Source organism: Salmo salar, chromosome 09, assembly GCF_965601325.2.
Source record: "Salmo salar chromosome 09, fSalSal1, whole genome shotgun sequence".
Lineage (NCBI taxonomy): Eukaryota > Metazoa > Chordata > Actinopteri > Salmoniformes > Salmonidae > Salmo > Salmo salar.
Genome location: NC_138299.1, coordinates 145,785,696 through 145,921,063, shown reverse-complemented (window position 1 = coordinate 145,921,063; position 135,368 = coordinate 145,785,696). Strand labels below are relative to the sequence as shown.

Genomic DNA, 135,368 nt, shown 5'->3' with positions numbered 1-135,368 from the left:
TTAGGTGACATTCAATACCGCCTTGCAAACTCTTGCGTGCATCTAGCTGATCTAAGGTACAATCATTAGTCCAACAGTTTAACAAGAGAGTTTCTATTCGACAAATTCAGGTATGTTTATCCCCGTTTCGCTATGTTTGCTTCCATTTAACCTCTCTAGGGTCGGCGGGACGAAATCGTCCCACCTACTCAACAGCCAGTTGAATCCCGTGGCGCGTTATTCAAATACCTTATAAATGCTATTACTTCAATTTCTCAAACATATGACTATTTTACACCATTTTAAAGACAAGACTCTCGTTAATCTAACCACACTGTCCGATTTCAAAAAGGCTTTACAACGAAAGCAAAACATTAGATTATGTCAGCAGAGTGCCAAGCCAGAAATAATCAGACACCCATTTTTCAAGCTAGCATATAATGTCACATAAATCCAAACCACAGCTAAATGCAGCACTAACCTTTGATGATCTTCATCAGATGACAACCCTAGGACATTATGTTATACAATACATGCATGTTTTGTTCAATCAAGTTCATATTTATATCAAAAACCAGCTTTTTACATTAGCATGTGATGTTCAGAACTAGCATACACCCCGCAAACTTCCGGTGAATTTACTAAATTACTCACGATAAACGTTCACAAAAAACATAACAATTATTTTAAGAATTATAGATATAGAACTCCTCTATGCACTCGCTATGTCCGATTTTAAAATAGCTTTTCGGTGAAAGCACATTTTGCAATATTCTGAGTAGATAGCCCGGCATCACAGGGCTAGCTATTTAGACACCCAGCAAGTTTAGCACTCACCAAAATCAGATTTACTATAAGAAAAATGTTATTACCTTTGCTGTTCTTCATCAGAATGCACTCCCAGGACTTCTACTTCAATAACAAATGTTGGTTTGGTCCAAAATAATCCATCGTTATATCCGAATAGCGGTGTTTTGTTCGTGCGTTCCAGACACTATCCGAAATGGTAAAGAAGTGTCGCGCGCATGGCGCAATTCGTGACAATAAAATTCTAAATATTCCATTACCGTACTTCGAAGCATGTCAACCGCTGTTTAAAATCAATTTTTACGCCATTTTTCTCGTAGAAAAGCGATAATATTCCGACAGGGAATCTCCTTTTCGGCAAACAGAGGAAAAAATCACAAAGGCGGGGGCGGTCGGGTCACGCGCATAAGCCCAGAGTCCCTTGATCGGCCACTTGAGAAAGGCGATAATGTGTTTCAGCCTGGGGCTGGAATGACGACATTCTGTTTTTTCCCGGGCTCTGAGAGCCTATGGAAGACGTGGGAAGTGTCACGTTAGAGCAGAGATCCTTAGTAAAAGATAGAGATGGAAAAGAAGTTCAAGAAATGGTCAGACAGGCCATTTCCTGTAAAAGAATCTCTCAGGTTTTGACCTGCCATTTGAGTTCTGTTATACTCACAGACACCATTCAAACAGTTTTAGAAACTTTAGGGTGTTTTCTATCCATATGTAATAAGTATATGCATATTCTAGTTACTGGGTAGGAGTGGTAACCAGATTAAATCGGGTATGTTTTTTATCCAGCCGTGTCAATACTGCCCCCTAGCCCTAACAGGTTAAAATCAATTTTTATGCCATTTTTCTCGTAAAAAAGCGATAATATTCCGACCGGGAATCTGTGTTTAGGTTCAAAGACGAAAGAAAATAAAAGCATGGGATCCCCTCGTGCACGCGCCTCCGCCCATTGTCCTCTGATAGAGCACTTGCCAAAAGCGCTAATGTGTTTCAGCCTGGGGCTGGAATTACATCATTCAGCTTTTTCCCGCCTTCTGAGAGCCTATGGGAGCCGTAGGAAGTGTCACGTTACAGCAAAGATCCTCAGTCTTCAATAAACAGAGACAAGAAGCTCAAGGAATGGTCAGACAGGCCACTTCCTATACAGAATCTTCTCAGGTTTTTGCCTGCCATATGAGTTCTGTTATACTCACAGACACCATTCAAACAGTTTTAGAAACTTTAGGGTGTTTTCTATCCAAAGCCAATAATTATATGCATATTCTAGTTTCTGGACAGTAGTAATAACCAGATTAAATCGGGTACGTTTTTTATCCGCCGTGTAAATACTGCCCCCTACCCCCAACAGGTTAAGAAATGTTTGTCAACAGAATCGGCGGAATGAATAACACCCCTGGTCACGCATAAACACAGTTCACATTCATAGCAGCCACGTTGCATTCCTTCTCACATCTATGCGCTCTCCTCTCACCTTTTTCCTTCGTTTGTGGACTTTAATGCACAACACATCAGCTGTATGTGACCAGGCGTAAAAACCTTTCCAAGCCAAACCGCCACACACATCCTACATCGTTGTCACAATATGTGACCGACCGGTTCAAATCAGTCTTATGTAGCATTTTAAATTGTATTTTTTACATTGGATAAAAATAGAGTCTCAGCTCCAAAATTCTATATCATACACTAGAGTTGAGGAACAATGAGAAAGCAATTTTGCTTTGAATGTTGCTAAACTTGTAAACTACTTTTGAGAAAATGGCCTTTGAATGTTTTGGTACTACTACTGGAGAGCCCTTTGTTGTCTACACCCAGAGCGTTGATGACTGCAACTGTGCTGTCAGTAAATTCAAAGCGTTTCGCTCTCGGAGCGTTCAGAGAGCACACTGGATGCTCTGGCCAATGAGTAGGGTTGATCCGAACGTTATGACCTCACAACAGCAGTCAAGCACTCAAGCTAAATGGCTAACATTGGCTAGCTAGCTAGCTACTTCCAGACAAAAATGAGAACACCCCACTCTGACCATTTTACTCGCTCTAGCAGAGCTGGTAAGGCTGTTTTCATGTTATCCAGAGCATTGGTGACTGAAACTGTGCTGCTGGCAACAATTTACTTACTGTACTCTTTTTTGCCGACTTTTACTGACACCCGCCATATTCAACGGGTGTTGAAGGTTCGTAAATTCATCAGTTATTCTACACTCTGGCACACTCAGATGAGAGTATTTTGTTAAGACATGTAGCTAGCTAGCTAGCTAAACAATGAACCATAATCCCAACTCATGATGTTAATACCCTGCATGAATCTGCAGGTAGCTAACCAACCAGGTTCAATGTTCGCTAGCTAACAATAGTCTATAACTAGTCAAGCAAATGGCTCTGAGATAAGAATAATAAGATCATACACATAACATTAGCTAGCAAGCCAGCCAGCCAGCTAACGTTAGCTAGCTAACGGTACACTTTAACTTGAAATGAAACCCCTTCCTGTCAAAATTGGAAATGTGTAATATCTGAAAATGTAGCTAGCTATACTATCTTACCCATATACATCATGGATGGGCCCGTCTCCTGTCAGATGCAGGGTTTTTCTCCATCTCCTTAGCTACTGTATCATACTCAAATTCCACTCATTTCAAAACTTGACATACACGTAATTTTAGCTAGCGAGCCAGCCAGCTAACATTAGCTAGCTAACAGTACACGTTAACTTGACATTAGGCTTATGCTGTTTTACAACACAATACATTTAAAAAATATATGCGTTAGACAGGATTACCTAGAAATACTAACCAGCTCAAATAGACAGAAGTGTGCTATATGGCAGACCAATCCAAACTCATCTCTCGGCAAGTCCAGCCCACTCGTTATCTCAGCCAATCATTACTAGAGGGAAGGTTGCAGACTTTTTCTGTGGCTAAACCAACTAGGCACGTAATTTAACAATTGTATTCGTATTTCCAGATGGCATACAAGTTTGTTAGTAAGGCAAATGAAATTCACATGTTCCAGAAGGAATTTCTGCCAAAAACCGCATTTTGATAAAAAATAAAAGTTTACGTTCAAACGGCTCCCCTAGTGACCCGCGACATACGCCTAGTTTCCTGAAACGAGTCACATATTAGCTAAAGTAACATCATAGTCAACATAGCTAATAGAACTACTAGTAACACATTAGTAAACCCGCTACAATCATGCAGTAACGTTACAGTGTATAGTCGTAGCAGTTTAACAGTTACACCGGCAGGCCCCAGTGGCAATACATTAGTTAAACCAAAAGCTTACCTTGACTTGGAAGAGTTCCAGTGTTGTGTTAGATAGTCATAGCCAGCTAGCTAACATAGCATCCCTCTGTTTAAGCAGGGTGTTTGAGTAGGCTAAACTAGCTTGCTGCATTTTCTAGCTAAGTAAGTGAAAGTGAAAAAAAATGACAATCTCTATCTCTCTCTTGCCTCTGCTTCATTTTGGAAGAATTTAAAATGTGTTCAGTTAAGTTCGAAAGTTATGTTCAACTGTTCATAACTGTTCTTTCTCTCTCTTTAAGTTAACTACTCACTGCAGTTTATGCACTGCTGTGTTAGCTAGCTGTATCTTGTGCTTTCAGTACTAGATTCATTATTTGATCATTTGATTGGGTGAACAACATGTCAATTCATGCTGCAGGAGCTCTGATAGGTTGGAGGTACATCCTCCAGAAGTTGTCATAATTACTGTGTCAGTCTATGGAAGGAGGTGAGAACCATGAGCCTCCTAGGTTTTGTATTGAAGTCAATGTACCCAGAGGAGGACAGAAGCTAGCTGTCCTCCGGCTACACCATGGTGCTACCCTACAGAGAACTGTTGAGGCTACTGTAGACCTTCATTGCAAAACAGTGTGTTTTAATAAATGAATTCGTGAATTTATTTCGTATAGTTTTATCTAAAAAGGCTAACTTTTTAAAAATGTTTTACAATTTTTATTTTTATATGACATTCATTGAGGATTTCTCCCCTTCTTCCTCTGAGGAGCCTCCACTGGTGTGTGTGTGTGTGTGTGTGTGTGTGTGTGTGTGTGTGTGTGTGTGTGTGTGTGTGTGTGTGTGTGTGTGTGTGTGTGTGTGTGTGTGTGTGTGTGTGTGTGTGTGTGTGTGTGCGTGTACATACATTCTCACGTGTGTGTGTGTTTCAGCAGGCAGGCCGGGGGTCCAGGAGGAGATCATTCATAACCTGGACTACTGTGACATCCTGGTGCTGGGGGAGGAGCTGAGGCCAGAGCAGGAGAGTCTCCAGCTGCAACGTAGCACCCTGCTGGGGAAACACCTGGACGCCACCAACTCCACCTCCGGCATGTCTATATACGGTAAGTTACCATGGAAACATCTAACTTCCTGACCTCTAATCCCTATCTAACCTCTGACTCCTACCCCAAATCCAACTCCACCTCTGGCATGTCTATATACGGTAAGTTACCATGGAAACATCTAACTTCCTGACCTCTAAGCCCTATCTAACCTCTGACTCCTACTCCAACTCCAACTCCACTTCTGGCATGCCTCCATCCATGTTACCATGCAAACACCTAACCATAACCCCTATCTTCCTCTATATCCATAACCCCTATCTTTGTTTATATCCATAACCCCTATCTTCGTTTATATCCTTCACCTCTCTAGGGTATGTGGGACGAAATCGTCCCACCTACTTAACAGCCAGTGGAATCCCGTGGCGCATTATTCAAATACCTAAGAAATGCTATTACTTCAATTTCTCAAACATATGACTATTTTACACCATTTTAAAGACAAGACTCGTTAATCTAACCACACTGTCCGATTTCAAAAAGGCTTTACAACGAAAGCAAAACATTAGATTATGTCAGCAGAGTACCCAGCCATAAATAATCAGACACCCATTTTTCAAGCTAGCATATAATGTCACATAAACCCAAACCACAGCTAAATGCAGCACTAACCTTTGATGATCTTCATCAGATGACAATCCTAGGACATTATGTTATACAATACATACATGTTTTGTTCAATCAAGTTCATATTTATATAAAAAAAACAGCTTTTTACATTAGCATGTGACGTTCAGAACTAGCATACCCACCGCAAACTTCTGGTGAATTTACTAAATTACTCACGATAAACGTTCACAAAAAACATAACAATTATTTTAACCTCTCTGGGCTAGGTGGGACGAATTCGTCCCACCTACGTAACAGCCAGTTGAATCCTGTGGCGCAATTTTCAAAACGTTTGAAATGCTATTACTTCAATTTCTCAAACATATGACTATTTTACAGCTATTTAAAGACAAGACTCTCGTTAATCTAACCACACTGTCCGATTTCAAAAAGGCTTTACAACAAAAGCAAAACATTAGATTATGTCAGCAGACTACCCAGCCAGAAATAATCAGACACCCATTTTTCAAGCTAGCATATAATGTCACAAAAACCCAGAAGACAGCTAAATGCAGCACTAACCTTTGATGATCTTCATCAGATGACAACCCTTGGACATTATGTTATACAATACATGCATGTTTTGTTCAATCAAGTTCATATTTATATCAAAAACCAGCTTTTTTACATTAGCATGTGACGTTCAGAACTAGCATACACCCCGCAAACCTCCGGTGAATTTACTAAATTACTCACGATAAACGTTCACAAAAAGCATAACAATTATTTTAAGAATTATAGATACAGAACTCCTCTATGCACTCGATATGTCCGATTTTAAAATAGCTTTTCGGATGAAGCACATTTTGCAATATTCTAAGTACATAGCCCGGCATCACAGGGCTAGCTATTTAGACACCCAGCAAGTTTAGCATTCACCATAATCAGATTTACTATAAGAAAAATGGTCTTACCTTTCCTGTTCTTCGTCAGAATGCACTCCCAGGACTTCTACTTCAATAACAAATGTTGGTTTGGTTCAAAATAATCCATAGTTATGTTCAAATATCCTCTGTTTTGTTCGTGCGTTCAAGACACTATCCGAAGGGTGACGAAGGGTGACGCGCCCGACGCGTTTCGTGACAAAAAAATGCTAAATATTCCATTACCGTACTTCGAAGCATGTCAACCTCTGTTTAAAATCAATTTTTATGCTATTTTTCTCGTAAAAAAAGCGATAATATTCCGACCGGGAAACCCTGTTTTAGTTCACAGACGAAAAAATAAAAACATGGTGTCGCCTCGTGCACGCGCCTCAGTCTCATGGTTCTCTGATCGACCACTATCCAAATGCGCTACTGTTTTTCAGCCAGGGCCTACAAAGACATCATTCAGCATTTTGCCGCCTTCTGAGAGCCTATGGGAGCCGTAGGAAGTGTCACGTTACAGCAGAGATCCTCAGTTTTCAATAAAGAGAGTGTAGAAGCCCAAGAAATGGTCAGAGAGGCCACTTCCTGTAAGGAATCTTCTCAGGTTTTTGCCTGCCATATGAGTTCTGTTATACTCACAGACACCATTCAAACAGTTTTAGAAACTTTAGGGTGTTTTCTATCCAAAGCCAATAATTATATGCATATTCTCGTTTCTGGGCAGTAGTAATAACCAGATTAAATCGGGTACGTTTTTTATCCGGCCGTGCAAATACTGCCCCCTACCCTAGAGAGGATAACTACTATCTTCCTCTATAACCATAACCCCTAACTTCGTTTATAACCATAACCGCTATCTTCCTCTATAACCATAACCTCTAACTTCCTCTATAACCATAACCCCTAACTTCGTTTATAACCATAACCCCTAACTTTGTTTATAACCATAACCACTATCTTCCTCTATATCCATAACCCCTATCTTCCTCTATAACCATAACCCCTATCTTCCTCTATATCCATAACCCCTATCTTCCTCTAAATCCGTAACCCCTGATCTATGAAACTGGTAGTGACCATAGGAATGTGTCCACCATCTCTCTCAGGTGTGGACTCCATGTCCAACTATGAGCAGGTGATCAGACAGGTGTATTACCACAACTGGCACCCCGTCCAGACCCCAGACAGGAAGTTCCGTCTCACCTGCTCTGAGCTAAACGGACGCTACACCAGCAATGAGTTCACCCTGGAGGTCAGTGGACTAGAGAGCGGAACGATAAAAATACAGGAATTCCAATGTTCCTATGCTTTCAGAAATTATATTTGATTAAACATTTCCTGCCCTGAGACCCTTTGCCTTTTCAACTTGCTCTTCCCAGAAAATCTCTGACGGTTCTTTGTCTAATAGTCCTTATTTGGAGTTTACTGTTATATTTTCTGAGACATTTATTATACCTGTAACCTTGCTCTGTATTCTTGCCCCGCCCAGATCAGTGTACTCCACAAATCAGAGGCTGGGGAGCATGTCAATCACATGGTAGCCCCGTCCCAGTACATGCAAGTCGTTCCTCATCTGGCCATGGTCCACAGTCTATACCCCACACACGGTCCAGGTAAGACTATAGAATCATCCGTCTATACTCCACACACAGCTCAGGTAGGACTTACCATAGGATAATTCTGTTCCAGCCCAACACACCTTTTAACACACCTCTGTGTCTTGTGTGTGTGTCTTGTGTGTGTGTGTGTGTGTGTGTGTGTGTGTGTGTGTGTGTGTGTGTGTGTGTGTGTGTGTGTGTGTGTGTGTGTGTGTGTGTGTGTGTGTGTGTGTGTGTGTGTGTGTGTGTGTGTGTGTGTGTGTGTGTGTGTGTGGTGTGTGTGAGAGAGAGAGAGAAGAAACTGTACTACAATGCAAATGGAGAATGGGGAGGACTCTGTGTGCATGTGTAAATAGCTACTATTATTGAACACACACAGAGAGAGAGAGCGAGAGAAAAACATACAACATTTTAAAATCCATGTAAACAAACAACAAGTGTGCGGTTTAAAAAGGAAAAAAACACAAATTTCTTCCCACAGGGCCGTGTGGTGAGACAGGGATGCAGCTTAAGCCCCACCCTCTTCAACATATATATCAACAAATTGGCGAGGGCACTAGAACAGTCTGCAGCACCCGGCCTCACCCTACTAGAATCTGAAGACAAATGTCTACTGTTTGCTGATGATCTGGTGCTTCTGTCACCGACCAGGGAGGGCCTACCGCAGCACCTAGATATTCTGCACAGATTCTGCCAGTCCTTGGCCATGACAGTAAAATAATGGTGTTCCAAAAAAGGTCCAATCGCCAGGACCACAAATACAAATTCCATCTTGACACCGTTGCCCTAGAGCACACAAAAAACTATACATACCTTGGTGTAAGGGCTGTCGTGAGAGAGAGTAGACCAAGGTGCAGCGGAGTTAGTGTTCATCATTGAATATTTAATAGCAGAAAGAACACTATACAAAACAAAACGAGAAAACTGACAGCCAAACAGTCCTGTCAGGTGCAAACACTAACAGAAACAATTACCCACAAAACCCAAAGGAAAAACATGCTCCTTATGTGTGACTCCCAATCAGCAACAACGAACTTCAGCTGTGCCTGATTGGGAGCCACACACGGCCCAAAACAAAGAAATACAAAAACCTAGAAAACGAACATAGAACGCCCACCCAATGTAACACCCTGGCCTAACCAAAATAAATAACAAAAAACCGCTCTCTATGGCCAGGGCGTTACAGTACCCCCCCCCCCCCCAAGGTGCGGACTCCGGCCGCAAAACCTGACACTGAAGGGGAGGGTCCGGGTGGGCCTTCTTACGGCGGCGGCTCAGGTGCGGGACGTGGCCTCTGCTCCACCCTCGGCGTCGCCCTCTTAGGTGGCGCACCTGGCCACGCCGAAGGTCTGGTGGGCGACCCTGACTGCGCCCGGCTGGCGGGCGGTGATAGCTGCGCCCGGCTGGGGGGCGGCGATGGCTGCGCCCGGCTGGCGGGCGTCCCTGGCGGCTCCGGCGGCACTGACCCAGGATTCACCAGGCTGAGGAGATATGTAAGAGGCCTGGCCCTAGGCGCAGGCACAGGACTCACCGGGCTGGCGGGCGGCTCTGACTGCTCCGGACAAGCGGGCGGCTCTGGCGGCTCCGGACAGGCGGGCTGCTCTGGCGGCTTCGGACAGGCGGGTGGCTCTGGCGGCTCCGGACAGGCGGCGGCTCTGGCGGCTCCTGACTGGCGGGCGGCTCTGGCGGCTCCTGACTGGCGGGCGGCTCTGGCGGCTCCTGACTGGCGGGCGGCTCTGGCGGCTCCTGACTGGCGGGCGGCTCTGACGGCTCCTGACTGGCGGGCGGCTCCTGACTGGCGGGCGGCTCTGGCGGCTCCGGACTGGCGGGCAGCTCTGGCGGCTCCGGACTGGCGGGCAGCTCTCGCGGCTCTGGACTGGCGGGCCGCCACTGGAGGTGGCACAGGACGGACCAGGCTGGAGAGATCCACTGGAGGCCTGGTCCGAGGAGGAGGCACAGGATAAACCGGGCTGTGGGGGAGCACTGGAGTTCTAGACTTGACGCTCTTTACCCATACTCCAGGCTGAATGCCCACTTTGGCCCGGCACGGGCGGAGAGCAGGCATTGGGCGAACTGGACCCTCCCAGCGCCCTGGAGACACAGTGCGCAGAGCCCTGGCCCGAAAAGGCACACTGGAGACCAGACGCGCTGAGCTGGCACAACCCGTCCTGGCTCGATGCCTGCCCTCGCATGGCACTTGCGGGGGGCTGGAATATAGCGCACCGGGCTATGCACGCGTACTGGGGACACCGTGCGCTTTACCGCATAACACGGTGTCTGACCAGTACTGCGCTGCCTCCTGTAAGCACGGGGAGTTAGCTCGGGTCTACCGCCTGACTCCGCCAATCTCCCCGTGTGCCCCCCCCCAAAAAAAATTGGGGGCTGCCTCTCGTGTCTGCTGCGCTCCCTTTCCTCACACCAGCGCCTCTCAGCTATCGCCGCCTCAATCTCCCACTGCGGGCGGCGATACTCCCCAGCTTGAGCGCATGGTCCACCTTCGTCCAGTAATTCCTCCCATCTCCAGGAATCCAGAACGTTCCTCTCCATTTTCTCCAAAGTCCATGAGTCCATACTATTCTCCTTCTCCTGGTGCCTCTCCTTCCTCCGCTGCTTGGTCCGTTTTTGGTGGGTAATTCTGTAACGGCTGTCATGAGAGAGAGTAGACCAAGGTGCAGCGGAGTTAGTGTTCATCATTGAATATTTAATAGCAGAAAGAACACTATACAAAACAAAACGAGAAAACTGACAGCCAAACAGTCCTGTCAGGTGCAAACACTAACAGAAACAATTACCCACAAAACCCAAAGGAAAAACATGCTCCTTATGTGTGACTCCCAATCAGCAACAACGAACTTCAGCTGTGCCTGATTGGGAGTCACACACGGCCCAAAACAAAGAAATACAAAAACCTAGAAAACTAACATAGAACGCCCAACCAATGTAACACCCTGGCCTAACCAAAATAATGAACAAAAAAAACCCTCTCTATGGCCAGGGCGTTACACTTGGCCTAAACATCAGCGCTACAGGTAACTTCTACAAAGCTGTGAACGATCTGAGAGACAAGGCAAGAAGGGCCTTCTATACCATCAAAAGGAACATAAAATTCGACATACCAATTAGGATCTGGCTAAAAATACCTGAATCAGTTATAGAACCCATTGCCCTTTATGATTGTGAGGTCTGGGGTCCGCTCACCAACCAAGAATTCACAAAATTGACAAACACCAAATTGAGACTCTGCATGCAGAATTCTGCTAAAATATCCTCTGTGTACAACGTAAAACACCAAATAATGCATGCAGAGCAGAATTAGGCCAAACCTTCCATAACAAAGCCATCACCTATAGAGGGATGAAGCAGGAGAACATTCCCCTAAGCAAGCTGGTCCTGGGGCTCTGTTCACAAACAGACCAAACAAAGCCCCAGGACAGCAACACAATTAGACCCCACCAAATCATGAGAAAACAAAAAGATAATTACGTGACACATTGGAAAGAATAAAGAAGAAAACAGCAAACTAGAATGCTATTTGGCCCTAAACAGAGAGTACACAGTGGCAGAATACCTGACCACTGTGACCTACCCAAACTTAAGGAAAGCTTTGACTATGTACAGACTCAGTGAGCATAGCCTTGCTATTGAGAAAGGCTGCCGAAGGCAGACCTGGCTCTCAAGAGAAGATAGGCTATGTGTCACGACTTCCTCCGAAGTCGGTCCCTCTCCTTGTTTGGGCGACGTTTGGCGGTCGACGTCACCGGTCTTCTAGCCATCGCCGATCCACCTTTCATTTTCCATTTGTTTTGTCTTTTCTTCCCACACACCTGGTTCCAATTCCATCAATTACATGTTGTGTATTTAACCCTCTGTTCCCCCCCCATGTCCTTGTCCGGTATTGTTTATTGTAAGTGCTTGTGCACGTTATGTCTGGTGTGCGTCGGGTTTTGTACCCATTTATTGATTATTCTGTTTTCCAGTGGGTTTTTATTATTAAACTGCGCCGTTGAAAACACAGTTTTTGCTCTCCTGCGTCTGACTTCTCTGCCGCCAGTATGCACCCCTTACACTATGTGCACACTGCCCACAAAATGAGGTGGAAACTGAGCTGCACTTCCTAACCTCCTGCCAAATGTATGACCATATTAGAGACACATATTTCCCTCAGATTACACAGATCCACAAACCCGATTTTGATAAACTCCCATATCTACTGGGTGAAATACCACAGTGTGCCATCACAGCAGCAATATTTGTGACCTGTTGCCACAAGAAAAGGGCAACCAGTGAAGAACAAACACCATTGTAAATACAACCCATATTTCTGTTTATTTATTTTCACTGTTGTACTTTAACCATTTGCTCATCGTTACAACACTGCATATATACATAATATGACATTTGTAATGTCTTTATTCTTTTGGAACTTCTGTGAGTGTAATGTTTACTGTTCATTTTTATTGTTTCTTTTTTGTATATTGTCTACTTCACCTGCTTTGACAATGTTAACATATGTTTCCCATGCCAATGAGAGAGAGAGAGAGTGAGAGAGAGAGGAGAAAGTGAGAGAGAGAGAGAGGGACAGGAGAAAGTGAGAGAGAGAGAGAGAGAGAGAGAGAGAGAGAGAGAGAGAGAGAGAGAGAGAGAAAATAAAAATTCAGAGTGAGAGAGGGAGATGACGCACGGATATGAAGAGAGAGAAAGGGAGGGAAGAGAGGACACATGAGAAGTGTGTATGGAGGGGTGTCTTTAACCTCTCTGGGGTATGTGGGACACTAGCGTCCCACCTGCGGGACACACTATTCAACAGCCAGTGAAATAGCAGGGCGGCAAATTCAAAACAACAAAAATCTCATAATTCAAATTTCTCAAACATACAACTATTATATCCCATTTTAAAGGTACACTTCTCGTTAATCCAGCCACATTGTCCGATTTCAAAAAGTCTTTACGGCGAAAGCATAACATTAGATTATGTTAGGACAGCACCTAAACAAGAAAAACCACACAGCCATTTTCCAAGCAAGGAGAGGTGTCACAAAAAAACAGAAATACAGCTAAAATTAATCACTAACCTTTGATGATCTTCATCAGATGGCACTCATATGACTTCATGTTACACAATACATGTATGTTTTGCTCGATAAAGTTCATATTTATATCCAAAAAAACAATTTTACATTGGCGTGTAATGTTCAGATGTTTTGCCTCCCAAAACTTCCGGTGAATGAGCACATCAATTTACAGAAATACTCATCATAAACGTTGATAAAATATTCAACAGTTATTTAAAGAATTATAGATACACTTCTCCTTAATGCAACCGCTGTGTCAGATTTCAAAAAAGCTTTACGACGAAAGCAAATTTTGCAATAATCTGAGTACAGCGTTCAGACACGAAACCAAACTCGCCATTTTGTGGAGTCAAAATTATAAATATTCACTTACCTTTGATGATCTTCATCAGAATGCACTCCCAGGAATCCCAGGTCCACAATAAATGTTTGTTTTGTTCGATAAAGTCCATCATTTATGTCCAAATACCTCCTTTTGTTCGGGTATTCAGTCCACTACTTTACGTTCGTAGAAATATGTCAAACGATGTATAGCATCAATCTTTAGGACGTTTTTAACATAAATCTTCAGTAATATTCCAACCGGACAATTCCAATGTCTTCAGAAAAGAAAAGGAACACAGCTCACACTCACGTGAGCGTGCGCCTCTGAGTTCATGTAATTTCCTCACTCATCTGACTCCAGGCCCTCTCGTTCGCTCAATATTCACAGTAAAAGCATGAAACAACGTTCTACAGACTATTGACATCTAGTGGAAGCCTTAGGAAGTGCAAAATGAACCCTAAGTCACTGTATACTGGATAGGGAATCACTTGAAAAACTACAACCCTCAGATTTCCACACTTCCTGGTTGGATTTTTCTCAGGTTTTGCCTGCCATATGAGTTCTGTTATACTCACAGACATCATTCAAACAGTTTTAGAAACGTCAGAGTGTTTTCTATCCAAATCTACTAATAATATGCATATCCTACCTTCTGAGCCTGAGTAGCAGGCAGTTTAATTTGGGCACGCCTTTCATCCGGACGTCAAAATACTGCCCCTACCCTAGAGAAGTTAATGAAGTGAATGATGTAGATAGTTCTGTTAGGAGACCATACAGACCCTCCACTAACATTCTGTGTAGATTGTTCTGTTAGGAGTCCGTGCAGACCCACTGTAACATTCAAATCAAATCAAATTTATTTTTATATAGCCCTTCGTACATCAGCTAATATCTCAAAGTGCTGTACAGAAACCCAGCCTAAAACCCCAAACAGCAAGCAAAGCATGTGAAAGAAGCACAGTGGCTAGGAAAAACTCCCTAGGAAAAACTCCCTAGAAAGGCCAAAAACCTAGGAAGAAACCTAGAGAGGAACCAGGCTATGAGGGGGGGCCAGTCCTCTTCTGGCTGTGCAGGGTGGATATTATAACAGAACATGGTCAAGATGTTAAAATGTTAAAATGTTCATAAATGACCAGCATGGTCAAATAATAATAATCATAGTAGTTGTCGAGGGTGCAACAAGCAAATCCGGTGAACAGGTCAGGGTTCCATAGCCGCAGGCAGAACAGTTGAAACTGGAGCAGCAGCACGGCCAGGTGGACTGGGGACAGCAAGGAGTCATCATACCAGGTAGTCCTGAGGCATGGTCCTAGAGCTCAGGTCCTCCGAGAGAAAGACAGAAAGAGAGAATTAGAGAGAGCATATTTAAATTCACACAGGACACCGGATAAGACAAGAGAAATACTCCAGATGTAACAGACTGACCCTAGCCCCCCGACACATAAACTACTGAAGCATAAATACTGGAGGCTGAGACAGGAGGGATCAGAAGACACTGTGGCCCCATCCGATGATACCCCCGGACAGGGCCAAACAGGCAGGATATAACCCCACCCACTTTGCCAAAGCACAGCCCCCACACCACTAGAGGGATGACTCCAACCACCAACTTACCGTCCTAAGACAAGGCCGAGTATAGCCCACAACGATCTCCGCCATGGCACAACCCAAGGGGGGGCGCCAACCCAGACAGGAAGACCACGTCAGTGACTCAACCCACTCAAGTGACGCACCCCCCCCATGGACGGCATGGAAGAACACCAGTAAGCCAGTGACTCAGCCCCTGTAAAAGGGTTAGAGGCAGAGAATCCCAGTGGAAAGAGGGGAACCGGCAAGGCAGAGACAGCAAGGGCGGTTCGTTGCTCCAGCCTTTCCGTTCACCTTCACACTCCTGGGCCAGACTATACTTAATCATAGGACCTACTGAAGAGATAAGTCTTCAGTAAAGACTTAAAGGTTGAGACTGAGTCTGCGTCTCTCACATTGGTAGGCAGACCATTCCATAAAAATGGAGCTCTATAGGAGAAAGCCCTACCTCCAGCCGTTTGCTTAGAAATTCTAGGGACAATTAGGAGGCCTGCGTCTTGTGACCGTAGCGTACGTGTAGGTATGTACGGCAGGACCAAATCGGAAAGATAGGTAGGAGCAAGCCCATGTAATGCTTTGTAGGTTAGCAGTAAAACCTTGAAATCAGCCCTTGCCTTAACAGGAAGCCAGTGTAGGGAGGCTAGCACTGGAGTAATATGATCAAATATTTTGGTTGTAGTCAGGATTCTAGCAGCCGTATTTAGCACTAACTGAAGTTTATTTAGTGCTTTATCCGGGTAGCCGGAAAGTAGAGCATTGCAGTAGTCCAGCCTAGAAGTAACAAAAGCATGGATTAATTTTTCTGCGTCATTTTTGGACAGAAAGTTTCTGATTTTTGCAATGTTACGTAGATGGAAAAAAGCTGTCCTTGAAACAGTCTTGATATGTTCTTCAAAAGAGAGATCAGGGTCCAGAGTAACGCCGAGGTCCTTCACAGTTTTAACATTCTGTGTAGACTGTTCTGTTAGGAGACCGTACAGACCCTCTAGTAACATTCTGTGTAGATTGTTCTGTTGGGAGACCGTACAGACCCTCTAGTAACATTCTGTGTAGATTGTTCTGTTGGCAGACCGTACAGACCCTCTAGTAACATTCTGTGTAGATTGTTCTGTTGGGAGACTGTACAGACCCTCTATTAACATTCTGTGTAGATTTTTCTGTTGGGAGACCGTACAGACCCTCTAGTAACATTCTGTGTAGATTGTTCTGTTGGGAGACCGTACAGACCCTCTAGTAACATTCTGTGTAGATTGTTCTGTTGGGAGACCGTACAGACCCTCTAGTAACATTCTGTGTAGATTGTTCTGTTGGGAGACTGAACAGACCCTCTATTAACATTCTGTGTAGATTGTTCTGTTGGGAGACTGAACAGACCCTCTATTAACATTCTGTGTAGATTGTTCTGTTGGGAGACTGAACAGACCCTCTAATAACATTCTGTGTAGATTGTTCTGTTGGGAGACCGTACAGACCCTCTAGTAACATTCTGTGTAGATTGTTCTGTTGGGAGACTGAACAGACCCTCTATTAACATTCTGTGTAGATTGTTCTGTTGGGAGACTGAACAGACCCTCTATTAACATTCTGTGTAGATTGTTCTGTTGGGAGACTGAACAGACCCTCTAGTAACATTCTGTGTAGATTGTTCTGTTGGGAGACCGTACAGACCCTCTAGTAACATTCTGTGTGCATTCATGTATACACACTGGGGTGCCTTTAACATGAGAGAGATCAAAGGCTATGGATTGGTGTTAAAAAAATTATCTCTCTCCTCTCTTCTTTCTCCTCTCCCACACCCTCCCCCTCTCTCTGTAATAAGGAAGCAGACTGAATCAAATTACCAATTAAAAGAGTCCTCTGTAGCTGGATGAATACACACACGGTATAATAACTTATCTGAAGGAGAGAGAGATGAGGCAGGGAGATGTTATTTGAGAGTATAGTACAGATCAGAACAACAGATAAACATTACAGATCTAGGACCTTCTCTCTCTCTGTGTGTGTGTGTGTGTGTGTGTGTGTGTGGTGTGTGTGTGTGTGTGTGTGTGTGTGTGTGTGTGTGTGTGGTGTGTGTGTGTGTGTGTGTGTGTGTGTGTGTGTGTGTGTGTGTGTGTGTGGTAATACACTCGTTGTGTGTGTGTGCATACTGTACATCTGAGATGTTTTGGTTGTGTGCATAACCAAATATTTGGTATGCGTGTGGGTGCACCATGTTACTTAACATTTAGTATTTTAACATTACCTTTCCTTTCTCCCCAGGAGCCCCCAGTGCTGCCACAGTGGTGATAGTGATCTGTATCGCCGCCCTGGTGGTGGTGGTTGTGCTAGGCATCTACCGTATTCATCTGACACACCAACAGGAGGGCAGGAACTCAGACACAACCAAAGAGAGAGAGCTGGACTGGGACGACTCAGCGCTCAATATCACAGTCAATCCTATGGAGGTAAGGGGAAGGGGGGACTGAAAACAAAACAGTGGGGGAGAGGCGAGGGAGGAATAAAGCAAGGAAGGTGAGCGTTGTATGGACCAGATGTTGGAACAGCCTTAAGTGCAGTCAGGATCAGGGGCAGAATACTGTCCAGTATATTAAAACCTCTTACATCTAGACGTTCCGCTAGCGGAACACCTGCTCCAATATCCAATGATAGGCGTGGCGCGAATTACAAATTCCTCAAAAATACAAAAACTTCAATTTTTCAAACATATGACTATTTCACAGCATTTTAAAGACAAGACTCTCCTTTATCTAACCACACTGTCCGATTTCAAAAAGGCTTTACAGCGAAAGCAAAACATTAGATTATGTCAGCAGAGTACCAAGCCAGAAATAATCAGACACCCATTTTTCAAGCTAGCATATAATGTCACATAAACCCAGAAGACAGCTAAATGCAGCACTAACCTTTGATGATCTTCATCAGATGACACACCTAGGACATTATGTTATACAATACATGCATGTTTTGTTCAATCAAGTTCATATTTATATCAAAAAACAGCTTTTTACATTAGCATGTGACGTTCAGAACTAGCATACCCCCCGCAAACTTCCGGGGAATTTGCTAACAATTTACTAAATTACTCACGATAAACATTCACAAAAAGCATAACAATTATTTTAAGAATTATAGATACAGAACTCCTCTATGCACTCGATATGTCCGATTTTAAAATAGCTTTTTGGTGAAAGCACATTTTGCAATATTCTAAGTACATAGCCCAGCCATCACGGGCTAGCTATTTAGACACCCGGCAAGTTTAGCACTCACCAATATCAGATTTACTATTATAAAAGTTTGATTACCTTTTGTTGTCTTCGTCAGAATGCACTCCCAGGACTGCTACTTCAATAACAAATGTTGGTTTGGTCCAAAATAATCCATCGTTATATCCGAATAGCGGCGTTTTGTTCGTGCGTCCCAGACACTATCCGAAATGGTAAATCAGGGTCGTGCGCATGGCGCAATTCGTGACAAAAAAATTCTAAATATTCCATTACCGTACTTCGAAGCATGTCAACCGCTGTTTAAAATCAATTTTTATGCAATTTATCTCGTAAAAAAGCGATAATATTCCGACCGGGAATCTCCTTTTCGGCAAACAGAGGAAAAATCACAAAGACGGGGGCGGCCAGGGCACGCGCCTAAGCCCACAGTCCCTTGATCGGCCACTTGAGAAAGGCGATAATGTGTTTCAGCCTGGGGCTGGGATGACGACATTCTGTTTTTTCCCGGGCTCTGAGCGCCCATGGAAGATGTAGGAAGTGTCACGTTAGAGCAGAGATCCTTTGTAAAAGATAGAGATGGCAAAGAAGTTCAAGAAATGGTCAGACAGGCCACTTCCTGTAAAGGAATCTCTCAGGTTTTGACCTGCCATTTGAGTTCTGTTATACTCACAGACACCATTCAAACAGTTTTAGAAACTTTGGAGTGTTTTATATCCAAAGCCAAAAATTATATGCATATTCTAGTTACTGGGCAGGAGTAGTAACCAGATTAAATCGGGTACGTTTTTTATCCAGCCGTGAAAATACTGCCCCTAGCCATAACAGGTTAACAGTGACAGGTGGTGCCAGGTGAATGACAAAATCCTATGAATAGTTACATAATCTATAAAGGTATTTACTAAATAAACAGACTCAAAATACAGGTTTGAATAGAAAACCTAAGTCGCAATCAGGCCTACCCTGCCAAACCAACTATAGCTGTGGTATACCAGGCTATGGACAGCCTCCCACACAGCTCACATACCAAACCAACTGTAGCAGGTTGGGGTATACCAGGCTATGGACAGCCTCCCACACAGCTCACATACCAAACCAACTGTAGCACGTTGGGGTATACCAGGCTATGGACAGCCTCCCACACAGCTCACATACCAAACCAACTGTAGCTGAGGTATACCAGGCTATGAACAGCCTCCCACACAGCTCACATACCAAACCAACTGTAGCAGGTTGGGGTATACCAGGCTATGGACAGCCTCCCACACAGCTCACATACCAAACCAACTGTAGCAGGTTGGGGTATACCAGGCTATGAACAGCCTCCCACACAGCTCAAATACCAAACCAACTGTAGCAGGTTGGGGTATACCAGGCTATGGACAGCCTCCCACACAGCTCACATACCAAACCAACTGTAGCAGGTTGGGGTATACCAGGCTATGGACAGCCTCTCACACAGCTCACATACCAAACCAACTGTAGCAGGTTGGGGTATACCAGGCTATGAACAGCCTCCCACACAGCTCACATACCAAACCAACTGTAGCAGGTTGGGGTATACCAGGCTATGGACAGCCTCCCACACAGCTCACATACCAAACCAACTGTAGCAGGTTGGGGTATACCAGGCTATGGACAGCCTCCCACACAGCTCACATACCAAACCAACTGTAGCAGGTTGGGGTATACAGGCAATGAACAGCCTCCCACACAGCTCACATACCAAACCAACTGTGGCAGGTTGGGGTATACCAGGCTATGGACAGCCTCCCACACAGCTCACATACCAAACCAACTGTAGCTGTGGTATACCAGGCTATGAACAGCCTCCCACACAGCTCACATACCAAACCAACTGTAGCTGTGGTATACCAGGCTATGAACAGCCTCCCACACAGCTCACATACCAAACCAACTGTAGCAGGTTGGGGTATACCAGGCTATGAACAGCCTCCCACACAGCTTACATACCAAACCAACTGTAGCAGGTTGGTGTTTACCAGGCTATGGACAGCCTCCCACACAGCTCACATACCAAACCAACTGTAGCTGTGGTATACCAGGCTATGAACAGCCTCCCACACAGCTCACATACCAAACCAACTGTAGCTGTGGTATACCAGGCTATGAACAGCCTCCCACACAGCTCACATACCAAACCAACTGTAGCAGGTTGGGGTTTACCAGGCTATGAACAGCCTCCCACACAGCTTACATACCAAACCAACTGTAGCAGGTTGGTGTTTACCAGGCTATGGACAGCCTCCCACACAGCTCACATACCAAACCAACTGTAGCAGGTTGTGGTATACCAGGCTATGAACAGCCTCCCACACAGCTCACATACCAAACCAACTGTAGCTGTGGTATACCAGGCTATGAACAGCCTCCCACACAGCTCACATACCAAACCAACTGTAGCAGGTTGGGGTATACAGGCTATGAACAGCCTCCCACACAGCTCACATACCAAACCAACTGTAGCAGGTTGGGGTATACCAGGCTATGAACAGCCTCCCACACAGCTCACATACCAAACCAACTGTAGCAGGTTGGGGTATACAGGCTATTAACAGCCTCCCACACAGCTCACATACCAGAGCTAGAACATCACTCCAACTCCGAGGTGAAACAGGTGCCTTTATACCTGTGGCCCCTCCCTATCATACTGTTAACCATGGAGATCTTCACGCATTAAATCATTCAATCAAGCATTCAATCATAATAACAGGCATCTTTATTACACCCACATTTACATTTACGTAGCAAGTGTTCATGTCCACCTGAAAATGGCATCCACTTGGAGGTTTGAAAAAGGGTCAATTACTGCATTTAAATATGAAACTGAATTTGTCACAATGCAACAACCAAACATTTCCTTGACACATACATGAGGGAAAAAAGTATTTGATCCCCTGCTGATTTTGTACGTTTGCCCATTGACAAAGAAATGACCAGTCTATAATTTTAATGGTAGGTGTATTTGAACGGTGAGAGACAGAATAACAACAAAAGAATCCAGAAAAACGCAAGTAAAAAATGTTCTAAATTGATTTCGTCCCTTTGATGCGATGAAGTTGTCCTGTCCCCTTAGCAGAAAAACACCCCCAAAGCATAATGTTTCCACCTCTATGTTTGACGGTGGGGATGGTGTTCTTGGGGTCATAGGCAGCATTCCTCCTCCTCCAAAAACGGCGAGTTGAGTTGATGCCAAAGAGCTCCATTTTGGTCTCATCTGACCACAACACTTTCACCCAGTTGTCCTTTGAATCATTCAGATGTTCATTGGCAAACTTCAGACGGGCATGTATATGTGCTTTCTTGAGCAGGGGGACCTTGCGGGCGCTGCAGGATTTCAGTCCTTCATGGCGTAGTGTGTTACCAATTGTTTTCTTGGTGACTATGGTCCCAGCTGCCTTGAGATCATTGACAAGATCCTCCCGTGTAGTTCTGGGCTGATTCCTCACCGTTCTCATGATCATTGCAACTCCACGAGGTGAAATCTTGCATGCAGCCCCAGGCCAAGGGAGATTGACAGTTCTTTTGTGTTTCTTCCATTTGCGAATAATCGCACCAACTGTTGTCACCTTCTCACCAAGCTGCTTGGAGATGGTCTTGTAGCCCATCCCAGCCTTGTGTAGGTCTACAATCTTGTCCCTGACATCCTTGGAGAGCTCTTTGGTCTTGGCCATGGTGGAGAGTTTGGAATCTGATTGATTGATTGCTTCTGTGGACAGGTGTCTTTTATACAGGTAACAAACTGAGATTAGGAGCACTCCCTTTAAGAGTGTGCTCCTAATCTCAGTTTGTTACCTGTATAAAAGACACCTGGGAACCAGAAATCTTTCTGATTGAGAGGGGTCAAATACTTATTTCCCTCATTAAAATGCAAATCAATTTATAACATTTTTCGAGATGCGTATTTCAGGATTTTTTTGTTGTTATTCTGTCTCTCACTGTTCAAATAAACCTACCATTAAAATTATAGACTGATCATTTCTTTGTCAGTGGGCAAACGTACAAAATCAGCAGGGGATCAAATACTTTTTTCCCTCACTGTAATTAGCATTACGCAACAGTAAATATTAGTGATACTGGCAAAAAAGTAAAATAACAACAGTATATACCTTTAGGATATATGAATTACTAGATATATGGGGGGAAATTAACACGGTAAACAATTTATGGGGAAGGGGAATTCAATTATTAGTGACGAGAGCTTCTGAGTCAGCTTCGTCACAGCATCTGAAGTAGAGTGAGTAACTGAAGTTTGAGGGCAGAGGGACGAATGGCAGGGAAGAGGAGAGAAAGGGAGAAATGGGACATAATGAAACAGAGTAGGATACACAGGGGCCACAGTAATCAGCTCCGGAACCTGTGACACACCTGTTGCCTCTGTGCCCCATGCAGAGCTTCCAGGAGCCCCAGGGAGCTGAGGAAGAGGCCAGCGAGGAAGACGAGGAGGACGATGATGAAGAGGAAGACGATGACATCACCAGTGCCGAGTCAAACGACAGCGAGGAGGAGGAGGAGGTCCCAGGAGCTCTCAGTGTAAAACAGGGCAGCAAGAGGGGCCAGCTGGACTGGGACAACTCTACATTAACCTACTGAATACAACCACACATACACACTGACGCACACACACACACAAACACTAATGTGCATACACACACGCTGAGGCATCAACATACACACTACCATAAAATCAATTGTTTAATCATGAGACTACCTGAGATTTCTCTCAATTGAGTTAACATCCCCCCCTACTGGTGAAAATGGAAATGGTGATGAGAATAGAATGAGCACTAAAGTAATACACATGCGTCAAACACACACACACACTCACACACTCACTCACTCACACACACACGTGTCAAACCTGCACACACACACTCATTCACTCACATACACACACACACACACACTCACTCACTCACTCACTCACTCACTCACTCACTCACTCACTCACTCACTCACTCACTCACTCACTCACTCACATACAAGCGAACAACGCCAGCCTGTACTCCATTTAAAAATACTCCTTTCCTTAATGTCAAATCATCTGGTGTTAACTAAAGGCTACAATGTGGTACTCCAATGCTATAATACTATCTTGTGGTCTTGAGTCAGTACACAGACCTCAAGCCCAAGTCCACAAACTAACAGCTTATCTACTGTTTTATACTGAGACTGTGAAAAAAACAAAAAAACTAAATGTTAAAATACTGTATACAGCTGATATTGCTCGTCAAACATCTGATTTCCACCTATTTTTTCAGGGTCTAAAATCGAATCTGAAAAATTGTGGTCCTATAGGTTGCCATGATCCTTCGTAATGGTTTCTTTCCCATAGGCACATAGTGGTACAGTCCACTGTGCTAGAGTTAGCGTGGTACAGTGGGATAGTTAAGATGGTACCGGCTAATATAGGGAAACTCCTTCAATCCTTACCATATTATCTGTGAACAGTATATCATACCTTCTGTCCATTGCATCAAATGAAAATTTAAGGCAAAATAAGAAAAATATTATTGCATTGATTTGCAGTATTTTAATACCTGAAAAATGTTTTGGGGGTTTGTTGCAATGGAATATAATTTATTTAGCACTGCTTATTTAATCCTGGATGATGTGTCCAGGTGATTTTAAAGAGTTATGCCGTCCCCCAATGGCACTAAACAGTCTTTATTTGTTTTTCGATTGATGTGCTGTTGGAGATGTTGTACTTACCTGAGGCATAGTCATGCAGGTGCAACATTACAGAATGTTCAGATAGAAATGTGTTGCATAGAACTGACACGTTTCTCTGTCATGCAAAACAATAACCATGTCAGCTCTATGCATTTCAATTCTATCTTCAATATTGTGTATATACATTGCACACAACTGAATAAGCACCCAGGTGAAAGTTGGCTTTTTTTGTTCTGTTTCTTGGACACACTACGAAAGAGGAGGAACCTTGTAAATGTGTATATGTTCCTCTTACCTGTAAATACTAACTAGAGTAGGTGACCCCGCCCTGAACCTAGCAAAGCCCCTCCCTCTTTTCTTCTGTATGTATGCACATAACCCCGCCCATCTCAATTAAATCTGTACATATTACACCAAACCCTGCCCTGCTCTCTGTGTTTTTATCTCAATGTTCAGTTCATTCCGAATGGCTATGCTTTCTGTCTCTGCTAAGACAGGCAAGTTAAACCAACTTAAGCCCAACTTAAGCCCAACTTAAGGCCAACTTAAACTGGTTAATGGGCATGTATAAGGTCTTCTATCTTTCTGCAGTCAATACCAGCAACCCCCCTTACCCCTTTCTTACACAGTCTGCCTAATGTAAAATGTTACTTTACCTGGCACGAGGAGAAATTTAAAGTTTCTATTTTCTACATTTGGGTATTTGACTGTGTGATTCTGCTTGATGTAATCCTTTCCAGGGATAGTCCTTCGGTTCTATCTGGGAGAACCCTGTCTTGAAGAGCCCGTGTATAGCTAGCTACAAGTTCATGTAAAGTTTTCAACGGTTGTGTAGGGTTACAACTGTGCTTGTGACGTGAGACCTTGTCCTCAACCTCCACCATGTTACTTTCAGCTCCTGAACCCCTCTCACACCTGTACCCCTACCCCCTAGGAACTTTTGCTAGACTTTGCATCAACCCTCCCCAATGTTCTCCCAACGTTTGTTTTAGAGGTGGAAGATGAAAATAAATATGAACCTTGTAAAATGTGTAAAACCTTTTTTAGTTTTTCTTGACGTTTTCTTTGGACTGTTTTCTTAGTTTCCTTTGGATGGTCACTACAGCACTTTCTGTAAATTGACCAATAAAGAGTTGTTTTAGAATCTAGCTGTGTCTCATTCATTCTGCAGTCACATATCAATTTGTTCAATACAGAAAAACAACTAGGCCTATAGAATGTGGGAATTAAAATGGGGTGGGAAATACTCATTAGAATCTAACTGTTTCTCTCATTCATTCTGCAGTCACAGATCAATTTGTTCAATACAGAAAACAACTAGGGGGGATTAAAATGGGGTGGGAAATACTCAGCAGCCGGATCTCTAGTTAGTCATATAGTTAAGACTATGGCATTTCAAAGCTATGAAAGGCATTAGGCCCATCTAACCGTTTAAACTGAGGGCAATACTCAACACAGCATCTTCATTGCGAGAAGATGAATCACCAACAACTTCTGATTTGAAAGTTCACATTTAATCCAATGTCTCCATCTAGTGGATATTTCTAGTGGTGTGTTTGGTGGTGTTTTATCAACTTTTTTCTCACTGAGGAAATAGGCCATAGCGGACCCTATTCTTCGCGTTACGACATGATTCGGCCGCGGACGCTGCTATAAGTACGTCATAGACGGCCGCAAGTTTACGTCATAGTAAAACAGTTGAGATATTCCCGCAAAATTCACATTTTGATCACACACAGACGTGCTGAAGAACGTAAGTGCCTCAGTAGCCCTCCATCTGTAATCCAATGAAAAATGTAAAGGAATTAACCACATTAGGCTAATTGTGTTAAAGTGTCAACATTGGGCAATTAAATATAAAGATCTCTATTATAATGTGCAAGCAAAATGTAAGCTAATAAGTCAAATATAAAGTAGGCTAGCCTAATGAGTGACATCTAATAATGACTTTGTTTTCTTTAGGATATCTCAGCACATAAAATACAATTAGGAATCACTTACCTAATACAATAATGCCTGGTACTGATTCTGAATCTGGCTGTTGGCCACGCTTGAGATCTTCAAAGAAGCGCTCCAACCCCAACGCCAAACACACAGGAAAGGAGATAGGGTATGAAACTGATTTTAAAAAGCCTAACAAGTCTGAAGTAGAGCCAAATATGATTTTTATGTTTATAGACAGGAATAACAGTTGTAGTTATCTGAAAATGGCTTGCGTAGTTGTGGCGGGATGATATTGTACTGTAACAGTGATGATGTATGTAGGCTACATTAGTATTTTTCTCCAGCTCTCCCTTCTGAACCCTAAGCCTGCCTGTTGCCCCTTCTAGCGCTCAGGATGCCCAGACTAAAGCTGAGCTAGACCCGATGACCTGCTCCCTGGCTCTCCACCTGTGCTGCCCCGCCTGTGACACACTACTCCTCCAGCCTGTGTCTCTGCCCTGTGGCCACTGCCTCTGCCAGCCCTGCCTGGAAGGCATCCGCAAGAAGCCCTCCAGCACCAAGGCCTCTGATGCCCAACAGGCCCAGCCCTACTCCCAGTGCCCCCGTTGCCTGGTCCACTACTCCCTCCAGCCTGGCGGTGCCTGGCCCTTCCCAGAGAACCTTCTTCTGGCCAACGTATCTGAGCAGCTCCTAGAGAGGCTGGAGGGCCTGAGGCAGGTGAAGCAACCTAAAAACACCCGGGCCAAGGACACATCCCTGAGGGTGACCGCCTGCGAGATCTGCTCTAAGCAGCGCGAGGCCCAGCACTACTGCCGCACCTGCGGCCTCAACTACTGTGCCAAGTGCCTGAGAAAACTCCATGGCAACCGAGCATTCCAGGCCCACGTGCTGACGGAGCCCGTGGAGGGTGGGTGCCGCGATCCATGCCCCACCCACCACGACCGCTCCCTGTCCCACTGTTGCCTTGACGACGGAGCTCTGGGGTGCCAGGGGTGCATGGAACAGGGGCACCAGGGGCATGACGTGTCACCCGTCCACGAGGCCCGCGCCCGCAGGGAGGTGGGCATCCGCAATTGGCTGGAGCAGGCTGAAAAGGGTAAGGTCACATCACTGCTCTATTGTTTCTGAGACGCTTTATTTAAGTTCCACTAAGGGCTGTTTTTCTTTGGATTCATTTTATGGATTTATGTTGTTCATTTGAAGTCTTAATGTTGCTGCACAAACAGCTTTTGTTCAGTTAATTAGCTTTCATAAGTGCAGCCAAAATCTACCAGAGTTAAGCTTTCACATCTTAATTACTGTAGGTAAAAAATACATTCTCCAAACCACATCTCTGTGAACCACAGTAATGGTAGCCATTATGTCAAAGAGATTACTCCGTTGTGGCAATTGAGTAAACTCAAAGTTAATTAATTGAAAGTTAATACAGGAAGTTAAGTTTGTATCAGATGTTTATTGCTGCCCTTGTCACGTTGCTGTAGTGAAGTCCCAGTGTGAAGCCGACATGGTGTCCATGGATCAGTTGAGGGCCCGAACGGGCTCCGATGGCGCCGAGCTGAGACGCCGCGTGCGTGAGGGCTTCCTGTCTCTCCGTAATGTCCTGCTAGACCAGGAAGCAGCACTGCTCTCCCACCTCGACAACCTGACCTCCAGTACCCGCAGCGGTGCCAGGGACTTCCTCCAGACCTCTGCCCCACTCCTGGGCTCCCTGACTGGGCTGGAGGTGATCTCTGAGCAGGCCCTCCTGGAGCCCGACACCGTGGCCTTCCTGACCGGGGCCGTGGCTCTGACCCAGTGGCTGCAGAGGGTCAACGGGGACATCCACCGCCCTGCCTTGACTCTACAGGAGGGGGAGCCCTTCAAGGGGGTGAAGATGGACTTTGACGCCCTCTTTAGAGACCTGCAGGGCCTGCTGGGGACCCACCTCCACTGGAAGAGCCCTGAAGTGGATGCAGTGGTTTCAGCGGCAACCAGCGTGGAGTCAGACGTTTTGGGGGGGTGCTGCGAGGTGTTGCAGGTACCATCCTGCCCAGGGACCCCCCACCGCACGCTGGCCCTGGCGGACCCCCCACTGAGCCCCCTGAACCCCAAGAGCCCCAGGAAGCTGGTGATGGAGGAACAGCTGGGCCTGTCGGCTGGGGACTGTAGCGATAAGAAGCGGCACCTGCTGCCCAGGCCCCCCATCATCTACCAGCACATCGTCAGCGGAGACACTGTGGAGGTACAGTTACACAGCATCTAGGGACTTATTATAAATGTAAAATGTATTGTTTTATATATTGAAGTTATCCAATATGATGATAACTCTCTATCTTTTTTGTGTAGATCTTCTGGATGCTGCCCATGGGCGAGGAGGTGGAGACCTTTGACGTCCACTTCCAGGATGCTGTTATCGTGGGGATGACCATGGAGGAGAGGAAGGGAGTGGTCCTGGAGGGGCTGAAGACCTGCAACCTGCAGACGGCCGGGCTCCGCCTAGACACACACTACCTGTTCCGGGCTCGCTCTGTCAACAGCCACGGGGCCGGGGAGTGGAGCTCGTCCTACAGGGTGAGTACGGTACTACATGACCAATGACATTCACTGACTGACTGTGAGGCCAATCCTATTTTAAGATACATTAGTATTACTGACAACTAACTTGAGTTGTGTTCATGTTGTCATTGTTCCCAGGTGAATACCGAGCGCCAGGGAGACGAGGCCAAGGCAGCCGTGACACAGGAAATCTAACTCTTACAACAGGAAATGAAGATCCCACACATCATTTGTCATACATATGTCACTTACAATCTGTCTATTCCACATATCACTGTAAACTGCATTATCAAGCAGAAACATACATTGCATAATAAAAATAAAGCAAGCAACTTTGAAAAAGTGAGCTATTGAATTTTTTCACCAAACACAATGAACACCTCTTTTTGCTTTGTGGAATTTGTTCTTAACTAATAAATCATGGTTACATAGAATTACATTGTATTGACCACTTGACAATAGAAATCATAGTCTTTAGTCACGTCTCGGTGCCCAGTGCAAACAGCGGAAATCCTTCTTTAATCACCTATGAAACAAAACACTCATTAGCATCAGGCTAACGAGTCCTAGGTGACCCTCTGGTTATACAACATTAAATAATTACATCCTATTACCCCCAGCAGCAGCCCTCTGCTACTACAGCCCACACCACTCTCAAGGACATGGTACTACACTCATTCTAATTAACACACTTCAGAAAGTGCACTGTCAGGAAAAATGATGTAAGCTAAATGCTAATGAGTGGATAGAGTGTCACGTACAGTAAGTGTTACACCGTGGTGTGAGTGTGTGTGTTTGTGTAGGGTTAATAGTGTTTGTGCGAGAGGAGTGTGTAACAGTTGTTTGGCTAATTACCGGTCCACCCGGTGTGTGGTTGGTTATATGAGGGTTGGTCTGGGTGATAGAGTCTGTAGGGTGAACAAGGTATCAGTGCTGTAATATGAGTCATCTGCTCCACGATGAGAGGCTGTTAACCTGCAATATCACACTACATCTATAAAACAGTCATTGTGTCCTGTAAAATCACTACTGGCATCGCTCTATTTCTCTCTCTTTCTTTCTCTCAGTCTCCCTCACTCGCTCTTTCTTTCTCTCTGTCTCCCTCACTCGCTCTTTCTTTCTCTCTGTCTCCCTCACTCTTTCTTTCTCTCTGTCTCCCTCACTCTCTCTTTCTTTCTCTCTGTCTCCCTCACTCTTTCTTTCTCTCTGTCTCCCTCACTCGCTCTTTCTTTCTCTCTGTCTCCCTCACTCTCTCTTTCTTTCTCTCTGTCTCCCTCACTCTTTCTTTCTCTCTGTCTCCCTCACTCTCTCTTTCTTTCTCTCTGTCTCCGTCACTCGCTCTTTCTTTCTCTCAGTCTCCCTCACTCTCTCTTTCTTTCTCTCTGTCTCCCTCACTCTTTCTTTCTCTCTGTCTCCCTCACTCTCTCTTTCTTTCTCTCTGTCTCCGTCACTCGCTCTTTCTTTCTCTCTGTCTCCCTCACTCTTTCTTTCTCTCTGTCTCCCTCACTCTCTCTTTCTTTCTCTCTGTCTCCGTCACTCGCTCTTTCTTTCTCTCTGTCTCTGTCACTCTCTTTCTTTCTCTGTCTTCCTCACTCTCTTTCTTTCTCTCTGTCTCTGTCACTCTCTCTTTCTTTCTCTCTGTCTCCCTCACTCACTCTTTCTTTCTCTCTGTCTCCCTCACTCTCTCTTTCTTTCTCTCTGTCTCCGTCACTCTCTCTTTCTTTCTCTCTGTCTCTGTCACTCTCTCTTTCTTTCTCTCTGTCTCCCTCACTCTCTCTTTCTTTCTCTCTGTCTCCCTCACTCTCTCTTTCTCTCTGTCTCCCTCACTCTCTCTTTCTTTCTCTCTGTCGCCCTCACTCTCTCTTTCTTTCTCTCTGTCTCCCTCACTCTCTTTCTTTCTCTCTGTCTCCCTCACTCTCTCTTTCTTTCTCTCTGTCTCCCTCACTCTTTCTTTCACTGTCTCCATCACTCTCTTTCTTTCTCTCTGTCTTCCTCACTCTCTCTTTCTTTCTTTCTCTCTGTCTCCCTCACTCTCTCTTTCATTCTCTCTGTCTCCTTCACTCTCTTTCTTTCTCTCTGTCTTCCTCACTCTCTCTTTCTTTCTCTCTGTCTCCCTCACTCTCTCTTTCATTCTCTCTGTCTCCCTCACTCTCTTTCTTTCTCTCTGTCTCCCTCACTCTCTCTTTCTTTCTCTCTGTCTCCCTCACTCTCTCTTTCATTCATACATGTTTACACAAGCAACATAATTCTGATATTTTCCCACTAATTGTTATTTTGCCCAATCAGATCAGCTGGTTCGCCAATAATTGGGCAAAAGATCAGATTTGGGCTGCCTGTGTAAACACAGCCTTATAGTTCTGTCTTTCTCATCAGCTTTTCTGTGTTCTTTGCACATTGATCATAATGTCATCTTTTCTATTTTCTTCAAAATCTACATACTGCATCATCTTATTAATCATTATCCTTATCATCATCGTTACCATCACCATTGTCTGTGAAGAAAGAGAGGATTTATGGCACAGAGTTATTTGAAGATTCATCAGAGTTAATATTGTAATTTCACCTGCTTGTGTACTTACTGTAGGAATATGAGAAAGTGACTTGAATTGAAATGTTACAGTGCAGTAGGCCTGCTCCTCCTGGACAAGTACAATGTTACAGTGCAGTAGGCCTGCTCCTCCTGGACAAGTACAATGTTACAGTGCAGTAGGCCTGCTCCTCCTGGACAAGTACAATGTTACAGTGCAGTAGGCCTGCTCCTCCTGGACAAGTACAATGTTACAGTGCAGTAGGCCTGCTCCTCCTGGACAAGTACAATGTTACAGTGCAGTAGGCCTGCTCCTCCTGGACAAGTACAATGTTACAGTGCAGTAGGCCTGATCCTCCTGGACAAGTACAATGTTACAGTGCAGTAGGCCTGCTCCTCCTGGACAAGTACAATGTTACAGTGCGGTAGGCCTGATCCTCCTGGACAAGTACAATGTTACAGTGCAGTAGGCCTGATCCTCCTGGACAAGTACAATGGTTTAAATTATCAGAAATTACCAGAATTGACCAAAAGATGGCAGCGTAGATCCTTCCAGCACTGGATCAGGTGAAGGGACAAATATAAATATACAACTACTCTAACTCCCAGGTGAGTTTATTATCACACGGTTTTGACCTTCATCAGAGTTTTTGCTGATGATCATGATTGTATAATAACAGAGTGTAGCATGCAAAGTCAGAGGAACTGGGACTCATGCCGAGCACAAATGACTTGCATACATTTGTAGGGCCGACGTCAGTACAAACACAGCAGGGGTGACGTTTGTGGACAGAGAGGGAGAATCTTAATTGAATACTCCTCGTGTCCTCTCTCCTCGCCTCCTTCTCAAAACCCATTGGATGAGAAAGCCAGAGGTCCCTCCCCTATGACCTTCTCCTGCAATGGGTTTTGAGAAGGAAGAGAGGAGAGAGAATGCGAGCAGTAGGCAATTGAGATTCTCCCATACAGTAAAGCCTGTGTTCCTTTTGGCATAGTGACTCATTATGAATCCATGCATGCGTTCGCTATAAGATTGTGTTTGTTTGTAAGGTCAGGAGGCCATACAGTCAACCGAAGGTGTTGATGTTATCTGCAGAACACGCACCACACACACACGCACATAAACACACACAGCTGTAAGGGGTTTAGGCAATGTCACTGGTACCGCCTTAAGGCTGTGGCCTCCAAATACTGGTGTGTGTGTGTGTGTGTGTGTGTGTGTGTGTGTGTGTGTGTGTGTGTGTGTGTGTGTGTGTGTGTGTGTGTGTGTGTGTGTGTGTGTGTGTGTGTGTGTGTGTGTGTGTGTGTGTGTGTGTGTGTGTGTGTGTGTGTGTATTAGAGTTGCTAATTTGAGATGAACCCTGAATAGGCAGTGGTTGACATTTGAAAAGGTTGAGATGGAGGGTGGGGAGGTCTCACTCGTATTCTGACAAAATAATTGGTCCCCTTGTGCGGAATGGCCAGAGGATAAAGCATTGAGACTCAAGCTTTTGCCTTAGCTAGTCCATAGCCCAATTATTGTAAAAATCGAATAAATACCCATGCTTACAATATACTGTGATAGGCTAAATGTATTGCCATGTCACTCAGTCTTTCTCTTTTCTTCTCTATGTCCTCAATCTCTCAACACCTGTTCTCAGTATGCAGTTATACAATATGCAGTTATGCAAAACTCATATTTATTCAATAACAATAAGCGATAAGTAGGAGGTAGGAAAGGAAGCAGTGGGAGAGAGAGAAATGACAAGAGAGAGAGAGAGAGATGACGAGAGAGAGAGATTGAGATAAAAAGAGAGAGAGAAAGAGAGAGAGAGAGAGAGAGAGAGAGAGAGAGAGAGAGAGAGAGAGATGACGAGAGAGAGAGATTGAGATAAAGAGAGAGAGAGAGAGAGAGAGAGAGAGAGAGATTGAGATAAAGAGAGAGAGAGAGAGAGAGCGAGAGAGAGAGAGAGAGAGAGAGAGAGAGAGAGAGAGAGAGAGAGAGAGAGAGAGCGAGAGAGCAATAAAGAGAGTTAAAATTAGATAAGGGAGAGCACCATACTGAGAAGTGTGTTTAAGGTTGATCTGTCCTGCTGGTGTACAGAATGTGGAGTATAGCATCTACCCTCTGGCTAACTGGAGTAGACATCTACACAAACATATCATCTGTTTTTATCACTCCACTGCTAGCTCAATATGACTAGAATTAACAACACCTTCAATACACACACAAACAGTACCGATAGTATGATAGGCCAATCTCAATGCAACACCTTCAACACATACTGCATACTCAATGTCCGAGCCTCTACCCGTTGGAACTTAATCGGAAATGATATGTGTTATTAGTTAAGTAGTAGATCCACTATCCAATCCTCCCAGAATTGCTATGGCACCTAGAGGTAGTGGCTAGGACTTTGTTTGGAATTGGGCATCAGACATACACAGTAACACAACAACACCCTGCAAAAACAGATGCAGCAAGCTGCTAAGCCGTATCATCCTTTCGGAGAGGAGGGAGACAGAGACAGAGAAGAGAGAGAGAGAGAGAGAGAGAGAGAGAGAGAGAGAGAGAGAGAGAGAGAGAGAGAGAAAGAGAGAGCGAGAGAAAGAGAGAAAGAGAAAAAGAGAGAGTGCGAGAGAGGAAGAATGAGTGAGAGACTTGTTTGGAGTTTTCCCATAGTTGTCGGTGGGGATTATATCAAACAGGCTTAGTAGATGACTCTTAGGGGCTTGTGTTTTTGTTATCTTGGCTAAATAAAGAAACATTTATTCAGTGCATCTCTGGTGCTGTGCTTACTCTGAGGACTACCAAGCTAGAAGGAGAAGAGCCCATCGTCTTTCTCACCCTTCCTACTCTTTAAAGTATACTTGATGTCAATCTTTCCCCATCTCCCTCTATCCTTTACTGTCACTTCTCACTGCCTGCCTGTCTCTCTGAATCCCTGCTCTACTCCCCCTCTATCACTTTTCCAGCATTGCAGAGGCACCTCCCATCATGCAGAGAAATAACTGGTGGAAGAGGGAGGCTGAGTGTAAGAGGATGAGAGGAGACCCCAGTCTTAGATGAACCTATAGGGGAATCTCCCATCATCATCCTCTTCAGCAGTGACACACAGATGACTGCTCTGGGAAGGTGAGCCACTCGAAGTAGATGTTACTCGTAATCACATACTAACGACCAGCTTCCCCTTCCCCTTATCCTAATCATTAACGACCAGCTTCCCCTTCCCCTTATCCTAATCATTAACGACCAGCTTCCCCTTCCCCTTATCCTAATCATTAACGACCAGCTTCCCCTTCCCCTTATCCTAATCATTAACGACCAGCTTCCCCTTCCCCTTATCCTAATCATTAACGACCAGCTTCCCCTTCCCCTTATCCTAATCATTAACGACCAGCTTCCCCTTCCCCTTATCCTAATCATTAACAACCAGCTTCCCCTTCCCCTTATCCTAATCATTAACGACCAGCTTCCCCTTCCCCTTATCCTAATCATTAACGACCAGCTTCCCCTTCCCCTTATCCTAATCATTAACGACCAGCTTCCCCTTCCCCTTATCCTAATCATTAACGACCAGCTTCCCCTTCCCCTTATCCTAATCATTAACGACCAGCTTCCCCTTCCCCTTATCCTAATTATTAACGACCAGCTTCCCCTTCCCCTTATCCTAATCATTAACGACCAGCTTCCCCTTCCCCCTATCCTAATCATTAACGACCAGCTTCCCCTTCCCCTTATCCTAATCATTAACGACCAGCTTCCCCTTCCCCTTATCCTAATCATTAACGACCAGCTTCCCCTTCCCCCTATCCTAATCATTAACGACCAGCTTCCCCTTCCCCTTATCCTAATCATTAACGTCCAGCTTCCCTGTCCCCAAATCATTAACGACCAGCTTCCCCTTCCCCTTATCCTAATCATTAACAACCAGCTTCCCCTTATCCTAATCATTAACGACCAGCTTCCCCTTCCCCCTATCCTAATCATTAACGACCAGCTTCCCCTTCCCCCTATCCTAATTATTAGGGGGGAAAACTACCAAACTGACCTTAGATCAGTGTCTGGAGACAACTTTATCCTATATCAGGTGCAGTGGAGGTTCATAATAATGTCTGGAATGAAGTATAATGGCTGGAATGCAGTGAATGAAATGATATCAAACACATGTACTATTCCATTCCGGCCATTACTATGAGCCGTCCTCCCCTCAGCCGCCTCCACTGGTCAGGTGAGTCAGCTATAGGGGCAGAACAGTCAAAACTGTCTGGTAGTCTACATCGGCATCAGTGGAGGCTGCTGAGGGGAGGACGGCTCATGATAATGGCTGGAACTGAGAAAATTGAATGGCATCAAACCATGTGTTTGATGTATTTTATACCATTCCACAAATTCCGCTCCAGCCATTACCACGAGTCCGTCCTCCCCAATGAAGGTGCCACCAACCTCCTGTAATTGACACTGACAAAATACCAGCAAAACAGAGAGAAACAATGGCAAAGTTAACATTCTGTTTGTGTTCCTTCAGACATCCACTGTTCCTGGTGCCCACTATCTAGGTGAAGACCCCCACCTCAACACTGTATAGGCCTACAATCACAAACTCACTAAACTTGAGCTTTGTCTGATCTCTGGCTAACTCTGCCACCCAACAAGTTATCACCTGCAAAAGCACATCACATAACGGAGGGGAAAATCAGGGGCCCCGAATAGAAATCCTTCTTTCTACTCTCTCTTTCTCACACACACACACACACACACACACACACACACACACACACACACACACTTAAATGCAAACAAAACACACGACCACATATAAGGCGAAGTGAAAGAAAGTTCAGCACAGTGGAAGCAATATAGGCTGTTACTCATTTTCCTGGTTTTTAATGGGTAGAAAACATGGTGGCGTTTGACTTTCAATATATGATGATCAAATCAATCTGGTTTAGTGACACACCAGGTAGGAAATGAGATGAGAAACACACTATGACATTTGAGATGAGAAAAACATACAGTGCATTCGGAAAGCATTCAGACCTCCTTGACTTTTTCCTAATTTTGTTACGCTACAGCCTTATTCTGAAATGCATTAAATAAAACATTGTCCTCAATCTAGACACAATACCCAATATTCTTTTTTTAAACAGAAATACATTATTTACATAAGTATTCAGACCCTTTGCTATGAGACTTGAAATTGAGCTCAGGTGCATCCTGTTTCCATTGATCATCCTTGAGATGTTTCTACAACTTGATTGGAGTCCACCTGTGGAAAATTCCATTGATTGGACATGATTACAAAGGCACACGCCTGTCTATATAAGGTCTAACAGTTGGCAGTGCATGTCAGAGAAAAAACCAAGCCATGAGGTTGAAGGAATTATCCGTAGAGCTCCGAGATAGGATTGTGTCGAGGCACAGATCTGTGGAAGGGTACCAAAAAATGTCTGCAGCATTGAAGGTCCCCAAGAACCCAGTGACCTCCATCATTCTTAAATGGAACTGAGCAATCGGGGGAGAAGGGCCTTGGTAAGGGAGGTGACCAATCTGGTCAGTCTGACAGAGCTCCAGAGTTCCTCTGTGGAGATGGGAGAACCTTCCAGAAGGACAACCATCTCTGCAGCACTCCACCTTAATGGTAGAGTGGCCAATCTGAAGTCACTCCTCAGTAAAAGGCACAGCCCGCTTGGAGTTTGCCAAAAGGCACCTAAAGGACTCTCAGACCATGAGAAACAAGATTCTCTGGTCTGATGAAACAAAGATTGAACTCTTTGGCCTGAATGCCAAGTGACACGTCTGGAGGAAACCTGGCACGATCCCTAAGGTGAAGAATGGTGGTGGCAGCATCAGTCTGTAGGGATGTTTTTCAGCGGCAGGGACTGGGAGACTAGTCAGGATTGAGGGAAAGATGAACAGAGCAAAGTACAGAGAGATCCTTGATGAAAACTTGCTCCAGAGCACTCAGGACCTCAGACTGGGGTGAAGGTTCACCTTCAAACAGGACAATGACCCTAAGCAAACAGCCAAACCAATGCAGGTTTTGGGACAAGTCTCTGAATGTCCTTGAGTGGCCCAGCCAGAGCCCGGACTTGAACCCAATCGAACATCTCTGGAGAGACCTGAAAATAGCTGTGCAGTGACGCTCTCCATCAACCCTGACAGAGCGTGAGAGGTGTGCCATGCTTGTAGCGTCATACCCAGGTTTTTATTTTTAATACATTTGCTAAAATATCTAAAAACCCATTTTGCTTTGTCATTATGAGGAAAAACTTTTTTTTAATCAATTTTAGAATAAGGTTGTAACGTAACAAAATGTGAAAAAAATCAGGAGGTCTGAATACTTTCCGAATGCACTGTATACACACACACACCGTCTGTCTGTAGCTCACAGCACACACACACACAGAAAAATGCTCACTCTAAGACATAAACAGCCAACTGATGATGATGATTCATAGCCCGAGAGAGAGAGAGAGAGAGAGAGAGAGAGAGAGAGAGAGAGAGAGAGAGAGAGAGAGAGAGAGAGAAGATAGATAGATAGATAGATAGATAGATAGATAGATAGATAGATAGATAGATAGATAGATAGATAGATAGATAGATAGATAGATAGATAGATAGATAGATAGATAGATAGATAGATAGATAGATAGATAGATAGATAGATAGATAGATAGATAGATAGATAGATAGATAGATAGATAGATAGATAGATAGATAGATAGATAGATAGATAGATAGATAGATAGATAGATAGATAGATAGATAGATAGATAGATAGATAGATAGATAGATAGATAGATAGATAGATAGAATGCGAGAAAGAGAGGGAAAGAGAGAAAGAAAGAGAGCGAGAAAGAAAGAAAAGGTGGAGAGAGAGAGAGAGAGAGAGAGATAGGGAGAGAGAAAGAGAGAGAGAGAATTTCCATAGTTCTATAAAAGTGCTGAGCAGGCAGCTGTTACTCAAGCTTCAGGTGTGTCAACAACAATGAGAACACATCCATCTGGCAGTCTGACCACACACACACACACACACACACACACACACACACACACACACACAAGGATATGCAGGCTGAGCACAGCACAGAATAAGCATACCTCAGGCACCATTTTAACAATTCTAAGGTGAATGCAGTCAAGCCGTTAAAAAATATGTATACTGTTGGGTGATCAATGGTAATGTGTATAATGACAAAATATAATATCAATATGGTTGTACAATGACTTGTGATCAATGGTGAGGTTTAGTATTGAAATTGATTTCACGCTATTTTGATATCCTGTCCCTGAGGCCAGAATCTATAGGCCGTAAATCATAACGCCTATGTCTACTATCTGGTCTACCTTCATGTAGGCCTATGTTACTCTCTGTAGACCTATTAGGAGAAGAGCCTACAAGCATGTATTCGAGGCTATAGCTGTGTATGCCTTAGCCCTTGATCATAACTCTCAGTTCTATTCCATTACATAGAAGAGTCATTGGTCAAAGGTGTCGTCTGTAGGGGGGAGTTTTGTTAAGAGCCGCAACGCTCGGTCTGAACATTGATATACATCGCTTGTGGTACGGTTTTGGAAGCATAAGGGCCTTATCTTTCATAATGGCGAGAAATCATAAAAAATGTAAAAGGTTAAATTGATACATTCCTTTTTAGGGTTAGGGTTCCTACACTGCCATATTTCTATGTTACCACGCTTGTTTACGAAAAACAGACAGAAGACAGAGTGGACCACATGTGCTAATTATCTGTCTGCGTCTCCGAACACCTGTGTGTAAACATGTTGTCACTGAAGAATACTGTCAGCTGCAACTGTGTTACATCCAGTTAAAACAGTTTACAGTAAGTGTACATTGTGAAATAGTTTGTATGTGATATTAAAGTAGAGGGATTTATGTTTCTTGGGCTCCTGAGTGGCGCAGCGGTCTAAGGCACTGTATCTCAGTGCTAGAGGCGTCACTAGAGACCCTGGATTGATCCTGGGCTGTATCACAACCGGCTGTGATCGGTAGTCCCAAAGGGCAGCGCACAATTGGCCCAGCATCGTCACGGTTAGGGGAGGGTTTGGACAGGGTAGACCATCATTGTAAAATAAGAATTTGTTCTTAACCGACTTGCCTAGTTAAATAAAAAAATAAATAGAACCATACCGCAATTGAGAATTGATTCACTTTTAGATAGAGTATTTGGCTGTTTGGCTTCCAGAGCCAATTCACCCTTTAAATAGAAGGTCTTTGGACTAAAGACAAACGTTAGGCTCCTTTAGTACAAAATTTGGCAACATGGAACAATTTCAAAGATTATTCTGAGTTACAGTTCATATAAGGAAATTAGTTAATTGAAAAAAAATGAATTAGGCATATATCTATGGATTTCACATGACTGGGAATACAGATATGCATCTGTTGGTCACAGATACCTTTTGTAAAAAGGTAGGGGTGTGGATCAGAAACCAGTCAGTGTCTGGTGTGACCAACATTTGCCTCATGCAGCGCAACACATCTCTTTAGCAAAGAGATGGCACTTGATTGCGGCCTGTGGAATGTTGTCCCACTCCTCTTCAAAGTCTGCGAAGTTTCTGGATATTGGCGGGAACTGGAACATGCTGTCGTACACGTCGATCCAGAGCATTCCAAATATGCTCAATGGGTGACATGTCTGGTGAGTATGCAGGCCATGGAAGAACTGGGAAATTTTCAGCTTCCAGGAATAGTGTACAGATCCTTGTGACATGGGGCCGTACATTATCATGCTGAAACATGAGGTGATGGTGGCGGATGAATGGCACGACAATGGGCCTCAGGATCTCGTCATGGTATCTCTGTGCATTCAAATTGCCATCAATAAAATGCAATTGTGTTTGTTGTCTGTAGCTTATGCCTGTCCATACCATAACCCCACCGCCACCATGGGGCACTGTTCAAAACGTTGACATCAGCAAACCATTCGCCCACACGACGCCAGCGTGCCTGTGGCCAGCGTGCCTGTGGCCATCGAAGGTGAGCATTTGCCCACTGAAGTCGGTTACGACGCCAAACTGCAGTCAGGTCAAGATTCTGGTGAGGATGACGATCACGCAGATGAGCTTCCCTAAGACGATTTCTGACAGTTTGTGCAGACATTCTTTGGCTGTGCTAACCCTCAGTTTCATCAGCTGTCCGGGTGGCTGGTCTCAGATGATCCCGATCCCGCAGGTGAAGAAGCCGGATGTGGAGGTTCTGGGCTTGTGTGGTTACACGTGGTCTGCGGTTGTGAGACCGGTTGGACGTACTGCCAAATTCTCTAAAACGTTGTCTTATGGTAGAGAAATTAACATTAAATTGTCTGGCAACAGCTCTGGTGGCCATTCCTGCAGTCAGCATGTCAATTGTGCGCTCCCTTAAAACTTGAGACATCTGTGGCATTGTGTTTTTTTTTATAACTGGCCTTGTATTGTTCCCAGCACAATGTGCACCTGTGTAATGATTATTCTGTTTAATCTGCTTCTTGATATGCTACACCTGTCAGGTGGATGGACTATCTTGGCAAAGGATAAATGCTCACTAACAAGGATGTTATGAAATGTGTGCACTAAATTTGAGAGAAATATGTTTTTTGTGCGTATGGAAAATTTCTGGAATCTTTTATTTCAGCTCATGAAACATGGGACCAACACTTTATGTTACGTTTATATTTTTGTTCAGTATATTTAGTTGCATTTAGGCTAGTTTCATAAAACGTTCAACTCTCTCTCTCAACAGCGATGTGTTGTCCAATTTACACGAGGCTTCTTATTCACTCCCCGAGGTCAGTGTTGAGTTGTCTCGTTATATCCTTACTACGAAAATTGGCAGACTTTAGGACGGCGAAAAGAAATGGCTCTGCTGGTGCCCTAGCCTTCACCTATTCCCGATCCTGTCTATCCCTCGAGCGACGTGGCCAATCAGTGTGTGTGTGTCAGCGACACATGAATGGTGATATCCAAGGAATGGCTCGCGGGACAAAGAAGCCGCCCGTCTCGAATTCCCGTCGATAGAGAAAATTCGCGGATGAAACAGCACAGAACATTTGAGTTGTTAAGGCTTGAGTGAAACCAAATGAATATCTTCGACGCAAAGTCCAACAGTTTTGGTTTTGTTTTGCTCAAGGAGGGAACTTGGCCTCGTGAGATCTCTGTCGATCGCCAGGCGAGGCTGTTGGCTACATTGGAACGTAAGTAAAAACATATCTTGCCTGTTTCATTTTATTGCGTCGAATATACTCATGTTTCAACACATTATATAGTGTTGTTCAATATGCTTTATTCGTGATGTTTAGAAAACTTGTCAATGTTTACAACTTTGTTTTGGTACATGTTTTTATGACCGCACCGACTCAAACCGCATGAGAAGGCTAATTTAGGACTTTTTGAAAACAAGCGGAATCAAATTAAGTCTACTGGGAAGCGCGGTTGGTAACTTGAGAAACAATAACTTGTCTTTGGCATCTAACGTTACTTATAAAGGACGTTTTATTCATTCATCCCACCGTTTACAATAGCTTGGAAAATTATGACGAAAGGTTAATACACTGGTTAGAATGTTTTCGAAACGATAAAATGAAAATGTTCTGTGGCTGCAAGCAAATAAATCATTTCCAATAGTTGACAACATGCAGAATATTCAGCACCTCATATTGTCGAGAACAGGGCCACCGTAATTGTTACTTACAGTAAGAAAGGATTTTTTTTGCAGAAAATATTAGTCCACTGTATTGTGGTGTACACCTTTGCAGAACTTGCATGTATGGTTTCAGTTTCAGTTTCAATTTGATTTCCCATTGTCACAGCGGAGTTTACGTCTGTGAGGGAGTCTACAGACGTGAGCAAACAGTAGAGAGATACAGTATTTTACAACGGATGTGGGTTTGCCAAATCGGACGCCTATTCCAGTGGATCTGTTCCAGTTTGTTGGTAGTAAATGCTTTATCCCCTGGAGTAGCCGGTAATGCTTTTTTAAGTGGTAAATGCTTTATCCCCTGGAGTAGCGGGTAACCACACCATCTAACTGGCATGGGCACTGTCCAGATGAAGTGTCTGATGACCAGTTACTGTGTGATGGACAAGTGGAGGAGCCAGTTATATAGATAATGATTTTTCTTTCCTTAATGCGTTTTAGTGGATGGTACATTACACCTAGTTGTCACCAGAGTAGGAGCCTCGCTTACTCTTGACTAGGCTTACAACTAACCCATTAACCTCTCTGGGCTAGGTCCCACCCTAGTCAACAGCCAGTGGAACCCATAGCGCGATATTCAAATACCTTAGAAATGCTATTATTTCAATTTCTCAAACATATGACAATTTTACACCATTCTAAAGACAAGACTCTCGTTAATCTAACCACACTGTCAGATTTCAAAAAGGCTTTACAACGAAAGCAAAACATTAGATTATGTCAGCAGAGTACCCAGCCAGAAATAATCAGACACCCATTTTTCAAGCTAGCATATAATGTCACATAAACCCAAACCACAGCTAAATGCAGCACTAACCTTTGATGATCTTCATCAGATGACACTCCTAGGACATTATGTTATACAATACATGCATGTTTTGTTCAATCAAGTTCATATTTATATCAAAAACCAGCTTTTTACATTAGCATGTGACTAGCATGTGACTAGCATTCCCACCGAACACTACCGGTGAATTTACTAAATTACTCACAATAAACATTCACAAAAAACATAATTATTTTAAGAATTATAGATACAGAACTCCTTTATGCAATCGCGGTGTCCGATTTTAAAATGGCTTTTCGGTGAAGGCACATTTTGCAATATTCTGAGTAGATAGCCCGGCCATCACAGGCTAGCTATTTTGACACCCACCAAGTTTGGTACTCACCAAACTCAGATTTACTATAAGAAAAATTTGATTACCTTTGCTGTTCTTCGTCAGAATGCACTCCCAGGACTTCTACTTCAATAACAAATATTGGTTTGGTTCCAAATAATCCATGGTTATATCCAAATAGCGGCGTTTTGTTCGTGCGTTCAAGACACTATCCGAAGGGTAAAGAAGGGTGACACGCCCGACGTGTTTCGTGATAAAAAAGGTAAAAATATTCCATTACCGTACTTCGAAGCATGTCAAACGCTGTTTAAAATCAATTTTTATGCGATTTTTTCGTAAAAAAGCAATAATATTCCGACCAGGAGTCGTTGTTTTCGTTCAAAGACTGAAAATGTAAACATGGAGTCGTCTTGTGCACGCGCGCGCCAGTCTCATTGTTCTCCGATCGACCACTTACCAAATGCGCTACTGTTTTTCAGCCATGGCCTGCAAAGTCATCATTCAATGTTCTGGCGCCTTCTGAGAGCCTATGGGAGCGTTAGAAAATGTCACGTTACAGCAGAGATCTTTTGTTTTGGATAGAGAGGACAAAGAAGGCCAAGAAATGGTCAGAGAGGGCGCTTCCTGTTTGGAATCTTCTCAGGTTTTGGCCTGCCAAATAAGTGCTGTTATACTCAGACACCATTCAAACAGTTTTAGAAATGTTAGGGTGGTTTCTATCCAAATCAAACAATTATATGCATATTCTAGTTACTGGGCAGGAGTAGTAACCAGATTAAATTGGATACGTTTTTTATCCGGCCGTGCAAATACTGCCCCCTATCCCCAACAGGTTAAATGGAAAACTATTAGCACTTTATGGTGGTTGCATATAGGCCTAATCAATGAATAGTTCCCTGGGGTAGGAAGCAGTCCATATTTTATTTTCTGGTGTAGAACCATTCATGGCCCCCACACTCCAAATGATTAACATCTGGAGTTTGAACCCATGACCTCAGTCATGTTCATAGGTCACCTGACCCTGTAGCCACCTGGGTGGGCTACATCCACAGTGCATCATGACCACACAGATGCAGAGCTGGGATAGGCAAACTGTTGGATTTTTAGGGGGGACCAAATACAATGTTATTTCTCTGTAAACAATTAATACTTTCAGCTTGCTTATAGAGAAGAGCACTCAACATGTGCTGCACTGACACAAATGGCTGCTTGGTTAAAATAAATTGATAATAAGAATATTATGGGAGCTGTGCTGTTAGATTTCAGTGCAGCCTAGAATATTATTGACCATAACTTGTTGAGAACTTATGTTATAGCTTTTTAACCTGTTAGGGCTAGGGGGCAGTATTGACACGGCTGGATAAAAAACATACCCGATTTAATCTGGTTACCACTCCTACCCAGTAACTAGAATATGCATATACTTATTACATATGGATAGAAAACACCCTAAAGTTTCTAAAACTGTTTGAATGGTGTCTGTGAGTATAACAGAACTCAAATGGCAGGTCAAAACCTGAGAGATTCCTTTACAGGAAGTGGCCTGTCTGACCATTTCTTGAACTTCTTTTCCATCTCTATCTTTTACTAAGGATCTCTGCTCTAACGTGACACTTCCCACGTCGTCCATAGGCGCTCAGAGCCCGGGAAAAAACAGAATGTCGTCATTCCAGCCCCAGGCTGAAACACATTATCGCCTTTCTCAAGTGGCCGATCAAGGGACTCTGGGCTTAGGCGCGTGACCCGACCGCCCCCGCCTTTGTGATTTTTTTTTCCTCTGTTTGCCGAAAAGGAGATTCCCTGTCGGAATATTATCGCTTTTCTACGAGAAAAATGGCGTAAAAATTGATTTTAAACAGCGGAATATTTAGAATTTTATTGTCACGAATTGCGCCATGCGCACGACACTTCTTTACCATTTCGGATAGTGTCTGGAACGCACGAACAAAACGCCGCTATTCGGATATAACGATGGATTATTTTGGACCAAACCAACATTTGTTATTGAAGTAGCAGTCCTGGGTGTGCATTCTGACGAAGACAACAAAAGGTAATGAAACTTTTATAATAGTAAATATGATTATGGTGAGTGCTAAACTTGCCGGGTGTCTAAATAGCGAGCCCGTGATGCCTGGGCTATGTACTTAGAATATTGCAAAATGTGCTTTCACCAAAAAGCTATTTTAAAATCGGACATATCGAGTGCATAGAGGAGGTCTGTATCTATAATTCTTAAAATAATTGTTATGCTTTTTGTGAACGTTTATCGTGAGTAATTTAGTAAAATGTTAGCGAATTCCCCGGAAGTTTGCGGGGGGTATGCTAGTTCTGAACGTCACATGCTAATGTAAAAAGCTGGTTTTTGATATAAATATGAACTTGATTGAACAAAACATGCATGTATTGTATAACATAATGTCCTAGGGTTGTCATCTGATGAAGATCATCAAAGGTGAGTGCTGCATTTAGCTGTCTTCTGGGTTTTGGTGACATTATATGCTGGCTTGAAAAATGGGTGTCTGATTATTTCTGGCTTGGTACTCTGCTGACATAATCTAATGTTTTGCTTTCGTTGTAAAGCCTTTTTGAAATCGGACAGTGTGGTTAGATTAACGAGAGTCTTGTCTTTAAATAGCTGTAAAATAGTCATATGTTTGAGAAATTGAAGTAATAGGATTTTTAAGGTTTTGAAAATCGCGCCACAGGCTGCAAGTGGCTGTTACGTAGGCCTAGCCCAGAGAGGTTAAACTCTGCCATAGCTCATAATCCATGATATCTATCTAATAGAACAGAGGGTTTTCTTTAATGGAAGCTTCTCTAATGTTCAACATGTAAAGTGTGGTGTACCACAGGGCAGTTCTCTAGGCCCTCTACTCTTTAAAGAAAATATTTTTACCAATGATCTGACATTGGCATTAAACAAAGCCTGTGTCCTTATAGGCTGATGATTAAACCCTATACACGTCTGCAACCACAATTAGTGAAATCACAGCAACCCTAAACAAAGAGTTGCAGTCATTTTTTGGAATGTGTGGCCAGTAATATACTGGTCCCCCAACATCTCTAAAACTATTGGGTACAAATCATTCCCTAAGTTCTAGACCTCAGCTGAATCTGATAATGAATGGTGTGGCTGTTGAGACTAAGTTGCTTGGTGTTACTTTAGATTGTAAACCGTCATGGTCAAAACATATTGATTCAGTGGTTGTAAAGATGGGGAGAAGTCTGTCTGTGATAAAGAGATGCTCAGCTGTTTTTGACACCACACTCCACAAAGCAAGTCCTGCAGGGAAACATACAGTATTATACATAATAATGATGGCATGGAACTCCCATCTCATATAGCGCAAGTGAACCGCTAATTTAGTTTCAAAAAACAAATAAAGCAACACCTCACGGCACTTCTCTCCCCCATGTGACCTACTTTCTGTGTGTATGTATACAGTTGAAGTCGGAAGTTTACATACACCTTAGCCAAATACATTTAAACTCAGTTTTTCACAATTCCTGACAATTAATCCAAATAAAAATTCCCTGTCTTGGGTCAGTTAGGATCACAACTTTATTTTAAGAATGTGAAATGTCAGAATAATGGTAGAGTGATTTTATTTCAGGTTTTATTTATTTCATCACATTCCCAGTGGGTCAGTAGTTTACATGCACTCAATTTGTGTTTGGTAGCATTGCCTTTAAATTGTTTAACTTGTGGCAAACGGGTAGCCTTCCACAAGCTTCCCACAATAAGTTCAGTGGATTTTGGCCCATTCCCCCTGACAGCTGGTGTAACTGAGTCAGGTTTGTAGGCCTCCTTGCTGGCACGCGCTTTTTCAGTTCTGCCCACAAATTTTCTATAGGGTTGAGGTCAGGGCTTTGTGATGGCCACTCCAATACCTTACCTTTGTGGTCCTTATTATTAAGCCATTTTGCCACAACTTTGGAAGTATGCTTGGGGTCAATGTCCATTTGGAAGACCCAAGCTTTAACTTCCTGACTGATGTCTTGAGATGTTGCTTCAATATATCCACATAATTTTCCATCCTCATGATGCCATTTATTTTGTGAATTGCACCAATCCCTCCTGCAGCAAAGCACCCCCACAACATGATGCTGCCACCCCCGTGCCTCATGGTTGGGATGGTGTGCTTCACAGTTGGGATGGTGTTCTTCGGCTTGCAAGCCTCCCCCTTTTCCCTCCAAACATAACAATGGTCATTATGGCCAAACATTTTGTTTTTTTGTATCATCAGACCAGTACAAAAAGTACAATCTTTGTCCCCATGTGCAGTTGCAAACCGTAGTCTGCCTTTTTTTATGGCGGTTTTGGAGCAGTGGCTTCTTCCTTGCTGAGTGACCTTTCAGGTTATGTCTCTATTATGTACCTGTTTCTTCCAGCGTCTTCACAAGGTCCTTTGCTGTTGTTCTGGGATTGATTTGAACTTTTCGCACCAAAGTTCTTTCATCTCTAGGAGACAGAACGAGTCTCCTCCCTGAGCGATGTGACGGCTGCGTGGTCCCATGGTGTTTATACTTGCATACTATTGTTTGTACAGATGAACGTGGTACCTTCAGGCGTTTGTAAATTGCTCCCAAGGATAAACCAGACTTGTGGAAGTCTACATTTTTTTTCTGAAGTCTTGGCTCTTTTTTTTTTTTTTTCCCCCTGATGTCAAGCAAAGAGGCACTGAGTTTGAAGATAGGCCTTGAAATACATCCATAGGTACACCTCCAATTTACTCAAATTATGTCAATTAGCCTATCAGAAGCTTCTAAAGCCATGACATCAATTTCTGGAATTTTCCAAGCTGTTTATTGTCACAGTCACCTTAATGTATGTAGAATTGTGATACAGTGAAATAATCTGTCTGTAAACAATTGTTGGAAAAATTCCATGTGACCGTTTAGTCACGGTAATTAGGCTTCTCCAAGCTCTGATGCTGCTGCTGGTCAGTAGTATCCTACCAAACTTTCTAACTGCCTGGGACTTAGCACTCTATTGTTCCTCTAATCACTCTGATATCAATGTAATTGAAAATCCAATCACTCTTCATGACAGCCTATGCAATTGCATTAAAGATTTTGATGGCCTCTATTAAAAAGAGGATCCCATCAGCTTTCTATAGGCTAGGCCTACTATTTATCTGTCAACTTTTCTAATATTAAGCACATTTACTAAGCTTTACAACAGGAGTATAGCCTACATGCCCCTGTTCCATGATAATGGTCTATTCGAAATCAAAACAAATTTCACACAATTTTGTATATTTAAAGACATTTAGAATAGTCTGATGGGTGACAATATTAGCCTAGTATAGAACAAGAAGGCCTGCACACTGTTAGCTCCCAAGTCACCGCTTTATTTACAACGTTTTGATCCGAAGCGGATGTTCGTCAGGTCTTTTTTGATCGGATGTAGATCTGTTTCGGACCGAAATGTTGTCAATAAAGCGGTGAATTGGGAGCTTTAACAGTTTGCGGGCCTTGTTCTATGCTAGTGTTCTTTATTAGCCTAGCACCTATGTTTTTAAGGATGTGCGTCTGACCACAACTTTTCTAGTGACAATATTAGCCTTATCAATTATCACTTGTGAATGATGCCAAGCTTGTCCAGTAAGACAAACGGCTCATGTCTTTATTTGTTGCAACTTTTTCAAATCGTAGTCGCACACCTCATGTAGCCTCGCCCATAGGCCTATATGTTTTGATAAGGTTTGTGTCACAACTAGTGGCCAAATAACTTCTCAAAATGAAGCACATTAATCAGCTTTATAGATGCTGTAGAGCCTAACTGGCATGCATAGTTTGGGCAAAATCATTTTCACAGAAGGACAAGTTGACCAATAGAATAGGTCAACTTTTGTACTATAGGGGATAGTAGTGAGAGGCTAGTACTTTTGCTGTTTGTTAGGTCTACTCTTTTTGGCTGACAAATTATAATTATATTCAGCCCAAGGGCACAACGACCACTGGCCGCAAAAGGCATGGATTTTTTTAGTGGGCATTATGGCCTCACAAGGGGGATGCCACCGGGAAATTTAAGGCCCGGTGACAATATTATCAAGTGCTTGTGAAATTGTGAATGAAGCATGTGCAGCTTGAACAAGAAACAAATCAGAGCTCATGCCTTTTCATGTGACTTTTTTTCAATTCATCATTAGTCCCACCATGCAGCCTTGTAATGTATTCAAAATCCAAACCTATAGCTCAACGTTTTGTATTAAAGTTGCATAAATAACTCAATTAAGCAGTGCTTTCGAAAAGTATACATTTTGTTACGTTACAGCCTTATTCTAAAATGTATTAAAACAAAAAAAATGTCATCAATCTACACACACTACCCCCATTAATGACGAAGCAAAAACATATTTTCAGAGAAACATTTAAATAAAACACATTTACATAAGTATTAGGACCATTTACTCAGTACTTTGTTGAAGCACCTTTAGCAGCGACTACCGCCTCAAGTCTTTTTGGGAATGACTCTATAAACTTGGTACACCTGTATTTCGGGAGTTTCTCCCATTCTTCTCTGCAGATCCTCTCAAGCTCTCAGATTGGAAGGGGTGTGTCGCTGCACAGCTATTTTCAGGTCTCTCTAGAGATGTTTGATTGGGTTCAAGTCCGGGCTCTGGCTGAGCCACTCAAGGACATACAGAGACTTGTGACTAAGCCACTCCTGCGTTGTCTTGGCTGTGAGCTTAGGGTCGTTGTTCTGTTGGAAGGTGAACCTTCGCCCCAGTCTGAGAACCTGCTCAGGTGCCTTGGTGGAAGAGTGGGGTAACATCTCACAGCAAGCACAGGCAAATCTGGTGCAGTCCATGAGGAGGAGATGCACTGCACTACTTAATGCAGCTGGTGGCCACACCAGATACTGACAGTTACTTTTGAATTTGACCCCCCCCCCCCCCCCCCCCCCTTTGTTCAGGGACATATTATTCAATTTCTGTTAGTCACATGTCTGTGGAACTTGTTCAGTTTGTCTCAGTTGTTGAATCTTATGTTCATACAAATATTTACACAAGTTTGCTGAAAATAAACGAGGTTGAAAGTGAGAACATTTATTTTTTTTGCTGAGTTTACTTTTGTGATGAGTAGGATGACAATCGATATGCATTGCACATCTTTCTGGTCTTGGATATTCTAAAATGAGCCTGAATACAAATATATTACTCCCATTTGTATCCAGGTAACTGTGTGTTAGTGTATAAGTCAGTCGGCAGACTCTTTTGATGGTAATCTTGATGTACAGCATGTTCACCTCTGTTCCCCCTAAATCAGATTAGACCAGACGGGGCATGCAAAAGACCAATATGGTTTTGCATGAGTCTGAACTAAAGGAGAGGAGAGCAGGAAAGCACAGTTTGACTGAAATGGAAAATGGGGAGCAGGATACAGGGAAATGTACCGAGTGGGCTGGAGGGAGAGACGAGGAGAGGGGGCTGGAGGGAGAGACGAGGAGAGGGGGCTGGAGGGAGAGACGAGGAGAGGGGGCTGGAGGGAGAGACGAGGAGAGGGGGCTGGAGGGAGAGACGAGGAGAGGGGGCTGGAGGGAGAGACATGGGAGTAAGACTGGGGATCAAATTGATCTGACAGTGAGATAATTATTTAAAATTAATGAGATTGCAATTTCCCTCGTCATTTAAAAATGTATTTTTAATCAATTAGTTTGAGACAGGCACTTCTAACCTTTATCACGAGTAGCTGCCTAAAAGATAATAGAAATGGTTGAGTTTGGGAACGATGGTAGCAATTGATAGAGTGAGCGAGAGCCCTGGGCAGTTTCTGACAAATGTGTGATTGTCCTTGTGTGTCTGTCCTTGTGTGTCTAAGTGACAGATCAACGCGTTCCCTATTTGCATTAGAGAAATAGAGTAGCATGAAGGACCACTTGGGTTCAGCCAACTCTAACACACAGCACTGCCCCCAAACAAAACATCTGTTTTCTTTCTGTCACATGCTGTTCAGATCAAGCCCTAGTACCCAGTGACATGTATCTGGGAGGATGGGAGTTTTGTAAAGTTCTAATAATCATGAATGGCATTGGGTTTTCCCACCAAATTGGTCTTTCAGTTTAGTTCAGCGTATGGTCAGGTTCACCGTAGTCTTATAGGTTGAGAGATCGCTGTGTCATGTCACTAAATCACGCACCAGGAAGTATTCCTTCCAGTATGTTAGTGAGAACTCACCCCAGCTCTGCTGCTTTTTCTCATCTGTTTTACAGTCTGTTCTATCTGGCATGCAAAGCGTTGTACCCGTTGCCTGGGTCAGACACAGGGCAATGTCTCTGCGCTGCTATCCACAGACGGGCACACAGATAATTCTCACCCTGACTGACCTGCTCAGAATAGTCAGTCACGCATCACTTCCCCCTTCTCATCTCAGCCTAATGGAACAGTAGGACTTGACATTAACGCTTGTCCTCTTGCCAGCAGATTCCAGGAGCGCTACTGGGGTTCCAGGAGCGCTACTGGGGGTTCCAGGAGCGCTACTGGGGGTTCCAGGAGCGCTACTGGGGGTTCCAGGAGCGCTGCATGAACACATGACATTGTAAAAAATCAGCTGTTCAACAGGACCTTGATAAGCTGACCATAATCCTGCACATCCAGTAGCTTTCCAGATGGAGACAGCATGGCGGCTCAGCACGAAGGTGCTGTGCGATGGCACACTACACGATGGCTGTTGCTTCTCCAGTTAGGCTATGTTTGCTAGGCAGCAGTAGACTCAGTCTAGGCCTTCCCAGCAGGTTTGACATGACAGTGGTCCCTGCACAGTGAGTCTTGTTGACCAGAACACGACTGTGACTGAAGACTACTTCTCAAAGTCCCCCTTAGCTCCGGCGTACGCTGAACAATACACAAGTCCTTCAGTGTTCAGTCAATCACCGGCCAGCCGAGACTAGTAATGCAGAGCTGGAAAATGTTATTCTTTGTACCTGACTGAGTCTTTTTAATGCATACAGCGCTTGTGTGTGAAGCCATCACGGCAGGGCCCTGTTATGAGTAGAGGTCATCACATCCCTGTCCACATCACCCAGCTCTCCAGACTGGGTTGAGAATAGATGAGTGATGGCTGTCTGTCTATCCCAAACGGGGTAATCTCTCCTGGGGGGTTCATCGCTCCCTGGGGGGTTTTGACAAGCTCAGTGACGCAGAATAAGCCAGGGGACAGGATCAAAGATGTGAGAAACTGAAATGATATTTGTCACGAAAGGTTTTGTTTTACATTTTTAATTAGGGAGGCTGTCAAAGGGCCAAGCTGAGTGACCCATAAATGATATAACTAAAAATACACTTTGCCAGACTTGCCCGTTCGGCTAAGCGTTGTGGAAGCTGATCATGTCGCTTGGTAAAACGGGCATGTCTGACCTCCAGAATTTAGTGTATTCAAATCCCTATACTTTTTTTCACATTTTCCTCATCAATCTACACAATACCACATAATGACAAAGTGAAAAAAGTTTTTTTATTTCAGCAAATGTATTAAAAATAAAAAAACAGATACACTACCGTTCAAAAGTTTGGGGTCACTTAGAAATATCTTGTTTTTGAAAGAAAAGCACTTTGTCCATTTAAAATAACATCAAATTGATCAGAAATACAGTGTAGACATTGTTGATGTTGTAAATGACTATTGTAGCTGGAAATGGCTGATTTGTGGAATATCTGCATAGGCGTACAGAGGCCCATTTATCAGCAGCCATCACTCCTGTGTTCCAATGGCAGATTGTTAGCTAATCAAAGTTTACCATTTTAAAAGGCTAATTGATCATTAGAAAACCCTTTTGCAATTATGTTAGCACAGCTGAAAACTGTTGTGCTGATTATTATTTTTTATTTTTTTTAAGAAGCAATAAAACTGGCCTTCTTTAGACTAGTTGAGTATCTGGAGCATCAGCTTGATTTACAGGCTCAGAATGGCCAGAAACAAAGCACTTTCTTCTGAAACTCGTCAGTCTATTCTTGTTCTGAGAAATTAAGGCTATTCCATGCGAGAAATTGCCAAGAAATGAAGATCTCGTACAACGCGGTGTACTACTCCCCTCACAGAACAGTGCAAACTGTCTCTAACCAGAATAGAAAGAAGTGGGAGGCCCCGGTGCACAACTGAGCAAGAGGACAAGTACCTTAGTGTCTAGTTTGACAAACGGATGCCTCACAAGTCCTCAACTGGCAGCTTCAATCCCGTTAACGGGATCAAATTCGACAGCATCCGGTGAAATCGGAGCGCGCCAAATACAAAATCGTAATATTAAACATTCATGAAAATACAAGTGTCATACATCATTTAAAAGCTCAACTTCTTGTTAATCCAGCCGCTTTGGCAGATTTAAAAAAAGGCTTTACGGCGAAAGCATTCCATGCGATTATCTGAGGACAGCGCCCCGCGTACAAACGCATTACAAACATTTCCCAAACAAGCAGAGGCGTCACGAAAGTCAGAAATGGCGATAAAATAATACATCAATTACCTTTGAAGATCTTCCTCTGTTTGCAATCCCAAGGGTCCCATCTACACATCAAATGGTCGTTTTGTTCGATAGTCCTTTATATCCCAAAAAAGTCAGTTTAGTTGGCGCGCTTGACTCAGTAATCCACCTGTTTCCCTCGTTCAAAATGCGTACAAATGAATCCCGAAAGTTACCAATTAACTTCATCCAAACAAGTCAAACTACATTTCTAATCAATCCTCAGGTACCCTAATATGCAAGTAAACAATACAATTGAAGACGGAGAATAATATGTTCATTACCGGAGATAAATAACAAAGTGCCCGCCCAAATCCACACGCGGCACAATACTACAGTCAAAATGGGAGCCACCAAGAAACTACAAATTCTAGCTCATTTTTCAAAAAACAAGCCTGAAACTTTCTAAAGACTGACATATAGTGGAAGTCCTAGAACTGCAATCTGGGAGGTATTCCTTTGATTTTCCCAATAAAAAAAGATTTGAATGGGCAGACACCTAAATAAAAAAATCCCAGATGGCTTCTCCTTGGGTTTTCGCCTGCCATATCAGTTCTGTTTTACTCACAGACATTGTTGTAACAGTTTTAGAAACTTCAGTGTTTTCTATCCAATACTACCAGTTATATGCATATAAATACTTAGGGATATGGTTGGATGATAAACAGTCTTTTAAAATGCATATTGACAAACTTTGTAAACAGCTAAAAATCAAGCTAGGCTTCCTCTATAGAAACAGGACATGCTTGTCCTCTACAAATAGAAGACACAATGTGCAAGCTACTTTTGTCTGTTATAGATTATGGGGATATTATTTACATGCATGCTACGGCATCAACACTTAAATCGCTGGATGCTACTTATCATTGCGCACTTAGGTTATTAGGTTAGGTTATTACGGGTGCTAGCTACAGAACTCGCCACTGTGTTTTATATCAAAATGTGGGTTGGACTTCGCTGTCCGTGAGACGAGAACATGCTCTCGTGTTTGTCTATAAAGCACTTCTGAATAAGCTACCTTCTTATTTATCATCACTCATCAATATTAGAATTATAATTCCTAAAACCAGGTCTCAAGCATGGATTACACTTGAGGCCCATGCGATTTCCACAAAGTTGGGTATGGCTGCCTTTTCCTGTTAAGCTTCTTGCCTATGGAATAGCCTGCAGACTAAACTTAAACTTGAGACTCTTGTCCCCCCCCCCTGCTCATTTTAAATATTTATTGGAGCATTTTTATTTTTGTATTGCTTGTAACTGTTTCGGGTAATGCAAGTTTTTGTGCTCTTAGGTTATTCTACTATGTGTAAATTAAATCTGTTGTATTTTTGTGTTATCTGTGATCGATTTGTTTGTATTGTTTAGTTTTTTAATCATTGTCCATAAACTGTATGTGTAAACATGTATACACAGGGCCCAGCTGTAAAAGAGAACTTGGTCTCAGTCTGTGTTCCTTGTTGAAATAAAGGTATAATAATCCTAGCTTCTGGGCCTGAGTAACAGGCAGTTTACTTTGGGCACGTCAGTCATCCAAAATTCCGAATACTGCCACCGGCCCTCAAGAAGTTAAATAGTCCTCGCAAAACACCAGTCTCAACATCAACAGTGAAGAGGCAACTCCGGGATGCTGGCCTTCTAGGCAGAGTTGCAAAGAAAAAGCCATATCTCAGATTGGCCAATAAAAAGAAAAGATTAAGATGGGCAAAAGAACAGACACTGGACAGACGTAGATTGGGAAAAAGTGTTATGGACAGATGCATCCAAGTTTGAGGTGTTCGGATCACAAAGAACATTTGTCGCAGAAAAAATGAAAAGATGCTGGAGGAGTGCTTGACGCCATCTGTCAAGCATGGAGGCAATGTCATTTCTGGGGGTGCTTTTTGGTGGTGGTTAACCTCTATGGGCAAGCGTCCCACCTACTCAACAGCCAGTGTAATCCCGTGGCGCGTTATTCAAATACCTCAAAAATGCAAAAATGTCAATTTTTCAAACATATGACAATTTTACACCATTTTAAAGACAAGACTCTCGTTAATCTAACCACACTGTCCGATTTTCAAAAAGGCTTTACAACGAAAGCAAAACATTAGATTATGTCAGCAGAGTACCCAGCCAGAAATAATCAGACACCCGTTTTTCAAGCTAGCATATGTCACATAAACCACAGCTAAATGCAGCACTAACCTTTTGATCTTCATCAGATGACAACCCTAGGACATTATGTTATACAATACATGCATGTTTTGTTCATATTTATATCAAAAACCAGCTTTTTACATTAGCATGTGACTAGCATGTGACTAGCATTCCCACCGAACACTGCCGGTGAATTTACTAAATTACTCACGATAAACGTTCACAAAAAGCATAACAATTATTTTAAGAATTATAGATACAGAACTCCTCTATGCACTCGATATGTCAGATTTTTTTTTTTTAAATAGCTTTTCGGTGAAAGCACATTTTGCAATATTCTCAGTAGATAGCCCGGCATCACAGGGCTAGCTATTTAGACACCCAGCAAGTTTAGCACTCACCAAAGTCAGATTTACTATAAGAAAAATGTTATTACCTTTGCTGTTCTTTGTCAGAATGCACTCCCAGGACTTCTACTTCAATAACAAATGTTGGTTTGGTCCCAAATAATCCATTGTTATATCCAAATAGCTGCGTTTTGTTCGTGCGTTCAAGACACTATCCGAAAGGGTAAATAAGGGTGACGAGCATGGCGCAATTCGTGACAAAAAATGTCTAAATATTCCATTACCTTACTTCGAAGCATGTCAACCGCTGTTTTAAATCAATTTTTATGCCATTTTTCTCATAAAAAGCGATAATATTCCGACCGGGAATCTGCATTTAGGTAAACAGACGAAAGAAAATAAAGCATGGGGTCGACTCGGGCACGCGCCTAAGCCCATTGTCCTCTGATCGGCCACTTGCCAAACGCGATAATGTGTTTCAGCCAGAGGCTGCCTCTATCGTTCAGCTTTTTCCCGGGCTCTGAGAGCCTATGGGAGCCGTAGGAAGTGTCACGTTATAGCAAAGATCCTCAGTCTTCAATAAAAAGAGCCAAGATGAACAACCACTTGTCAGACAGGCCACTTCCTGCATGGAATCTTCTCAGGTTTTGGCCTGCCATATGAGTTCTGTTATACTCAGACACCATTCAAACAGTTTTAGGAACTTTAGGGTGTTTTCTATCCAAAGCCAATAATTATATGCATATTCTAGTTACTGGGCAGGAGTAGTAAATAGATTTAATCGGCTACGTTTTTTTATCCGGCCGTGTCAATACTGCCCCCTAGCCCTAACAGGTTAAGTGGGAGACAGGGTAAAAGATCTTGAAGGAAGGCTATCGCTCTATTTTGCAACGCCATGCCATACCCTGTGGACGGTGCTTAATTGGAGACAATTTCCTCCTACAACAGGACAATGACCCAAAGCACAGCTCCAAACTATGCAAGAACTATTTGGGGAAGAAGCAGTCAGCTGGTATTCTGTCTATAATGGAGTGGCCAGCAGTCACTGGATCTCAACCCTATTGAGCTGTTGTGGGAGCAGCTTGACCGTATGGTATGTAAGAGCCAATTCAACTTGTGAGGTGCTTCAGGAAGCCTGGGGGGAAATATCTTTAGATTACTTCAACAAATTGACAACTGGAATGCCAAAGATCTGCAGGCTGTAATTGCTGAAAATTGAGGATTCTTTGATGAAAGCAAAGTTTGAAGGACACTTATTTCAATTAAAAATGATTATAACTTTGTCAACGTCTTGAGTATTTCCTTTTCATTTAGCAACTCATTTCATGTATGTTTTCATGGAAAACGATATTTCTAAGTGACTCAACTTTTGAACGGTAGTTCAGTATTCAGACCTTTTGCTACGAGACTCCAAATTGAGCTCAGCTGCATCCTTTTTCTGCAACTTGATTGTAGTGATTTCAATTGATTGTACATGATTTGGAAAGGCACACACCTGTCTATATAAGTTGACAGGGCATGTCAGAGCAAAAACCAAGCCATGGTGTTGAAGGAATTGTCCATAGAGTTCTGAGACAGGATTGTCGAGGCACAGCATTGAAGTTCCCCAAGAACACCATGGCCTCCATCTGTCTTAAATGGAAGAAGTTTGGAACCACCAAGACTCTTCCCAGACTTGGCTGCTTGGCCAAACTGAGCAATCGGGGGAGGAGGGCCTTGGTCAGGGAGGTGACCAAGAACCCGATGGCCACTCTGACAGAGCTCTTGAGTTCCTCTGTGGAGATGGGAGAACCTTCCAGAAGGACAAGCAGCACTCCACCAATCAGGCCTTCATGGTAGATTGGCCAGACGGAAGCCACTCCTCAGTAAAAGGCACGTGACGGTCCGCTTGGGGTTTGCCAAAAGGCACTTAAGGACGCAGACCATGAGAAACAAGATTCTCTGTTCTGATGAAACCAAGATTGATCTCGTTGGTCTGAATGCCAAGTAACGTCTGGAGGAAACCTGGCACCATCCCTACGGTGAAGCGTGGTGATGGCAAAATCATGCTGTGGGGATGTTTTTCAGCGGCAGGTACTGGGAGACTAGTCAGGATTTCAGAGAAAGATGAACGGAACAAAGTACAGAGATCCTTGACGAAAACCTGCTTCAGTGTGTTCAGGACATTGACAATGACCCTAAGCACACAGCCAAGACAACACAGGAGTGGCTTCGGGACACGTCTCAATGTCCTTGAGTGGCCCAGTCGGAGCCCGGACTTGAACCCCGATCAAACATCTTTGGAGAGACCTGAAAATGGCTGTGAAGCAACGTTCCCCATCCAACCTGATGGAGCTTAAGAGGATCTACAGAGAAGAATGGCAAACTCCCAAAATACAGGTGTGCGAAGCTCAAGGCTGTAATCGCTACCAAAGGTGCTTCAACAAAGTATAGAGTAAAGGCTCTGAATAGTTATGTAAAAGTGATATTTCAGTTTATTTTTACTACATTTGCAAAGATTTCTGAACCTGTTTTTGCTTTGTCATTATGAGGTATTATGTGCAGCTAGATGAGGGAGGAAAAACTATTTAGTACGTTTTTTAAAATAAGGCTGTAACGTAAAAATTTGGACAAAGTCAAGGTCTGAATACTTTCCGAATGCACACTGTTTGCCTGCGTGTTGTTTGTTCAAAATGAATCCACATGCATTATTACCAGTCGCCAAGGCTTTGTGGAGTACAATTAACTGACTGCTCCAAATTAGTTAAATTACTGACAACAGGTGGAGTTTGCAGTGAAGGTTTACTGTACTTGCATCCTTGCTCTAGTTTTTGGTCTCGGGTTCTCGGAGCCTCAGGGCTTCAAATGTCTGATTTCTCATTTTAATAACAATCTCTTAGTATTTCATGACTTTAATTATTCCTGTTATCAGTGATGGGCCTGTAATGTGCTCTCTGCCAGGGTGGACCAGTAGTGGTTGGACAGAGCCTCATGTCTCAGGATTGTGTTCTTGTAGAATCCCTCTGTCTGTAGGCTCATGCTGTGGTGTCTGGTGGGCCGGCTGGGTATTTTGGGAGCTAATTTACTGTGTCTCATGGGGGTGGTGAAGTGAGGAAGGAGGGAGCGGTGTATGAGATGCACCCAGGGTGATTCATCTCCATGCTACATTGGCAAGACATGCAGATTTTAATTTTATTTCACCATTTAATGTTTGTGCCTACGACGCTATTCAGCCCGGCACTTGTATACAAGTCAAGTACAGTCTGGGGGAGAAACACACCCTGAGTGTTTTGTGGAGAGATGAAGACCACAGGGTTGAAGGGAGATGGAGGTATATTTATATCCCCAGTGGCTCACGCTGATAAATGGCTTGCCCCTGTCTTCCATAGAAATGTCAAATAATTGAAAACAGTACTCACTCTTCCAGCCTCTCTCCCCCTGACCTGCAAAACACTCAATTGTACCATAGGGTTTTCCTCCACCACCACACCCTATAAATTGCATTCCCAAGTGCATGTGAGCTAAATTGAAGCAGCCTCAGCGCTGCTATGATTGTCTTTTCTAGAATTGGAGAAGACAGAAAATGGCAAGGTGAGGTCTGTCATACCTTGCCATTACCTGCTGTTGGTTAGGGCTGTGATGATTTCTAAATGTTGGGTAACTATTAATTGTCATGCAAAATGGACACAGTTGTCATTTTTTTTAAATGGTTTTATTGTAGTACATAACGCTACAATTTAATGAATACAATAAAGTTTTGATGCCCCTTGTGCTCGTAAAATGATTACCAACTCTACTTGCTTCATGTAAAAAAAAAAAAAAAAAAGTTATTCCGTTATTTACCGTAAGTTTTTTGTTTACTGCGATAGGCTTTCTGAGTCGCTGTGCTTGTCATGATGATGTAATAATGTTCTCTGTGTAATCACCCGAGCAGAAGTTTGGCCGTTACGAAACTGCTATTGGGTGAACTATATCTACTTGAAAATAAAGTTCATGGTTATTGCCCATAATTGTCAGTTATGCGATTGTGGCAGCCCTGCTTGTTGATACTGTAGAAGGAAGACTGCTTATTTGGGAGATAAACAGCCTACACCAATGGATGGGATCTGATCTCCAGTCAAATCAAAGAAGCAGCTTCCCACAGTTCTCTCTGATTAGCCCAGTGGGCACATATGAGCTTGATGCAGCCCAAGCCAAATCATCATTGTCTTGATGTAGTACATACCTGCTGTTTTTTGTGTGTGTGTGTGCCAGTCATTTAGGGACTTACCTAAAGATAATGACTTGTTTTAGTGTTGAGAGAAACCAGTACCCAAACAAACGAGGAATCTGACCTTTTTTTCACTGTTTGTTTTGCTGTGACCTTAGTGCCACTATCTTTTCAATGCCCATTCAACCCTCATACCGGTCTGTCCACAGAGTGGTTATCGATTTTTAAGTGCTAGAGTCAGGGTAACCTCGGCGTGTGCTGTGTGTATAAGGCGGGGGGGGGGCACAGTGAAATAATAAAGACCCTTACTGAAGAAGATTCAGTGGGTGAATGAGGGGGAGGAAACAGGTGGTCAATTGTAAAGGAAGAGCAATAAGAGAGAGTCTCAATTCTAGCTGTTCCAACCTGCTGCCCATCTCTCACATGTTTCTTTTTGCCTGTGGGCCTGGTGAGCTGGGAGAGATGACCCCTTTAATCAGATCAGTCATGATGATGCTGGACTTTTGGCCTGAGGGAAGGGCACTGTGATCTGCCCAGCATGTCCAACTTCTCTGCCCCCCCCCAGGTTTTCCGTATGATGCAAAGTGCCCTTGATATATCCCTTATCGTATGCACTATAGTCTGCCCTGCTATGGAAACATTTGCATGTATGCTACATGGATCTCAGATTAAGATTCCTAAAAGGTTGAATTATTATATATATTTTTTCTTCGGAGTCCTTTTTCTGTTCATTTGATGTTGAGTATCCTTTGGATTAATCTCCACATGAATGTGAGAACCACACAACTATCTCTTGGAGCACACTGGCATACCTGGAACTCTTTTGAACAAAACGCAGTACCTTTTCTCAAGATACCTTTTTGTGTAGTGAAAAGGATACTGTTGCTATTCAGCTGTGTAACTTAACTTCTCTAGGGTAGGGGGCAGTATTTTGACGTCCGGATGAAAGGCGTGCCCGTAGTAAACTGCCTGCTACTCAGGCTCAGAAGGTAGGATATGCATATTATTAGTAGATTTGGATAGAAAACACTGAAGTTTCTAAAACTGTTTGAATGTCTGAGTATAACAGAACTCATATGGCAGGCAAAAACCTGAGAAAAATCCAACCAGGAAGTGTGGAAATCTGAGGTTTGTAGTTTTTCAAGTGATTACCTATACAGTGACTTAGGGTTCATTTTGCACTTCCTAAGGCTTCCACTAGATGTCAACAGTCTTTAGAACATTGTTTCATGCTTCTACTGTTACTGGGGAAAGAATAAGAGCTGACTCAACAAGTGGACTGCCTGAGACCAATGAGTTGTTTACTGCGCAGGTGCGCCGTTCCTTCTTTTTCCTCTGTAATGAATACGCTATTGTCCGGTTGGAATATTATTGAATATTTATGATAAAAAGACCATAAGGATTGATTGTAAACATCGTTTGACAATGGAACTTTTTTACTTTTCGTCTAGGGTTTTACGCTCGCGCACTGTGCCTTTGGAATAGTGATCTGAATGCGCGAACAAAATGGAGGTATTTGGACATAAATATGGAGTTTATCGAACAAAACTAACATTTCTAGTGGGAGTCCTGGGAGTGCATTCCGACGAAGATCAGCAAAGGTAAGTGAAGATTTATAATACTATTTCTGAGTTTTGTTGACTCCAGAACTTGGCGGGTAACTGTATAGCTTGCTTTGATGGCTGAGCTCTGTACTCAGAATATTGAACAATGTGCTTTCGCCGTAAAGCTATTTTGAAATCTGACACAGCGATTGCATTAAGGAGAAGGGTATCTATAATTCTTTCAGGAACTTTTGTAAATTTTATCAATGTTTATGATGAGTATTTTTGTAAATTGATGTGCTCATTCACCGGGAGTTTTGGAGGCAAAACATTTTCTGAACATCACGCGCCAATGTAAAATGTTTTTTTTTGAATATAAATATGAACTTTATCAAACAAAACATAAATGTATTGTGTAACATTGAGTCCTGGGAGTGTCATCTGATGAAGATCAAAGGTTAGTGATACATTTTAGCAGTATTTCTGGTTTTTGTGACACCTCTCCTTGCTTGGAAAATGGCTGTGGTTTTTCTTGTCTCAGCGCTGTCATAACATAATCCAATGTTATGCTTTCGCTGTAAAGTCTTTTTGTCCGATTTCAATGTGGTAGGATTAACGAGAAGTGTATCTTTAAAATGGGATATAATAGGTATGTTTGAGAAATTTGAATGATGAGATTTTTGTTTTGAATTTGCCTCCCTGCTATTTCACTGGCTGTCGCTAGCGTCCCACATAACCTCTCTGGGGTAACAGGCCTCTGCTTAATACAATCTTATTTTTATAGTCTATGAAACTGCAGCTTTACAGCAGCAGCCAATAGATATCACATCCTACTCCCACTGCTTTAACTGAAGTTTTTATTTAGGGCCTTAGCTACCAAACGGCCTGCTCTCCAATCTTCATTTTGCTTAATTGCTGCTGACCACTGGAGACTGAGGGAGAGTGAGCGGGGAGATTGTGGGAGAGGTGAAAGTAGCTGTAATGAGAAAGGCGTGATGTATTAATCAGGGCTGACATCTCTCATCCCCTCTAGTCTCATCAAGTGGCAGAGAGCCCCCAGTTCCGCCCAGCAACATCTGGAGACTCAGCAGGTGGATAAACTCCCAATTAGAACCAGGTTTCCACCCAGTGAAACTGGAGGCGGCAGCACTTTACACAGCTGATGGATGTAGTCTTGGCTGGGTAGTCTAGTCTCCAGTGGTTCATCACTTGGTTGAGGATGGAATTTACTGCTGGTTTGGTGCTGATTTGGATTTGTTAAGTGTGTGTTTGGGTCTATTTTGCTGGAAGGTGGAAGCAGCAGGGGCACCGTGAGGATATGTTTGTTGTCTGGAGGTGTGTGTGGAGGCTGGGAATTATTCTGTACACGAGAGACCTTGTAGTCACATTGTGATTAGAGGCCTGTTTGCCTGAGGCTGAGAAATGTACTACATCGACGGAGTCATTTCATCAATTCCGCCCAGGCCTAATGGCCAATTTAGCCAGCAAACAACCGGCGGTGAGGCACTACACACCTGGTTAACGTTTGAAGAGGAGTCGCCTGAACACTGAGATTGCAGGCCTCCCAAGTGGCGCAGCGGTCTAAGGCACTGCAGTGCTTGAGGTGTCACTACAGATCCGGGTTCGATCCCAGGCTGTGTCGCAGCCGGCCTCGACCGGGAGACCCATGAGGTGATGCACAATCAGTCCAGTTTAGGGGAGGTTTTGGCCAGCCGTGATGTCCTTGTTCCGTCGCGCTCTAGCGACACCTGTGGCGGGCCGTGCGCATGCATGCTGACACGGTTGCAAGGTGTATGGTGTTTCCTTCAACACATTGGTGTGGCTGGCTTCCGGGTTAAGCGAGCAGTGCGTCAGGAAGCAGTGTGACTTGGCAGTGTCGTGTTTCGGAGGACGCATGGCTCTCGACCTTAGCCTCTCCATAGTCCGTACAGGATTTGCAGCGATGGGAGGAGATTGTATCTACCAATTTGGAAATCACAAAATTGTGGAGAAAAAACATTAACCTGTTAGGGCTAGGGGGCAGTATTGACACGGCTGGATAAAAAACATACCCGATTTAATCTGGTTACCACTCCTACCCAGTAACTAGAATATGCATATACTTATTACATATGGATAGAAAACACCCTAAAGTTTCTAAAACTGTTTGAATGGTGTCTGTGAGTATAACAGAACTCAAATGGCAGGTCAAAACCTGAGAGATTCCTTTACAGGAAGTGGCCTGTCTGACCATTTCTTGAACTTCTTTTCCATCTCTATCTTTTACTAAGGATCTCTGCTCTAACGTGACACTTCCTACGTCGTCCATAGGCGCTCAGAGCCCGGGAAAAAACAGAATGTCGTCATCCCAGCCCCAGGCTGAAACACATTATCGCCTTTCTCAAGTGGCCGATCAAGGGACACTGGGCTTAGGCGCATGACCCGACCGCCCCCGCCTTTGTGATTTTTTTTTTTTTCCTCTGTTTGCCGAAAAGGAGATTCCCTGTCGGAATATTATCGCTTTTCTATGAGAAAAATGGCGTAAAAATTGATTTTAAACAGCGGTTGACATGCTTCGAAGTACGGTAATGGAATATTTAGAATTTTTTTTGTCACGAATTGCGCCATGCGCACGACCCTTCTTTACCATTTCGGATAGTGTCTGGAACGCACGAACAAAACGCCGCTATTCGGATATAACGATGGATTATTTTGGACCAAACCAACATTTGTTATTGAAGTAGCAGTCCTGGGAGTGCATTCTGACGAAGACAACAAAAGGTAATCAAACTTTTATAATAGTAAATATGATTATGGTGAGTGCTAAACTTGCCGGGTTTCTAAATAGCTAGCCCGTGATGCCTGGGCTATGTACTTAGAATATTGCAAAATGTGCTTTCACCAAAAAGCTATTTTAAAATCGGACATATCGAGTGCATAGAGGAGGTCTGTATCTATAATTCTTAAAATAATTGTTATGCTTTTTGTGAACGTTTATCGTGAGTAATTTAGTAAAATGTTAGCGAATTCCCCGGAAGTTTGCGAGGGGTATGCTAGTTCTGAACGTCACATGCTAATGTAAAAAGCTGGTTTTTGATATAAATATGAACTTGATTGAACAAAACATGCATGTATTGTATAACATAATGTCCTAGGGTTGTCATCTGATGAAGATCATCAAAGGTGAGTGCTGCATTTAGCTGTCTTCTGGGTTTTGGTGACATTATATGCTGGCTTGAAAAATGGGTGTCTGATTATTTCTGGCTTGGTACTCTGCTGACATAATCTAATGTTTTGCTTTCGTTGTAAAGCCTTTTTGAAATCGGACAGTGTGGTTAGATTAACGAGAGTCTTGTCTTTAAATAGCTGTAAAATATTCATATGTTTGAGAAATTGAAGTAATAGGATTTTTAAGGTTTTGAAAATCGCGCCACAGGCTTAAAGTGGCTGTTACGTAGGTGGGACGAATTCGTCCCGCCTAGCCCAGAGAGGTTAACCTCTCTGGGGTATGTGGGACGTGACCATCCCACCTGCGGGCCACACTATTCAACAGCCAGTGAAATAGCAGGGCGGCAAATTCAAAACAACAATCTCATAATTGAAATTTCTCAAACATACAACTATTATCCCATTTTAAAGATGCACTTCTCGTTAATCCAACCACATTGTCCGATTTCAAAAAGGCTTTATGGCGAAAGCATAGCATTAGATTGTTAGGACAGCACCTAAACAAGAAAAACCACACAGCCATTTTCCAAGCAAGGAGAGGCATCACAAAAACCAGAAATACAGCTAAAATGAATCACTAACCTTTGATCTTCATCAGATGGCACTCATAGGACATGTTACACAATACATGTATGTTTTGCTGGATAAATTTCATATTTATATCAAAAAAACCCATTTTACATTGGCGTGTAATGTTCAGAAATGTTTTGCCTCCCAAAACTTCCGGTGAATGAGCACATCAATTTACAGAAATACTCATAAACGTTGATCAAATATTAAACTGTAATTCAAAGAATTATAGATGCACTTCTCCTTAATGCAACCGCTGTGTCAGATAAAAAAAAAAAAAAAAACTTACAGCGAAAGCACACTGCAATAATCTGAGTACAGCGTTCACACGAAGCCAAACCCGCCATTTTGTGGAGTCAATAAAACTCAGAAATAATATAAATATTCACTTGCCTTTTGTTCGATAAAGTCCATCATTTGTCCAAATACCTCCTTTTTTTCGCGTTCAGTCCACTACTACAAATGCAGGAAGCGCGCGAAAATGTCACGACGAAAAGTCAACAGAAGTTATATTTACGTTCGTAGAAATATGTCAAACGATCTTTAGGATGTTTTTAACAAATCTTCAGTAATATTCCAACCGGACAATTCCGATGTCTTCAGAAAAGAAAAGGAACACAGCTCACGCTCACGTGAGCGTGCGCCTCTGAGCTCATGTAATTTCCTCACTCATCTGACTCCAGGCCCTCTCGTTCGCTCAATATTCACAGTAGAAGCATGAAACAACGTTCTAAAGACTGTTGACATCTAGTGGAAGCCTTAGGAAGTGCAAAATGAACCCTAAGTATAGGCAATCACTTAAAACTACAAACCTCAGATTTCTACACTTCCTGGTTGGATTTTTCTCAGGTTTTTGCCTGCCATATGAGTTCTGTTATATTCAGATATCATTCAAACAGTTTTAGAAATGTCAGTGTTTTCTATCCAAATTTACTAATAATATGCATATCCTACCTTCTGAGCCTGAGTAGCAGGCAGTTTAATTTGGGCACGCCTTTCATCCGGACGTCAAAATACTGCCCCCTACCCTAGAGAAGTTAAAATTGCGACGCCTCATGAATATGGTTTCTCTCTCTCCATATCTCCCTCTGTCTTCTTTCTGACTTAATGACCTTGGTCCATTGGTGTTGAGCTATTCTCACTTGGTACAGATTATCTCCTGCCTACAGCAGACTGGTTATGTAGTGGTTAGAGCATTCAGTCCTGTGATCTGGTCTGAGGAAGTGTCCAGTTCAGAAGCCTATAAAAGTAGCCAAGTGTTCTGCACATCCAGGTTAGTGAAGTCCCTTACCCTCAGGTTTACTAGGTCACTGTTTGACTCTTAATTGCCCTACACTCAAGTGAAGTACCTTACATTTTAGTGTCCTTATCTTTCACCTCCCAAGACTCCTGCCTTATCCCACATCACTGTCTAGGGCCTGTGTCCTGTCTTCTACTGGTTGTCTCATTGGATCCTCTCCTCCAATCCACTTTTAAGAGAGGTGAGGAAGCAAGGATTAAGGAAGCAAGGATTTGACCGCTAGTAATGTTTCCAGACACTGTCTATGTACTGTCCTGATTCTACCTGCTGCCTCATTGGCTCCCTTCTGTTTTTCCTCAGGAAGTAGGCAGAACCACTGTCAAGGGATTGACCTGTTATCTTAGGACTTGGTGATGTGGTGGTTTGCTGTGGATGCCAGCTCTCGGATGGATTAAACAAGTGAGCACAGCCAGCATAACTCGGCTACTAATAATTGGCTCCTCACAGTTGATGTACCCAATTCCTTTATTGGTCACTGACTTCATTTCAGACACATTCAAAGTGTAAAATGTGCACAAAACCAGTGGATTTTTTTATTTTTTACATTTTATTAAACTAGGCAAGTCAGTTAAGAACACATTCTTATTTACAATGACAGCCTACCCCGGACGGTGCTGGGCCAGTTGTGCGCAACCATATGGGACCCCAAATCACGGCTGGTTGTGATACAGGTTGGAATCGAACCAGGGTCTGTAGTGATGCCTCTAGCGACGCAGTGCCTTTAGACCGCTGCACCACTCAACCTTCCTGACGCAACAAAGCTGCAGAGATGAGGTGCTGTCGTTTTATTCAGTGATACTAATAAAAGATCCTGGACATGTCATGATGCCAATTGGCTCAGAGTGCTTTTGATTGTTCATTCCTGTTGGAGCCACCAATGAGATTGTTGTCTGTTACCCATGGGGCAGGGTGGGGAACCTGATCAGACCAGTTTGGGCTTACCTACCTGCTCGCCCAGGTAACCAGAGCCTTCAGCCTGGGTACCTATTAATATTTGAACAGGGCTCAGCCCAAACAGCTGAAATGTTCTGTGGACCTGGAGAGAATGCCTTGGGTTTTAACCAACTGCATGATACTAGTGTCGTGTCTTTGGCATCATTAAAACAGAAGACATGTTTATCAAATAACTCTCTGTAATCATAATTACGCGATTAAACTGATTAATCGTGTAACTGTAATTAACTAGGTCGGGGCACCAAGGAAAATATTCAGATTAAAGTTATAATTTTCCTAATTTAACTTTCAGATATTAATATCTGATCGATTAGTCTCCTTTAATGTTAGTTTACCTCACGTCAATCTCATTCCAAACGTCATAAATTGTTGGTTATCTGCACAAACCCAGTCTTCACTATGAGTCATCCATACATCAATTGTCTTAAAATCATTTATTTACTAAACTAAATAATTCACAGAAATGCACAAACAGATATGGTTACAAGGAAATGATAGGAGAATGTGCCCTAGTGGGCTAAACCGGCATGGCGGCTTGTTACACAAAGAAAGGGGGTTGGGCTTGAATGAAAGAGTGGGAAGACTGAGGAACAGAGAAAGCAGCTATGCCATTTTAAATACAGAATCTGTATGCATTCTAAATTACCGCCCATTTGGAAAAGGAAAATGCAATAAATATTTAGTCTGAGCTGCGCTTCGGTAGGTTGGTCGTAGATGCTGGCCGTGTTGGCCAACAGATCTTCCTGTCCTCGGAAGAATGTCACAGATGGTCAAATGGATACGTTGTAGTATCTTTGTTGTGTGTTAGACTGGATACGTCGTCCGTCCTTTCCTAGCCCACGTCTACAGCGGCCGCTGCTAACTCAACGGCTAGGAAGTATCACTTCTGTAGTGAATAAAAGTTCAAAGTTCATACCATTCGCAACCAAAGCTCACGCTGAGGTTGGCTTAGTTCTATACTTCCGCTAGCGGAACACCTGCTCCAATATCCAATGATGGGCATGGCGCGAATTACAAATTCCTCAAAAATCCCAAAACTTCCATTTTTCAAACATATGACTATTTTACACCATTTTAAAGACGAGACTCTCCTTTATCTAACCACACTGTCCGATTTCAAAAAGGCTTTACAGCGAAAGCAAAACATTAGATTATGTCAGCAGAGTATCCAGCCAGAAATAATCAGACACCCATTTTTCAAGCTAGCATATAATGTCACAAAAAAACAAAACCACAGCTAAATGCAGCACTAACCTTTGATCTTCATCAGATGACACGCCTAGGACATTATGTTATACAATACATGCATGTTTTGTTCAATCAAGTTCATATTTATATCAAAAACCAGCTTTTTACATTAGCATGTGACGTTCAGAACTAGCATTCCCACCGTACACTTCCGGTGAATTTACTAAATTACTCACGATAAACGTTCACAAAAAACATAATTATTTTAAGAATTATAGATACAGAACTCCTTTATGCAATCGGTGTCCGATTTTAAAATAGCTTTTCGGTGAAAGCACATTTTGCAATATTCTGAGTAGATAGCTCGCCATCACAGGCTAGCTATTTTGACACCCACCAAGTTTGACCCTCACCAAACTCAGATTTACTATAAGAAAAATTTGATTACCTTTCCTGTTCTTCGTCAGAATGCACTCCCAGGACTTCTACTTCAATAACAAATGTTGGTTTGGTTCCAAATAATCCATAGTTATATCCAAATAGCGGCGTTTTGTTCGTCCGTTCAAGACACTATCCAAGGGTGACGAAGGGTTACGCGCCCGACGCGTTTCGTGACAAAAAAATTCTAAATATTCCATTACCGTACTTCGAAGCATGTCAACCGCTGTTTAGAATCAATTTTTATGCAATTTTTCTCGTAAAAAAGCGATAATATTCCGACCGGGAGTCGTTGTTTTCGTTCAAAGACGAAAGAATAAAAACATGGAGTCGTCCTCGTGCACGCGCCTCCAGTCTCTGTTCTCTGATCGACCACTATCTAAATGCGCTAGTGTTTTTCAGCCAGGGCCTGCAAAGCCACCATTCAGCTTTTTGCCGCCTTCTGAGAGCCTATGGGAGCCGTAGGAAGTGTCACGTTACAGCAGAGATCCCCTGTTTTGGATAGAGATGATCAAGAAGGCCAAGAAATGGTCAGACGGTACTTCCTGTACAGAATCTTCTCAGGTTTTGGCCTGCCAAATGAGTTCTGTTATACTCACAGACACCATTCAAACAGTTTTTAGAAACTTTGGAGTATTTTCTATCCAAAGATAATAATTATATGCATATTCTAGTTTCTGGGCAGGAGTAGTAACCAGATTAAATCGGGTACGTTTTTTTATCCGGCCGTGAAAATACTGCCCCCTATCCATAACAGGTTAACGCAGAGGCTGCAGACCTCACGTACCCGGAACAGGCTGGTTACGTTTTCGCACTGACTTATATAGTGGCGAGGGGAGAAGGGTGTGTTTCATCGTTTATAACCCCTGTCTCTTCACAGGGGCGGGCCACTGATTGGTCAGGGCTCTTTCCTTATGAAAACCCAATTCTCTCATTTGGAAGCTAAAATTACATTGAAACTGCTAACAAACAGTTTCAATATCAAACATTTAAATTGCACAACAATTCCATGTGAATCTGATAACTAGAATGTGTTGACTTTCCCAGGTACAGTTTATGTCTTCCTGTCATCAGTCATAATGTCTCAGATGACAACCGAACTGACATCCATACTCATTAACTTCTCTCGGGTATGTGGGACGAAATCGTCCCACCTAGTCAACAGCCAGTGGAATCGAGTGGCGCGATATTCAAAAACTTTAAATGCTATTACTTCAATTTCTCAAACATAAGACTATTTTACACCATTCTAAAGACAAGACTCTCGTTAATCTAACCACATTGCCCGATTTCAAAAAGGCTTTACAACGAAAGCAAAACATTAGATTATGTCAGGAGAGTACCCAGCCAGAAATAATCACACACCCATTTTTCAAGCTAGCATATGTCACAAAAACCCAAACCACAGCTAAATGCAGCACTAACCTTTGATCTTCAGCAGATGACACTCCTAGGACATTATGTTATACAATACATGCATGTTTTGTTCAATCAAGTTCATATTTATATCAAAAACCAGCTTTTTACATTAGCATGTGACATTCAGAACTAGCAAACATACCAAACTTCCGGTGAATTTACTAAATTACTCACGATAAACGTTCACAAAAAACATAACAATTATTTTAAGAATTATAGATACAGAACTCCTTTATGCAATCGCAGTGTCAGATTTTAAAATAGCTTTTTGGCAAAAGCACATTTTGCAATCTGAGTAGATAGCTCCGCCATCACGGGCTAGCTAATTTGACACCCACCAAGTTTGGCGTTCACTAAACTCAGAATTACTATAAGAAAAATTGGATTACCTTTGCTGTTCTTCGTCAGAATGCACTCCCAGGACTTCATCCACAAATGTTGTTTTGGTTCAAAATAATCCATAGTTATGTTCAAATATCCTCTGTTTTGTTCTTGTGTTCAAGACACTATCCGAACGGTGACGCGCGGATGCATGTCGTGACAAAAAAATTCTAAATATTCCATTACTGTGTTTCGAAGCATGTCAAACGCTGTTTAAAATCAATTTTTATGCGATTTTTCTCATAAAATAGCGATAATATTCTGACCGGGAGACGTCGTTTTCGTTCAAAGACTGAAAATGTAAAATGGACTCTTCATGTGCACGCGCGCCCCCTTTTCATTGTTCTCAGATCGATCACTATCCAAATGCGCTACTGTTTTTCAGCCAGGGACTGCAGAGGCATCATTCAACGTTCTGGCGCCTTCTGAGAGCCTATGGGAGTCTTAGAAAATGTCACGTTACAGCAGAGATCCTCTGTTTTCGATAAAGAGGGTATAGAAGGCCAAGAAATGGTCAGAGAGGGCACTTCCTATACAGAATCTTCTCAGGTTTTGGCCTGCCGTATGAGTTCTGTTATACTCACAGACACCATTCAAACAGTTTTAGAAACTTTAGGGTGTTTTCTATCCAAATCAAACAATTATATGCATATTCTAGTTTCTGGGCAGGAGTAATAACCAGATTAAATCGGGTACGTTGTTTATCCGGATGTGAAAATACTGCCCCCTACCCTAGAGAGGTTAAGTACCTGGTATATTTCCAACTGGTTCTATTACCGAAATATGGTTCCTTTCCCCCCACTTGTTTGATGTTCCCAGACTCTCTATATTTAACAAAGGCTATTCAACAGTCCTTCAGTAGGGTCAGAGAGAGAGGGGAAGGGAGAAAGGTATTTATGGGGGGGTCATAAACCTTACCCACAGGTCAACGTCATGACACTAGTACCACATAGTCTAGCACTCACTGTGAGTGATTGTCTATGTTGATAACCCACGTCACCCCATTGTGGATTTCATTCTAGAGCATTATTTGTCCATGTACCCCAAGCCCTTTATAAATTGTGTAGGAGGTTCTCGTCTCGTGCACTAGTTCTACCCATGTGTAGCATCAACCTGCCACAGTCAGTTCCCAGGTCCTACCCAGGTGCTACCTGTGTTTCTGGGCTTTGTTGTTGCCAGTACGGTGCTATTGTGTGGTGACAAGTATCATTATCTGTAATCTTTCCATTAATTTGCCTAACTGTTGGCTGATGGGAAGGATGTGTGGCTCTGGCAAGGCAGGCAGCTGGATTGTAGCACAGGGATTTTGAGTTTACAAAGGAAGAGCATGAGAAGGAATAGACAAGGAGTTGTGAAAGAGGAGACACCTGCTGACCTTTCAACTTGACTGACCTCCGTTAATAGCACCTGGGTGTGTGTACTCAACCCAAGTGGATTACGCCTCTAGAATACACCTTGAGCTTCCAGTAAAACAGCTCCTGCGAAGTCTGACAGGACTTGGAACAAGCGGCTTTATATCTGTACTGGGGCCAGGTTTCAAATACTTCACTATCTGGATCCAACTTGTGGCAATGCATCTACTGACCCCCAGAGCAGTGCTATGGTATGATGCCTGTCTGATCTTCTGTGATCCAGCTCTATAGGGAACTAGCCATTCTGCTCTCAGCTGGGTGCAAATCTGGAGGAGCTTGATTACAGAAGAAGCAGTGGGTAAGGGGGTGCTATTGTGCTCTTCAGTCTCCTTTTTGTATATGAGATGGGAAGTCATTTGGACTAATGGCCTCATTGAACAACCCTGGCTGGCAAACTCCCTTTTGCTCTTTGTCGTGAAGTGATTCATATTCACTGTCTGTGTGGGTCTGTTTTAAGAGATATAAGTAGCACCAATCTGTCAAGATAGCTGTTTGTGATGACGTGTTACTATTTTAGAGCTAGGGTCCTGCAAGCTTTTTCTGTTTAATCTTTTCTGATGTAGTGTGTATGCACACAGTTTGATTTGTAATGTTTCTACCATTCCTCTTTCTCTGCAAAACGTGTTCTGTTGCTCTTTGACTGCTTTCTTTCTCTCCACCTTGTCCCCCACTCTGCCTTCCTCATCTTAGCCATCTTTCCCTCATCTCCCCACCTTGTCCCCCTCTCCCTCACCCTGCCTTCCTCGTCTTTAGCCATCTCTTTCCCTCATCTCCCCACCTTGTCCCTCTCTCCCACTCTGCCTTGGTCTTTAGCCATCTTTCCCTCATCTCCCCACCTTGTCCCTCTCCCCCACTCTGCCTTCGTCTTTAGCCATCTCTTTCCCTCATCTCCCCACCTTGTCCCACTCGCTCTTCGTGTTAATGATCAATGCTCCCTTCTCTGTGTGGTGCTGTGTGTTTGACAGTTGAGGTAACGGTTGTTACTAGCTAGTTGACTGACTCATACATGGTTGACTGTATTTTGTCAACATTGTGTGGTGAGGGTTGAAATGGACTGGAATGTAGACACACGCAGTGGGGTTGAAAGGGTTTCCAGCCTGTGCTCTGTGCTGGCCTCGGGACTCCTCTGCTCTGACGAAGGGAGCTCTTTAGTCTCACACAGAGGTCAAACACGTCGCAATGCTGTCACTGAACAGGAGCCCATGTGAAAACAAAGCAATGGAACAGAAACATCCTAATGTACTCATACGCAGAAGCTGCATTGGGCTTTTTATACAGTGTGCATTTCAATTTATTAGCTGGTGGTTGTAGAATCTGTGTGGGGTATAGACTTGACTCTGCTCTCTACAGCTTGTGTGATTTAATAAGCCACCCCAGATTGAGGAAAGGGCATGGTGAGAGGAATGCCACTCTAAAATTTGTGGGAGTAGAGATGGTGGGAAGGCTTTCTTGTCTCTCAGGGGAGAAACATGATCGGGAAAGGGGATGGATAGGCACTGAGAAGGGTAGAGAAGAGGCGGGCATGGTTCAAAGCTGAACAGTGAGAAGGTTAGATGGGAGAGGGTTGAAATGTTAACATGAACAAGTATGTCTTCATGCTCTCTCCATACTTGGAAGGTGACGTCTGTGAGAGGAGTAACATGATAGAGCTCTCCCACCATCATTCTGCCCTCCCGCCCTCTTTCTCCCTCAGTTTCTGTCTTCAGTCTCTCCTACAGTGCACTCACTCACATGATGAGGCTGTCTCTGCAGCAACCAGCGAAGTACATTCCAGCCAGGGAGGCTTTCAGCTCTGAGTGGCATGTCTCTTCTAGGCGGTTTGGTCAGTGGCATGTCTCTTCTAGGCGGTTTGGTCAGTGGCACGCCTCTTCTAGGCGGTTTGGTCAGTGGCATGTCTCTTCTAGGCGGTTTGGTCAGTGGCACGTCTCTTCTAGGCGGATTGGTCAGTGGCACGCCTCTTCTAGGCGGTTTGGTCAGTGGCACGCCTCTTCTAGGTGGTTTGGTCAGTGGCATGCCTCTTCTAGGCGGTTTGGTCAGTGGCACGCCTCTTCTAGGCGGTTTGGTCAGTGGCACGCCTCTTCTAGGCGGTTTGGTCAGTGGCACGCCTCTTCTAGGCGGTTTGGTCAGTGGCACGCCTCTTCTAGGCGGTTTGGTCAGTGGCACGCCTCTTCTAGGCGGTTTGGTCAGTGGCACGTCTCTTCTAGGCGGTTTGGTCAGTGGCACGTCTCTTCTAGGCGGTTTGGTCAGTGGCACGCCTCTTCTAGGCGGTTTGGTCAGTGGCACGTCTCTTCTAGGCGGTTTGGTCAGTGGCACGCCTCTTCTAGGTGGTTTGGTCAGTGGCACGTCGATCCTGCTCTTTTTTTTATTTCGCTCTACTTGAAGCACAGAGCAAGCGAGACTGGATTGTTTTGTAATCGTTGGGAAATACTTTCTGTTGCTTCGTGCTTAGCCCCCTCCTTTGCTCTTTCCCTCTTTCTTCCCCTCCCTCTCTCCTTCCAGTGGCTGTTTTCCTGTCGTAGCTGGGAACTGACTGAGGCTAGACTGTTTTCCTGTTGTGACGTCACTTACTGACATACTCTTTTTCTATCCTATCTCTCTCTCTCATGGTCTTCCTCTCTCAATCCACTGTGTCCTGGCAATAGTTGGACAAGGCATTCAGGAAAAGTCTGAGATTCCCTCTCTCCTCCTGGTGTTTGCGTACACATTGCCTTGAGTCGTGAGAAAGCTAAATGCTGAGACCAGCTTGACTTTGGATATCGCTTCACATGGTAAGAAGTCTTTCTGTTTTTCTCCATCTTCCCTCTTGCGCTCTCTCTCTCGTTCGTTTGGTACTGTTGCGTTCAAGCTGCGTTGTGCTAAAGAGACTCAGTATAGGGAATGTGAAATGAAGGGAGCTTTGGTACTCTATCATTCCACAGCTGTTTGGCTAACGCACACAAAGAGAGAGCGAGAGAAGGCACTTCCTCTAGGGTTGGGATGACAGATGATTAGCTGTTAAGATGTGCTGTTACACAAATCTGGAGCGTAGGAGAGTGAATAAGTCACTGTCTTTTCTGTCCTGTGAGATGATGTGCTCTGCATTTAACAGTAAACTGTAAAGCAAACTCAATATCAAGATGTTATACTCAAAGTAACAGTATCCTATGGTTTGTTGTCATACTTGTGCTGCGGCAGTGTCCTATTATTCAGTCTCACAGTAAATCCCTCAGTGTTGTATTTAAGTTACTGTTAGAGCAAGTCATATTTGTGTTAGGTTGAGTGGGTACGACTAGGGATGTGCTTGCCCTATCACCTAACAGTTCAGTCACACCTCTGTCTGCTAGTCCTGGCTCAGATGGACTGGAACACTGAAATAGCTCAGACTCCGCCCACCTTGTATCAATGGAATTATTCTCAGAATCTCACATTAATAAACAGTGTAACCCCTTATCTTCCAATACATAACATATCACTGTGGCGTTTTCCCCTCTGCTCAATAGTCATTTCTAGAGAGGTTGGGCTCCAGTAGAGTTGTATTGATCCCCCAGCCAGCCAATGGCCCGTGACACAACACAATGTTATGGGAATCCATTTACACTGAGTTAGGTCTGTGACGGACATCTGCTCTTCCACAAAGCACATGATGGTGGGGAAGCGCCTCTATCTTGGCAATAAGGGATGGCACGTGGCGGAGAGAGAGGAGAACTAAGGGGAGGAGGAGGATAGGATGTCAAATTCTCTTGGAAAAAGAGAATCTGCTATTTAAAAGCTCTACAACTCAGACGGTGTGAGTGTGCAAAACTGCATATCTGTTCATGTCCGTTTTCTGTGTATGTGTCGGTTCAAAGCTGCTGTCACTCGTTTGATCTTGCTATAATGCGTCTTCAAGGCATGTATGAGTCTGTGTGACCTTGTATTGTCCCGCCAGTCTCTGTTTTGATATGCTGACAACGACACTGCCAACGCCAGCCAGCTAGCAGTGGCCTTCTACATGCCAGCTGCTCTCACCTATACCAACAGAGGTCTGCTAGAATAACTGATGTTCCTATTCCACTCCTCTACCCGTCATCTACCTCCTTTCCTCTGTTCATCACTCCATATTTCCTCCCTTAAGGCACGGACACACCGGTAGCGTTTGCCGACAGAGTACTTAGCACCTCTGAACAGAGTGTGAGCCATAATTTGCAAGCCATGTAGAATCGCACTAAAATGTTTGGCATTGACCCCCACCTGCGGGGGGATTCCTAAAACACATTGTGCTGAACAAATGGTGTAGCGGTCTAAGGCAATGCATCTCAGTGCTAGACGTGTCACTACAAACCCTGGTTTGATTCCAGGCTGTATCACAACTGACCATGATTGGGAGTCCCATTGGGCGGCACACAATTGGCCTGGGTTTGGCCGGGGTAGGCCGTCATTGTAAATAAGAATTTGTTCTTAACTGACTTGCCTGGTTAAATAAAAAAGGAATAATGACGACAGATCGACATTCATCACGGTGTTTGCGCTCCCTTAGACCGTCTCCTCTTGTGGGCTTGCATCTCCCTTTCACTCTACCACCAATCTCCTGTCATCTCCCTTTCACTCTACCACCAATCTCCTGTCATCTCCCTTTCACTCTACCACCAATCTCCTGTCATCTCCCTTTCACTCTACCACCAATCTCCTGTCATCTCCCTTTCACTCTACCACCAATCTCCTGTCATCTCCCTTTCACTCTACCACCAATCTCCTGTCATCTCCCTTTCACTCTACCACCAATCTCCTGTCATCTCCCTTTCACTCTACCACCAATCTCCTGTCATCTCCCTTTCACTCTACCACCAATCTCCTGTCATCTCCCTTTCACTCTACCACCAATCTCCTGTCATCTCCCTTTCACTCTACCACCAATCTCCTGTCATCTCCCTTTCACTCTACCACCAATCTCCTGTCATCTCCCTTTCGTCTCCTCCACAACTATATTCAAGAGGAGATAGAGGCCCTGATTAGTAGAAACACCAGATGGGGTGGGTGTGTGTGTGCCTTCACACACTGGCCAAAGGGGTCAAGAGTGCGTGCACACACACAGAGATTAGACTTCACACACGAGGGCACATGTGACTGCAGACATCTTGGTAATGAAGTTGAGGTCAGCAGGAGAGTAATTGTCACTGTCCATTATGCACCATTTGATTTCTCTCTTTCCTCTTCATATGATGCCGAGTAGCTTCCCTCAGACTAGACACACCACTCACTACCAAAGATGGACCTCCTCAGTCAGCAAACAAGTGTCTGTCTGTTTCATACACAGAGGCAGAGTGACTGTCTGAAGGTGCAGGACTGTGATCAGTAAGTCTGTGGGCCTCAATACATTGTGATAAATGGCACCCTTCATTCCAGCACAAATGGCACCATGAGTCATTTATAGACTTCTAAATGAATAAATATGTGTAGCTGTTATTTGTGTAGAGCCTGCACAATGTAAATGAGGTCTGGAACACACACAGGCAGGTACATCCTACTTCACACAGACAATAGTTTGTGGTTGTTAAATCTGGAGCTGGCTAGCCAGCTCTGCCTCACCACCTCGCTCTCTCTCCCCCTGGAGTTTGGGTTCAGAGTGTGACCTATTCCCTCCATTGTCCCCGCAGCAGCTCTGCTCTCACAGGGAGGTTAAGGGTTCTCTCTCTGTTCTCTGGAAGCAGAGTAGGTCTCGTTCTCCTCAAAAACAGGAGGGAGTGTTTTTGGAACAGCTGGGCCCAGGGCTGGGTAACAGATGCACAGGGGTGTCAGTGGGTTTATGGGAAATGTAGTGGCAGGATGACTGTGCCAGAGAGAGTCATGTAACATCTGTCACGGTAACTGACTGTTTTGAGATCTTTGTTGTGGAATGATTTCTCAAATCTTTTTGGTCTTTAGTCTCCACTCCTTCTGAAAGGGCCCTCATAAAATCTGAATCACCTGAGTAAAATCTGAGTAATGTTAGCGTTCTGTCTGAGTATCCTTACTTTTTAAGAACACACACACACAAACACACAGGCCTTTTCATTGTGTGCATGCGAGTGACCCCACGTTTGTTGTGTTTCGTTATACAATGTATGTTATACAATCTCTGTTCAGTGTGTGGTTAAAACTGAGCAGCTACATTTCTGGGGTGGTGCAGTCTCGTTTGTTTGGTTCATGTCGGGTTTGACACACACTCTGTCTGTAGGGGTGGTTCCCTTGGCGTGAGGCTGGTAACTGAGGAGGAATGTCTGAGTGAGTCAGTAGAAGAGAAGAGTTCATCCTTTTTGTTGCTCAGATGTTCCCCCTTCTTCCAGAGAGCTGTTAGGAACTACAGAGCAGCCCGGGGCTGTTTCTGACTGATACATCTCTTTCTTTCTCTTGTGCTTCCTCTCCTCCCCCTTTCTCTGCTCTTTTGACTGTTTTTATTCTGGGTGAAGGAAGCCAGCTGCATTAGCCTGTCTGTTTGAGAGTTGAATATGTAAGGAAAAGGGCCTTCATTGTTGTATTGTCTTGCCATTGCCGCTGTGTGTAACAGGAGTTTTGTGTGAGAATATGTCATGATAATGTCAAGTAATGTTTTCTTCTATGTGTCTCCTGTAGGAGCGAGGTTCCTCTGACAGTGGACTGAGTGTCTCTGAGAGTGGTTCTCAGCCAGGGACGACTGCCCTTCTGGCCACAGCGCCCATGAGGTAACGGCGAGAAGTCCCATACCAGCCTCGCTCTGCCCTCCACCCCCATCTCCCTCTATCCCTCCATCCCTCTCCAGCGATGGGTCAGAAGATCTCGGGCAGCATCAAGTCAGTTGATGCACGGGGTGAGCCCTCATATCGGCCTGTCCGCCGTGAGCTGCGGGGTCCAGACTTCTGCCGGCCTCCTCGTCTTGACCTACTTCTGGACATGCCCCCTGCGACCTCTGACCTGCAGCTCCACCACGCCTGGAACCCAGAGGACCGCTCGCTCAACGTCTTTGTCAAGGAGGACGACAAGCTGACCTTCCACCGCCACCCGGTGGCCCAGAGCACTGACTGCATCCGCGGTCAGGTGGGCTACACACGGGGGCTCCATGTCTGGAGGATCCACTGGCCGGCGAGACAACGAGGAACACACGCTGTCGTAGGGGTGGGCACGGCTGACTCTCTTCTACACTCTGTGGGTTACACGGCCCTGGTGGGTTCGGACTGTGAGTCGTGGGGCTGGGACTTGGGCCGGAACAGACTCTACCACGACAGTAAGAACCGGCTGGCCTCCACTTCGGCACCAACATACCCGTGTTTCCTGGAGGCAGACGAGTCGTTTGTTCTGCCGGATGCCCTGCTGGTGGTGCTGGACATGGACGAGGGCACGCTCAGCTTCATGGTGGACGGCCAGTACCTGGGCGTGGCCTTCAGAGGGTTAAAGGGCAGGAGGCTGTACCCTATCGTCAGTGCCGTGTGGGGACACTGTGAGGTCTCCATCTGCTACGTCAATGGACTGGATCGTAAGTCAATGTCCTTATGGTTTTACAGTGGGAAACATCCGTCTGTCTGTCTGCCTCGCTCTGTCTGTCTGCCTCGCTCTGTCTGTCTGCCTCGCTCTGTCTGTCTGCCTCGCTCTGTCTGTCTGCCTCGCTCTGTCTGTCTGCCTCGCTCTGTCTGTCTGCCTCGCTCTGTCTGTCTGCCTCGCTCTGTCTGTCTGCCTCGCTCTGTCTGGCTGCCTCGCTCTGTCTGGCTGCCTCGCTCTGTCTGTCTGCCTCGCTCTGTCTGTCTGCCTCGCTCTGTCTGGCTGCCTCGCTCTGTCTGGCTGCCTCGCTCTGTCTGGCTGCCTCGCTCTGTCTGGCTGCCTCGCTCTGTCTGGCTGCCTCGCTCTGTCTGGCTGCCTCGCTCTGGCTGGCTGCCTCGCTCTGGCTGGCTGGCTGGCTGCCTCGCTCGCTCTGGCTGGCTGGCTGCCTCGCTCGCTCTGGCTGGCTGGCTGCCTCGCTCGCTCTGGCTGGCTGGCTGCCTCGCTCGCTCGCTCTGGCTGCCTCGCTCGCTCTGGCTGGCTGGCTGCCTCGCTCGCTCTGGCTGCCTCGCTCGCTCTGGCTGCCTCGCTCGCTCTGGCTGCCTCGCTCGCTCGCTCTGGCTCGCTCTGTCTGTGGCTGGCTCTGGCTCGCTCTGGCTGGCTGGCTGGCTCTGGCTCGCTCTGGCTGGCTGGCTGGCTCTGGCTGGCTCGCTCTGGCTGGCTCGCTCTGGCTGGCTGGCTCTGGCTGGCTGGCTCTGGCTCGCTCTGTCTCGCTCTGGCTGGCTGGCTCTGGCTGGCTGCCTCGCTCTGGCTCACTCTGTCTGTCTGTCTGGCTCGCTCGCTCGCTCTGTCTGCCTCGCTCGCTCTACCCTCTTTCGGTCTCTGGAAGTTGTCTTCTGTGTGTGTTCTCTGCCTATATTATATTGTGAGATTTTCTGTAATCTGTGCTGTGGTTTTGAATACCTCAGACCAGGGTGTATTCTCTAATACTGTAGCTTAAAGAAACTATATCAGCACGTCAATGGTGCATTATGTCTTAACGGCTCTCACTTTACTTTCTCTCTGGCTCTTGTTTAGAAAACAATAAAGCACAATATGGAAAGCCAGTGACTCATACTCCCATACTCTCTGAATAGTCGGAGCGCTCGCTTTGAATTGCTTACTGTGTAGATGAGGGAGGCGTCTGTAGGAAATGTTGAGCTCCACAATGATAGTGTTTGGAGCCAGGCAGTTGCTCTGTCCCGGGGGGAGATTTCTGTAGAATCTACCTGCACAGCGTGACACAGCACAGCGCGACAGAGCTCTGAATGTGACCAGGAGGAGGGAGAAAAGAGAATGGAGAGTAAGCGACTGATTAATAGTACATTAAACTTATAGTGCTTTAAATTACAATCTCAAAGCGCTTTAAGCAACAACCACTTTTTTTTTTCTACCAAAAACAAATAGTTAATGGACGATTATGGCAGGGTAGTACAGTAATGGCTTGAGCAGTCAGTGTCAGGAGGAAGGCTGGAGTAGAGGTAGTTCAGAGATGAAACAGAGGGGGGGTCACATCAGACTGGTTCAGTGCTGTTTATCAGGGTGCCGTCACTGACGCAGTGCTTCTCATTAGTATTCTCTGAAGTCCGACTCCATGGGAAGTCTGACTTCAGAGTTCTGGCTTCACCCATCACTGGGCGACGGTATCGGAGTCTGGGGCGACGGTATCGGAGTCTGGGGCGACGGTATCGGAGTCTGGGGCGACGGTATCGGAGTCTGGGGCGACGGTATCGGAGTCTGGGGCGACGGTATCGGAGTCTGGGGCGACGGTATCGGAGAAGCACACTGCACATCAGTCCAGAATAGTCCTCCCTGAAGCTAACCACTGGAGAAAGCTGCTCAAAAAGCTTGGTGAAAAACATTTAGGATTTAATCATCTGTCTGTCATGTGTTTTGGACATAATAGACTGGAGATGAGGAGGCTGTGTGTTGAGCAGAAAGAATAAGTGACCGTTTCCTCACTAGGTTAGTCCCAGAGACACTCAGTCCGAATAATACTGTAGTAGTGACAGTCTGAATAATACTGTAGTAGTGACAGTCTGAATAATACTGTAGTAGTGACAGTCTGAATAATACTGTAGTAGTGACAGTCTGAATAATACTGTAGTAGTGACAGTCTGAATAATACTGTAGTAGTGACAGTCTGAATAATACTGTAGTAGTGACAGTCTGAATAATACTGTAGTAGTGACAGTCTGAATAATACTGTAGTAGTGACAGTCTGAATAATACTGTAGTAGTGACAGTCTGAATAATACTGTAGTAGTGACAGTCTGAATAATACTGTAGTAGTGACAGTCTGAATAATACTGTAGTAGTGACAGTCTGAATAATACTGTAGTAGTGACAGTCTGAATAATACTGTAGTGGTGACAGTCTGAATAATACTGTAGTGGTGACAGTGAGCATGACTAGAGATGTCATAAACCAGTGGTGGCTTACCCTCTTCCTGCAGACCTACTGGATACTGAGATTCTACCAATCAGCTGCTCATCAAGACCTAGATTAGCTGCATCAGCTGTGTTAGAGCAAGGCAGGAGCTATAATACACAGTAGCTCTCCAGGAGAGTTGGCCACTCTGTCAATCTACAGCCTCCAGTACACTGATCAGTGGCATGTCAGTACAGAGACTGGTTGATGGACAGTGTTTTATACTGCAGACTGGCCTGGTTGACTGGCCTGTGTGGAGTAACTGGCTCCGCTTCAGTGGGAGGGCCTGTTGGTGCGTTTGTCTGGCCCTGCTCTGATCTATAAAAACGTGTTTACACCCATAGGAAGATGTCTGGGTCTTTATGGCTGGGTGTCTCTCTCTGTGTGTGGTTGTCTAAGTATAGCAGACGTGAATGTCACCTACTGTGGGAGTCATTTAGGACCGTTCTGGCTGTTTTGGATTGTGTAACACTATCACCCTCCCCACTGTATATGTTACAGAAAGACCCAAAGTAGGACGAGGGCTCTTAGACGGTCAGACAAGAACTACATGTCCATGGCTGCAAGCCAGGTGTTTGTTTGTGTGTGAGTTCACGGAAGGGAGCCAGGAGTGTCAGAATTCTGGAGGCAGTCCCAGTGTGCCTCGGAGCTCAATGTCTGGCCTTGCGAAGGGAGGTGTGTTTATTGTGCCCATACAGTCACCCTCTGTTGAATGGTTTTCTCCATTTGCGTCATTTAGCAGACGCTCTTATCCAGAGCGACTTACACATTGGTGCATTCACCTTATGATATCCAGTGGAACAACCACTTTACAATAGTACATCTGTCTTTTTTGGGGGGGGGGGGGGGGGGTTTAGAAGGATTACTATATCCTATCCCAGGTATTCCTTAACCTCTATGGGCTAGGTGGGACGCTAGCGTGCCACCCGTGGTGCACTCCATCAACAGCAGGTGCATTTCAAGAGCGGCAAATTTGAATCCAAATAAATGTCAAAATTCAAATTTTTCAAAAATACAACTATTTTACACCATTTGAAAGATAAACATCTCCTTAATCTAACCACGTTTTACGATTTCAAAAAGGTTTTACGGCGAAAGCATAAATTTAGAGTATGTTAGGACAGTACATTTACAAGAGTTGTGTGTAATGTTTTGTCAAGTCAAAGACAGGGTCACCAAAACCATAAAACCAGCTAAAATGATGCACTAACCTTTTACAATCTCCATCAGATGACACTCCTAGGACATTATGTTAGACAATGCATGCATTTTTAGTTCTATCAAGTTCATATTTATATCCAAAAACAGCGTTTTACTATGGCATTGATGTTGAGGAAATCGTTTCCCTCCAATAACCGGCAGTCAAGTCAGCGTCACAAATTAAATAATTAAAATTAGAAAACATTGGTAAAATATTATATTGTCATTTAAAGAATTATAGATTTACATCTCTTGAACGCAATCAACTTGCCAGATTTAAAAATAACCTTACTGGGAAATCACACTTTGCAATAATCTGAGCACTGCGCCCAGAAAAATACGCGTTGCGATACAGACTAGACGTCATGTTGGGGAGATCTAAAATCGAAAATACTATGTAAATAATCCATTACCTTTGATTCTCTTCATCAGATGTCACTTCCAGGTATCACAGGTCCATAACGAATGTAGTTTTGTTCAAAAAAGCTCATCATTTATGTCCAAAAATCTCCGTCTTGTTAGCACATGATCTAAGCCAGCCGGACTTCTCGTCATGAACGAGGGGAAAAAATATATTTCCGTTCGTTCAAACATGTCAAACGTTGTATAGCATAAATCATTAGGGCCTTTTTTAACCAGAACATGAATAATATTCAAGGTGGACGAATGCATACTCTTTTATAACGTATTGGAACGAGGGTACCCAACATGAACTCGCGCGCCAGGTGTCTAATGGGACATCATCGTTCCATGGCTCTTGTTCGGTCAGATCTCCCTCCAGAAGACTCAAAACACTTTGTAAAGGCTGGTGACATCTAGTGGAAGCAATAGGAAGTGCCAAAATATTCCTAAACCCCTGTGTTTTTCAATGGGATAGGTTTAAAGTCAATACAACACATCAGGTATCCACTTCCTGTCAGAAAATGTCTCAGGGTTTTGCCTGCCAAATGAGTTCTGTTATACTCACAGACACCATTCAAACAGTTTTAGAAACTTTAGAGTGTTTTCTATCCATATATAATAAGTATATGCATATTCTAGTTACTGGGTAGGATTAGTAACCAGATTAAATCGGGTACATTTTTTTTATCCAGACGTGCAAATGCTGCCCCCTAGCCCCAACAGGTTAAAGAGGTGGGGTTTCAGGTGTCTCCGGAAGGTGGTGATTGACTCCGCTGTCCTGGCGTCGTGAGGGAGCTTGTTCCACCATTGGGGTGCCAGAGCAGTGAACAGTTTTGACTGGGCTGAGCGGGAACTGTGCTTCCGCAGAGGTAGGGAGGCGAGCAGGCCAGAGGTGGATGAACGCAGTGCCCTTGTTTGGGTGTAGGGAATGATCAGAGCCTGAAGGTACGGAGGTGCCGTTCCCCTCACAGCTCCGTAGGCAAGCACCATGGTCTTGTAGCAGATGCGAGCTTCAACTGGAAGCCAGTGGAGTGTGCGGAGGAGCGGGGTGACGTGAGAGAACTTGGGAAGGTTGAACACAAGACGGGCTGCGGCGTTCTGGATGAGTTGTAGGGGTTTAGTGGCACAGGCAGGGAGGCCCGCCAACAGCGAGTTGCAGTAATCTAGACAGGAGATGACAATTAGGATTAGGACCTGCGCCGCTTCCTGTGTGAGGCAGGGTCGTATACTGCGAATGTTGTAGAGCATGAACCTACAGGATCGGGTCACCGCCTTGATGTTAGCGGAGAACGACAGGGTGTTGTCCAGGGTCACGCCAAGGCTCTTAGCGCTTTGGGAGGAGGACACAATGGAGTTGTCAACCGTGATGGCGAGATCATGGAACGGGCAGTCATTCCCCGGGAGGAAGAGCAGCTCCGTCTTGCCAAGGTTCAGCTTGAGGTGGTGATCCGTCACCCACACTGATATCTCTGCCAGACATGCAGAGATGCGATTCGTCACCTGGTTATCAGAGGGGGGAAAGGAGAAGATGAATTGTGTGTCGTCTGCGTAGCAATGATAGGAGAGACCATGTGAGGATATGACAGAGCTAAGTGACTTGGTGTATAGCGAGAATAGGAGAGGGCCTAGAACTGAGCCCTGGGGGACACCAGTGGTGAGAGCACGTGGTGCGGAGACGGATTCTCGCCACGCCACCTGGTAGGAGCGACCTGTCAGGTAGGACGCAATCCAAGAGTGAGCCGCGCCGGAGATACCCAACTCGGAGAGGGTGGAGAGGAGGATCTGATGATTCACAGTTTCAAAGGCAGCAGATAGGTCTAGAAGGATGAGAGCAGAGGAGAGAGAGTTCGCTTTAGCAGTGCGGAGAGCCTCCGTGACACAGAAGAGCAGTCTCAGTTGAATGACCAGCCTTGAAACCTGACTGATTTGGATCGAGAAGGTCATTCTGAGAGGGATAGCAGGAGAGCTGGCCAAGGACGGCACGTTCAAGAGTTTTGGAGAGAAAAGAAAGAAGGGATACTGGTCTTTAGTTGTTGACATCGGAGGGATCGAATATAGTTTTTTTTGAGAAGGGGTGCAACTCTCGCTCTCTTGAAGACTGAAGGGACGTAGCCAGCGGTCAAGGATGAGTTGATGAGCGGGGTGAGGTAAGGGAGAAGTTCTCCGGAAATGGTCTGGAGAAGAGAGGAGGGGATAGGGTCAAGCGGGACCACCAGGTTAGAGTGGCAGCGGCCATGCGGTGTGAAGCGTTTGTGTGGCCTGTGCAGAGAGGAGAGAACGGGGATAGACAGACACATAGTTGACAGGCTACAGGAGAGGCTACGCTAATGCAAAGGAGATTGGAATGAAAATTAACTAAACAACTGGGGAAGCGAGAGCGCAGGGCCTCCCTCACTAACCATTCACTGAAACACTCATATAACTTTTCCAACTTCCACTTTAGAAATTATAATTAATGTAAACTGCAGTGGTTCATTGTTTCCAGGAATGGGCTCTAACTTAGTTTATTCAGCTAGATAACTTGGTACAGTATTCTTCCGTGAAACCCACCCAGTGCACCGTATCCTATGACGCCGTAGCTAACTAGCATGCTAGCATCCAATAACACACGGTTTGCACCAATACTTGGTTCAACAAACTACCAATGGATCAATCGTGTCCGTGTCTAGTTCCTTTCATAACGCAGAAGTAATTAAACGTTGGCTAGCTAACACAAGGTCAGTCCTGCTAGCTACACAAGTGGACTCACATCTCGAAAGTTCAGAACGTTAAGCTTACGTTGCAAAAATCTTATTGACTAAAAATGATACAGTACTGCTAGCTGGTAGAGTTGGCTAGCTAGCAGTGGCTGCGTTTGCTTTTATCTTTGATACAGAGACAACTATGTAGCTAGCTAAAATTACACTAATCAAAACGTTCCGTTGTAATGTATTTAGTTTCTACAGTACTGCTAGTTGGTAAAGTTGGTGAAGTTGGCTAGCTAGCAGTGGCTGTGGTGTTGACGCTGTTTTGAAAATGGCGCGAACGAACGAATACAGCTGGCTAGGTAACCTTGTTAGTTTCTCAAAGTTAGTTTCTCAAAGCTACACCTACACCTTTAGCTACACCTTTATCCTTGCTGCAAAGACCACTATGTAGCTAGCTAGCTAATATTACACTAATCAAATCACTAATCAAATCGTTCTGTTGTAATGTAATGAAATGTAATATTACCCGCGGAGCGAAGTACAGCACGACTACTCACTCCAGCATCCGGATAGAGCTATGTTCACCATAGCTCTATCTCACAGACAAACACTGGGCTGTTTGTGTAGAACGTGTGACATTAATGCATTTATCTAGAGCCCATTGGAACACCAGGCCTATTCTTTATCAACTGGTTTACTTTCAAGAGGATATTTTCCATACGTACATTTTCAATACCTGCACACATTTGTTTACATCCCTGTTAGTGATCATTTCTCCTTTGCCAAGATAATCCATCCAACTGACAAGTGTGGCATATCAAGAAGCTGATTAAACAGCATGATCATTACACAGGTGCACCTTGTGCAGGGAACAATAAAAGACCACTCTAAAATGAACAGTTTTGTCACACGACACAATGCCACAGATGTCTCAAGCTGAGGGAGCACGCAATTGGCATACTGATTGCAGGAATGTTCACCATAGCTGTTGTCAGTGAATTTAATGTTAATTTCTATAAGCTGCCTCAAACATCGTTTGAGAGATTTTGGCAGTACATCCAACTGGCCTCGTGTATGGTGTTGTGGGCTAGCAGTTTGTTGATATAGTGCCCCGTGGAGGTGGGGTTATGGTATGGGCAGGCATAAGCTATGGACAACGAACACAATTTTATCGATGACAATTTTGAATGTGCAAATACCGTGATGAGATCCTGAGGCCCATTGTGAGGCCTATTTAATTTATTTCAATTGACTGATTTCCTCATGTTCTGTAAGTCAGTAAAATCTTTTAAATTGTTGTATTTTATGTTCACTATAGTTTGATAATGTCAGAGAAGCTAATGGAAGCAGCTTATAAGACAGGACTTAATCCACCCCATGTCCCTGCTGTCTCACAGCTCTGTAACCTCATCATGTTAGTCTTCTATAGACATTATGTAGGGATCCTGTGAGTGTCCTCTGTTCTCTGCAGTGATAAGAGTATTTATTCCTTCTGCTGGAGTTCTCTTGGGACTGAATGCTGATTGGCTGAAACAGCATTTTAGCCGGGGGTATATCAGACAATATAGCACTGGTCTGACGCAAAAATACTTATTTACTGTTCTATTTATCTTAGTAACCAGTTTATAATAGAAATAAGGCACCTGGGGGGGTGTGTGTGTGTCGTGCCTGAGAACAACCCCCCCCCCCCCCCACCTTGTTGCATAAATATGCTGTGGAAATGGGGAAACATCCCCATGTAACTCACAGGAAGATGCAGACCATTTATTAGTATGCATTGGCTCGTATTCCCAAAGGTATCTTTTCCATGTTTGTTTTAGACTCACCGTGATAAAGGAATCTTCTCTTTCAATAAAATAATTTTCCCTTAACACAGTTAATGCAATTCTCTGATCCTCTATTTCTCACGAACACTTAGTTTCTTCTCCGCACGACTTTCACTCTGATAGAAGCTATCGATTTCTTTAGTGTTTCTGTTCCCCAAAGCCTGTAAAACGACAACAATAGGAGAGTGGGGATGAGGCTGTACTGCCAGCTCCTTATGGCACTGTTCTTCCCATAAGATGGCACTACACAAAACGCAACAATACAGCCAAGCTGCCAGCAGCCGAACTCATTCACTGCTAAACAAGAGAATAACGAGGCAATCACTTTGCAAAACCTCCGTTGGGAATTAACACCATTTCACGCCGGCTCTTTCTTTCTCTCGCTCTGTCACTCACTCCCGCTCTTTAATTTATGCTGAAATCCCTGCTTCAATATTTACACTTGACTGGAACAAACTACAAAAATCTCTGAAACTGGAAACACTTATCTCCCTCACTAGCTTTAAGCACCAGCTATCAGAGCAGCTCCCAGATCACTGCACCTGTACATAGCCCATCTATAATTTAGCCCAAACTACTACCTCTTCCCCTACTGTATTTATTTATTTAATTTATTATTTTGCTCCTTTGCACCATATTATTTATATTTTAACTTTGAACTTTCATCAAATTATAATTCTACCATTCCAGTGTTTTACTTGCTATACTTTATTTACTTTGCCACCATGGCCTTTTTTTGCCTTTACCTCCCTTATCTCACATCATTTGCTCACATTGTATATAGTCTTATTTTTGTCTACTGTATCATTGATTGTATGTTGTTTTACTCCATGTGTAACTCTGTTTTTGTATGTTGTCGAACTGCTTTGCTTTATCTTGGCCAGGTCGCAATTGTAAATGAGAACTTGTTCTCAACTTGCCTACCTGGTTAAATAAAGGTGAAATAAAATAAATAAATAAATAAACACTTCTAATCATGGCAGGGAGTTGCTGTAGAAACCGTTTATTTGAATGGGGAGAGGAGACGGTACAGTAAGTGCTGGCTTGGGGAGGGAGATCTAGCCTGGGAATGGATGGCTCCTCTTGATTGGTGCCTTGGAACTCTGCTGTGTCTCCTGATAGTGTGTAGAATAGATTCAGACTGAGTACATTTATATGCACATTAATAATTCAATATTAAACTGGTTATGACAGTAGGCCAAGTATGGCAGTAGTCATGTCCTAATAATTGGAAAGATTGCTCAGAAAACCAGGTTTTAAATCGGCGTATCCTTAGTTCAATTTCGACTCTACACCGATTTTTAAGCACTTTGTTCTGCTTATTTTAATCGGTGTAAGGTCAAATCAAACAAAGCATACAGCAATTTCAAACACCTGGTTTTCTGAGCAACCTTTTGAATTATTAGGACATGTAAACTTCTTAATCGGCGTTTCAGTAGAGAATGGTGCCGGAGGGGCTGGCTTTTGTTTTGTAATTTATTTTTTTCCCTCACATTGTTTATCTCATTTTGTACATAATGTTGCTGCTACTGTCTCTTATGACCAAAAAGAGCTTACTCACCTAAGAACATTTACAACATTAACAATGTCTACACTGTATTTCTGATCAATTTAATGTTATTTTAATGGACAAAAAATTAGCTTTTCTTTCAACAAGGACTTTTTTTTAAGTGGCCCTAAACTTATGAACGGTTGTGTACATGTTTCAAACAGACCACCGTAGTGCCCCTGTGCCCAAGAAAGCGAAGGTAGCCTGCCTAAACCATTACCGCCCTGTAGCACTCACGTCGGTAGCCATCAAGTGCTTTGAAAGGCTAGTCATGGCTCACATCAACGCCATCATGCCAGAAACCCTAGACTCACTCCAATTTGCATACTGCCCCAACAGATTCACAGATGACGCAATCTGAATCGCGCTCTACACTGGCCTTTCCCACCTGGACAAAAGGAACACCTATGTGAGAATGCTGTTCATTGACTACAGCTCAACGTTCAACACCATAGTGCCCACAAAGCTCATCACTAAGCTAAGGACCCTGGGACTAAACACCTCCCTCTGCAACTGGATCCTGGACTTCCTGACGGGCCACCCCCAGGTGGTAAGGGTAGGTAACAACACATCTGCCACACTGATCCTCAACACTGGGGCACCTCAGTGGTGCATGCTTATAGGGAGGAGGTCAGAGGCAGTGCCAGGACAACCATTTAAAAAAGTTTGCCTATTTAAATAAATTCTTATTTACAATGACTGCCTACCTCGGCCAAACCCTAACCCGAACGATGCTGGGCCAATTGTGTGCCGCCCTATTCGACTCCCAATCACGGCTGGTTGTAATACAGCATGGAATCAAACCAGGGTCTGTAGTGACGCCTCTAGCACTGAGATGCAGTGTCTTAGATTGCTGAGCCGCTCGGGAGCCACAATGTGAGTTGATCGTGAACTATAGGAAAAGAAGGGCCGAAACAGGCCCCCATTTAACATCAATGGGACTGAAGTGGAGCGGGTCGAGAGTTTCAAGTTCCTTGGTGTCCACATCCCCAACAAACTATCATAGTCCAAACATAACAAGACAGTTGTGAAGAGGGCACAACACCTTTTCCCCCTCGAGACTGGAAAGATTTGGCATGGGTCCTCAGATCCTCAAAGTTCTACAGCTGCACCATCAAGAGCATCCTGACCGGTTGCATCACCACCTGATATGGCAACTGCTCGGGATCTGACCGTAAGGCGCTACAGAGGGTAGTGCGTACGGCCCAGTACATCTCTGGGGCCAAGCTTCCTGCCGTCCAGGACCTACTAGGCGGTGTCAGAGGAAGGCCCTAAAAATTGTCAGACTCCAGTCACCAAAGTCAGACTTCTCTCTGCTACTGCACGGCAGCGGTACCGGAGCACCAAGTCTAGGACCAAATGGCTCCTTAACAGCTTCTGCCCCCAAGCCGTAAGACAACTAATCAAATGGCCACCCGGACTATCTACATTGACTCGGTACCAGTACCCCCTATGTCTAGCATTGTTATGTACATTTGTTACTTTTTGTTTAATTTTTTGTATTTTTTTTGGTAAATATTTTATCAACTCTTTATTGAACTGCATCGTTAAGGTCTTGTAGGTAATTTAACCTGTTGTATTTGGCGCATGTGACAAATTTTGATTTGATTGCAGTGGTGTATTTGCTCTGCGCATGTGCCAGCACTGGGTAGCGCAAGCCTCCCTCTTATGCACGAGTGAAGTGAGCTCGGGAATAACAAAGTATGAATCTTATAACTAATTTTCACATACAAACTTTGTCACAACTCGGAATCAAATTGACAATGTTATTTTAACAAAGCCTATGTGGTAGAAATAATATTTTGATTGGTGATTTTCAGCATTTAAGTCCCATCAGGATTATTAGTGAAATCGTTATTCTTGCAAATCATGTAAGTGTTTTAAACTATATTAATCTGACTATCCACAATCGTATTGTGTGTAAGTGTACTCAATGTCTTGCACAGAGGTATAAACCCTTTCTGTTACAGTGCTTTAGAGCATCTCAGACTCAATGTCTCGGAATAGATACTCAGACAATAGCTCTCATTCTCATAATGCTCATGGCTAGGTACAGACTTTTCAAAAGTGTGTGTGCCAGTAAGGTCTGAGTAATCAGGGCTATAACAGGCTTTATTCTGCTGAGGACCAGAGTGCAGAGAGGCACTGCAGGGATCGGTGGTTGAATGGACTGGAGCGTTTTGGTTCTGTCTGGAGATCAGGGGCTAGATCCTTTGGTTCTGTCTGGGGATCAGGGGCTGGATCGTTTGGTTCTGTCTGGTAATAACGCTCCAGCCCAAAGGAAAGAAGAGGAGCAACATTTTGACCGTCGTCTGTTAGTTCAGTGAGCAATTGGATTCAGCTCAAGTCAATGATTTCCAATTTGAGAGAGGCTGAAGCTTGTCCTTTTCTGTCTCCCTCCTTTCTCTTCCTCACCGCTCTTTCCATTCATTCTTTTTCTCACTCTACCTGTGATGTTCTCTTGGATTGGTCAATGAATTAGACTCAGATGCGCCACTTCTGTGTAGTCACTGTTGTACGTACTTTCCCATGCGTACTTATTGGAAAAATCAGTCATGCAGACGTTCCTTGTCAATGCATAAAATTTGCACCTCATCCTGACGTCACACACACACACAGGTCTTGTCACAAGATGGTCATTTTATACATCCCCCCCCCCACACACACACACACACACACACACACTTTCCATAATAAGTTGCTATTTTATACATGTACATCACACACACTCACTCCCAATCACGAGGTGGTCATTGGAACTGGTGCACAGTTTGAGATGTTATCCTTCTCCACACGCTCCACTGACAGTTCTCCATATTGATTAGATAAGCTCAGTCTGGAGTCAACAAGTCTGTTCCTCACTGCATATCCTGACGTCAGGTCTGTTGGCATCGCTCCTGGCTGAGAGGAAACTGGGACAGCAGGATCAAGATACCTTCTTAATGCCCGTCTCCTGAAATTACACAAGTGGGTTGTGTTTTGAACACTCGCACACTTTTTGGGTCACCTGCATCCAGGAGCTCTGAAATAGCTGGGAGGATGGTGTCAGTGAAAGGCACCAACCTGTTACACATCGATGCACCAGTCAGTCTGCTTTCTTCACACGGCGTGGGAGAGCTCTGTTGCTGTCCCAAATTCCCCTGCTCCCTCTCTCTCAGACACTGTGTACTGGGACTGCTCGGTGTGTTAGTCATAGGAAGGTGTGTATGTGTAGGCCTATATGTAGGTCATCTGTTACCACCTATATACAAGCCTAGTGCATGCTCCTGATGCTCCCAGAGCTATAGCCCTGGACTGCATCAGTCCGAGAGTCCCCGGGGTGGGACATGAAGGGAACAGGAAGAGCAGGATGGACAGTTACTTTCTAGTCCATTTAACTGAACCACTTCCAGTTAATTTGCTTCCATTAATACTTAATATCATGTTTGCTTTTTTCCCCATGTTTGAAGTATGATTTTGGTTTTCATGAGCCCACATGGCATGCAGTTCAGCACGCCAAGGCAGATGTGCTGGTTCAACATGTAGCTGTTATGGACTCTGTTGGGCTCTGTATGTGTGCCTTCTCCCCCTTGTCCCCTTTGTCCTTTTCTGAGGACTATTTCAAACTAAGCATGATTCTCAAGAGATGAGCACCATACATGTTTCTCCATGCAGGCACACTCACTGGAGCAGTGAGGCCTGACAACTCAGCCAGACAGTTGATGCACAGAAGACAATAGCAGGTTCCTGCTCAGATTCCCGCTGTTTCATTGGTTGGCTAGAGAGATGTAGGGAGAGGGTGCGCCAGCTGGGTGATTGGACAGTTTACAGGAAGCAGCAGCATCATAATTATCATCCCTCCTATGCCATTCCCATGGCTCTACTGAATAACATGCTATGTTACCGTTCCTTGAAGTGGTTTACTCAATCCAACACCTCGCAACTTTTTTCATCTTTGTTCATTAAGAACATGACTTATATGACGTTGAAATAGTGAAATGGATCATGTCAAGTAGTGTACCAGCAAGCCTGCTTTGGTATCACATCCTTCCTATGGAAACATCTTAGTGTATAATATAGGAGAGGCCAATGTTAGTGTGTCTATATATCTTACTGTGTTGTCTAGTGGTCACTTGGCTACAAGGGCGCCCGTCCATTTAGAGGATTCCCTAGGGTCCCCCTTGACACCGTCCACCCTGTCTATTCAAAGCCATGTGGCCGGTGACTCAACAGTGAGCGTGTAGTGAGGGAGACTGTGTTTGGTGAGCCCCTGAGTATCACCTTCACACAGACTGCTCAGGAGAGTGTCTGCTCTGTGAGTCCAGTACAAACACATGGTCATGGCAGGTGGAATGGTCAAGCTGACGTCCGTGAAGGGCACTTTCATTATCAAAGTTTCTCTGTGTGTGTGTGGGGGAAGATCTCTCTGACAAACACATGCACTTAAAAGCTCTTCTGAGGATGATATCATATTGCTCAGTCTACACTTATATTAAATGCACTCCCTCTGAAATAGCATATATTACATCTGTAAATGTATGTAAGCATTCATATTTTTTTACCCCTGTTTTAAAGTCCTCTCTTCTCTCCTGTCTGTCACAGCGGAGCCCCTCCCCCTGATGGACCTGTGCAGGCGAGTGGCCAGGCTGGCTCTGGGGCGGGACCGAGTCAACCAGATAGACACCCTCCCTCTGCCAGAGACCATCAAGAACTACCTCCAGTACCAGTGACCCGACACACACCAGGACAACCAATGACTGCTTGACGACGGCTACATTTCACTACGGTCAACCACAAACAATTGAATCCTGAACCACTGGACATCTACTGAGGATGATGATGGTTGGGAGGAAGCCTATAAAGGAGTTGCGAGCATCCTTTTAGGATTTGTGTCCATTTTCACCTCCGTTGTTTCAATTTGCTCACTGCTGCTGTCCCCCAGATGGACAGACAGAGGTAGATGGGCTTGAGACTGGACTCTAGCAGAAGTGTTGGGCTATGATGCTGGCTTCTCATTGGGTCTATAATGTGGAAGCTTCTAGAATATATTTCTGGAGGAACAGGGCGTTTTGGGGATGATGCACACAGACATAGTTACTGTACATTTATACAGACTCTCTGGAAGCCTCTCTGAACATGTAGATATTTAGACAACTGAGGCTCACCAGCCCCTAGCCACAGGGACGCGAACATCGTTCAACGCATGCATATGCAAACACTAGCTCATGCTCAGAGGGGCTGTTTTCAGTCTGTGTGAGGTTTTATGCAAGTGTGGGTTGGTGCGTGTCGGCCTTGCTCCGCAACAGGCACCCCAAGACATCAGTCTGACCCACTGAGTTTGGCAACACTGCAGCCCTGATCTCTCTAGTCCCCTGCTGCACTGCACCTTCCTCTCAACTGGCAGTCTCCCTTTATTTATCAGTGGGTTTCATTGGATCCATGCCTCTGTCTGTCTGGGTGAGTGACTGGTTGTGCATCCAGTGGCACCCTATTCCCTACATTGTGCACTACGTTTGATCAGATGGTGTGCACTATGTAGGGAATAGGGTGCCATTATGGACATACCTGGAATGTTGTCAGTCAGTGTGATGTGTTAAAGCTGAGGTTGGTCTGAGGGCCATTCTGCTGTTACTGTTTATGTGCCTGCTCAGGGAAAGCACACCTCTCACAGGAGACAAAAAAAAAGACCTGCTGCTTTTTCCCCTCTTTCTGTTCTTATCCTGATGGTGACTACTCCTTTAAGAATACGTTCTGTTTTTATGACTGAGGTTTTAGTTTGTTTCTGATTTTTGTTTTCTATGGTTTTGTTTTCTATTTGCCGGACAGGAAGTGACCCGGGTGAGACAGGAAGTCTCGCTGAGAGAGACTTATCGAGGAATGTGCTGCCATGAGAATCTTTTAAATGTGAATAAACCACAAACTGAACCAAACACGCTGGTGTTTTCTGTCCAGTTGGACCTACTGTCATCTCAGTATGCCAGTGTCATCCAAATGAAGGGAAGTCTCAATGCTGCCCAGCACATTCACAACACTAAGCCTTTGAACCAAAAATAGTCATTCATTTATTTAACTGTGATTTTAAGTATGTTGCTGTAGTTGATATTTAGTCAGTGATGTTTTCTGAAGCTGATGTCCCATGGGGCAGGCAGACTTTGAACAGAGAACAAAGCCTGTTATGTGATCACAGTTCAGACAAAGCAGCTTTCCCTGACCATTCAGAAAACCCCTTCATGTTTTACAGCATAAATCTGTCTGTCGATCATATCAAGTTCACACCAGGACAGCAAAGTGGTACTGATGAGATGATTTAACGCAAGTGGTGAGAGAGTTCAGTTGTAGGGAAGGAAACATTTCCCTAAATGATAACAATCATCCTACTCTCTCAATAGGAAGGCTTGGTAGGGATGATCTTGCAGGGCCATAGTTACCGGCCCATTACCAGAAGTGTACATAAGCTGTGTTATAGCAATTGGCTCATTCATCCCCCTCCTCTCCCCTGTAACTATTCACCAGGTCGTTGCTGTAAATGAGTGTGTTCTTGTCAACTTACCTGGTAAAATAAGGGTTACAAATTTTTTTTTATAATGGATCTCAGGCGAAGGCTTTAGTGCTGAAATGCAAGGATTTGAAGGATGAGGAAGCGCTTCAGGGCATGATGCTGGACACAGCATCACAGTTTGAGGCTAAGACCAGGCATTGGAAATCAAATATCAGTTAAATGAGATCATCCCTGCCCTTTTGAATTTAGTAATTAATTTACTCCCTTGTGGAAAGGTAGGATCAAATCAGGATAAAAGCCGGTGCTCAGAAGTAGTTTGATCTGTCTAAAAGGGGCTTATCCTTGATACACCCCTGTTTCTTGACAGTTTGTTGTGACAGCTTGATTTGATTTGAGCTGCGCAACTATGCCGCTTTAGAATTGAGCTCTGATATGTCCTGTTGACTGTTGACTGGGGTTTAATCTTACAACAGTGACTATTGGCTCCCTCCTTTCCCTTCTCTTCCCTCACCCCCTCTCCCCCTACTCAACCCATTTATTTCTCCCCACTTCTCACCCTCTCCAACCAGCTTTCCATCATCGTCCATATTATTACTCTCTGCACTCTCCTGTCCTTTACCTCTTATGCCTGTACTTTCCATATCCATCACGAAAGGTGTAATCTCTCCCCTCACCGGTCTATTCTACTGCCTTCACACTCTCCATGATGCCCATCAACATTCCTCCTTTCACTCTTCTCTGCTCACTCCCTCATTCCTTTCCCTCCCTCTCATCCTGTATTGAGTGACATGGAGGGAGGTGGGAGGAGAACTGTAGCAGTTGAAGGGCTGTTATCTTCCACAGAGGGAAGATGAAGAAATGTATAATTCCTAAAAGAAAATCACCTCTTTAGGTTTGCTCTTTTCTCCTGCAGAGCGTTATGTAAAATGTATTGTTTGGTTCTGTGGTCTGTTTCTCTCGCTCAGATTAAATGAATGAGTGCTTGACTTCTCAAAGCTACTTTTCTCTTTGACCTATTTGAATGATCTTTAAAAAGGGTACATAGTCAGTCTTCTAGACGAAGCGCGCACACTTAACAGAAAATAGCCCTTTACTCACTTTAGGTAACTGTCAATCAAAAACGTTTTAAGAACCATGATTCATTGCAACCAGTGAAGGGGGCTGTGAATGTGGTCAGTGCAGGCATGGAACAGAATTGGCAGAACCACTAGCACTTAGAGGCGTCCAAGTAAAGGTCAGCATCCCTCAGCGCATGGCCGTCATCACTGCATCTCTTCTTTCCAGAGCTGTGTTGTGGTCACATTCTAACAGACACACACTGACCTGTGAGTGGACCTGGGGGCTATTGTCAACTCAAGGAAACAACCGAAGCGATGTGGGAAAATCACAAACAGTCCAATGGCTTCCTGAGATACTTTGTGAGGGTATGGACTAGGGAAGGAAGACCATGAGACGAAAGAGCATTTTCCTTTTCAACAACTGCTGCCACATTGAGGAGAACATTACAGGACATTGTTGCTGTGACGTCAATGAATTGTATGAAGAATGGAAAGTACAAGCACATTGTTGAAAGAGGACCTCACTATGGTTTGACGTCCATGTTGTGGTAGATGGTATTGTGTGATGGTAATTCTACTGAAAGGACAGGGCATGTCCTGTATGGAGCTGTAGGAGGGTTGTTTTCCTGTCCAGTGTCTGGTTGATGTGAATATCCTCCGAGACCCTTTCGACCGTCACTCTTTTGGCCCCTGCTGAACACTTGGACTGACCGCCTGCACCGACTCTCGCCCACACCTGTGTCTAGCAGACTCTTATGTCTAAATACTGCACTATTTAAACACTTGGCCCCCAATCCACCCTTTCCTAAAAAACATGTCAATATTGGACTATAAATTGTGCCTTCCTATATTATACTTATGCTAAAATGTTTTCTATTCTGAGCTATTTACTTCATTCGTATTCTTTTATTTCTCATTGTTGCATTATTGAAGGAACATGCAAGTAAGCATTTAGTTGGATGGTGTATCCCGTACATACGACTAATACAACTGGAAACTTGTTTGTTTTGAGCAACTTGGTAGAGCTGCTGGTACCTGTGGTCAATACTGCCATCTGCTGGTTGTAAAAACGACCAGTTTAGTGAACTGTCTTTTCTGTCGGTAAAGTGGGACTGACATTTGATAAGGGAATCGTATGGTAATGTTCTGGTCACAATTAAACCACACAAATGCCAAAACACTCCAACCACTTGTTTTTTAATAGATTTGTTTTACAAACTAGGGGTGAAGAGAATGCATAGAGTCAGCCACACTTCTAGGAGGCTCGTCAGAGACATGAAAAAATGGAAAAGGAACACACTGTTAGTAATTAATAGACTGGGCGCATACTTCTAAAGGACACACAACCCTACAGGGTCTCTCTCACACCTAAAAAACAGAAGGGCATGATTGATAATCATATGGAACGGACACACACACAATTCAGACATTCAAGGGCAAAGCGAGAACAGATCCATGTGAAGGAACTGTGTACCAAATGTCTCTAGATATAAACACAGAGTAGAAGCACGTACGTGTAGAGCAGGGATCAATAAAAAAATAGAGAGCGCCCAAAGTATTGGGACAGTGACACGTTGTTTTGGCTCTGTATTCCAGCACTTTGGATTTGAAATGATGCAATGACTGAGGTTAAAGTGCAGGCTGTCAGCTTTAATTTGAGAGTATTTTCATGCATATCAGATGAACAGTTTAGAATTTAACACCAGTTTCTGTACATGGTCCCATAAAATTGGGGGACTAAGAGTATTGGGACAAATTCAGATGTGCATCCTAAATGAGTCGTGACTAACGATGACTGAGAGATGCACAAATATCATACCTCCAAGAAACGCTAACCTCTCACCATTACAATAAAAGGGGAGGTTGCATTTTTTGGGGGGGGTATGATATTTGTGCGTCTAACTTTCTCACTCATTATTCACGATTCATTCAAGATTATCCTGAAGTGTTTAGAAATATATTCTATTATTTGTGATAAGTGACTCAAATGGCAATACATTATTTTGTGCCCAATAGAAATTAATGATAATCTGAAACAACCAAAAACAAACAGCAAATGCATCCAACCAATTATAGTCACAAGCGTGATGTAGTCATTGCATGCTATGAATATATTACCAAATACTAAAATGTTTACTACACAAGTGAATTGGTCCCAATACTTTTAGTCCCTCCATTTTAGGGGACCATGTACAAAGTGCTGTAATTTCTAAACGGTTCACCTGATTATGGATGAAAATACCCTTTAATTAAAGCTGACAGTCTGCACTTTAACCTCACAGCCATTGCATAATTTCAAAGTGCTGGAGTACAGCGCCAAAACAACAAATTGTCACTGTCCCAATATTTTGAGCTCTCGGTATATATTATTGTGGAAACTCACTCTGGGTCTCAACTTACTGTTGACAGTTTGAATTTGTACAATACACAAGGTGCAATTTCAAAAATGTTGTTCAGCAGTTTCTCATGTCAGTCACTGACAGTCACTCAATTAGGCCATGTCAGCCAGTGGGGTAAAGTATTTTTACTTATGTCGTTTGAGTATCTGTACTGTACTATTTATATTTTTGACAACTTTTACCCCACTACATTCCTAAAGAAGATAATTTACTTTTTACTCCATACATTTTCCCTGACACCTAAAAGTACTTGTTACATTTTCAATACATAGCAGGACAGGAAAATGGTCCAATTCAAACGGTTATAAAGAGAATATCCCAACTGTCTCTGATCTGAGACTCACTAAACAAAAAATTCTCTGTTTGTAAATGTCAGTGTTGGAGTGTCCAGGCTGTATCACATCCAGCCTTGATTGGGAGTCCCATAGGGCGGCGCACAATTGGCCCAGCGTCATCCGGGTTTGGCCGGGGTAGGCCGTCATTGTAAATAAGAATTTGTTTTTAACTGACTTTCCTAGTTAAATAAAAGGTTAAATAAAAATTAAATGAAAAATCTATGAATAAAAAAGTGTGCTGTCTGGGTTGCTTAATATAAGGAATGTGACATTTATTTTACTTTTGATACTAAAGTATATTTAAAACCAAATACTTTGACTTTTACTCTAGTAGTATTTTACTTGAGTCATTTTCTATTAAGGTATCTTTACTCAGTATGACAAATTGGGTACTTTTTCCACCACTGATGTCAGCAAAAAATGATTAGATTGGTAAATTAGTCTAGCGGCCAGCTATACTTAGTACTTATGGTTGAATTACTGGCCGGCGGCCCCCATTGAATAACAAATTCAGTCTCCCTCAGATGTATTATAAACTGCCAACATTTCTCGCAACTCTGTCAAAATGTGTAGAATTGCAGGAAGTTAGCTATAAAAAATATAATTTCTCTGCCCTACAGCAAAATGAGTAGAATTGCATGAAATTACAGCGCCTTCAGAAAGTATTCACTCCCCTTGACTTGTTTCACAGCCCAAATTTAAAATGGATTCAATTGAGATTTGTCACTGGCCTACACACAATACCCCATAATGTGAAAGCGGAATTATGTTTTTAGAAATGCTTACAAATTAAAAAACGTCCTAAGTCAATACGTATTTAAACCCTTTTATGGCAAGTCTAAATAAGTTAAGGAGTGAACATTAGTGACCGACCGGCTCAAATCGGTCTTATGTAGCAAAATTTGAAATCGTGTTTTTTACATTGGATAAAAGTAGAGACTCAGAGCTACAAAATTCTACATCATACCCTACAGTTGAGGAACAATGGGGAAGTAATTTTGTTTTGGAAGTTGATAAACTTGTTAACTCACTTTTGAGAAAATGGCCTTTGAATGTTTTGGTACCTACTGGAGAGCCCTTTGTCTACACCCATTCAGCATCGTTCACACCTTCTTAAGCTTTAGCCCCACCCATCTTTTTAAGGGTTGATCTGAGCATTCTGTACTAACAGCACCCAAGCTAACTTGCTAGCTACTTCCAGACACAAATGAGAACAGCTCACTGAACATTACTCGCCCTAGCAGAGCTGGTTGGGCTGTTATGTTATCCAGAGCGTTGGTGACTGCAACTATGCTGCCAGATTGTCCATTCATAAATTCAGAGCGTTTCACACACGGAGCGTTCAGAGCGCACACTGGACGCTCTGGCCGAGGAGTAGGGTTGATCCGAACATTCAACGGCACCCAAGCTAAAGTTGGCTAGCTACTTCCAGACAAAAATGAGAACACCCCACTCTGACCACTTTACTTGCCCTAACAGAGCTGGTTAGGCTGTTTTCATGTTATCCAGAGCGTTGGTGACTAACTGTGCAGCTGGCAACAATTTCATTATGCTTTTTTGCAGACGTTTACTGACACAAACCATATGCATCGGGTGTTGAGCGTTTGTTAATTTATCAGTTATTCTGTACTCTGGCACACTCAGATGAGCGTACTGAGAAATCAGAGTAGATGGTCAGACTGAATTTACAAACGCACCCGAAATGGTTACTTGCATAGCGGAGTCTTTTGTTAAGACATGTAGCTAGCTAGGTAAACAAAGAACCATAATCCCAACTCATTATGTTACTACCCTGCATGAATCAAATTTTGCTTAACAAGTCACATAAGTTGCATGGACTCACTGTGTGCGGTGTGTTTTAATTTTTTTTTTTTTGTATAGATGTCGGTACACATACCTGTGAGCAAATGTGGCCCCTCATGATGAGTTCAGATTTAGTGGCCCCCATCAAAGTTGCCCATCCCTGGTGTAGAGTAATACTTCCCAAACCTCTCCTCAGGGTTCACATATTAGTTGGCACAAATCAATTGGTGATAGTTGACTAATTGAATCAGGTGTGCCAGTTTAGGGCTACAACAAATGTGAAAAGTCCAGTGGTCCCTAAGGAGAGAGCTCGGAAACCCTTGGTGTAGTCACTCAGAGGTACAGAAGATTGTTTTGTTTCACCGTTGACCCTCTTTAGAGATGGGGCTTACTACATACAGCCTTAGTTGTTTTAGTGAGGTTGTTAGTTGCTTCTACAGCCTTCATGATTGTCTCAGCCCTGTCACCCAGATCTGTTGGCATGGAGAGTGAAGAGCTGCATTTGAGCAATGCACACATCTCAAAAGAAAACGAGCTACAGTTTATCTAGATATTAATACAACTCCAGTCATTACCGTCTTCATTTTCTGGGTTCCAGAGTGAATATGGAGTAGCAATACAGTCATTTTCTGTTAAGGAACTGTCATGTTATAGACCTAATTCTTATTTCTAGCATTAGTGTGACCTGTGGATATTTGAGTGAATGGCTGCAGTGAAGCTTACATGTGCTGGAAAGGCTCTTTGTGCTCGTATCCTGTGAGCGGGGAAAGGTCAGTAGGTGAGGGTGTCTCTATGGTTACACACAGCTGAATGTAAACAACAGGTAGACAAGATGAACATTGTCATTTTGAAACAGAACTCAAACAAAATAACAGGAAAAACAGCTAAATAAAATGGAGGCGAATTAGGTAGAGAGCAAGCATCTTTTTGTTTTCCATCGAAAAACAGTCCGATTAGAAAACAAACGAGAAAAAAAGATTTCAAAATGAAACATTTTTGAAAATCGGTTTGAAACAGTCTTTCTTCTTCTAACTACACATATACTGCAGAAAGTATGGAGATAGAAACATCGGGTCTCCTTATCGTGTAGCATCACATCTATTCTCACACGCAGACTAAACTGTACAACAACACACCTCCAAAGTGAACACTGGACAGAATGGTCTCATCTGTAACACTTGCTTGGATTCTGAGGCAGAGAAAGAAGAGATGCAATTGTAGGTCAGAGCAGGTCTACAGAAAAGTGCATAAAGAATCACACATTTGTCTAAGGGGGAGAGGAAACCTTGGGGGGTTCAGAGGTTCACCCTGAATTTCCCACAAAACATATAGTTTACGCTCCCATCACTGGGCAGAAAGATTCAACAATGTTACATCTTATGAAGACATTAATATATATACACCATTTAATATCATTATTATACTGAACAAAAATATAAATGCAACATGTAAAGTGTTGGTCCCATGTTTCATGAGCTGAAATAAAAGATCCCAGAAATCTTCAATATGCACAAAAAGCTTATTTCTCTCAAATGTTGTGCACAATTTTGTTTACGTCCCTGTTAGTGAGCATTTCTAATTTGCCAACACAATGCCACAGATGTCTCAAGTTAAGGGAGTGTGCAATTGGCATACTGACTGCAAGAATGTCCACCAGAGGTGTTCAGAGAATTGAATGTTCATTTCTCTAACATAAGCCGCCTCCAACGTCGTTTTAGAGAATTTGGCAGTACGTCCAACCAGCCCTGTGTAACCACACCAGCCCAGGACCTCCACATCCGGCTTCCTCCCCTGCGGGATCGTCTGAGACCAGCCACCCAGACAGCTGATGAAACTGAGGGGTATTAATGCCCTTTTGTGGGGAATCACCCATTCTGATTGGCTGCGCCCTCTGCCCAGTCATGTGTAATCCATAGATTTAGGGCCTAATTTATTTATTTAAATTGACTGATTTCCTTATACGAACTGTAAACTCAGTGAAATTGTAGCGTTTTATATTTTTGTTCAGTATATAAAATTGTTTTAAGTTATTTATTTTCTGTTAATATTTTTCGTTCTTAGTATATTCACAAGGTTGGTGATTGTTTCACTACCATAGAGTCTGGCTTTGACGCGAGATAATGCTCCCATCATCTTTAGTTTGTTATTCCTTGAGTTGGTTAACATTCAAGTAGTTAAAAAGGGCAGATGATTCTGGTCAGTCTGGGTGCTGAGGGAGTGGGTCAGAGGTTCTTACGGTCAACCAACTCACTTTACAGAATGCACACAGAGAAAGTGCTGTCCACACTGACCAGGCCCTACAGTAAAGACTTCTGCATATGTCTTCCAGTAGGAGTCAGTATCAATGTCTACAGTGTTAGTCAGGATGTCAGTCAGGGCTAGCCAGTCTCCTAGGTTAGGTTAGGCCTGTCAGAGTGGACTAGCCCCTGTGTGTGTGTGTGTGTGTGTGTGTGTGTGTGTGTGTGTGTGTTGACCAACTGGGGTGGAGGGGACCAGGCTTCGTCCCACCCAGCACTATGTGTGGTTCTGAATGCCTGCGGTCCAACTGTGGTCTACTGAGATCCAGAAACCAGGGCTGGTCTGACCTTTGCTTCCCCTCATATCATTATTATGCATCTATACAGGTCAGTTGAAGTCATCATGCAAGGCACATACCCTATCCAACACTATCCTCACCTCAAGACCTCCCTGCACTCAACAAGCCTCTACTACCAATTGCCCCCTTGACACACAAACCAGAGAAATGATTAGCATTGTTAGACTCTAAACTAGCTTGAGTGCTCTCCCCGATGTACCTGCTCCAGTAAGCTATGCACTTGTAAAGCTTATTTAGGAGAGACACAATAAGAGGGGGCAAGAAAATGAGAGAGAGCGAGAGAAAGGGCTCCTAAGGACTAATTTTCAATGAGACAGCTTCTTTTTAAACATCTTTAAACCATATCCCCAAAACAAACATTAATTTCCTGTCTACCAACCCCACTTCCTGTGTTGTGCACCGCTGAAAACAACTCCCCATCCCAAAAAACACTGTGCTTTTGGGACAATTTGCTTTAGTTTTCGAAAGACAGGATGGAGGGACTGGAGGTGGGAGATATGACAGTCCCTGGTCCCTCTCCTGTTTCATTTCTCTGGGGTCTCTTCATGCCATCCATCAACGTCGGCCCATCTCTCTCTGGGGTTTCATCTTGGGTCGTAGGTCAAGGGTCAGAGGTTAACCATTCAGCATGTAGACCACTAGCTCGTAGGTGCACATCATGATGGCGGTGTTAGGGATCTGGCGCACCAGGTGGGTGGTGAGGCCGCGGTACAGCGCCCGGTAGCCCTCTTCCTTGGGCACCGTGGTCAGAGTCTGGAAGAAGGAACGGTACTTGGTGCCTTCCTCCCGTAGCCGGGTCCGGATCACTTCTGTAAAGAGGGGAGAGAAGCACGTCCATGTCCTGGTGATTCAAAATAAATACTTTCCCAATACTAGATTCCATACTGGACTTAAATATAATTTACTCTCACAGTAACATGGTCTAAGGTGCACGTGTGGGCTCCCGCGTGGCGCAGTGGTCTAAGACACTGCATCTCAGTGCAGTGCCTGGTTTGAATCCAGGCTGCATCACATCCGGCCGTGATTGGGAGTCCCATAGGGCAACGCACATTTGGCCCAGTGTCGTCCGGGTTTGGCCGGGGTAGGCCGTCATTGTAAATAAGAATTTGTTCTTAACTGACTTGCCTAGTTAAATAAAGGTTAAATCAAATAAAAGGACAACCAATATTAACTACAGGTGCTAACTACTATAAGGACAACAAACACACAACTGACTAGAAACCCCCTATCCTCCACTCAGACCACTCCCACCCTCCTGCTCCCAGAATGCACTGCTCTCACCATGGGGGTAAGCGATGGACGTAGCACAGGTCTTGGAGGTGGCGGCGGCGAGCATCATCCCCACAAAGTCCGAAGCGTCCTTGGACGTCTCCTCCTCCTCATCCATGTGCTGCGCTGCCTTGGCCTCCAGGATGCGCCGCTTGATGCTCTCATAGATGACAAAGTGGATCACAGTCTCCGAGATTCCAGCGTAGGACGCTGACATTCCCCGGTAGAACCCTCGCAGGCCTTCTGTCTGGTACACCCGCCGCAAACACTCAAACGCATTCATGGGCTTCTCCCCGCGGTTCCTATGAAAAGACAGGCGGAATTGGGTTTTACCAATGGTACAGCCTACACGACATCCTAAATCCACCTCTAGCCACTACCGACTCAGACGTGTGTGTTTACCTGGAGTCCAGCTGCATGCGAGTCTTGATGAGCCAGATAGGGTTGGTAGCTGTGATGGCTGTGAACCCTGAGAGGAAGGACAAGAGCTCACATTTAGATACACTTTACTTAATAGACTAAACACCACTAACACTTGGAGTGTTTGTCTACCAAGCTGCAGAACAAAACACTGTTCAAAACGATCAGAAATAGTGGCAGGTTAAATTACCTGTCAACACCACTTCCAAGAGAGAAAGGAGCTCATTAACATACCACAGTATGACAAGGCCAAGGATATCTGTGTTGTGACCGCATGTGTGATGTAACGTGTGTGCATGTTAGTGTGTGTAAAGGTTACACTCCCATAATAATCAGTGTTAGGCTGCTTTTGCCCAGCAGTCTTGACACTGATCTCAGGGTTATTCCTAGCTCCGCATCACATAACTACCATGTACCAATGAGCTCTATGTATCACATATCTCTCTACCAATGGCAAACAGGCGTCTTTTCTCACCTGCCTGTCAACACATCAGCCTCATACCGGGGCCAGTCTATTCCCCTCTCCTGTATCACAGAGAGAAGCCGGTTATGTGGCAAAACTAGTTCTACAGGTAGCAGCACCTCATGGCAGAGCCACTAGAGGGGGTATTTGAGGCGTACATGGGCTAACTAAAAGCAGAGCCGAACTTGACTAGACTGGTGGAAGAACCAAGCCATGCTGCTCAGAGGGATAGGGTGTTAACAGAAATCTGTCAAAAACAGTCTCATGTTGGCTCTAGTTCTCCATTACAGAAACATGCAGTGCTCTTTAAAAGCCCTGCATACCTGACTGACCTCAATTCTAAAGGGTAGAAGCCAGGAGTCTAAGCTACATGACATATTGCATTCCTCTTAGGATCACTGTGTCACTGGACAGAGCGAATGATAATAGGCATGCTAACTTGGGGAAAGAACGGCCATGGGAAACGCTCTGCATTACATTAGGCCTAACAGACTTTGCAGACGGAACGTCAACAATAAATAGACTTTATTCTACTCCCTTGCCTTTGGAAAAAAACATCCTAATAACATGCACAATGAAAGACGCCTTATGTCAGAAACTAGTTTAGCCACTAGGCTAGAGGATTAGGTCATATGGGGAGCTGTCACATGAAACAACAGGCTGAGAGCTGCTGGACAGATATACTGTAGCGTGAGACTAGAATATAGAAACCTAACCCTAGAATAGGAAGGTGAGGTAGGGGACCTCTACAGAACTAGTCAGTCTGCGTTGGACTGGACTTACCACCACTGACCCGGTCAGGTCCAGTCCTCTGGCATATCTGACCAACACAGAAGTGGTCACATCACATGACACTCCAGGTTAGGCTATCATCCAAATGTACTACCTAGAGCTGACTGAATACTCACAGAAAAATGTATGACTGAAAAGTACCAATGAAAAATCTAGAAATAAAACTGAAAAAAAGACTACATGTATAGTGTTAGAATGTGGGTGTGGTTACCTGCCAAGCCAGCAGATACCATGTGGACCTGTGTGGAGTCCGGCTGAAACACTCCATTCAGTCTCTCTTTGGTACTGGAGTACGCAGCAAAATAGATGGCTCTGGAGTAGGACACAGGGTCCAGGGATTAAACAGAGAAAATTATACTTTACCGCACAGGAATCAATATCTTCACCATCCCTGGTGGGGAATCCCTTGTCCTGCCAAGGAACTTATGACAAACAGTAGAAGGCCACAATTAAGAAAATAAAGTATTGAATGTTATGGTTGGGCAACATCTTTACTGCAAAACTAATTAGTCTCTCTCATAACCCACATTATGTAAAGAACAACAGCCTCTTATACATGTAAACCACTAGTCTTCTTCCAGCAGCAGTGTAGCTAATTAATGACACAACATTACCTAACACACTAAACTCTATTGTCCAACTAGCTACTAATGTGACTGAGCTGATTATGAATAAAACCATAAGGACTGGGCTGATAATTAGGGGTGTTACGGTACATGTATTCCTACTGAACAGTTCGGTATGGGGACCTTGGTTCGGTCAACAAGGACTGGGCTGATTATTAGGGGTGTTACGGTACATGTATTCCTACTGAACAGTTCGGTATGGGGACCTTGGTTCGGTCAACAAGGACTGGGCTGATTATTAGGGGTGTAACGGTACATGTATTCCTACTGAACAGTTCGGTATGGGGACCTTGGTTCGGTCAACAAGGACTGGGCTGATTATTAGGGGTGTTACGGTACATGTATTCCTACTGAACAGTTCGGTATGGGGACCTTGGTTCGGTCAACACTTGAACCCGAATGAACACATACATTTAAAACACTAGGCCTATAGGCATTGCCTACGCTGCGTTGTACGCCTTAAGTAAATCTGGTTTAAAAAAACATCAGGTTATTCTGTTAAAACACCTAGAGCCTATGCAAACGTTGGAATCTTAATTTCCGCATTTCAAACAGTCTTTTTTTCAGGTGGTGGGGTGGAGAAACCAGACGGATTCTCCATCATTGTTTAAATCTCCAGTTTGGGAAAATGTTGGTTTCCCAGTAGATTACAATGACAATTGACAGAGTTATGGATAAAACGTTAACAGTAAGTCGCTACTGCTGAATGAGAATAACATATGCAGCTGCTAACACCTCAAACATGTTGACACATTTACGCCAACGTCAGCCCAGTATTCCTACCACCGGAGCAATCATATACCATAATGACAAAGCAAAAACATGTTTATAGACATTTTTGCAAATGTATTAAAAATAAACAGAAATGTCACATTTACATACGTATTCAGACCCTTTACTCAGTACTTTGTTGAAAAACCTTGGCTAGACACTACAGACTCGAGTCTTCTTGGGTATGACGCTAGAAGCTTGGCACACCTGTATTTGGGGAGTTTCTCCCATTCTTCTCTGCAGATCTTCTCAAGCTCGGTCAGGTTGGATGGGGAGTGTCGCTGCACAGCTATTTTCAGGTCTCTCCAGAGATGTTCAGGACATTGAGACTTGTCCCAAAGCCACTCCTGCGTTGTCTTGGCTGTGTGCTTAGGATAGTTGTCCTGTTGGAAGGTGAACCAGGACCCCAGTCTGAGAACCTGAGCAGGTTTTCATCAAGGATCTCTGTACTTTGCCTCAATTCTGACTAGCCTCCCAGTCCGTGCCACTGAAAAACATCCCCAAAGCATGATGCCGCCACCACGCTTCACCATAGGGATGGTCCTCCAGACGTGACGCTTGGTATTCAGGCCAGACAGTTCAATCTTGGTTTCATCAGACCAGAGAGTCTTGTTTCTCATGGTTTGAGAGTCTTTAGGTGCCTTTTGGCTAACTCCAAGCGGGTTGTCATGTGCCTTTTCCTGAAGAGTGGCTTCCGTCTGGCCACTCCACCATAAAGGCCTGATTGGTGGAGTGCTGCTTGTCCTTTTGGAAGGTTCTCCCATCGCCACAGAGGAACTCTGGAGCTCTGTCAGAGTGACCATCAGGATCTTTGTCACCTCCCTGACCAAGGCCCTTCTCCCCCAACTGCCCAGTTTGGCCGGGCGGCCAGCTCTGGGAAGAGTCTTAGTGGTTCCAAACGTCTTCCAATTAAGAATGATTGAGGCCACTGGGTTCTTGGGGACCTTCAATGCCGCAGACATTTTTTGGTACCTTTCCCCAGATCTGTGTCTCGACACAATCCTGTCTCGGAGCTCTACAGACAATTCCTTCAACCTCATGGCTTGATTTTTGCTGACATGCACTGTCGACTGTGGGACCTTATATAGACAGGTGTGTGCCTTTCCAAATCATGTCCAATCATTTGAATTTACCACAGGTGGACTCCAAGTTGTAGAAGCATCTCAAGGATGCTCAATGGAAACAGGATGCTCTCGAGCTCAATTTCGGGTCTGATAGCAAAGGGCCTGAATCCTTATGTAAATAAAGGTATCGGTTTTTCTTATTTTATACAAATGCAAAAAAATAAGAAAAAAAAGTCATTATTGGGTATTGTGTGTTGATTGCTGAGGATTATTTCACCAATTTTAGAATAAGTCTAACGTAACAAAGTGGAAAAAGTCAAGGGGTCTGAATACTGTATGTTTATAGCCGCGGATATGCACCCATTCTCGGTGGTTGAGAAGAATATTAGGTTTCAGCACCTCGTGAAAGTGCTCGAGCCACGTTACGAACTTTGCCCTTTCAAAGGGTAGTACCCGCTCTATATAAGCTAGAGCAAAAGTTGACAACGAATTGGCCAATGCACCCGTGTTGCACTTGGACCTCCAGGGCTACAAAGAGCTACTTAACAGTGACAGCCCATCACATTAGCAGGTAGCCAAGTGGTTAGAACGTTGGGCCAGTAACTAAAAGGTTGCTAGATCAAATTCCAGAGCTGACAATGTAAAAATCTATCGTTCTGTTCCTAGGCCATCATTGTAAATAAGAATTTGTTCTTAACTGACTTGCCCAGTTAAAAAAGAATAGTAAATTAAAAATTTCAATTAACCCAAGAGTGAGAAATGAAAAGTACATGCTACAGACACGCCCCCTTTGAGTCACACAAGTGCCCATATCTCTCTGTGAGAAAACAAAACATAGCTGACATTGTATAGGCCTATGTTTACATATTGATTTCACACATAGTGATTTATTTCAGTGTTGTTGATGAGTAATCGTGTTTTCATTTAAGAAAATAGTGTTGTTATTCCTGATTGTGCCGTCATCAGGCATTTTACGACTCATGATCATATATGGAGTCAGGAATACCAACACTTTGTATTAACGTTTTGGCCAACCCAACAAAATTCACATGGAACTGTGAATTGTCATTGAAAGCATGGCTGCATTCCAAACACTTTAAAGACACACCCTATCCCCTCAGCCCTCAAATTAAGTGGACACTTCTGATGATGTCTGACGAGTATACACTTGCATGGCAAGGAGTGAGGGAGGAATGACTTAAAATGGACTGCCCTTGCCCGGAAAATCATCACTCATTCATCCCGCGATGATTGTGTTTTCAGCCACCGGTGGGTGCTTTATATGCGCTACAGTTAATTATGATTGCATGTCTACTTATATTAGATATATCATTATTAATATACGCATACAGTATGATAGCTAGCTAATTAAATTCATTAATTAATTATCTAACTAACGTTAGTCTGCCTAGCTGAAACTTCTGAAGAAGGAAAATGTTTTATTTCTACAATTTCCAAAAGCTAACCAAACAAAAACATTATTACTTTTACGAGACGTGTTTGTGCCGTCATGTGCATTAGTATCACAATTTCTAACCTTTTTACATTAGTTTGTACTTACACTTGTATGTTAACGTACCGATATTGATGTTGAGGTTTTAAGTTTCGGCTGACTTTTCTTAGCGGATGTACAATCATCGCAAATTGAATTATGGGGCGTTTCAGGCCCCAAAGTGAACATAATTGTACACTCGCAAAAACAAGAGCTTAGGGACTTCCCTTGTTTGGCTAATCGTTTGGACCGACGTACAAGATGGTGACGGGGATTCCCCTAAGGGCATAAGGCGAGGATAAGTGGACAAGGGTGTGTATTTTATGAGTTTGAAACGCAGTCTAAGAAGCGGTAGAGTTATTCTATGGGCACTATTTTTAGGCTTCTCGTTTTTAAGTTTTGTTTTTGCATCTTTTACTTTCGGTTTTGTACACTAGCTTCCAAGAGCTGAAAAATACAATATTTTTGGCTATAGAAAATATATTTCACAGCAGTTTAGATGGTACAATGATTCTCTACAATATACTTGCTTGTTTTGTCACAAACTGAAATTAGGCAAACTATTAGAATTTTATCAACCAGGAAATGGCTGAGCAATTTCTGCATAGTGCATCTTTAAATATAGTTACTGTTGGCATTTCATTTTCCCCCTGTAACAAAACTGCAATATGTAACGAACCATGGATTTGGTGAACCATTACACCCATACTAATTAAGAATAAAGCCAACGGCAATAGCGACTGGGCTGAGTGTTTCAGTTTAAATAGGCATTATTGGACAAAACACACAGTGCTAAAGGGAGTAGGTTTGCACAATTCTGGTATATATATTTTTTATTTTAAATCATTTTAAATCATCCTCCAACCAGAAGTACTGGTTGGAGGATTCCAGATTTCCTGCTTATCCCCTCCTGGTACTAGGAAACTTCCAACCAGGATTCATGAAAAACCTAGGAATTTTGCAACCATAAAATAAATACATTCAGAAGTACTAGGCCTAATCTCTTAGTCTATTTTCAACAATTAGCTACCTGTAGGTCTAGAAGCACATTTTCAAAGTGACAAAGTTTGTGCCTAGCCAGTGCCAGGCTGTTTCTGCTTCTTCAGTGAATTTGTCATTGTCTCACCGTGTTTGGGTAGGCAGAGATGTAGCATTGTTGACCGCAGAGACGGTGAGTCAGGCAAACTACAGGTAGTTTATACCTTCATCCATCGTACATGTTATGTCAAACTTGCCCTGAGCAACAACAAAAATCTAAAAACACTTCAGAACTGACCACTAAAAGCTTCTCAGTCACAGTGTGTGGTGTGTGTGTGTTTAGCCTAGGCTATATATTTTGTGTTGTGTCAGAGGTCCAGGTGGTTCGACCCTGGGAGAGATCTGCATCAGCATCTACCTTGACAGTGTCAACAAAGCACTCTGAACACGCTTAGCACAAGCTGTTGTTAGACTTAGCATTAGCTAGCGTCTACCATTAACTATTAGCTAGAGTCTGCCATTAGCTACCACTTAGACTCATCATCATCAGTGGGCCAGGGGATAATTAGCATTTGTAGCAATTTAGCATTTAATATTTTCGCTCCCAGTCCTACAGATGGTTAGCTAACTGGCTGGCTAGAGTACAGTGCTACTCAGAGCCCTGATCATGGCAGCTTTCATCGGCTTATCTCTCTCATCCAGAAACCCTCATTTATCCTCCACGACTGACAGTGTTATGTAACAGCATTAAACCTGTGGGATGGACAGCCTGGTGCTGAGCATTAGTGCTGTTTGTCCAGTCTAAAAAAATAACCAGGAGTAAGATAATCACTGTGATAGTGATGGATTCACAACTCCTCTCTGTAAAAGCACCATTGTAAGATGTAAAATGGATCCCCGTCAACTTGATGACCCCAAACACTATAGTGACACAGTAACATCCCAGAACCTTTTGACTCTATAAACAACGTGACCCCTTAGACATTCCCACAACTGAGAACTCAAAGAGAGTGCAGTTGACCGCCAGTGGGTCAATGTCAGATAATGTTAATAGTAGCTCCTTCCACATAGTCTAGGCTAGATTAGGGTTGTAAAGGGAGGGTATATTACAGGAAACGTTTGACATTTACCAGTCAACTACCAGATTTTTGGTATCTATCAAGGATTTTAAGTAATATATCAAGATATGTAGCTGCTCTTTTGGGTAACTTAGATAATCACAGGTGTCTAATAGTCTCTGGTCCTCTGTGTGGCCTTAACATGTAAAATAGATGAACAAATTTAAATTAGATTTTAAAATAAACAAAATGAATTGAAAAAGTTGTCAAATATTATTCTATATATAAACTTTGAATACCATTGGTGTTTAAAGGTAGACTCAGCGATATGATGTAGATGCAGAAAGTAGAACAGGATAGTGGGTCAATTTAAGCAACAGCTAAGAGCGTTGAAGCATGAGGCTCAACTTCTCTGCTGTTTTGGTGCCCTGGCTACCATGCTGTGAACAGCGTGAAGCGAACCCATGCACAGATACCGTGTGTGACAGCGAAGTATTGTATCTTGCTCATCTCAATATCTCCGGTGCTGCTTGTGGCAACGTCATTTTACTGAGTCTACCTTTAATATGAGGGTTTCAACACGTGTGTGTGTGTATACAGTGCATTAGGAAAGTATTCAGAACCCTTCTCTTTTTCCACATTTTGTTACGTTACAGCCTTATCCTAAACTGTATTAAATACATTTTTGTTCTCAATCTACACAAAATATCCCATAATGACAAAGCGAAAACAGGGTTACAAATTTGACATTTATAAAACATATTTTATTTACATAAGTAATCAGGCCCTTTGCTATGAGATTAGAAATTGAGCTCAGGTGCATCCTGTTTCCACTGAGCATCCTTGACATGTTTAAAAAAACTTTACTGGAATCCACCTGTGGTAAATTCAATTGATTGGACATGATTTGGAAAGGCACACCTGTCTATATAAAAGGTCCCACAGTTGACAGTGCATATCAGAGAAGAAACCAAGCCAAGGTGGAAGGAATTTTCCATAAAGTGCCGAGACAGGATTCTGTCCAGGCACAGATCTGGGGAAGGGTACCAAAAAAAACAATAGCATTGAAGGTTTCCAAGAACACAGTGGCATCAAACATTCTTAAATCGAACTGAGAAAAAGGGGGAGAAGGGCCTTGGTAAGGGAGGTGACCAAGAACCCAATAGTCACTCTGACAGAACTCCAGAGTTCATCTGTGGAGATGGGAGAACCATCACTGCAGCACTCCACTAAATCAGGTTTTTATGGTAGAGTGGCCAGACAGAAGCCACTCCTCAGTAAAAGGCACATGACAGTCTGATTGGAGTTTGCCAAAGGGCAGCTAAAGCCTCTCAGACCATGAGAAACAAGATTCTCCTGTCTGATGAAACCAAGATTCAACTCTTTGGACTGAATGCCAAGCGTCACGTCTGGAGGAAACCTGGCACCATCCCAACGGTGAAGCATGGTGGTGGCAGCATCATGCTGTGGGGATGTTTTTCAGCGGCATGGACTGGGAGACTAGTCAGGATCGAGGGAAAGATGAACAGACCAAAGTACAGAGAGATCCTGGATGAAAACCTGCTCCAGAGTGATCAGGACCTCAGACTGGGGCAAAGGTTCACCTTCTAACAGGACAACAACCCTAAGCACACAGCCAAGACAATACAGGAGTGGCTTCGGGACAAGTCTCTGAATGTCCTTAAGTGACCCAGCCAGAGCCCGGACTTGAACCCAATCAAACATCTCTGAAGAGAAAATACAGTGGCCTGTGAAAATATTCACCCCCTTGGCATTTTTCCTATTTTGTTGCCTTACAAACTGGAAATGAAATAGATTTTTGGGGGGGTTTGTATCATTTGATTTACACAACATGCCTACGACTTTGAAGAAGCTAAATATTTGTTATTGTGAAACAAACAAGACAAAAAAACGAAAAATTGAGCGTGCATAACTATTCACCCCCCAAAGTCAATACTTTATAGAGCCACCTTTTGCAGCAATTACAGCTGCAAGTCTCTTGGGGTATGTCTCTATAAGCTTGGCACATCTAGCCACTGCAATTTTTGCCCATTCTTCAAGGCAAAACTGCTCCAGCTCCTTCAAGTTGGATGGGTTCTGCTGGAGTACAGCAATCTTTAAGTCTTTAATTCAATTGGATTGAGGTCTGGGTTTTGACTAGGCCATTCCAAGACATTTAAATGTTTCCCCTTAAACCACTCGAGTGTTGCTATAACAGTATGCTTAGGCTCATTATCCTGCTGGAAGGTGAACCTCTGTCCCAGTCTCAAATCTCTGGAAGACTGAAACAGATTTCCCTTGTGAATTTCCCTGTATTTAGTGCCATCCATCATTCCTTCAATTCTGACCAGTTTCCCAGTCCCTGCCAATGAAAAACATCCCCACAGCATGATGCTGCCACCACCATGCTTCACTGTGGGGATGTTGTTCTCGGGGTGATGAGATGTGTTGTGTTTGCGCCAGACATAGCATTTTCCTTGATGGCCAAAAAGCTCAATTGTAGTCTCATCTGACCAGAGTACCTTCTTCCATATGTTTGGGGAGTCTCCCACATGCCTTTTGGTGAAACCAAACATGTTTGCTTATATTTTCTGGCCACTCTTCCATAAAGCCCAGCTCTGTGGAGTGTAAGGCTTAAAGTGGTCCTTTGGACAATAACTCCAATCTCCGCTGTGGAGCTTTGTAGCTCCTTCAGGGTTATCTTTGGTCTCTTTGTTGCCTCTGATTAATGCCCTCCTTGCCTGGTCTGTGAGTTTTGGTGGGCGGCACTCTTGGCAGGTTTGTTTTGGTGCCATATTCTTTCAAATTTTTATAAAAGATTTCATGGTGGGTGCTCCGTGGGATGTTCAAAGGTTTGGATAATTTTTTTAATAACCCAACCCTGATCTGTACTTCTCCACAACTTTGTCCCTGACCTGTTTGGAGCACTCCCGTCTTCATGGTGCTGCTTGCTTGGTGGTGCCCCTTGCTTAGTGGTGTTGCAGACTCTGGGGCCTTTCAGAACAGGTGTATATACACTGAGATCATGTCACAGATCATGTGACACTTAGTTTGCACAAAGGTGGACTTGAATTAACTAATTATGAGACTTCTGAAGGTAGTTGTTTGCACCAGATCTTATTTAGGGGGTGAATACATATGCACACACCACTTTTCCATTTATTTTTTTAAACAAGTAATTATTTTAATTTAATTTCACCAATTTGGACTATTTTGTGTGTCCATTACATGAAATCCAAATAAAAATCAATTTAAATTACAGGTTGTAATGCAACAAAATAGGAAAAACGCCAAGGGGGATGAATACTTTTGCATGGCACTGTAGCTGTGCAGCGACGCTCCCCATCCAACCTGACAGCTCTTGAGAGGATCTGCAGAGAAGAATGGGAGAAACTCCCCAAATACAGGTGTGTCAAGCTTGTAGAGTCATACCCAACAAGACTTGAGGGTGTAATCACTGCCAAAAGGTGCTTCAGCAAAGTACTGAGTAAAGGGTCTGAAAACTTATGTAAATGTAATATATATATATATATATATATATTGTTTTTATAAACAATCTAATCAATTTAATAACAAGGCTGTAACGTAACAAAATGAGAAATGTCAACGGGTCTGAATACTTTCCAAATGCACTGTAGACATGAAAAGACTGCTGCTCTGTTTTTACCTCTGCTGCATCACAACATGAGCTTGAGACTCAGACTTTGAACTATGACTAGGAACAGAATATAATGGAACCATTTTTATCATTAAAATAACTGTCCAGTGTTTCTAGATTTCTGTGAAATATGACCTATAATGAATTATAAAACTGGTTGTTTGGATCCTGGATGCTGATTGGACGAGCAGCGTTCCAAACCGTGCTGTATTGGCTGTCACAGAAACACCTACGCCCGCTAACAATTCCATCTGAGAATTTGCCCTGCACCTCCATAAGAATTCTTGTTGCTGTCTGAATTTATGCATTTACTTCAACTCGCACATCATTTCCTCTTGCATGTAGTTTGGTATGGCGGGGGTTAATATAAGCCTTGCCTGTCTGACATCGGAAACAATGTTTAACTGTTGGATTTTGATCTCTGTAGTAGCATACATAGATTGAACAGTGCCCAGATGAAAGGAGACAACTTTTTCCTGAGCCAGTCAAAATCACACATCAACGTCATTATCACCAGTAAACGCCAATAGAAAATAAGCTCAAACAAACAAAAATGCAGCTAGTGTACTGTCATTCCAGGTTCAATGTTTATGTTTGATGTGACTGAGTTAGCTAGCTAGCAAGCGACAAGTACATTATCCAGCCTGCATAGCAACCATTGTGTTTTGCGTAGCAACTATGCAAAAGGAATTAATTATTGGGTCTCATCTGTAGCAACATGACCAAAATAAATAACAAGATTTTTGTCCGGACTATATCTTCTGGAGGAAGAATTAAATTGTATGAATTGACTTATCAAAATAACGTTGTAATAAAAATACATAATTCATTGTTATTTTAATATGCTGGTAACAGTTTTAGAAAAGCAGTAAGGCAGTGCTATATCATCGCGTCGGGCCCACAACGCCATTTACCTGTGACTGTATTCATGAGACAGCACTGCCGCTTATCCTTATTGTTTCATTAAAATAGGAGTTAAATCATGTTCCTAGAATTTCCTACTCTTTGAAATGTGTAGGTGTGTCTAAAAAGCACAATTTTGCAAAAAACATAAAAAATGACAACTGTGTGTGTACTTTAGTGTTTTTATACTTGGGATAGCGCCTTTCAACATTAAAAGTTCAAAGGGACGTCTTAAATTATGTCAAAAAGCTACTTCTGTGTTGGTATGGTGTGGGCGTATACCGGTCATTAAAAATATCCATGCGAATAGAGTGCTGATTGGCCAACTCAGCCAATGAGCCAACATGACATGCTATATAAGGAAATAGCATTTTTGAAACGGTCTGTTTGAGATGGGGCTTTTGAAGTGTTTTTTCTCCAATTTATGTTTGGCCACAAATACGAGTATAGTAAACAACAATATTTCGGTATATGAACTTTTAAAAGTAAGATCTTCACTGGACAGTTACTTTAATCACTTTTGGGGCCATTGGAATGAGATATGATTTGGCTCAGCTCCGTTTCCATTCAATCGGCGACAGATTTACATGTGAATATTCTAAAATCTGTATAAAACAACTTTCCCACCAGAGATGTTTCCATCAAACGGACTTTTTGCAGATAAAAAGCTGTGCGTGATGACAGTGCAGATAAAAATTACTTTTACCCTTAAATTCCCATGTACATGAAAAATACAAGTTAAATGGGTTTCCATCGCATTTGCAACTTTACTGATGGTTTTGTCACAAAAACGGTTGCGCTATATAGCAAATGTGTCCACGCTAGTCTTGGCACATGCGATCTAGCCAACAGCTCGCAGATACAGTGCGGGTAGGCTACCTACATTATTAGATTATTATGGATAAGAGCAATATTCTTTGTATTTGTCAAACAGCAGCCATGCATCGATAATCATGTCACCAGAATAAGACCCTCAATATTTATTGGGAAGGAGCATCAAGCTCATCACCATCCACTTTCACCATCCTGTGAAGAACATCTTATTTCATCTGTAGCCTAATAAACTGCATGCTTCCCGAGTCGTAGTGGGAGGACCACACAACATATCATCACGACTCCAAGTTTACTTCAAAATTATGGTTATTATATCAATATTTGCACATAATGGCGTTTCCACCACCATTTCTCGCATAATCCATTTTACCGACACAAAAAGATCCCATCATGTTGAATGAACAAATTGTCTGTCTGCATTTATAAACTTGTACCGGTATTTAATGTTTCCATCAGCCCAGTTGACTTGTTTCATGCGACAGGTAATTAATCTGCATGAAACAGTTAGATGGAAATGTGGTTGGTGATATTGTTTATCCTGAAATATGAAATTATCATACAGTACTACAATTTCATTAAACTACTTTTTTTTGGTAATGTTAGGTGCTTACCTGGAGGGGGCCACACCCACTAGATTAGGCCCCAGGCCCCTGAACAGAGAGCGTGCTCCTTCTTTCTCAAGAATCAACCTGAAGACAAAAACAGAATTCCCTTACCCACCACTCACAAATATTCACATTCTATTCACCGAAACTTCAGTGGAGTTCATAACAATTAACTAGGAATAGGGTCTGCCGAAAGACTTGCGACAACAACTTGTAGAGAGAAAAACATAATGTATGATAGGATAGGAGTGATAGGATATATCCTGCTGCTGGGGTAGGCTACAGATCCCCAGACAGCCCTTTTCCTGAACGTAGGAGAGAGGGGCGCTCTAGGAGTTGGATTTTAGTCCACATGGCTCTGCCTGCCAAGGAGACATGAGCCAGAGCAAACAACAACAACATGGGGTTTTGTGTGGAGGGAGGGATCCAGCAGCCAAACCCCACGAGGGGATACGGGGTAAAGCAGAGGGCGTGTAAACACCCAAAATAGACCACCTAATTTTTACTCTCTGGTTTCTTGAGACTTCTACGCGTTAGAACTGTTTACTGTGAAGTTTCATGTGCAAAGCTAGAGGGCAATGACGGTAATAAATCCAAAACAATCTAAACCAATAACACAAGCATAAAGTATAGTATTTGTAGTGTTTGATGGTTAACAATAGACATCCCTAGACATTGAAATAAAAGCCTACACCTGTTTGATCTTGCGAGCTGATAGACTGTATGTTAGTATGACAATGCTAGTAAATCAAGTTGTGCAGGTAGAACATAATACCCACTTGAGGCAGTGCAGGGGTCCTGGAGGGGACATGCGTGCTACGCTGGGCCCATTGACGGTACTGAGCTGCACCCCAGACATGTAGAGTGTGATGTGGGATGACTGTAGTCTGGTCTTCACCACCTCCAGGGGACAGGTCAGGATGGCTCCTACCGTTCCCCCACACCTAGAGGAGAGCAGAGAGAGAACAGAGAGATGGGAAAGGGTAGAGAGAGCATGCGTGTCAGAGCAAACAACCCACACAAACTGATGGAACAGCTACGAGGACAGACGTAGAATTGTGTGCTTTTTTGAGGTGGCAGCAAATATTGCTCAACTGCTTGAGAAAAGCAGCAGACAAACTGTCTGTCTGGAAGGTGCTTATTCCATTACAGAAATACACGGTGGATGGAATCCAGAGACTAGGGGAGGCTTGTGGATCCGTGTGGAGACTAGGGGAGGCTTGTGGATCCGTGTAGAGACTAGGGGAGGCTTGTGGATCCGCGTGGAGACTAGGGGAGGCTTGGCGAGTCAGCACAGTAATGCCCTTCATCTGAGGACAACTGTTCTCGGCTGGAAAGAATAAATGCAATAACAAATACTTTGTGCCAGTACCTTTCACACACCTAATTTGACCTAACACTTTCCAAAAGCACACAAATGACCAGGCTACCATTGACTGTGAGTCTGAGCTTCTTTATAGGAACTCATGAATACAACAACACGGTTTTGAATGCAATGGGAGCAGGATGATTTGAAAGAAGTAGACTAAGTTCTACGAGTCCTTTGGGGGACATATGGCGAGTAGAAAGTATGTGTTTATAACCTAGCCCCGAGCAATTGCCCTGTGTTGTATTGTAAACTATGAAAAGACACCGATAAGAGTGTGAATGACAAGACAGTGAGGGAATGTTTTCAGCCAAACCTGAGTAGATTACAGCTACAGGCCTAACTCTGTTGGTATGATGGTTGATCATTAAACCATACTTCTATTGAGGCAGATACAGAGGGAGACGGCCACAGTAAACAGAGGTGGAACTGAGGGAAGCCGACATACACACCTGGCACATGTGGACTGCGATAGAGCAGCCGTTTTCTTTTATAAAAACATAATTGTATTTCAGCACCCAAAGAACAACCCGCATTTACACAGGACAAATACAGCACCCCAATAATAGTACTGTGTAAATGACATTGTACTGTGTAAATGCAGGCTATTCTTTGGGTGCTGAAATACGTTTTCTTTTATAAAAACATAATTGTATGTGATGTCGGGACCTCCAGCCCTGTTGATTAGGCTACTACCGATAACAATTCTGGAAGGAATATGGAGGTACACTAATGTATTGATGTCAAGTCACTCTCATACCACATACAGTAGGGGTCTTCCAACCCTCCCTGACATATTACACAACTGGTTGTCTGAGCTGAAATTGGCCATGTGCCTTCGTTTACAAGCATTCAGGAGCTCTCTTGCTCTCTATTCATCCATCTCTGTCTTTTGCCATGAGTCTGTGAGCAACATATGCAGGAATGCTTCTTGCCCTGAAGCCTCAAGCTCCGCATGCGCCTTCACAAACTACAGTGAACCAGCTGAAACGTGAGTCCTGAAGTCTTCAACAATCTTTAAAACACCCCATCTGTTGCATCACGCAATTGTCCATATGAATGTGCATAGTAAGAGTCTATATAACAAATCAAGTCCTCATCTAGCCCTTGGTCTTGACTCAGTTTCATTACAATACACATACGAGTCATTGAACAAAGGAGTCTTCTGTATGAGGAAGTTTTGTTAAAAGCCCCGACTCTCAGTCTGAACATTAACAAGCATCTTGTAGTACAGTTTTGGAAGCATAAGGACCTTATCTTTCATATCAGGAAGATTTTTTTCCCTTCTAAAAACAAAATGTTAAATTGATACACACCTATATAGGGTTAGTGTTCCCACACTGCCATATCTCAAATGTTCCAGCCATGTTTACTGAAAACAGAGGGACCACCTGTGCTAATTAGCTATCAGGCATGCTCCAGACACATGGGTGTAATGAAAGAAGGCCGGTTAAAACAGGGTACAGTAAGTGTTTTTTTGCATTTATTAAATTATTTTGATATTATATGAAAGAAGAGGGCTTTATGTTTCTAGAACCGTGTGGTAATGTCGAATCGATTCACGTTTCGGTGGAATATTTGGCTGCCAGAGCCAGTCTACCTCTGAAAATAGCATACCTTGGACCATAAGGAGTAACGGTAACATTAGGCTCTTTACGAGCACATCTTGGGCTAGCTCGCTACAATGTCACACCGACACAGTGTGAGCATCATTACTATTTATTTACCATTACAACTTCGGGCTGCGTAGCTAGAATGGTTTAATCGGAGAAGAGTTTCCCCATCGGCTGTGGCAGATCAGGTAATTTATAGCTGACCATGGTATGACCTTGGAGGGCATTTGTTTTGGTTCTGACGCCGCATCTTGATCAGATGCCTTTGAGAGAAACCCCTTATACCTCCGTGAGAGAAACCGGATAGTTTACGGCTTACCACAATGTTAGACCTTCTTTCTTTAGTTGCACGATTAGCTCAATAGTTTGATAGTAAAGGATAATAGGCAATGTTAACATTAGCTAACGTCAGAATATGTGAAATAAGGTCAAAACAATGGCATCCGAGCGCACGTGCTAAAACAAGTGCAACAGCGTGGGTTATGGCTAAAAGTCGGACAATGGTAATAACAAAACTCGTATACAATTGAAGAGCAGGCAATGTTGTGTGGGTGAAAAACTTCTACATGGCACCGGAAAATAGATTTCCCTACCAAAACCAGACAGCGTCAGCTATGTCATTGAATTCAGCTAGCTAATGTTAGCTAGCAAAACAGCTGCTGCAGGCACATCATCATGGATACGTCTAGACTAGCAGCATCTAACGTGGTAGCCAACTAGATGTTTTACATATAAAATACATCTTTGCATTTTATATAGCTTGCTAGCTAGTTTCGTCTTCCATTCAATGATGGTAACTAACGTTACACTGGACTGTATGACTAGCTAGCGATTAACTATGATACTCACCCTCCAGCAAACAGATGAACTAGGGTATCTCTCTGACTCATTCTGTCTCATATTCCCAGGACCCGGACGCAGGGCACCACTTTGGGTTAGGAGACAAGGGGGGCTGACGACAATGAATGGGTAACTTATTGATCACTAGTCCAATGCGCCGTGTTGTGGTGGAGGTCAGTTGCTAGCAAAAGCGAGTATATGTAACGCGTTAGCTACAGTAGCTAGCTTTCCAGGCTAACCGTTGCCTTCCCCTGACTGAAAACTTCGCGGTCACGACAGTGACTTTGCGTCTCTTCCGTGTTAACAGGGATACTATTTTGCCATAGTGGATGTATTTTTCTAGTGAATGAATCCAATTCGTTGTGATATACTTATACCCCGACACACCTTCAGCCTGACTCTTACATTGCTCTCCTTCACCCCTTGCCTCACAGAATGCTACAGCGACAGGTCAGAATGTTTATCGTCGAATGGGAAGGCGCAAAACAAAGGCTGTGATTGGCGGATGTGTACCAGTACATTATTTAATCCCGCCCCATCACTACTTTTTCACGTGATCAGGCATTGAATGGAAGCGTGCTCGTGCTTTGCTACGACAAGCTTCAAATCAACCAAATAAAAATTGTATTGGTCGCGTACACATACACTATATAAACAAAAGTATGTGGACACACCTTCAAAATAGTGTATTCGGCCTTTTCTGCCACACCCGTTGCTGACACATGTATAAAATCGAGCACACAAGCCATGCAATTTCCATAGACAAACATTGGCAGTAGAATGGCATTTCTGAAGAGCTCCGTGACTTTAAACTTGGCACCGTTCCACAGGTCAGTTTTAAACCCTGCAAGAGCTTCCCAAAAGTGCTGTGTGAACATCTTGGAGCGACGTCTAGGAGAAGCAACGGCTCAGCCGAGAAGTAGTAGACCACACAAGCTCACAGAACTGGGCCGTCGAGTGCTGAAACGTGTAGCAAATCGTCTGTCCTCGGTTGTAACACTCACTACCGAGTTTCAAACTGCCTCTAGAAGCAACGTCATGACAATAACTGTTAGTCAGGAGCCTCATGGGTTTCTATAGCCGAGCAGCCGCACACAAATCCCCGCAGCAATGTCCGAAGTGGAAAGTCTTCCCAGAAAGGTGGACCAACTCAATATTAATACTCATGATTTTTATAATGAGATGTTCAACGAGCAGGTGTCCACATACTTTTGGTCGTGTAGTGTATTTTGCAAATGTTATCGCAGGTGCAGCGAAATTCTTATGTTATTAGCTTTAACATTTCAGCGTACCTAACAATACATTTACATTACATTACATTTAAGTCATTTAGCAGACGCTCTTATCCAGAGCGACTTACAAAATGGTGCATTCACCTTATGATATCCAGTGGAACAACCACTTTACAATAGTGCAACTCCCCCCCCTTTTAAGGGGGGGGGGGGGGGGGGGTTAGAAGGATTACTTTATCCTATCCTAGGTATTCCTTAAAGAGGTGGGGTTTCAGGTGTCTCCGGAAGGTGGTGATTGACTCCGCTGTCCTGGCGTCATGAGGGAGCTTGTTCCACCATTGGGGTGCCAGAGCAGCGAACAGTTTTGACTGGGCTGAGCGGGAACTGTGCTTCCTCAGAGGTAGGGGGGCCAGCAGGCCAGTGGTGGATGAACGCAGTGCCCTTGTTTGGGTGTAGGGCCTGATCAGAGCCTGAAGGTATGGAGGTGCCGTTCCCTTCACAGCTCCGTAGGCAATCACCATGGTCTTGTAGCGGATGCGAGCTTCAACTGGAAGCCAGTGGAGAGAGCGGAGGAGCGGGGTGACGTGAGAGAACTTGGGAAGGTTGAACACCAGACGGGCTGCGGCGTTCTGGATGAGTTGTAGGGGTTTAATGGCACAGGCAGGGAGCCCAGCCAACAGCGAGTTGCAGTAATCCAGACGGGAGATGACAAGTGCCTGGATTAGGACCTGCGCCGCTTCCTGTGTGAGGCAGGGTCGTACTCTGCGAATGTTGTAGAGCATGAACCTACAGGATCGGGTCACCGCCTTGATGTTAGTGGAGAACGACAGGGTGTTGTCCAGGATCACGCCAAGGTTCTTAGCACTCTGGGAGGAGGACACAAGGGAGTTGTCAACCGTGATGGCGAGATCATGGAACGGGCAGTCCTTCCCCGGGAGGAAGAGCAGCTCCGTCTTGCCGAGGTTCAGCTTGAGCTGGTGATCCGTCATCCACACTGATATGTCTGACAGACATGCAGAGATGCGATTCGCCGCCTGGTTATCAGAAGGGGGAAAGGAGAAGATTAATTGTGTGTCGTCTGCATAGCAATGATAGGAGAGACCATGTGAGGAAATGACAGAGCCAAGTGACTTGGTGTATAGCGAGAATAGGAGAGGGCCTAGAACAGAGCCCTGGGGGACACCAGTGGTGAGAGCGCATGGTGCGGAGACAGATTCTCGCCACGCCACCTGGTAGGAGCGACCTGTCAGGTAGGATGCAATCCAAGCGTGGGCCGCGCCGGAGATGCCCAACTCGGAGAGGGTGGAGAGGAGGATCTGATGGTTCACAGTATCAAAGGCAGCAGATAGGTCTAGAAGGATGAGAGCAGAGGAGAGAGAGTTAGCTTTAGCAGTGCGGAGAGCCTCCGTGACACAGAGAAGAGCAGTCTCAGTTGAATGCCCAGTCTTGAAACCTGACTGATTAGGATCAAGAAGGTCATTCTGAGAGAGATAGCAGGAGAGCTGGCCAAGGACGGCACGTTCAAGAGTTTTGGAGAGAAAAGAAAGAAGGGATACTGGTCTGTAGTTGTTGACATCGGAGGGATCGAGTGTAGGTTTTTTCAGAAGGGGTGCAACTCTCGCTCTCTTGAAGACGGAAGGGACGTAGCCAGCGGTCAAGGATGAGTTGATGAGCGGGGTGAGGAAGGGGAGAAGGTCTCCGGAAATGGTCTGGAGAAGAGAGGAGGGGATAGGGTCAAGTGGGCAGGTTGTTGGGCGGCCGGCCGTCACAAGACGCGAGATTTCATCTGGAGAGAGAGGGGAGAAAGAGGTCAAAGCACAGGGTAGGGCAGTGTGAGCAGGACCAGCGGTGTCGTTTGACTTAGCAAACGAGGATCGGATATCGTCAACCTTCTTTTCAAAATGGTTGACGAAGTCATCCGCAGAGAGGGAGGAGGGGGGGGGGGGGAGGGGGAGGAGGATTCAGGAGGGAGGAGAAGGTAGCAAAGAGCTTCCTAGGGTTAGAGGCAGATGCTTGGAATTTAGAGTGGTAGAAAGTGGCTTTAGCAGCAGAGACAGAAGAGGAACATGTAGAGAGGAGTGAGTGAAAGGATGCCAGGTCCGCAGGGAGGCGAGTTTTCCTCCATTTCCGCTCGGCTGCCCGGAGCCTTGTTCTGTGAGCTCGTAATACAAAACAATATACACAAATACCCCAAATGTAAATTAAGAAATATCCAAACGAGCAATCTCAGAGTCTGGAAAATAACTAAATATATGTATAGGATGGTGTTTATAGACAGTAGGCTATAAATAGAAAAGGTGTGTACAGCAGTAGTTATTTACAGTTGATTTATTTATTTGTAATTGTTATGAAATCTCTTGATGTACCTCGTTTTCAAGTGTCCGAATGAAAAAAAATGTACCTGCAATACTTAGTAACAATAATAATATGGCAACTACTGTTTAAAAATAATAATAATAATAATGTAATAATAAAATAAACAAACATTAGTAGCATAAAAACTTTTATATAACTACTAATAGGCCTACAAATAGTACAATTACTGCTACAACTACTAATACAACTACTAAAACGAAGTACCTATAATATACACTGAGTGTACAAAACATTAATAAAACCTTCTCTTTTCATGACATAGACTGACCAGATGAATCCAGGTTAAAGCTATGATCCCTTATTGATGTCTTGTTAAATCCACTTCAATCAGTGTTGACAAAGGGGAGGAGACCAGTTAAAGAAGGATGTTTAAGCCTTGAGATAATTGAGACATGGATTGTGTATGTGTTCCATTCAGAGGGTGACCGGGCAAGACAAAAATATGTAAGTGCCTTTGAATGGATTATGGTAGTAGGGGCCAGGCGCACCGGTTTGTGTCAAGACTGGTCCACCACCCAAAGGACATCCAGCCAACTTGACACAATTGTGGGAAGCATTGGAGTAAACATGGGGCAGCATCCCTGTGGAACGCTTTTGACATCTTGTAGAGTCCATGCACCGACGATGCATACAATACATACATATTTACAAATATCTTCACATGGGGATGTTTCTATTAGTTAAAACAGTTTGATCTTAACATCACTGTGTGATTTTAATGGCCTGATTTCTATAGGTAAATTATTCCAGTCAGTTGGGCCTGTATCTTAAAGATCTTACTCCAACTTCATGATGTACCCTTGGAATTTGTCATTTCTGCTGTTGTTGAAAGGAGTAATGTGAGTCTTGTATTCCTTAATACAGTATATACAGGGACATTTCAGTTGATACATTTACAAATAAATTGGTACCAATGCAGTTGTCTTCTGTTTGGGAGTGACAGCCAATTTAGTGATTCATACATTGTGCAATGATGTCTTTTTAATGGTATCCAAAGTATATACACTACCGTTCAAAAGTTTGGGGTCACTTAGAAATAAATGTCCTTGTTTTTGAAAGAAAAGCGGCTGGAAACGGCTGATTTTTTTAATGCAATATCTACATAGGTTTACAGAGGCCCATTATCAGCAACCATCATTCCTGTGTTCCAATGGCACGTTGTGTTAGCTAATTCAAGGTTATCATTTTAAAAGGCTAATTGATCGTTAGAAAACCCTTTTGCAATTATATTAGCACAACTGAAAACTGTTGTTCTGATTAAAGAAGCAATAAAACTGGTCTTCTTTCGACTAGTTGAGTATCTGGAGCATCAGCATTTGTGGGTTTGATTACAGGCTCAAAATGGCCAGAAACAAAGATCTTTCTTCTGAGAAATGAAGGCTATTCCATGCGAGAAATTGCCAAGAAACTGAAGATCTCGTACAACGCTGTGTACTACTCCCTTCAACAGAACAGCGCAAACTGTCCCTAACCAGAATAGAAAGAGGAGTGGGAGGCCCCGGTGCACAACTGAGCAAGATGACAAGTACATTAGAGTGTCTAGTTTGAGAAACAGACACCTCACAAGTCCTCAACTGGCAGCTTCATTAAATAGTACCCGCAAAACACCAGTCTCAATGTCAACAGTGAAGAGGCGACTCCGGGATGCTGGCCTTCTAGGCAGAGTTGCAAAGAAAAAGCCATACCTCAGACTGGCCAATAAAAAGAAAAGATTAAGACGGGCAAAAGAACACAGACACTGGACAGAGGAAGATTGGAAAAAAGTGTTATGGACAGATGCATCTAAGTTTGAGGTGTTCAGATCACAAAGAACAACATTTGTGAGACGCAGAAAAAATTAAAAGATGCTGGAGGAGTGCTTGACGCCATCTGTCAAGCATGGTGGAGGCAATGTGGTGGTCTGGTGGTGCTTTGGTGGTGGTAAAGTGGGAGATTTGCACAGGGTAAAGGGATCTTGAAGAAGGAAGGCTATCACTCCATTTTGCAACGCCATGCCATGGACGGTGCTTAATTGGAGCCAATTTCCTCCTACAACAGGACAATGACCCAAAGCCCAGCTCCAAGCTATGCAAGAACTATTTAGGGGTGAGGGATGAATCAGGGATGAATCAGTCAGCTGGTATTCTGTCTATAATGGAGTGGCCAGCACAGTCACCGGATCTCAACCCTGTTGAGCTGTTGTGGGAGCAGCTTGACCGTATGGTACTTAGGAAGTGCCCATCAAGACAATTCAACTTGTGGGAGGTGCTTCAGGAAGCATGGGGTGAAATCTCTTCAGATTACCTCAACAAATTGACAACTGGAATGCCAAAGGTCTGCAAGGCTGTAATTGCTGCAAATGGAGGATTCTTTGACGAAAGCAAAGTTTAAAGGACACAATTATTATTTCAATTAAAAATCATTATTTATAACCATGTCAACATCTTAACTATATTTGCTATTCATTTAGCAACTTATTTTATGTATGTTTTCATGGAAAACCATGAAATTTCTAATTGGCCCCAAACTTTTAAACGGTAGTGTATGTCTCATGTCTGAGCAATTGAATTGCGACTTCACTTTGTCCCTGTACTGTTGTTTTGCGTCTTTGATTGCCTTACAGAAGGCATAACTTGTCTGTTTATACACGTCCATGTTCCCTGAACTGCTGCAACTCCTATTCTTTGTAAGTACTTAACTGACATGAACATTGAAGTTGAAATGCAGGGGAGTTCTTATTTAGAATGCTTAAGTAACAGGCTTGTGAAGCCTATGATTTAGAGGTTAGTGAAAGTTAGAATTTATTGAGAAAGGACAAAGATCACTAAAGTGAAATGTTATGCATGTCACTGTTTTGCAATGCAATATCATTTTGACCTCATTCTTGAACTGAATGGTTGGAAAGTAAGTCTGACTGTGTTGTTCTGTGTAAATATTTCAGCTGGACTACTACCAACCAAAACAATATGGCCGCTTTGAAAAGTTCCTTGTTATAGTGGCCAGTGAGAAAAAGCGTACCCATGGCATCCTATATCAAGAGTTGGAGATTTGTTCAGCTCAGAGGGAGTGTCAATCACACACACACACACACACACACACACACACACACACACACACACACACACACACACACACACACACACACACACACACACACACACACACACACACAATAATATTGACCTCCCTCATGGAAAGCTGTTATGTAACCAGCTAGGATATTTTACACATAAAACAAACCAAACACAAAGTGGGCTTTGAAAATAAGGCTATGCTGGTAGTATGCATCTTATATATGATGTGAGTAAGAGGATTTGGAACATTGGGAAACACAACGTTGGTATAACATGCTACTTATAATTGATTTAGCCCAGCAATTCCCAAACTCAGTCATTGGAACCTCAAGGGGTGCACGTTTTGGTTTTTGCCCTAAACCTACACAGCTGATTCAAATAATCAAAGCTTGATGATTAGATGATTATTTCAATCAACTGTGTAGTGCTAGGGAAAAAACTAAAAACGTGTACCGCTTGGGATCCGAGTTTGGGAAACCCTAAATTACCTGAATACTTTGGATGAGAGTGTTATACAGAGATTGTGTGTGTACATCCACTTGCATGTTGCGTCTACTCCTGCTCCTCCTCTCTGGTGCTCATTGTCACCAGTTTATTCATTATTACACACACCTGCCACCATCGTTAAGCGCACCTGCGCCTCATGAGACTCACCTGGACTCCATCACTTCTATGATTACCTCCCTTATATCTGTCACTCGCTTTGATTTTTTTCCACAGACAGTATTGCTTATGTGTTTCATGTCTATACTCTACTCGTGTTTGTTATTGTTCCGTTTATTATTAAACTCACCACCTGCGCCTTTTCCCCCGACTCCCAGCGTATACATTACATTGCGTGCGTGTGAATGTAAGTGAACTGCATCTGGGAGGTGACTTGAGCCATCCTGGCGTTATGGATAAAATGCTGTTTACTCATTTGAGCTGGAGAAGAGCATGCGTACCTTTTAAAATCTGTATCCGAAATAATTTATTAACTAATTAAAGTTGTGAAATAACTTTCATTGAACACATAGGCTACTGTACTCTCAAAGGACAAACTTACTACACCATCATTTTTGTCACGGCTGTCTGAAGAATGGGACCAAAATGCAGCATGTGTATCATTCCACATTTTATTTAACTGTGAAACTATGCAAGACAATACAAATAAAGTAAATAAACAAAACAACAAACCGTGACGAAGAGGTACAACATATCCTAACTCAAAACAATCTCCCACAAAACCTAGTTGGAAAAACAACAACTTAAATATGATCCCCAATTAAAGACAACGATGACCAGCTGCCTCTAATTGGAGCTCATCCCCCCAAAAAACAACATAGAAATACAGAAACTAGAATCCCACATAGAAATAAATAAACTAGACAAAACCCCTTGTCACGGCCTGACCTACTCTACCATAGAAAATAAAAGCTTTCTATGGTCAGGACGTGACAGTACCCCCCCCCCCCAAAGGTGCGGACTCCGAACACACAAAAAAAAAACAGGGAGGGTTAGGGTGGGTGTCTAATGTCGGTGGTGGCTCTGGTGCAGGACGAAGAACCTTCACATCCCGTGGATCCTCCTGCATCGGAGGCGGTTCTGGTGCGGGACGAAGAACCCTCTGATCCTGCTTATCCACCAGCATAGGAGGTGGCTCCAGTTCGGGGCATAGCCCCCGCTCCGCTAGCTGATCCCTCCGCTTTCGTGTCACCGGACCGCGGATCATGGAACTGTCGCCGGAAGCTCCGGACTGGGAATGCGCACTGGAGGCCTGATGCGTGGGGCTGGCACAGGTGGCGCCAGACTGATAACATGCACCTCAGGGCAAGTGCGAGGAGCAGGAACAGGACACACCGGACTGGGTAGGCGCATTGGAGGCCTGATGCGTGGGGCTGGCACAGGTGGCGCCAAACTGGTAACACGCACCTCACGGCGAGTGCGGGGAGCAGGAACAGGACACCCCGGACTGGGCAGGCGCACTGGAGGCTTGATGCGTGGGGCTGGCACAGGTGGCGCCAGACTAGTAACGCACCTCAGGGCGAGTGCGGGGAGCAGGAACAGGACACCCCGGACTGGGCAGGCGCACTGGAGGCTTGATGTGTGGGGCTGGCACAGGTGGCGCCAGACTGGTAACACGCACCTCAGGGCGAGTGCGGGGAGCAGGAACAGGACACACCGGACTGGAGAGACTCACTGAAGGCCTAGTGCGTAGAGCCGGGACAGGTAGCCCCAGACTGGTGACACGCACTTCAGGGCGAGTGCAAGGAGCAGGCACAGGGTGTACTGGGCTGTGGAGGCGCACTGGAGGTCTGGAGCGTAGGGCTGGCACAATCCGTCCTGGCTGGATGCTCACTTTAGCCCGGCAAGTGCGGGGCGCTGGCACAGGACGCACTGGGCTATGAATGCGCACTGGCAACACCGTGCGTATCATCGCAAAACATGGTGCCTGACAGGTCACACGCTCCCCACGGTGAGTACGGAGAGTTGGCACAGGACGTACTGGGCTGTGAATGCGCACTGAAGACTTGGTGCCTATAGCCGGCCTCATTTGTACCGGAACTTTAACACACTTCTTGGGATGAGTATGGGGAGCTGATTCAGGTGGCATCTGATGGCTAACCCGCTCCTCAGGGAAAATGCCGTACATACTACGCCAAACCAACAGCTCTCTCTCATCACCCCCCTCCACTATCTCACAGTACTCCTCGCTCAGTCTCTCCCAATATTCCTCTTCGCTCTCAGACTCACCCTCGGCTTCGCCGACCAACCCGTGTGCCCCCCCCCAAAAAAGTTATTGGGGCTGCCTCTCGTGCTTCCGTCGTTGCCGTGCTAGTTCCTCGTATCGTTGCCGCTCTGATCTCGCTACTTTAATCTCCTCCTTCGGACGGCGATACTCGCCGGCCTGCCTCCAGGGTCCTTTCCCGTCCAGGATTTCTTCCCATGTCCTTTTGTCCTGACCACGCTGCTTGGTCCTTTGGTGGTGGGAGATTCTGTCACGGCTGTCTGAAGAATGGGACCAAAACGCAGCGTGTGTATCGTTCCACATTTGATATAACTGTGAAACTATGCAAGACAATACAAATAAAGTAAATAAACAAAACAACAAACCGTGACGAAGAGGTGCCCTAACTCAAAACAATCTCCCACAAAACCTAGTGGATAAACAACAACTTAAATATGATCCCCAATTAGAGACAACGATGACCAGCTGCCTCTAATTGGAGATCATCCCCAAAAAAACACATAGAAATACAGAAACTAGAACCCCACATAGAAATACATCAACTAGACAAAACCCCCAACATAGAAAAAAGAAACTAGAACCAACATAGAAATAAATAAACTAGACAAAACCCCCTGTCACGCCCTGACCTACTCTACCATAGAAAATAAAAGCTTTCTATGGTCAGGACGTGACAATTTTATGTGGGCCTAATTCCCCAAAAGGTCACAGAAGGTGTAGATTGTGAGTTATCCATTGCCCTACCCTAGAGATCTGAATACATTGTCGTCCTGGGCAATGGTATTCAAAGTCACCGTCTGCAGTGGGGTTGAGAAAGCTCATTTGAAAAAATACATATTTTCTAACTAAATTGGTTCATTTTTATTTTGAAAATGTAATGAATTGAAGGTTATTTGTTCATGTAAAAATAGAAATGTAACGATTTTAAGGTTGTGTCAGTAGATTTGGGGTGGGGTGTGGTCTCGAGAATTTCTTGCGAAAAAAATGGGGTCTCTAGAAATTCTGGCGGAAAACATGGGTCCCCGCTGAAAAAGTTTGAATACCACTGCCATAGGGGAATGTGCACACGCGGAAAGACACATTGACCTTCCTCATGTAAAGTTATTATGTAACCAACTAAGATATTTTCCACATAAAACAAACCAATCCCAAAGTGGGCTTTATTATAAGGCTATGCTGGTAGTCTAGATGATGTGTTTAGGAGGATTTGGGGACATTGGTGACCACAATGTTGGTATAGCAAGCTAAAGTTGATTTCGCCTCTATACATTTGTTTTCATAATGGTGGGGGTACATGACCTGAATACTTTGGATGAGAGAGGTATACAGAGATTGTGTGTGCAAGTGAACTGCATCTGGGAGGTGACTTGCACCATCCTGGCGTTAAGGACAAAATGCAGTTTACTCGTTTGAGCTGGAGAATAAAATGCGTACGCCACTTGGTTTTATAATTAAAGCTGCAATTTAAGGCCAGATCATGTGCCACATGGTGCTCTACACTAATCACGTTACTGACTGACTGCTTCCTGTACGGACGATAGAGAGAGAGAGTGAGTCATGAGTGGTCACTGACCCCAACTGTATTATCCTTTCTCGTGCAAGTCCGCAGAAGACAATCTGAACCATTGTCGATTTATAACCTATAGCCAGGTTCAATTAGCATAACGGTAGTTGCTAGTATTGTTTGGCCCTTAATTCTACAATGAATTCAAGCATCAGCCATTAGATCAGCCAGTACGGAGAAAAAAATAAAAACTAAATGTATGAAATGAATTTAAATGTATGCATTCACTACTGTAAGTCGCTCTGGATAAGAGCGTCTGCTAAATGACTAAAATGTAAATGTAAAAATGTAGTGGATGCCATAAATCACATGTTTAGTGCAACAATTCCTTGTCCTCTTGAAGTTGCTGGTTCTCCAGAAGTTGTATGTCTATGGTGGTCTCCAGAAGACCCTGAATGACTGGTTGTACCCAGCTGGCCCGGTAGAGGAGTTATGAGCAAAATCCGCCAGATGTTTCTTACTGCAGATGTAGTTTGATCACTCTTTTGTCGGTGAGTATTTTCCTGCACAGCTCGAAATGCAAACTTGTAGTGTATTCAAGGTTTAAAAAAGTATTAAAAGTTTGTAATTTCCACTTTAAAATGTTTGACTGGACTTGCCCTAACAAAAAATGCATCAACCCCTAAATAAATATCCATTAATTATAATTCACATAATAATTCACATTTCCTGTTGCTGCAGGATTATTTTCCTGCTGTAGCAAACTGGCTCAAATTAAAATCCTACATCTGTAGATGCTCTAATTGTCACGTCCTGACCAGTAAAAGGGCTTGTTTGTTATTGTAGTGTGGTCAGGGCGTGGCAGAGGGTGTTTTATTTGTGTGTTTCGGGGGTTTTGGTGTATGTTCTATATTTTCTATTTCTATGTGTTTATCTGGGTTTTCTATTTCTATGTTGGGGTTTTGGAACGACCTCCAATTAGAGGCAGCTGGTTGTCGTTGCCTCTAATTGGAGGCCATATTTAAGTGGGTTAA

At 43.8% G+C, this 135,368-nt stretch overlaps 4 protein-coding genes across 5 annotated transcripts in view; 3 read left to right on the top strand and 1 right to left on the bottom strand.

Annotated features, from left to right (window-relative positions):
* Nucleotides 1-25,238, top strand: part of LOC106613128 (calsyntenin-2) — a 443,615-nt gene extending 418,377 nt beyond the window's left edge. The window contains exons 13-17 of one of the 2 annotated variants that reach the window (XM_014215083.3): nucleotides 4,946-5,116; nucleotides 7,701-7,846; nucleotides 8,084-8,207; nucleotides 17,436-17,620; nucleotides 22,814-25,238. In XM_014215083.3, the coding sequence (XP_014070558.2) occupies nucleotides 4,946-5,116; nucleotides 7,701-7,846; nucleotides 8,084-8,207; nucleotides 17,436-17,620; nucleotides 22,814-23,014 (827 nt within the window). In that variant the 3' untranslated portion in view covers nucleotides 23,015-25,238. The remainder of the gene's footprint in view (nucleotides 1-4,945; nucleotides 5,117-7,700; nucleotides 7,847-8,083; nucleotides 8,208-17,435; nucleotides 17,621-22,813) is intronic. The other variant, XM_014215084.3, reaches the window with a different exon arrangement.
* A 666-nt stretch (nucleotides 25,239-25,904) lies between these two features.
* Nucleotides 25,905-28,801, top strand: LOC106613133 (tripartite motif-containing protein 42). The gene is made up of 5 exons (XM_014215092.3): nucleotides 25,905-26,204; nucleotides 26,425-27,134; nucleotides 27,520-28,259; nucleotides 28,364-28,588; nucleotides 28,712-28,801. Exons 1-5 carry the CDS (start codon nucleotides 26,107-26,109, stop codon nucleotides 28,766-28,768), a joined length of 1,830 nt encoding a protein of 609 aa, XP_014070567.2. The 5' UTR covers nucleotides 25,905-26,106; the 3' UTR covers nucleotides 28,769-28,801.
* Nucleotides 28,802-40,819: 12,018 nt separating this feature from the next.
* LOC106613129 (SPRY domain-containing SOCS box protein 4) lies at nucleotides 40,820-95,929 on the top strand. The gene is made up of 3 exons (XM_014215085.3): nucleotides 40,820-41,273; nucleotides 79,012-79,888; nucleotides 94,602-95,929. The coding sequence occupies exons 2-3, from the start codon at nucleotides 79,180-79,182 to the stop codon at nucleotides 94,727-94,729; spliced, it is 837 nt and encodes a 278-aa protein (XP_014070560.1). The 5' UTR covers nucleotides 40,820-41,273; nucleotides 79,012-79,179; the 3' UTR covers nucleotides 94,730-95,929.
* A 2,805-nt stretch (nucleotides 95,930-98,734) lies between these two features.
* LOC106613130 (solute carrier family 25 member 36-A) lies at nucleotides 98,735-123,904 on the bottom strand. The gene is made up of 7 exons (XM_014215088.3): nucleotides 123,451-123,904; nucleotides 120,402-120,566; nucleotides 119,629-119,706; nucleotides 107,845-107,945; nucleotides 106,361-106,427; nucleotides 105,971-106,260; nucleotides 98,735-105,498 (listed from the first exon to the last, which is right to left on the bottom strand). Exons 1-7 carry the CDS (start codon nucleotides 123,489-123,491, stop codon nucleotides 105,305-105,307), a joined length of 936 nt encoding a protein of 311 aa, XP_014070563.1. The 5' UTR covers nucleotides 123,492-123,904; the 3' UTR covers nucleotides 98,735-105,304.
* Between the last annotated feature and the right edge of the window lie 11,464 nt (nucleotides 123,905-135,368).

What these genes read in the sequence shown, in the direction of transcription:
- LOC106613130 (XM_014215088.3), bottom strand. Translation starts at nt 123,491, where the DNA reads ATGAGTCAGAGAGATACCCTAGTTCATCTGTTTGCTGGAGG. An exon ending in GGACCCCTGCACTGCCTCAA is followed by an intron (nt 119,707 to 120,401) that starts GTGGGTATTATG and finishes TTTTGTCTTCAG; the next exon opens with GTTGATTCTTGAGAAAGAAG. An exon ending in CGCATGCAGCTGGACTCCAG is followed by an intron (nt 106,261 to 106,360) that starts GTAAACACACAC and finishes GTCTTTTCATAG; the next exon opens with GAACCGCGGGGAGAAGCCCA.
- LOC106613133 (XM_014215092.3), top strand. Translation starts at nt 26,107, where the DNA reads ATGCCTGGTACTGATTCTGAATCTGGCTGTTGGCCACGCTTGAGATCT. An exon ending in GCTGGAGCAGGCTGAAAAGG is followed by an intron (nt 27,135 to 27,519) that starts GTAAGGTCACAT and finishes ACGTTGCTGTAG; the next exon opens with TGAAGTCCCAGTGTGAAGCC. An exon ending in AGTGGAGCTCGTCCTACAGG is followed by an intron (nt 28,589 to 28,711) that starts GTGAGTACGGTA and finishes CATTGTTCCCAG; the next exon opens with GTGAATACCGAGCGCCAGGG.
- LOC106613129 (XM_014215085.3), top strand. Translation starts at nt 79,180, where the DNA reads ATGGGTCAGAAGATCTCGGGCAGCATCAAGTCAGTTGATGCACGGGGT. An exon ending in CTACGTCAATGGACTGGATC is followed by an intron (nt 79,889 to 94,601) that starts GTAAGTCAATGT and finishes TGTCTGTCACAG; the next exon opens with CGGAGCCCCTCCCCCTGATG.